This window comes from Rosa chinensis, chromosome 7, assembly GCF_002994745.2.
Source record: "Rosa chinensis cultivar Old Blush chromosome 7, RchiOBHm-V2, whole genome shotgun sequence".
Classification (NCBI taxonomy): Eukaryota; Viridiplantae; Streptophyta; class Magnoliopsida; order Rosales; family Rosaceae; genus Rosa; species Rosa chinensis.
In genome coordinates, this window is record NC_037094.1 from 27,794,785 (window position 1) to 27,938,963 (window position 144,179).

Sequence of the window (144,179 nt, forward strand, 5' to 3'; positions counted from 1 at the left end):
TTAAATTGGAGAATATAGGAGTACATGTGATGAAACTAGAAGTTCATAGGCGCAACTTAAGGTCAGCGAGGTAAAATGAAACTAGTCATAAACAAATCATTTAGTAAAAACTAAAAGTCTAATACAGTGCGTTAGTTTCATAGATATCATGGTCTGGATAATCCTAGTAATCCTTAGCTTGACGAGATGCAACATTTCTCTGCAATGTTTACCTCATCAATTATATTATGATTCATGATCCAATTGCATTAGAAATTTTCCGAGAATTTATTGCACCTAGTTTTCAAGTCATTCCAGTTATCGAGAATTTATTTGATCATGACTTTATGTGAGTCTCCGAGCCGCTCTATCTTTTTTGAGCTAGCTCGATTTATTGTATTTTGCAATATTTGGTGACATGTCCCAATGGATTCATTATCTTTGAAACCAATTGTTGTGCAACAGAGTCCGTGCACTCACTATGAAGTACTAACTAATTATATCACATAAATAAATAATGTCTCAACTTAACGATTAGAGCAACTCCAACAGTTACCCTATATTTTGATTTTACTCTATTTTAGAAAGAAAAAAAAAATAAGCCTTTTTTGCTTCAACAGATTCCCTATAACTATCCCCATTTTAAGGATAGTGAGTAAAGAGAAAACCAAATTTCCTAAATTTACAGCAATCTCTAAAATTTTAAGGAAGGATTATGGAGATTTTAGAAATTGTTGTAAAATAAATAATCTGTTGGAGTTGGAGAAGAAAAAGAGGTTAAAGTTTTGACTTTTGCTTCCTTAGAGCAACTCCAACAGATTCCCTATATTTTGATTTTTCTCTACTTTAGGGAAAATAAGCCTCTTTTGCTCCAACAGATTCCCTATAACTATCTCTATTTTAGGAAAAGTGAGGAGAGAGAAAACCAAATTCCCTATATTTACAGCAAACTCCAAAATTTTAAAGAAGAATATAGAGATTTTATAGATTACTGTAAACTAGGGAATCTGTTGGAGTTGAAGAATAAAAATAGGCTAAAGGTTTGACTTTTGCTTCTCTATAATACAAAAATTATAGAGAAGCTGTTGGAGTTGCTCTTATAATACAAAAATTATAGGGAAGCTGTTGGAGTTGCTCTTATAATACAAAAATTATAGGGAAGCTGTTGGAGTTGCTCTTATAAAGCAAATGTGCAGTTATTGTCACCCTACCATTTTCTTTGTTTTTTTTTTTTTTTTGAATAAAGGGCTGGTACGGCTGCCCTCAAGCCTTGATTAATGAAACTGTCGAATACAAGGAGGGGACATTAAGCCTAAACTCCTTATTACAATATGCATCTAGAGTATGTCCTGAAATAATATCAGGAATCTCTACAAAACTCATGTATTCTAACAAGCACCAACTAGCAAAGAGTGCACTACTGGCTACTCTATTTACTTTGACATAGCAGTGACATAACGGAAAGATAACTCGATATATAATACAATTACAACATAGCATAATTACCAGATGCATAGCTTTCCCATTATTTTGCCGCCGAATGATAGATCCGACGACACTTAGCTTCACCCTACCACTAGGCGGTAGCGACCATTTGACGAAGTAAGGAACTCACCGCCTACCTAGAGCAGACAAGGCACTTTGAGTGCACACACAAGCACATAGCCCGACTTGCCCTACACAACTAATGTAGGGAATTATTGCTCGCACAAAGTGCAACATAACTAGAAAATGTAAAGAAACAAAAATATTAAATAACATATAACCTAAGGCTGGGCCCAAAAAGGCTCCAACCTAATCTTCAGCCCACCACGGGCCTACTAGTAGTACCCAAGCCCAAACGGTCAAATAAGGAATTGGGCCGTAACCATCCTTCCCGAGCTAAGGCAAAGGCTGCAACGCATCGCCTCCAAGTCCACCTCCCCAGCACTGGCGTCTTGTTTCGACGCCGTCCAACCATCAACGGTCAACGCCGACCATCGCCGTTCCTACCCTACACCAACCAGTACCTAAAAACTCTGCCTTAAGACCCGAAACAATCGTCCGATCACCATCACCAGTCAACCCACCAACCTCCGATCTCATCCATTGAAGCTGGCCCGTTGACCGCTTACACCTACCAGACTTTGCTCCGACTCGGCAAGGTCCCAATCTCCCTCCAATCCCAACCTGCAGCCGCGACACAGCCAATCCTATCCACCGAGAAAGAAGATGCAGGACACCTCCCGATCCCATCCTCTGAGCTTTAGGCACGCCCACCAAACAAGCAACCCGTCCGGTTGCACTTTGCATGCGCCATCTAGGCCAGAGTCAGTCACCAACGCTGGGGCACAGAAAGTAATGAATTAATGATAAGGAGGGAACAAAATGACAAAAAAAAATAGTAATAAATTTAGATTTGGGTGGAGAAGATGAAGATTAATGTTATCTAATGAGAATTGAAGTAGCCTTTGTATTTATTTTTTGGTTAAATATTTATTTTTCCTTACAAATTTGTATTTTAGAAAATTACTGTACTTATTAGTCATGCAACTTGGATAAGATAGTCTTTCAATAATTCAAATGTTTGTAGGGTGAACTAAGAAAATAGTATGGTGACAATAATACACCATGCTACGAACCACAAGTCTGTTCAACTATTCATATGATTATCCTTTCTTAACTAACTTGGTAAATGTGCCACTAAATTACTTCAACATTTCGAATGTTTTTCAAGTTGAAACCCTAGCCTAGGGTTTCCTGCAAATCGGTGGGGATTGACCGTGGTCCTTCACTGATCTAGGCCAGACAAGGTTGTTCCTAGGTGCCGTCATCTGTGCGTGGAGCGGTTATGGGTTGCTTTGGCTGCTGTTCGCCGGCAAAGGTAGCGATTGGCTATTGTTCGTTGGCGAAGGTAGCCTTTGTTCGCCGGCGAGGGTAGAGCGTGGCGGTGTGGTCATTTCGGTGACTGGGCCGTCTGTGGGCAACAGGTGTTTGGAGGTAGGGGCTTGAAACTCGAAGACTTGGTACATGCCGAGGGGTTGCGATATTCATCATGACTATTTCGAGTTGAAAGGAAGAATCTGGCTAGCTTCGAGTGCAGGTAGTTTGTGTAGGTGATGGGCTTCGATCTCCCTAGTCCAATGTGCAGGCGATTTGGAGTTCGATTTGGGATTTTGATCGACCAGTTTTAGCAGGAACTAGTTCTTGGTTCTAACTTCTGATTGGGTTTTGTTACCGAATGGAGATTGAGGAATCAGAGTTTGACGGAGATGCGATGCTGGAGTGGTCGGCTGCCAAAAAATTTTGCTGCAGCGGCGGCGGTGATGGATGGGCAGAAGCATATTAGGGTTTCTACTCACTTTGCTCAGGTTTGAGCTTGGGTCTTTGGGCCTAGGCTCAAGCTTGAGTTGTTGGGCTCTATGTTGTGGGCTAGTCGAGAGCGTGTGTTGCCACCCTCATTTATCACTTAGTGGTGAGGGTGGGCCTAGCCTCAGAGGTGAAACCTTTTTGGGCAGTTGGGCTGATATATGGTTTATGACCAATCATTTGCGGATCATGACTTCTACGGGAGTTGGTAATTATTTGGAATAAATTGGCGTTTCCTCCAAGCAGCTTATGAATAAGGAGGTGCTCCTATTCGTTTGCTAGGAAGTGACTTTCTATTAGTACCGCAATTGTGCGCCTGACCAATGGGGATGCTAGTCAATGATTTTGCCCTAGAAGACATGGAGTTTCTTTGTTTATAAGTTCGCTGTTTCTAACGAGCTTATCATTGACCTGTAATGAGTCTGTTTTGCTTATAATAAGGTTTCCAGATTTTCTTGCCAGCTATCTTGTTGGAAGTACAGTTAGACTCTAGCCATTGGCAGTTTGCCGGCTGTTGATCCTAATGATATCAATTTCTATTAAAAAAAAGTAGGGTGATAATAGCCACACCCGTAAAGCAATTGTTAAGTTTTGTCGTAAATGACCACAACATTACGTGAATCATTTCACATATTACCGGAAATTTTCATACTTAAGTAAAGAGAAATGCACTTTGTCAATCAAAGTGGGTGTGAAAAGACAAATACGCCTTTTGACACTAATAAACAAAATAACAAAATAACAAAAAAAAATTGAATGGAAGGTCAAAAAAAATAAAATTCAAGTTTATTTCTCCCTCTAATCTCCCACTCCACGTATTCTACGCTATATATTTCATATTATTTTTAAAATTAAATGCACACGCATTTTGTGTATTTTTCTTCTTATAATGTAATGAAATAGAAAAGTGAGTTTGTCTTCCAACTTCAGTCAAAATTGTCGGTAACACTTTTTTTTTTATCTTAGATAAAACTAAGAATTATATTCAGTTTACTACCTTGAACGGAAGAACGTTATATCATAAATCATGTCGATATCTGATGTTTTAATGTCATCATCAATACTCTTATGCTGATCAGTTTTATCAATCTAGTCCAATCCAACAATTTTGATTGTTAAGTGCTAATGTGGCTCAAGTGTGACCCACATTTTTTAAGGATGTGGTGATGACTTGGGACTAAATAATGCTAACTAAGGCTCAAAATAAACCTTAAACACCTATATTGCCAACTAAATCCAAATTGGGTATTCATGTCATTTTCGTCAAGTTATCAAAAAAGAGAAAAAAGAGTCATATTTGAGCCATGTCAGTACCAAGTATGACCAACATTTGAGCCACATCATATTTAATTTCATCATCAATACTCTTATGCTTATCAGTTTGATCAATCCAGTCCAATCCGTCAATTGAGATTGTTAAGTGCTAACGTGGCTCAGTGGTAAGACTACCCACTACCTAGGACCCAGGTCCTGGGATCGAGTTACCGTCGGGGTATGAGTGAAATATTTTGATCCTCTTTTGAAGAAAGAATAAAAAAACGTGGCTCAAGTATTGATTACACGCATTTCGATGCATGTAATTATATCTAAAACACAATAATTAGGCTAGTCTTCAAGTCAATTAACATGTAATTAATCTATTTTTATTTATTTTGTAGAAAATAAACGGAGTTACGGATATCAGAAGAAAATGGAGCGAAATCGGAGCAAATAATTAACAAATGAAGAAAAGATTGATTTTATTAATTAATCATTAGATAATGATCAATTAATCACTTAAGCTTGGCATCCGTGCCATCATCACAGGAAGATGTGCAGCAATTAAACATAATGTTTAATTAAGTTAGCCAATTAAATGATGACACATGGCAATCCATCACCTTTGCTACTCTTGCACGCTATAACCATTTTCTTTCTCTTCTTTGGCACCAATCAAGTTCTGACACCTCATCCATCAGCCAATCTCATTCTCTCTCACGCCAGCCACACATAATTAAAACTCATCACTGTTCTCTCTCTTAAGAATACCGAGAACTAACAGACCCAAATATAAAAGGGTCTTTCTAAATGTACCCAGCAAATATCTAAGTATACCCAGCAAATTTTTTACACCAAGCAATTTTCCAATAATACCCATATGTTTAAGTAAACCCAGCAAAGATGAAGAATTACAAACCCAGCAGTCAAATCACCAATACCGTAAGCACAAAAACTCAACAACACATTAGAGTTGATATAATTACTCGGCTATCTCCAATTGGGTCTTTCAAAAACCTCAACAACCCCCAATTTTAACACCAAAAAACAAGTAAAAAGTTGCAAATATTAGACAACAGAGACAACAAAGGGAGGAATATTTTAGTGTTCTTGGGAAGGAAAACATGGAGCAAGAAACTTAGGATAAAAGGGTTCACAGAGGAGGAGGAATGTAGTGAATGAGTTGTTGATGGTGAATGATTAGGGAGGCACGTTTGGGTTGCCAGATTTGATGAAGGCCGCAACGGAGATTTTGGGAAATGGAGGATTGGGGTCAGCTTACAAGGATGTGATGGGTACTGGGTTGTCTGTGGTGGTGAAGAGGATGAGGGAGATGAACAGAAGAGTTTGTTGGGTTTGTTAATCTTCATCCCGATGAAGTTTTGCTGGGTTTGAAATAAGGGTATTATCGGGAAATTTGCTAGTATGAGGATGAGGGAGATGAACAGAAGAGTTTGTTGGGTTTGTTAATCTTCATCCTGATGAAGTTTTGCTGGGTTTGAAATAAGGGTATTATCGAAAAATTTGCTAGTATAAAAAGTTTGCTGGGTATACTTAGATATTTGTTAGGTACATTTAGAAAGACCCATATAAAAAAGACCCATTTTTCTCCTTCTTCTGGCTGAACAGCCGCATCCACCTCCATTTAACACCCCATTCTCTATCCTCTCTCTTCCTTCTTCTCAACAGTGCCGCAACACACACCACCACCACCCCATTTATTATCCCTTCTCATTTCTCTCACCCATCACCACCACTCACTCTCTTCTTTTCTCTCATTTTCATCTTTTTGGGACTCACTCAAGGCCTCAAGGGAATCATCATCAAGAATACCACACCTTAATTTGGGCAGTTAGGTGAAGAAATTGCTTGATTCATACTAGCTCATAGCTAGAAGTGACCAAGCTAACTCTCCCCTCTCTTCCTAATTATTATCTATTTCATAATTTTTATATACTTTTGTTGATGGATTCTTGTATGGGTTGTGAGTAGTTCAATTTTGGGAGTTAGGGTTGTGAAGCCCTAACTCATCTTGTATAAATATTGATGCTTTAAATGAAATAAATGCAATTTCCATTGTGTATGCTTTAAATCCGAATTTATTGGTCCTTAGAAGCATGTTTCTAGGCTTTGTCACCATTTGAAATTATGTTGTGGGCAGTTGTGATGAATAAATTGATAAATTGACAACTTATTAATCTTGTGGCATCTAGGATTTAAGTGCGGTAACCATTAGCTAGGTTAATTGTAGCTAAGTTTGCTTGGGTCTCTATTATCTTGCTCTCTAGGCCTCTAATTTTGGATATTGCGGCCTTAAACGGCGTAATGCCCAAATTAGAGAGTTAATTGTGGCTTTGACCGGCATAGTGAAAACACCGAAAGGATAATTGGTTTAGTAGCCTTAACCGGTACTAGATACAGGACTCGACACAAATAGGAGATGCATGCATTTGTGAAATTTGCATCAATATTTACAAGATAGTTAGTGTGAATCACCTGACACTCCCATGTTTCCATTAATTTGAAAATCCAAATTTAATTTCTTGCTTGATAATTAGTTGTTTGTTTTTATTTTAGTTTGCATTTAATTTAGTTAATTCTCAATTTAAAAATCCCAAACAAAATTCTGCCTTCCATTGTGCATAACTCATTTGGGCTACAAGTTAGTGGCTTTGGTTAAGCTTAGTGTGAGTTAAGCCGAGCATTATCGAGGTTTGGTGCCTTGTGAATATAATTTTACTTTATTATATTTTTATTTTTCATTGTATGCTTTTAGGTTATTCTAGTGCCAATTACCTCGGTTAGGTCCAACGCCTAATCCCTGAGGTAATTGGCACTAGAATAACTTAAAAGCATACCCGGGGAGCTTTATTATCTCTTGCACTATTGGTGAGAAAGTCTTTGATAGAGCTTTGATGGACCTTGGTTCAAGTGTTAACATTATTTCTTTTGAGTCTTTTCGGAAACTTGATCTAGGGCCTATTAAAGCTACTCCTATATACTTGCAACTTGCGGACCGGAGCATTATTAGATCTATGGGCGTCATTGAAGATGTGTTAATCAAGGTTGATAAGTTCTACTTACCGGTGGATTTGGTGGTATTGGATATGGATGATGTACCTCCTAGTGACAAGGACATACCTATCATTCTTGGTAGACCTTTTATGGCGACCGCGGGGATAAAAATTAATGTTCAAAAGGGCACTATCAAAATGAAGGGGAAACTTTATTATCTCTTGCACTATTGGTGAGAAAGTCTTTGATGGACCTTGGTTCAAGTGTTAACATTATTTCTTTTGAGACTTTTCGGAAACTTGATCTAGGGCCTATTAAAGCTACTCATATATACTTGCAACTTGCGGACCAGAGCATTATTAGATCTTTGGGCGTCATTGAAGATGTGTTAATCAAGGTTGACAAGTTCTACTTACAGGTGGATTTGGTGGTATATGATATGGATGATGTACCTCCTAGTGACAAGGACATACCTATCATTCTTGGTAGACCTTTTATGGCGACCGCATGGATAAAAATTAATGTTTAAAATGGCACTATCAAAATGAAGGTATTGGGCGAAAAAGTATTACTCAAGAGGCTTGAACCCATTTACCCTCTGGATGTGGTAAAAAGTGTGATTTCTATTAACTTGGTCAAGGGGAATGAAGCAAAGAGAGATAGAATATTTGGCCCATTGAACCAAGTCCCGCACCACAACCAAGGGTCGTTGGTTTCTAATTCTACCTCTCCTTGCCAAGTGTTTGCAATTTCTACTCTTGATGAGCTAAATGTGAATGCGGATCTCGCATTGAGTGAGGAGCAAAAGAATCAAATCAAGACAATAGGGGAGATTTGTGGATTGAAAAAGAAGAAGAAGAAAGGGTATCTTGAGTGGAACACTCCGGTGAGCATCAAATTTCTTGCACCATCATGTGGAGGTTCTAGTTCGACTAAGGCTTGTGTGGGTGGAGGTGGAAAGAAGAAGCCACCTTGCAGAGACCAAGTTCTATAGACCGGCTTGGGCTCTCTAAAAACAAGCTCTTCTAGGGAGGTAACCCTATGTGATGTGATTTTGAAGTTTTCTTGTTTATTTTGCATCAACAAGGCTATTTAGCCATCTTTTTGGGAGGATGGGAGATGTCCGGAGTTTGAAATGTGAAGGAGAATTAATTTTTAAGTTGGTGGTGAGCAGTTTCTGTCCAGAATATTTGGTTGACTTTGGGTGACTATAGCTTCCATTATACATGCTATTTTGAGTTGAAATATTCTGAAGCTATTCTCCTATATGTCTACTATCTTGTGCCAAAATTTGAGCCACTTTCAGTCACTGGAACTCTAGTTATTTAACGGTCAATGCATGAAGGTCAGAACAGAGACAACTACTGTAAAGTGACATTGGGAAGTTACACCCTCTACATGTAAAATAATTTGGAGCTACAATTTTTCAGAGATGTATCTTCACATGTCTTCTATATGCTGGTACAAATTTTTTTAATTTGAACCTTCCTAGCTTCAGATTTTGTGTTCCAAGTGACAGAGGTTAGAAACAGAGCACAGCAGAAACTGTATATCACAACAGTGAGTTTTGAGGCCTACGATTTTTGACTCAGAATTGTTGTTCCAGTGAAATTTTACTATCAAGTATATTTATGAGTCTAGTTTCATATCCCGTTGGTCTCACCCTCTTTGCACCTATGGATCTTCAGATATTGTAGTTTTGGTGACTGAGGGTCAGCAGCAGACTTCATTACAATCTGGCAACTTTGACCAGCTATAGATTTCTTTTCAGTTGAAGATAGGTGGCTAACTTTATATGGATAGAAATCTCTCTAAGTCTACTTTCCAATTCAAGGGTCACTTATCTCTTTCTGTATTCGAATTATGGGTATTTGAAGACATAAAGGTCATTGCTGGAAGTTTTCTGCACTCATTAGTTTTGTTCACTTGGGTTGATTGGACTTCTTTGCACTTTCATTTCATCTTTGGAGGCCATTATAGGGTTGTTGTGAGATGTGTTGGATGTGTTCAACACCATGTGCTTAATGGAGGACTCTTTTCCTTATTCTTTGAAGTGGTTGTTGTTGTGTGACGCATTTCTCAAGGACATTTATGTTCTAAATGGAGTCGATCTTTTCATGAGCACTTAGAGCTAGCTTGGAGCATACGTTAAGGAAGTCAAGGCCTTGTGCCTTGAGGTTGGTGTCTCATATTTGTCTTCTCCGAAGGTCGTGAGCAATGGAGGTCTACAAAGGAGGTTTTCCGTAACTTTTCTCCGTATTTAAATTTTCATTTTCATAGTTAATTTGTGTGCCTTCGCCCGAACTTCACTCTCATGCCTAAATCAGACACGGATTTTAGCTTTCGAGCTCACTTTACAACATTGAGGACAATGTTGGTTTTAAGTGTGGGGGTGAGGACTCGGGCACCTATGAAAAAAAATTATTATTTTTAGATTAGTTTTTTGTAATTATATTTTAGTGGTTAATGCATTTTTCCAACCCCAATGACGAGAAATGGACTTAACTTGTTATGATTGTGGATAGATTAAGCCTGATCTAGGACTTTGAATTTGTTTTGTGAATGAGTGTATATGTGATCTATGCTTGATTATATGTGTGCACATAGCCTATGTTAGGTTCGTTCATCATAGTTAGAGAAGCATATAGATTAGTCGATTAACTTGCATGCCTTATTTGTGAGCTTTATTTGTGCATCTATCTATAGTATATGCATCATTAATTCACTTATTCTTTCATGTGTGTACAATTTCATGACAATGCGTATCTAGACCTTGCTTAAGACCTCTCGAGGCTATATGTTAGCTTACGATGGGATAGAAAGGATTGAGGCATTAGGCTAATACCACCATGGCCAAAGAAGCATGTGCCAAAAAATATTTACCACTAGATTGCCACTTTGAGTCTATTTATATATTTAGCCTTTTTGTTCATTACCACCACAAATCCCTACCTTGCCTAAACACTTTTATCCTACCCTTTCATGATAGTTGGTGAAGCGATTTGAGAGAATGACTTTATGTTTGAGTGATTCCAAAAAAAAAAAAGTCAAAAGTGTGAGGTTACAAAAGAATAAGTGTGGGGGTGAGTGATTTGTATAGAAAAGAAAGTTCTCAAAAAAAAAAAAAAAATTTGTGAAAATATAAAGAAAGTTCAAGGAAAAGAAAAGTAGGAAAAAAAAAAGTTGTGTGAAAAAAGAAAAACAAATATTATGTAGTATAGTGTGAGTTGTACATTGGGATTAGAGTGAGTGACTTAGCATTCGAAAACAAAAGTCTTAAATCTCTATAAGAGAGAGTTGCTTCACCGATTTTCATGGACTTTGTATTTCTCTATCCTTAATTTCTTATAGCCACTTATCCTTAGCCCCATTACAACCAAATAAAAGACCTATTGATCTTGAAGGTTGTGAGCTACTTAGCGGAGATGAGATCGAAGCGCAAGCATATGGCGGCACATGTTGTGAAATTGCTTTTGAGTAAAACACATATAGCCCCTAAACACTTGAGCGGTAATATTTAGTGAATCTATGTGAGTTTAGTGGGTGTCGGGTTTTCTATATGCCTATTTGATTGTGGTGGATTGATTTGACACATGGTCAACACATACATATATTTGAGCATTTCTCACATGTGCATCTTAAATACCTTACAAACTAAAAAATCTTATGTTGTGCTTTGTCAACCTCATGGTCATATACATAATTAGTTCTCCGAGGGTTATGGTGGAAAGACTAATACTACACTATCTTTATGTTTGTGAGTTAGTAGGTTTTCGAATTAGATTTTATTTAGTTTGCTTGAGCACAAGCAAAGTTCAAGTGTGGGGGTGTGATTACACGCATTTCGATGCATGTAATTATATCTAAAACACGAGAATTAGGCTAATCTTCAAGTCAATTAACATGTAATTAATCTATTTTTATTTATTTTGTAGAAAATAAGCGGTGTCACGGATATCGGAAGAAAATGGAGCGAACTCGAAGCAAATAATTAACAAATGAAGAAAAGAAAAAATTAACAAATGAAGAAAAGATTGATTTCATTAATTAATCATTAGACAATGATTAATTAATCACTTAAGTTTGGCATCAGTGCCATCATCACCGGAAGATGTGCAGCAATTAAACATAATGTTTAATTAAGTTAGCCAATTAAATGATGCCACATGACAATCCATCACCTTTGCTACTCTTGCACGCCATAACCATTTTCTTTCTCTTCTTTGGCACCAATCAAGTTCTGACACCTCATCCATCAGCCAATCTCATTCTCTCTCATGCCAGCCACACATAATTAAAACTCATCACTGTTCTCTCCCTTAAGAATACCGAGACCTAACAGACCCAAATATAAAAAAGACCCATCTTTCTCCTTCTTCTGGCTGAATAGCCGCACCCACCTCCATTTAACACCCCATTCCCTATCCTTTCTCTTCCTTCTTCTCAACAGTGCCGCAACACACACCACTACCACCCCATTTATTATCCCTTCTCATTTCTCTCACCCATCACCACCACTCACTCTCTTCTTTTCTCTCATTTTCATCTTTTTGGGACTCACTCAAGACCTCAAGGGAATCATCATCAAGAATACCACACCTTAATTTGGGTAGTTGGGTAAAGAAATTGCTTGATTCATACTAGCTCATAGCTAGAAGTGACCAAGCTAACTCTCTCCTATTTTCCTAATTATCTATTTCATAATTTTTATAAACTTTTGATGATGGATTCTTGTATGGGTTGTGAGTAGTTCAATTTTGGGAGTTAGGGTTGTGAAACCCTAACTCATCTTGTATAAATATTGATGCTTTAAATGAACTAAATGCAATTTCCATTGTGTATGCTTTAGATCCGAATTTATTGGTCCTTAGAAGCATGTTTCTAGGCTTTGTCACCCTTTGAAACTATGTTGTGGGCAGTTGTGATGAATAGATTGATAAATTGACAACTTATTAATCTTGTGGCATCTAAGATTTAAGTGCGGTAACCATTAGCTAGCTTAATTGTAGCTAAGCTTGCTTGGGTCTGTATTGTCTTTCTCTCTAGGCCTCTAACTTTGGACATTGCGGCCTTAACCGGCGTAATGCCCAAATTAGTGAGTTGATTGTGGCCTTGACCGGCATAGTGAAAACACCGAAAGGATAATTGGTTTAGTAGCCTTAACCGGTACTAGATACGGGACTCGACACAGATAGGAGATGCATGCATTTGGGAAATTTGCATCGATGTTTACAAGATAGTTAGTGTGAATCACCCGACACTCCCATGTTTCCATTAATTTGAAAATCCAAATTTAATTTCTTGCTTGATAATTAGTTGTTTGTCTTTATTTTAGTTTTTTTTTTTTTTTTGATCGGAATGAGAACCTTTCATTAATAAAACTATGGTCAATTACAACCATTGGGGTTAAGGTGGCCTCGTCAAAAACCCTGCATGATCAGTGCAAGTAAAAAAGAGTACCACCCCCAAATAAAATTCTACCTTCCATTGTGCATAACTCATTTGGGCTACAAGTTAGTGGCTTTGGTTAGGCTTAGTGTGAGCTAAGCCAAGCATTGTCGAGGTTTGGTGTCTTGTGAATATTATTTTATTTTATTATATTTTTATTTTTCATTGTATGCGTTTAAGTTATTCTAGTGTCAATTACCTCGGTTAGGTCCAACGCCTAATCCCCGAGGTACGATAATCAAGGCTCAAATACTTCTCTTACTTAACAATGATTCGTACGCTTGAGAGAGTTTATGAATCAAGTCAAATATGACCACAATTTTTGAGGATATTGCGATGACTTGGGATTGAATAATGCTAACTAAGTCTCAAAAGAAAGCTAAAACACCTAAATTTCCAACTGGATCCAAATTGGGTATTCTAAGTCATCGTCACATCATAGAAAAAGTGGTCATATTTGAGCCACTTCAGTACTTAACAGTCTAAATTAATAGATTAGACTAGACTGATCAAATCAGTAAGTATAGGGGTGTTATTGATGAAATTAAACCATCAGGACCTAACATGATTTTCGATATAATTAAAGTTCAGGGTAGTAAACTGAATTTAATCCTAAAATTAAATAAACCAAGGGTAAAATAGTAGTAAAATGAATGCAAAAATAAAAACCAATCCAAATACTTCATTTCTCTCCAACTTTGTCTCTCCATCTCAAAGTAACTATTCTCTCTCTCATATAAGTAATTTCTTCACTTTATCTGCAATACCTATCAAATACTTGTACCTGTCTCTCCATCTAGGTTTTTCATACTTGCATGTATTTGGCATGTGGTGGTGGATTCTCCTCTGTTTATCTTGATTCTAGAGAGTTATTGTCATTTATTTTCATTAGCTCAATTCATGTAATTATACATTTATTTTAGGATTAAATATTTGTTGCTCCTCATACTTTTCACTGAAAAACAGTTTAGTCTCTTGGCTTTTTAATTTAACAGGTAAGTCCTTAAGCTCTCATTTCTCACACTTAATGTCCACGCTGTCCAATATCTCCGTTATCCGCCTAACGTGGCAAACGTTCTGACACCACCCCAATTCCACATAAGCCAGATAGACCGTAAAATGTCGGAAATGCCCCGAATCTAATGTAACCCTAACCCCGTTTTGAATCAGCTCGTTCCCCATTCCCCCCAAAAAACCCTAAAAATTCAAAATCACTCCTAAACCACTATTACCTCTTAACCCCGAAAATCTGCATCCATAATCTCATAACTCAAAGCTCGAATCACTCATTGTCAAACACTATAGTGAAAACCTGATTGGAATCCAGGGTTGTTGGCGGCGGATAGAGAGAGGTGGATGTGGCTAGGATGGCGAACGACGATATCTGGGTTCCTCGAGATGTAGAAGGCGTCAATGATGATATCTCACAATATTGTGAGTTCTATTTTCGAATCAAAATGGTTTAAATCCTACTTTGTATGGCTTGATTGTTTCCATAGCAGGGTTTCAAAATTTTTTGGGGGTTTTAAATTTTTCGTGCTTTCTGGGTTTTTCTCTGAGCTGTTGATAAAGGATTTGATTTTGTCGTCTTAAAAATTTTAGGGTTTTAAATTTTTGGTTAGGGTTTTAGTTCTAGGGTTTGTTAATTTTAAAATTGGTGTCTATTTCTTTATTGGTTTCTGGGTTTTGGGTCTAGGGATTTTGAAATGGGTTGGTTGGGTTTTAATATCGTTAGTTTTGTCAAGGTTGAAAGTAGAAAGTGCAATTGCTTTTAATATTGCAGTGCTAGTGGAATTGTTGGTTGTGGTCCAATTTGTGGGCTAGTGGTCCTATATGGCTGTAAAGGGATATGTTTGGCGTTTACCTCTTTATGGCCAAGTATAATAAGTAGTTGGATTATCTTTTTTTGCTTGCATGCTAATTGATTATCATTCACTGTTTTGCAGCTCACCCAGACTATTTCACCATGAAAATTTTTCATGGAGGCTGCATACTAAACAATGACTATGTATGAGGGAAGGTTGACTTCTACAATAACGTAGACAAGGACAGGATGTCCTTAGTAGAAGTTGATAACATGGTTAGGCATCTTAATCAAGGCTATTCTGATCAGAGAATTGACTACTGGTATAGGGTGGGTGATGAGCATAATCCATTGACCAAACTGGAATCCAACGGTGATGTTGTGACAATGTGTAAGGCAGTGCCCCTGGTTAGGATAATTACATTGTACTTGGATCACATGGAGGTTAAGGGTGTTTTTTAGGAAGATGATGAGGACATCTACATGTACGAGGACTTCTTATTTAATCAAGGCAGCAGTGTGGTGATAGAAGAGCTACCTGATGAGCCTAGAAAGGCTCCAAGTTGTGTCATCAAGGAGCTGCCAGCTGAGCCTAGACCAAGCAGAAGCAAGGGGGTGCTTATTAAAGAAATTGATGATGTGTGTCCTACTCAAGGAAGTTGTGTTGTTGGAGGAGATGCAAAAGACAAGGGTAAAGGTAAACTAGTGGATGAAAGGTCAGTTAAAAAACCATTGTTGTTGGAGTATCCTGGATTTGGTGTACGGTGTAGTTCAGGTGGGGTAAGTGGCAGTGGTGTAAGGACTAGCAGTTCAGGTGGTGTGCAGTGCAGTGACAAACTGATAGATGATATGGATAATCTTCAATCTTTTGGGATTGAGCCGTAAGAGTTGAGTAAGGATGGGGATAGTAGTACAAATGGTGACTATGATCCACAATTTGATGACGAACACTACGAGCATTATGGTACTAATGAGGAGGACTGGTTGGAGGAAGCCCAGTTAGATGAGGCTACTAAAGGTAAGGGTTCAGGGGTAGGAAGTGGTGGTACTAGTGGTTTAGGGTCTACTACACATGATATAGGGGATGATGATGATGAGGATATGTATAGGGTTGATGATTCTGATGAAGAAAGGATGCAGCATGCAATTGATTCAGATGGGGAGCTGGAGGAAGTTGGTATAGAATTCAACCCAAGCATAGATATGAAGAAGCCTAATTTCTGTTTAAAGATGCAGTTTGCAATTGTACAGGTTTTGAGGGATGCATTGAGGGAGAAGGCAATCCAAGGGGAGTGAGAGTATGTCTACATAAAGAATGATAAGACAAGGTTGAGGGTGGTATGCAAGGAAAACAATTGTTCTTTTGAGTTGTTTGCTTCCAAGATGCAGCATGAAAGCACCTTGATGATAAAGAGGTACAATCCCATGCATAACTGCTATAGGAAGTTTAACAATAGCATGGTGAGGCAGAAATACTTAACAGCCAACTTTAAGGATCAAATTGCTCTTAATGAAGCCATAAAACCAGGTATATATTCCAAACAATTTTAGACACTAATTGTTGGTTTTGTTTCAGTTTTTAAACTAATTCACTGTTGTTTGATAATGTAGAGAATTTGGCTAAGACTATGTCAGCAAGCATTAGGGCAGGTGTTTCCAAAAGTATGGCCTATAGAGCAAAGAGAGCTGCATTGTTAGAGGTAGAAGGGGGCATCAAGGAGTAGTATGCAAGGCTGGCTGATTATGGGAAGGAACTTCAAAAGGCTGATCCAGGAACCACAATTGACTTGGTTTGTGACTTTAGCAACTCCGAGAAGGCACCTGTTTTCAAGAGGTTGCACATTTGGTTGGGAGCTTTGAAGAATGGATTCAAGGCAGGTTGCAAATCATTGATTGGTTTGGATGGAGCTCATTTGAAGACATGTTTTGATGGCCAACTGCTAACTACTATCAGAATTGATGCTAACAACACTTCATGGGTTGTTGCTTATGCAATGGTTGAGCTAGAGACAATTGACTCTTGGATTTGGTTTTTAGAGTTGTTGTGCAAGGATCTGAGCTGTGAGAATATTGGTAGAGGCTGGATATTCATAAGTGATAAGCAAAAAGGTTTGAAACCTGCATTGCAAGAGGTGGTTCCATCTACATAGATCAGGTTTTGTGCAAGACATTTGCGAACTAACTTCACCAAGAAGTTTCCTGGGAAAGTTATGAAAGATCAGATGTGGAAGTGTGCAAAGGCAACAACTTTGCCTTATTTTCAGAAGGAGATGGAGGAGATGAAGACCCTTGATTCCAATGCTTATAAATGGTTGTCAGGTGATGTGTTCTCGATAAATGTCTTCACTTAGTATTTTAGTGTATTTTAGTATTCTGTTGACTAATTGGTTCTGACTTTGTATGCATGAATATCCTTTTGTTTTGCAGAGCTTGAGAGGCCCCCAAAATATTGGTCAAGGGAATACTTCCTTGCTGGTTATGATTGTGACATGCTCATCAACAATGGTTGTGAAAGTTTCAATGCATTGATGGTGGACGCAAGGAGCAAGCCCCCTGTCACTGTGTTGGAAGAGATAAGGTTGAAGCTAATGAGGAGGATTCGTACTCGAAGGGACAAAATGGAGGCTTACCATGGAAATGTATGCCCCAAAGCAAGGAATATAATTGAGAAGAATAAGGTGAAAGTTGCGGAGGATTGCATCCCAACATTCAATGGTGGTGGCAAAGCTGAGATTGAGAATATTGAAGGCACCAAAAATGTTGTGGATACTAACTTGAGGACTTGAACTTGCCGAAGATGGGACTTAACCGACATCCCTTGCAAACATGCCTTTTGTGCAATTAATGGGATGAGGGCTGAACCCAATGACTACATTGCTCCTTGCTATCTCAAGAAGACATACATGAGTATCTACAGTCACCTCATTCAGCTAGTTAATAGCATGGACATGTGGTCCAAGGGTGATGGTCCAAGTGTCCTACCTCCACAATATACAAGGCAGCCTGGTAGACTAAAGACAAAAAGGATTAATGATGTTTCAGAGGTTGTCATCAATGGCACTGAAAAAATTGGAAGAATACAAAGATCCCTTAAGTGTAGGAACTGTGGCCAAGAAGGTCATAATATGAAAACCTATCAAAGACATTTGCCAAGTAAGGGAAAGAAGACTTCAGCTGCTGGTATTAAGAGGAAGCTTAACACTTATGAGGGAGAAAAGTTCCCAAAATATGGTGTGTTGAGTGTTTCTTGTATATGACTTGTTTTGTCATTTGAAATGCTTTAATTTTGTGATTTAATATGGTTGTTACTTGCTGCAGTCAAAGAAAGGGAAAAAAGCACATATGAATGCAAATGAGTTAAGGCAAAAAACAAGGAGAGGGTTGAGTATCAAAGGGTAATAATCCACTTTATTATATAGATCTTTTGTATATGTTTGCTCTAATGGGCTGTCTTGATTCATATGCCTCTAAATTAATGTGTGTCCAGAAAAAGATGGCTAACTTGAGGGCAGCAAGGCTTGATGCAAACAGACCTGCAAGAGGGAGGCCTCCAAAATCTAGTAGTGCAAATACAGGACCAAGGCCTCCAACTACCCCAAATGCCTCTACAACATCAAGACCCGTACAAGCTACATCTGCCAGCATTAGTTCAAGGCCTGTACAGCCTTCTAGGGCATCAAGAGATAAGGTTGCAACACCATCAAGGTCTTCACAAAGGATCAAGAACAATTCAGGTAAAGGAGATGGAAATTAGTTATTGAAATGGAAGATTAGTTGAGCTGCCCAACAAATGAATTAGACATCTCTTTTTTTGGGCAACCTTGTGCTGTGTCACTTGGTTGCTAGCTCTAATCTTTTGATAAGATGATTAGAGCTATGTTAGTTTTCTAAACCATTGAGGATGTATGCACTGATTTTTGTTTTTCGTATATTAGAGCTTTGTTTTAGGGCTGGATTATACTGCAAAAACTTTGTATTTTTAGGACCATTATGAATGAAGGAAAGTTGGGTTTCATTGTACTTTTTGACTATTTTTGGTATCGTTTTGAATCTGATCAATATTTCTGCTACAATGTGTCCAGATTTTTCTTTGGGATCAAACTTTGGTTTCTTTTTGGCTGCTTCATATATGTTTTGCTGGGAATTTGGGATCAAGAAGGGTGAAATTAGGCCATGGGTAATCTGGACATTTTATACTGACATGGCAGGCATCCAGCTGAGCTAGCAACGCAGGGTTTGCCATGTTGGCAACTTAACATAATTTTTTGATGGGCATTGGACGGCATGGACCTTAAGTGTGAGAAATGAGAGCTTAAGGACTTACCTGTTAAATTTAAAAGCCGAGGGACTAAACTGTTTTTCAATGAAAAGTATGAGGAGTAACAAGTATTTAATCCTTTATTTTAGAGCAGGAAGTGTAATATAAATATATGGGGTCGTGACCACTTACCCAATTTCAGCTTAAAAATTGCCCACTTACTCCACTGATAGTTTTTTAACCTCATTTACCCAATCTAATATTTATTGACAGTTTTATCCCTATTAATTAAATTGAAATCTCTCTCCTCTCAGACCCTCTCTCTGTCTCTAAACCGAAACTTAATGATCTCTTTCCTCACAGACTCTCTCATATTCAAAGCTCCCTTCTCACGGCCTTCATCCTCGACGATTCTCTCTCCTCACAGCCTTTATCGGCGACGAGCATGGAGGCGAAGACGGCTCTGATGTCAATTCCGGCGAGGAGGTCGAAGAAATCCTCTCTCTCTCTCTCTCTGCCTTCATTTGCGACCAGTTCTCCGTCGTTGGCAGGGTTTGTGCTGAAGATCCGGTGCGCCGATCAGAGCTTCCTCTAACTCAGTTTGGTACTCCGTCAAAGAGGGGTGGATTTGGGTCTGATATGCAGGTAAAAAAGAGATTTTGAAGAAGAGAGGTTGAAGAAATAGAGGGTGTGTGGTTCGGTGGGATAATTATGGTGTCTGCAACTTGCTGGCATATGGTGGGATAATTATGGTGGTGTGGTTCGGTGGGTGAGTAAAATAGAAATGGATTGAGTGGAGTTATGGCGGTGATTGCAAGAAAAATAAAATAAAAGAGATGGATGGGGTGGCTGGGGGTGAGGAAGAGAGAGCTAAGCTCGGAAAAAGACCACTTGTCTGTTGGCAAGCTAGTAACTGTGGGGTTTGATTGATGGTCTACTGGGGGCAGTAGACACATTATTGGCCCCCAGTAGACTTTGATATGAGGGACAGGGATCTCTATAGTGTGGTGTTTTGATAAGTTACCTGTTGTTTTCTGTTTATTAAAGTCAAATTATCTGTGAATCCTACAAAATGGTGCATTTTTGGTGGTCTATTGGGAGGCAGTAGAGACATTGGACTTTGTATTGGGGGGCAATAATATGATTACTGGGGGGCAGTAATATGGTTATAAATTGATCAATTGTGCCTGTAGTGTATTCATTTTGGTTTTGGGAGTTCATACAATTCACTGGACGACAATAATATGATTTTTGGAAGGCAATAATATGATTACTGGGGGGCAGTAATATGATTATTGGGGGGCAATAATAGACGGATTCCGGATTCCGGTCATCGGTCGCCGGATTTCAGTTACCGGTTTCCGGAATCCGGTCATCGGTCGCCGAAATCCGGTCACCGTTCGCCGGAGTCCGGTCACCGTTTGCCGGAGACCGCGCCGGCCACTGGTCACCGGAGCACAGCAAGGTGGAAGGTGACTTCTCTCTCTAAGTGAGAAAGGAGAGGGCAAAAAAGTCTCAAAAAAAAAGAAAAAAGAAATAATTGGGTAAAGGGGAAATAATCCCTTAGAGTGTTTTGGGTAAATGGGGTTAAAAAACAGTTGGTGGAGCAAGTGGGCAATTTTTAGCCTAAAATCGGGTAAATGATCATTTTCCCTAAATATATAACACAGGCAACATAGGTTCAAATAAACTCTCTTTCAAACACTAATATTTAAAAGAAGGGAAAAAAAATCCGGATGGTATGTTCCACATCTCATGAACTTATTTAGCTTGAGACACACTTCTTCCTTGGCAATAACAACTGCATCGCGCATGAGTTTGAGTGAATCCTCTAAATCATCCAACAACTTTTTAGGATCAGGGTATACATCCTGGTCGACACCTAGGCAGATAGTCATTTTGTCAGCATAGCTTTGAAAATGCAAATGCGCCGCCTACCACCAACAAAGAGCAAAAGTTAAGAGCATAAAACAATGAGAATCTTGCTTATCATGTGGTCTAAATCAGTGAAACTAATGCACAGATAGAACCTACATGTGGGTGTCCGTAAACATTAGAAGCAGTATATTTAACTTGATGGTCGTAATAAGTAATTTCTTCAAGTGGACCATCAGGCTTGAGAATGATAGTGTGGAATTAGAAAGAACTATGTGTGCTACTGCTCCAGCTGCCTATAAAACCATTCAAAAGTATATGTAATTGTGAAGACAGATGTAACATACAATGATTTATGAAGTGTACCTTAGCTCCAATTAGATTGGGTATAAGATTGGCACATAAGTGTGTCCAAAAAGCTTCATATGAGTGTTTTTTTTTTTTTTCGATCAATGAGCGACTTAGCTCCACGAACATAGTCCAAAGGGTCATCTTATAGAGTAATGGTGAAGGGGAGAAGGACATATCCAATTTTATTACCCCACTTGGTCTTGGACTTCTTAGCCATCATATCTGCCAGACCCTGTTACATATGTAATCAGATAACAGTTGAGAAGAACCATTTGTTAATTTTTGTAGCCACACTGGTTAAATTCTAAACATATCATATATAAGGATTGAGGAGGGCTAGCTATATTTTGATCTATTACATTCCCCAACCTAAAATACCCATCGAAGAAGTAGAAGTCATGGAAAAGGCACCAAAGACGGGGCTAAAAGAGTTGTAGAGGAAGCATAGCTCAAAATCTACTATTATATAAGAAGGGAGGGTGGTCCATAGATCACCGGGATCCCAACAGCTGGTCGTAAATTCATGAGAACATTTGCTCTAAGGCGGATGCTTTTAGGAAGATTATTGTGTCCCTTCTGCTTTGCTCCGTCATCCTTCTCATTTTTGTTAGAGGTTAGAAAAAATGACTGCAATGAAATATCTCAGAATAAGCACATAAAAACTTATATTCTATAATTGGCATATTAGGAGTGCTGTAGTAGTCGCATCCTAGTTTAGGACTGCAACAGTGTATCTATCTTAATGTCTGCGAATTTACCTGATTATGACATATATAGGATTGATATAGTATTCTGATCCTAAGTTAGGATGCGTAAATCATTGCAATCCTGTAACACAATAATCTCATATGTAAGATAATGACTATGTCAAATATAAGATTGTTATTAAACAGCAACACGAATCATAAATGATAAGGATAATCTGCAGTAAAATAAGTGTAAACTTAAAGCAAGATTTATAAGAGCATGTGATACTAACATGATGGAGTGCCACTGTCCATTGATGCTTCTCCAAGATCCACTCTTTGTCTCAATTGTTAGATAGGACAATTATTTGAGTGTGTGTAGTGTTCTTGCAGAGATCAATGTAGGCTATTCAATCTCCTTATATAGACAAGGCAAATGAGGCAGTTCCTTCCATAAAGGAACTGTCATGTAACTGCCATATTTTTTTCTAATTGGTTTGATCCAAATAACCATACAATTTGAATTTCAAATTCAAAACAGATCGTTATCAAAACATCTCACATATATCAGCTTAAGAAATATTGCTGATATCTAGTTCTAATGAGTTTTACAATCTCCCACTGAACTAGATATCAACAAGATTGTTTATATATATGAGTTGCTTCCAAAATGTGCACCTGAGTCCAACAACACAATCTGTTTTTCAAAGTTCTGTCAATTATACTAACTGCATTGAACTAGAGAAAATTACAATGTTTTGATAAAACAGTGGTCTTCTAAAATCAAAATACAATGAGCAGAATCACATGAACTACCTCAAGTTTGATTTTGTACATGTTTCAAAATATACAATAATCGATTTGTAATACATGTATGATCCAAAATCATTTCCAACTTGATAGAGAGCTGTATCTATATTTGCTGATTTCATATCAGCATTAGAATTTCTGCATATGTACATCCATAATCTATATAGCAAATGAATGTTGAAAATTAGCTTCATTCTAATAATGAATATCAGATAATGAATTTCATGAAGTTGACTTATTAAAATAAATACATAGTCATACAATTTATTTATATAACTAATTCGCATGAAATGCATCACACATGTATAGAATCTAAGACTCTCATATTCTTCACATGATTGATGAACACAGAAACTGGTAATGCCTTGGTTAAAGGATATGCCAGTTACTCCTTTGTTCCTATCTTAATGACCTCCACCTCATTGTCTCTAACACTTTCTCTAACTGAAAAATATTTAACATTTATGTTTCTAGAACCAGATGTTCTTCTGTTATTCTTTGAGAAGAATACTGCTGCAGCATTATCACAATAAATAAGTAGAGGTCTGTCTATGGAATCTACCATCCCCAATCTCAAAATGAAATTTCTTAGCCATAAAGCATGTGCAAGCTTCATAAATGGCTATGTATTCTGCTTGAAACGTGGAAGTGGCTGTTAAGGATTGCTTTTGTTTGTTTTCCTAGAGATTGCATCTCCAGCTAGCATGAAAATATAACCTAATATGGCATGGATTTCAAATCATCGAAGTCTTGCTTGTAGGATGCATCAATGTAAGCTACTACTCCCAATTCCTGATCCTCCAATTTCTTATACACAAGCATATGATCTCTTATGTTCTTCAAGTACCTCAAAACTTTCTTCCTAGCCACCCAATGTTCATGTCCTGCATTTGATTGGTATCTTGACAACATATTCACAACAAAAGCTATGTCGGGTCTAGTGCAAACCTGAGCATACATTAAACTCCCAACTAAGCTACCATACGGTATCTTCTCCATTCCTTTCCTTTGCAATGCATTTTGAGGACACTGACCTTTGCAATTTATCACCTTTTGACATATGTGATTCACCAAACCTGCATATCTCTAAACTAAACCTCTGCAACATCTTATCAATATAGTTTTTCTTAGACAAACCAAGTGTGCACAAGCTTCTGTTTCTGGTAATCTCAATTCCAAGAACATAATGCGCTTCACCCATATCCTTCATATCAGAGTTTTGCAGCAAAAACTCCTTGGTAGATTTTAGTAGATTGATATTGCTACTGGCTAGCAAAATATTATCTACATATAAGATCAAAAACACCACTTCACTCCCACTGACCTTGCAGTATATACATTCATCTAACTTATTCTCTTCAAATCCAAACTTGGTAATGACTTCATCAAACTTTAGATACCATTGTCTGGATGCTTGTTTGAGTCCATAAATGGACTTTTGGAGTTTGCAGACTTTCTTCTCATCATCAACAAATCCCGCTGGTTGTAACATATAAATCTCTTCAAGCAAACTTCCATTCAGAAAAGTGTCTTGACATCCATCTAGTGCAACTCCAAATTGTAGTGTGCCACCAAAGTCATGATCACTCTGAATGCATCCTTTGTTGAAACTGGAGAAAATGTCTCATTGAAGTCAATACCTTCCTTTTGATTATATCCCTTTGCAACCAATCTGGCCTTGTGCCTCTCCACCTTTCCATTTGCATCCTTTTTTGTTTTAAAACCCCACTTGCAACCTATGGGTTTCATATCTTCTGTTCTATCGACCAAAATCCAAACTTCATTTTTGGACATACTCAAAATCTCATCCTACATTGCCATCTTTCATTGCTCATTGTGCTTTGATTGCATAGCCTCTGTTAGTGATACTGGATCTTCTTCCCCCAAATCAAGTTCAGCTTCTGTTAAGTACAACTTGTAGTCATTAGAAATTGCTGGTTTTACTGGTTCTGGTAGATTTTCTCATTGTTTCTGATGCACCAGCAATATCAACTTCTGAGTTTTCAACACTTTCAGATTGCTGAACTTGATTTTCATTTATTGCCTCTGCTACTGCGTTTTCATTTTTAGATGCCACTACTTCTGCAAGTTGTGTCCCATTGTCTAGGACTAGTGTTACACTGCAATCCTGACCTGGGCTTGATGCATTGTTGCAGTCCTGATTTAGGACTGATACATCACTGCAATCCTAATAGACGAACAATTCTTCCATATTCTGATGTGCTTGTTCTATGCTTGAACCTTCATCTATCTTTTCAATATCATCAAATATTTCATCATAAAATGTGGCTCTATGAGTTTCAAAAATTCTAGTGCCTCTTGTTGTAGAACTTGAATCCCTTCGATTCTTCTGAATATCCAATGAAATGAGCACTGACAGAGAGTGAGTCCAACTTATCATTCTTCTCCATGCTATAGACTCTTGCTTATGCTTTACAGCCCCATACATGCATATGATTCAAGCTAGGCTTGTATCCACACCAAAGCTCAATATGAGTTCCTTTAACAGCTTTACTTGGTGTTCTATTGCATATGTAGTTGGCCGTCTTTAAGGCTTCCCCCCATAAATACTTTGGAAGCCCTGATTTTGCAAACATGCTCCTTACCATATCCATTAAGGTTCTGTTTCTTCTTTCAGAAACACCATTCTGTTGAGTTGTGTATGGTGTTGTATATTGAGCTTTAATGCCACATTCTTCCAAATACATGGCCAAAGGACCTTTGTGTTGTCCTTTCTCAGTATACCTTCCATAGTATTCACCACCTCTATCTGATCTTACCATTTTGATAAGTTTTTCAATTTGTCTCTCAACTTCAGTTTTGAACACTTTAAAAACATCTAAGACTTGAGACTTTTCAGAAATTAAATAAACAAAGCAATACCTAGAATAGTCATCTATGAAGGTGACGAAATAACAATTTCCACAAATGGTTTGGACTGGAAAATGACCATAAACATCTGTATGAATCAGTTCAAGCAAGTATTCAGCTCTTTTAGAACCATAATTTCTAGCATTAGTCATCTTGCCTTTCAAACAACTCACACAGGTTTCAAAATCACCGAAATCTAATTGAGGTAAAATACTTTGCTTAACAAGTTATTGTAGCCTAGACTTAGAAATGTGTCCCAACCACTTATGCCATAGAAAAGATGAAGAACTAGGATTGCTCTTCCTTTTGGATCCTGATGATTTGTTTATTGATAGAACATCTTGAGGTTGGGATACTGCATTATTGACACAATCTACTAACCAATAATGACCATCTATCAACTTAGCATCACCAAAACAAACATTTTTAAAATAGAAATACATATCTATATTATTACTAGAAAAGCCATAGTCACCACCTAATACAAATTGAGAACCTGAGATCAGGTTTCTCTTTATTGCTGGAATACAGTAAACATTGTTCTATACTAATACAAACTTATTCCTAAAACATAATTCAACAAGTCCTACTGCTTGAACTGCCACCCTTTGGCCATTTGCCGCACAAACTCTTGTCTCATTCCTTCTTGGGATTGTTATCCTTGATAATCCTTGTAATGAATTGACAATATGTATAGGTGAGCCAGTATCAAACCACCATGAGTTGTCAAAATTAAAAACTTTAGACTCTACAAGAAAAATAGTTTTTGACAGAAATGTACCTTTCTTGTTCAACCAATTATTGAATCCCTCTCACAATCCTTCTTGAAATGGCCTAACTTCTTACAAAAGAAACATTTCTTAGGACCTGAGAGCTTGAGAGACTTACCCTTATTCAGATTAGTTTTCATAGGGTCTTTAGAAGTGCTTCCCTTGAACCTTTTATTTCCAAAGCTTTTCTTAAAGTTTGGCTTTGACATGAGATTGATACTCACTGCTTTGCCTCTCTTATTCACTTCATCCTCCTCCTGCACACAAATAGAGATAAGTTAATTTAAACTCCATTTTTCCTTCTGTGTGTTGTAGAGGCTTTTGAGGTGGCTGTATTGTTCTGATAGTGACTTCAATAGCAAGTGCACCAGAAAAGAGTCTTCAATGGTCACATTCAGACCCTTAAGTTTTCCAGCAATGTCAATGCCCTGCATTATATACTCTCTTATGTTTCCTTGACCATTGAATTTCATTCTGATCAATTTGTTCGTCAGATTTCCAGTTTCAGCCTTGTCTGATACTTTGTATTTCTCTGCAATTGAGTTGAAGTACACTCTTGCATATTATGAGTCTGGTATTCCCCTTTTCACAGCATCTGTCATGCTTTTCTTCATACAAATCATGGCCATCCTGTTGTGCCTGTACCATTGTTGGAACTTGTCTCTTGTTTCTTTGTTTGCATTCGCAGGTAAGTCTGCAGGTGGTTCCTCCCTCAGAACATGATCAAAGTCCAGGATTCCCAGGTTAAGCTCTATGTCACTCTTCCACTTCTTAAAGTTCAAGCCATTGAGGAGTTCAATTTGATTGACACTCATGGGAAAAATGCATGGCTGTGATACAATGAATTTAAATCAATCTTATTGTTCTAGTGAAATAATTAATACACCAGAAATATAGGTCCCAGATGTTAATCCAAATAGCATCTTGATGGAAAAATACATACTGATCAATAAGCTATAACATTTTCAAGAATTGGTATCATTTGTGATACACCGATCTCTAATGTCACATGAATGTTATTGAAGTATATATGTAAACTCAAATAACCAAATGTTTGGAAACTAATTTCTTTGGAAACTAGTATCAAATTAATTTTAAGTATAAGTGAGTCTATGTTTTCTGTTGATAAATGAGTCAGTTTATCCATTTATACAACAACCACTTTGATGGTATGATATATATGTATGAATAAGATGATCCAAAAAACACTTCAATTTGCATATAATTTTGAATACATGGCTACTTTGGCAGCATAATGTGTTGTTATCATATATGCAGTAATTTCTGAAAATATTCTATTATGCAGATCTTCAAGATTATTGTCATGTATTATCTTGTAGATAAGTATCGCAGATAAATCATGCATCATAAAGCATGATGACCTTATTAACTTTGCAGTGCAATTTGAAAATCGTAACATGAATATCCAAGGGCACTACTTATGCAGAAGTTAAACAAATTTAAATTGCAGCAAGGATTCTAGTTCAAGAAACTGTTGTGCAGTAATATGTAAAGATGATCATGAGAATTAGACTAAAACAAATACTTTAACAATCTTTATTTGAGCATAATAGGCTCTGATACCAATTGTTAGAGGTTAGACAAAATGACTGCAATGAAATATCTCAGAATAAGCACATAAAAACTTATATACTATAATTGGCATATTAGGAGTGCTGTAGTAGTCGCATCCTAGTTTAGGACTGCAACAGTGTATCTATCCTAATGTCCGCAGATTTACATGACTATGACATATATAGGATTGATATAGTATTCTGATCCTAAGTTATGATGCGTAAATCATTCAATCCTGTAACACAATAATCTCATATGTAAGAAATGACTATGTCAAATATAAGATTGTTATTAAACAGCAACACGAATCATAAATGATAAGGATAATCTGCAGTAAAATAAGTGTAAATTTAAAGCAAGATTTATAAGAGCATGTGATACTAACACGATGGAGTGCTACTGTCCATTGATGCTTCTCCAAGATCCACTCTTTATCTCAATTGTTAGATGGGACAATTATTTGAGTGTGTGTAGTGTTCTTGCAGGGATCAATGTAGGCTATTCAATCTCCTTATATAGACAAGGCAAATGAGGCAGTTCCTTCCATCAAGGAACTGTCATGTAACTGCCATATTTTTTTCTGATTGGTTTGATCCAAATAACCATACAATTTGAATTTCAAATTCAAAACAGATCATTATCATAAAACCAATTCTCGATTACAGGTTTTATGTATTTATATGTGTTACTATTTGGACTCAAAACATCTCACATATATCAGCTTAAAAAATATTGCTGATATCTAGTTCTAATGAGTTTTACAATTTTCACCTGCTGCTAAACACAAAAAAGAGTTATGCAGTATATATGTTTATGAACACATTGAGCCATCGTTACCACAGATGTTTAGGAACACGTTTACCCACAGATACCAATGAGTCTGTCTTATATGTACTGATGAGTTTGTCCTCAGGTCCTAAGGAGCATGTCCTTAGCTACTGAAGTTTGTCATTTAGGTACTAATAAGTTGTATGCTAATGAGTTTATCCTCAAGTATCAATGAGTTTGTATAAGCAAGTGACAAAGGAACCGGGGAAAGCTACATTCTGCTACAGTTAAACTGAAGTGATTCAGTGCACACTTAGAGAACTTACCATATCTGCTGTTCAAATACCGCGAGAAACCTGCTTGTGTCACTCCCAATATAACATCGTTGATGGTCTGGTAAAATGTAAACAGAAACTAGATATGAGCCACATCAGATTACATATTTCATTTATCGCTTACATTTTGTAGATCTATGTTTGATTTATGAATTTAGACCACAGTCTGATAGCTCAATTAGATACTGAAACTAGCTAGAACAAAATATGTATGCATGGGCTAACATACCATGTTCAAAAAGCATTCTTCATTTGCTTGATGTGATCTAAAATAACCGTTCAGTGCATGAAGTGCTTGGTTGTAAACTCCACCCCAGGTGGACCTTTCATAGGAGTCTTTGTGTCTTTAAGAACCAGAGCAGTGGCTATGAACAGCACAAGATCAACAAGAGTGTTTCTTATCAATGTGATTGCTGACCAAATAGTCAATAAGAACCACCAGAACACGCCCGAATCACTTGAAGAACTATCCTCCTGTTTCCTCTTGGTTGGAACAGTAGGCAATGCATCAGGGACCCTGATGTTTTTCGAGCACAAGCTAGTAGAAGTGACATGAGGGATGCCCCATCCCCCATCGAGTGGTGAATCCGAATCACTGCAACAGCTTCTGCATCAGAGGTTTTGACATTGAGGATATGGACTTCCCATAGTGGCTTGGAAAGGTCAAGAGGGCTTGTGGTAAGGTTGGAAATGTACTGGTCAACAAACTGTTCAGCATGCTTCATCTCCGAATCCAAGTCTGGGACAATGACATGGTCTTCAATTTTTACTGAAACTCGTTCCCATCTCTTTTTTTCACCTAATATTTTATCCTCGTTCACCTATTAGCAAAGTTTGATAAGAGCGAAAACAAGTATAGTTTAATGCATGTTATTGCACTTCAGATTGCAATTAAAAGCAAAGAATAAAAACAAGAAAAAGTTATGCATGTACTGCACCCTAATCCTTGTAATAGCATGAACTAAGAACACGTACAGAAAACAAATCCAGCAAAATAAAAAAATGAAAAACGAATGTGTAATACCAGTTTGCTAGAGAAGCGAGGATGGTTAGGAAAGTTTTCCTTCAAGCCAGCTCTAATAACCTCCGGATTGATTCTAGTTTTACTGCCTATTCTTACAACAACATAACAATTGAGTTTTGGTGAATGAAACAAACGTGCTGCCGGGCTTAGAATTAACTGATGATGTTCATTGGTTAATAAATCATCATCACATGCTCCATTTTCGTGTTTTCGATTGCAAGTAGCTGCTCGTTCTGGCCATTTTTTCTTCTCCTTACATCCATGGCTTCAACCATGTTATGTTTAATATGTGGGGATTCTTGGGAACTGATTTGGTAAGTGATAGGTTTGAATCTATATAATTCAACAATATATGGTAGTAGTGGGATTATCTTGCATTCCTGGTTGGGAAAACATTAGGTATTTACCTAAAATTCTACCAAGAACAGCGAAAAAAATGGAAATGCAAAGCTTCATTGCAAGTTCGACAAGATCATTCAGGAAAAAAAAAATTGTACATTGTCACTAGAGAGTGAGTTGCTATTGACAAATTGATGCACATCGGCTCTTTCACGCAACAAATGTCAATGGGATTGCCTAACAGATTTTTTTTTTTTTTTTTTAGCCAACATGCTATCCTTGTTCACCTATTAATAAGGTTAAATATCAAGTTAAAAGCTATAGTTCTCAAATTATATACTCTACTTGAAATGTCTAAGTCACATGCATAAACTAAGGCCCCGCCATGTACAGAAACTTATAAAGCAAACCTAGCTAGCAATGAACAAATGTGTATGATCTCGTTTTTTATTCATCTTGATAGGTACTTGTATTTGAAAATACTAGGATGAAACAAATTGCCTGGGGGGGGGGCGGGGGCGGTGAATAGGCTATTCTCGGATAAATCACACTTTCTTTCAAATCAAAACGTAACAGACAATACAAGGATTGAAGCACAGATATGGATCCCAAAACAGCAGAAAGACAATATAAGGATTGAAGTACAGGTACGAATCCCAAAACAGTAGAAAGAGAATAGGCAAACCAAGATAATCACAAACACACAGCAACCAAGAGATCAGAATTGTTTGCGCAGTAAAAACCTCAAAAATGAGGAAAACAACTACGGGGCCTTTAAGGTTAAAAACCCTAATGGAAACAAATCACTCGATGAAAGAATACAAACAAGTTCTTTACAAACAACCCAAAGCTCTGACCTCGGCTTAATTACTAGACACACTAGTAGATTGTTTGATCATGTCCTCGTAGATCTTCACCTCCTTTGAACTGTCTTCACTTGTTGATAGGTGCTGACCTCGACCTTCAACCTTTTATGCAAATCAACGACTCCAACTGACCTTGAGTGCACTTGATGTGAAGAATATAATGAATGATGAATGTGTTTGACTCAATGATCTACTTAAACATGGAACAAGTAGTTCATAGACTCAAATTTGAAGCACAGGGTTTCTCATAGGGCTGGGATTTGGAACCGTAAAACCGATGGAACCGCACCGAAAGTCTCGGTTCGGTTCGGTTCTACAACATATGTATACACATTTTTTTCGGTTCGGTTCCTAGAGACATATTATCGGTTCGGTTCCGGTCCTTGTTTTTAAAACATCCTTGGAACCGAATTACACATGTCACTGTATAAGTGGACATTAGTGGTGAGCTTATTTCTGTAAAATAGACCCTTTCTCATGTGATCGGGCCTGCCAAATGCAATCAGAGCCTTCCATCTCTTCCCATAATATCCTAACCGTTCGATCAAAACCATATCCGACTTATCTCTTCGACTCTCCCGAGTTCCCTCAAACTCTCACTCTCTCTGTCTCTCGAAACACAAACGGCGCTCGGGCCGCTCCCTCATCATACATCGATCAATCCAGTCACCTCGTCCAGTCGTCCAGTCGTCCAGTCGTCCTCGTCGTCGTCCAGTCGTCCAGTCGTCCTGTCGTCCTGTCGTCCAGTCGTCCAGTCGTCCTCGTCGCTCCTGTTGCTCATCCAGTCGTCCTCGGCTCGATTGTAATAGAAGATCGAAACCCAGACGACCTCCGTCGAAACCCAGACGACCTCCGTCGAAACCCAGACGTCCTCCGGTCTCCGCCTAGGTATCTCACTATCTCTCTCTCCCTCTCCGAGCCCCGCTCCTCCTCTTCTTCTCTTCTGAGTTTCTGAATTCTAATACCAACTAATCTGTACAATTGGGTTCAATACTTGGATTTCCATTTAATCTTGTGGGAAATACTTCGATTTTGAATGGGTATAGTTGACTAGGTTGATTCGGCCGAGTTGGGAAGATAGTCTTCTATGGTTGAATTTTTTTTGCAGACTTCATCTGTTTGTGATTTTGTGCTAGTAATTAAGCCGAGGTCGCATAACAAGGGACTACCTAGAATGATTTAAGATTTTGTTTTAGCTAGCACATGTTGTTTTTATCGAAACAAGTTTTAATGGGTTAATAATAGTTTTGACCTTATTTCTATTTCAAGATCAACATAACATTAATGAGCGTATAAACGATCCTCACTGTTGTATCGAACTGGCCATTCTTAAAAAACGAAAAAACAAAATTGAAACCTACATGTTTCGTTATATGACCAGGTCACCGTTAAACTCACTCCAACCTTTGATCGATTTCTCTCTCGAACCATTTTTCCCGGAGGCCCCCAAAAAGGCGCGAAAATGAGCAGAGACTCTCCGGCACCGGCAACTGGACCCGGACCCGGACCCGGACTGGTGATATCGACGACGCCACCCATCCTCTCCTTCCTCGTCTCCGCCTCCACCGACCCACACCTCTCCAAGGACCTCCAGCAAACCGCCTCCAAGCTCTCCTCCAAATCCAATGTCCCCTACCGGGCCATCCGCGCCCTCTGGGTCGCTTCCCGGGCCTCCACCCGGCCCCAATTGGTCAAGCTCTTCTCCGGTTCCGGGTTCGTCTTCACCAGCCCCAAGCCCAGAGAGAAGGTCACAAAACAGATCATCTAATATTCTGTTACTTTTTGACATTGAATTTGAAATTTGAAATTTGAAATTTGAAATTTGAGATTTGGAATTTGAGACAGAGTGAGGAGCTGAAGGCGAGGCTGAAGGAGCTGGCGGAGATGTCAGAGAGGAATGCATATGCAGAGCTTGTGAAGGATATAACGCCCCGGAAAGATAGCGCCCCGGAGCCGTTCTCGTCTTACAAGGATCAATTGGGCTTTGGTATGCCTAACTCATGCATCATATCTTGATTGTTTATGTTTTCGGGAATCATTGCATTGGTGCTGGAATGTTTCAATTCTATGATGAAGGCGAAAAAGCTTCTTAAATTTATTTGACAGTATTAGTTTGATCTTTTAGGTCCAGAGGTTGAGGGAGGTTGTAGCATAGAATAGATTGGAAGCAGAATGGTTCGTGTTAGTTCAGGTTACAGGACGTAATGGTTGTTCTCAGAGTCTAGAAACATAACATTTAGAGCGAGAATAGTATGGCTAGATTTGTATCTACACAATGTACGGTTTATTTGAATATCACTTGGTAATTGAAATTAGATGATGAGAAATGTGAATTTTATTCCAAAAGTTAAATGCATATACTCTAAGATGTCTGCTATCACCTTCTTCGACCTCTTTTGCATATAAATGTGGTGAATCTTGATGGTTCTATCCGTTTTTATAGAAAGAGACTTGTTACATAGACGGTTCTGTTTCAATGAACTAATTAATAGAATATATTTTAGTTCTATGTTCTTTTTTTGTTGCCATGAGTACATTTTCAATAACAAGGGATAGGTATAAGTTTCATTCATTCAATAAATATTTTGGACTAAGTTTTAATGGGAATAGAGAATACCTATGAACAGATCTGAAGCAAGCTGATACTAGTTCAGTTTACTGGTATATGACTTAATATAAGGAAAAAAAAATTTGTATTTGACGCAATTTTCTCCGAGTAAAACCATGACATTTAGAGTGAGGATAACATGGTTAGATCGGTATCCACAAAACTTAAGATTTATCTGAGCATCACATGGTAATTGAGATTGGATGATCAGAAACTTTAACAGACGGAGGAACTCTACTCTAAATGTTAAATAGGAGGGGTCAACTATCAAGTGTCTAACTTTACCCTTGTGCATAGTAATGTTGCATATTCAATATGAGAATGAATGTTGATAAATCACCGAACAGTAAGATGCCTGCTATAAAGTGCCTTATTGTTGCTAATAAGTATTGATCGCACAGCTAAGATGTCTGTTTCCATTTCTACGGGCAGGTAAAAGCATATTCTAGTATTCTAACTCACTTATGCTGCCATACTTGGGGAATGTATGAGTACATACTCAAAATGGATGATTTTCTTGGTGTTTTTTGTTGTTGCATTTAGCTCTATTCGAGTCTTCTGTCTTAAGAAGTCTTAGTGACGATCAATGAAATATAGCACTTGCTTTGCTGAAAGTACTTTCTCTTTTCGTCTCCTTTATATTAAAGCCAGACATTTATGAGTCTTTACGACAGCTTGTATTGTCATTGATGTCTATAACTTTTTGTAGTGGTTATGTTCCAACAGAAGATGTTTAAAAGAACCCGTAAAATCTGGTTGAAGATTTTTGGATCTAGAATAGATAGGGAGAGTTAGCGGTGGCAGGTAACTAGTAGAGTACTGGAGAGACTCATCATTAGGGGAATGCTGGTGATGATTTTGGGACTGAATAGTGTTGGATTATACATGTGCACTTGGTACAGGATAGTATGGCATGGATTTTTGGAATAGTATATAGGATTGCATAACATTTTAGGTATGAAAGTTGAATCTGATTCTTTCGAATGATTTTACTCGCATCTGCTTCACTGCTTGTCTCATTTTTTTTACTGGATCCCATTTCAACGTCTGTGTTGAGATTGATTTATATCCTTTTGATATTTATTTCTCTTGTTTTCAAATAGACTTAAGTTGTTTCATATAATATAAGCATCTTTTCTTTTCTGTTATTTATTTATTTATTATTTTTATGCATGGCCTTAATTGATTTATGTTCACTTATATCTCTTCTTTTGTTCTCTTTATTTTACATGTTTTCTGTGGAAATATGTGTGGATATTTCATAGCTATAATCAGTCAAAAACTTCTACAGGTTTACATGTTGTGGTGACCATGTTTACCGGCTATTTGGTTGGATATGCTGCATTCAGAGCATTGTTTAGCCACAGTCCTGTGATGGTATGATTAGTAAAAGACCATTGTTTTATATAGAATTCTGATTTGGTTTCTTGTTACTGTAATATTCAGTAATTTTATTATTGGATTATTAGCTTTTGTTTCCTCACTTTTTCTAGTATGAACGAAATTGATGACAATTTTATATTCTCATTTCAGAATGCTGTCATATATGATTTGCTTTTATTTTCTTTTTTTTGTTTATCATTTTTTCCAGTATTGTCAAAATTGATGGCACTTTTATATTTTCATTTCAGAATGCTGCTGGAGGCATTCTTGGATTGGTCATTGGCATGCTCGTCGAAACGCTTATTTTCATAATTCAAGCTTCCCGCTACGATCTTAAATCATCCTCTTCCACATCCAAGCTAAAGAAGGATCAGTAGATTTGGTATTTGAAGGTATTTATTTATTTATTATATAAATATGAAATATGTAAAGAGATTCTTATGGTAACACCTGATGCTAAGGATCTGAACAATTTAATGATAGCTGCCATGCATTTTAGACTTTTAGTACATTTGCAAACTCATTATCTGTTGAAGCAATGGTTGTTAAGGTAGTTAATAGCATGTATTGGTTCTTAGAAGTTAACTTATCAGCCAGCTTCTAGGGTGGTTAACAGATTAGAATAAGCTTCTGTCTGGCTATGAATCTACCGAGCATAGCACAAAACACAAGTCGAGTATTTAGCAAATAATTAAATCATTTTCTCCTTTCATGAAAAGGGAATTACATCTTTTCAAGATCATTTATAATGACTGCAGGAAGCTTATCCTAATCTCTTAGTTAACCTCCCAGCTGTCAGACAAGTTGTCAACATCTTCTAATGATATATACTACAAACTAGCTTGATCACCATGCTAATATGTATACTGATGTTGGCAATGATACTGACATCTAACGGTTGCAATCAATATTGTTGAAACATGTTTATGATAACATATCTCTTTCCACTTGCAATCATGGAGTCTTTCTGTGATGTAAATCTGTGATCGGCTATCTTGAAACTTCAAATTGAAGATGATACTATAGTGAACAGGACTTGTGAAACCTCTTTCTCATATTGTTGAAGAAACTTCAAATTGAAGATGATACTATAGTGAACAGGACTTGTGAAACCTCTTTCTCATATTGTTGAATCCAGGTACTCTGTTGTGCATAAAGAACTCAACCTTCCCAGTTTTGGATATATTCTTGTACTTCTGAATGTAGATCTTGGAGTTGATTGCCAGTTGCTAGACTTCATGGGCGTCCATTAGGATTAATTGAGTTTCATTACATTGAGGTTAAAAGCAGAAGGGAATCGCCTGGAATGTGGGAGTGAATGTATATTTGGTGCGTGTTTTTGTTCAAGCAGAAAATAACTTTGTAGCTTTCTTTCTTTATTGGCCTGAAATCCTTATAGTCTGAATAAAAATAAAGATTCATATTTAGTTTCATAATACTCAATTGAGGTTTGTATCCGATTGTAAGACATGAATGCAATTACTAAAATAGAAATATCAAGTGAATATGGCCTATTTGGCTATGTATGTATAGTGTTGGATTCTATTTAGATGTGGATCAAGAAAATGCATATTTTATTTGGCTGTGTGGATCTAGTGTTGGATACTATTTAGATGTGGATCAAGAAAATGCATATTTTAATATGGTTGGTAAGCAATCCTAAATAACAAAATCATGTGATGACAAGGGAAGAAAAGATCGATCAGAAGGAAGCCAAGTGCAAAACTGTGGGAGATTTTTTTCAAGCAGATGAGATAAATAAAGAAGAAGATTAGATCAACTTATTTTAAACATCAAAAGTGGGATCAAATTTTCTTGTCTTCTTTTCTGAATGGGAAGAAAACTTTTCTTCTCTCAAAAGTCTTAATCACATGAACCTAATACAGATAAGGTGTTTTCTACATGTTCTATTACTTTATTAGAACATTGTTATGTGAACAAATCTCTTTTAGATTCGAACTTTCGTCAAGTTTTATGTAAAGGCGATCAAGCTTTAAGTAAAAGCTGACCATTTTAGCGAAAATGATCTTGTTAATGCATGTGTATCGAAAAGATGACGAAGGCTGCGAACAATTCGTAAGATGATATCTCAATTCTAGTTATGGTACAATTAGATAGGATCCCTCTTTTTTCCGATCTAATTCCTCCACCACCGCCCACTAAGAATGCGAAATGATGTATATACTCGAAATGACTGTCTCGAGGGCTCATGGAAAACTTTAATGATGAAGAAGAGACTCGATCATGATCCTCGTGTTTTATGTTCACTCTAGGCATAAATATGGAGGATATGTCTGGATTTCTGTTACTACTGCTACTGGGATCGTGCATCACGTTTGCTTTGCTTAGGAAGCACTTGATTGTGATGCACGCAAGATAACGCAAATTCTTCTTCAACATGTCCTTCAAACTGAGAAATCCGTCACGTGACAACACATGGGGCCATAACTTCATGTGGAATCAAAAGATATGAGATTTCCTAACATCGTGGGGAAAGTTGGCCACCGCCCCAAGTAACATGCATGGAATTCTCTTTTCTTTTTCCATTTTCCTTTTCTTTGGTCTGCAAGTAGGGACAGAACTAGAAATTAAAATTGAAGTGGACTAAATTTACCTTATGCTGCTAAGAAATTTTTTTCTTAAAAATTTGGCAAAGTCTTCCTTGTACTGATGGAACATCTCAACTGCATAACATTTGTTAGAACACGTCTAAACAATTGCTCAACTCTCAACAGTCAACTTTTTAAACAAATTCGCCACTATTCTGGGCAATTGGCCGGGCGTCAATAAAATAAATTCAATATCTTTCCCTATGCATCAATAAAACAAGGGTCCTTGACCCAAAGCACCAAAATAAGCAAAAATTATCTCATTTACCCCAACAACAGATTTTTGTTCCTACTTACCCTGTTTAAAGAGAAATGACAATTTTACCCTTGACTTAATTAATAAACTACATGTATGCCACTTTTCTCTTCCTAGCACGACACACACACACACTCTCTCTCTCTCTCTGCGCGATCTTCGATCTCCGACTCTACCTCCGGCACAGCGACGACGTATCTTCGATCTCCGACTCTACCTCTGGCGTAGCGACGGCGTCCACGCCTGAAAAAGACGACGACGCTCTCCCTCGACCTCGCCGTCCGTTTCCCTCCGGCCACCTTCGAAGTCATCAACGCCGACGAAATTGCAGGTCTCCGGCAGATCGATCTCTCCTCTCTCTCTCTCTCTCTCTCTCTCTCTTCTCTCTCCCCTTCGCGCAGGATTGGGTTATGTGGGAAGTTGATATATTTGAGATTCAGATGCGATCTCCAGCGGGTAGACCCTCTAGGCCTCCGCCGCTTCCACATTCAGACTCTTTGGATTTCGAGTCCAGCTCTCCGTCCTCTGTCTCGATTTGAAGAATCCGAGATTTCATCAATGTCATCGCCGGTCTCGGGTTCCTTTTTGTCAAGTCCTGGACCAGGTTCTTAGCCCAATTTCGGTTCCAAACGACAAAGCTCTTCTGTTGGAGCTCCATGACACGATCCCGGGTCTGCAACCGGAAGGAGAAGGGGAGGTGGGTGCCCATATCATTTTTCTGGGTCCGAAATCATTTTTTTTTTAAGTAATGGGACAAAAGGAAAAGGAACAAAAACAGTTTTGAACGTCTATTAGGGGGCAATAGACGTTTTAAAATTGATATAATATCTTTATTTTTTTCTTTAATCAAAGTCTTATTTGTCTAATTTTAGGAAGATTAGTTCTCATTCCTGCTACCGAAAGTTCTATTGGGAGGCAATAGACGTCTATTGGAGGGCAATACATGGCTGATAGACGTCTATTGGAGGGCAATAGATGTCTATTGGGGCAATAAACCTTTCCGGTGAGGTATTCTTAAAAGTCCCGTAGGCGACGTTCGGTGATGGGAATCCGGCGGCCGATGACCGGGTTCCCGCGAAGTCTCCTATGGTTTCTCTCTCTTCCATTTTCTCTTTTTCTCTCTCTCTCTCTAAATAACAAAGGGTGAGGGTAAAATGGTATTAAAAAAAATAAAAATAAAAAATCTTAATGGGGTATTAGGGAAGACCTCCTTAGAGTGTTTTGGGTAAGAGGGAATTAAAAAAACTTAATGGGGTAGGTGGGAAAAGAATCTCTAAAAATGGGGTAAATGGACAAAAACCCATAAAAGAAACCCAATATTTTTGACTACTTGCTAACACTTACAATAGTAAAAATGAAGTACTGAAAAAAAAAAAATTTGAAATAGCGAATTTATAACCTAAATTTCAATCCTAATATCGCAAGAAATTTTGTATTAGAACAAAAATTAAACTCTACTACCTGGGGATTGGGGTGCTTTGGTGCTTCTCGTGGTTTGTTTAGGTTTAATAAGTCCCTACTCTTTTGAGATAGGGTTCGTTTCCTACTCTCTTGAGCTAGGAATTGGTCTAGGTGTTAAGCCATATAAATGGTGTCATTCCCGAGGACGAGGACGATTTTGTTCAACTCTGGTTTACTTTTGTTGTCAATTTGCTGATAACCGATCATTTACACGTGGTCTAGCACCTTCGGACACGGTGTTGGAGAGGACGCTGTCTTCTTCGCAGTTGATTACAAGGTTTTACTGGAATTTTCGGGTTTATATGCTCAACGTAGCCTTGGAAATAGGCGTTTGGTGGTTAGAGTTTTAGCCTTTTGGCCTAATGGTCTCTGTAACCGCGGTTTCTTGGGGTTTTGGTTCATGTCCCCCCCCAATGTAAGCTTTGTTTATTAATGGTTATTTTCTCTTCTAAAAAAAAAAAAAAATAGAGAGTTTGCTAAGCATGCTCTTGTATGTCTTATAAGTACGAGAAAAAAACAAAGTTTGTTCAGAAGAATCACTTAAGCCTTCCCGACCTTACCTTGCAATGCATATACCTGATCCCAACTTACCTTGCCTTGAAACTTGCTTTTATCGGACATAAACACAATAACTAAAGTATTGATCTCATCATTATCTATATATATATTCATCCTTAAGAGGGAGGCTGAAAAAAATATGGTGAGAATTGAGCAAATTTTATTTTATTTATTTTGATCTTTTATTGTTTTACCAAATATACAATATCTTATATTCTAGATTTTTTTTTATTGTTACATTACTTAAATAAAAGCATGTCTAATGTTACGAAAGCCGATGCGTAGTATATATGGTACAAAGATCTTAAAATTAACATTGTGTAAACTCTAAAGTTCTTACAATGTTACCTTTTTACCAACCTATAAGTCAAATGACGTATCACCTTCTAATAAATAAATAACTAGTCTTTCTTTACACATGTTTTGCATGTGCAAGTTATTATTATTTTTTTTTCAGAAAATAAAAAGAAAAAAAACGGAGTTAGTTATTGCAGAGAAAAGATAATGGGAGAGAAAACGGAGTTAATAAAAATATATTTTGTAAATGTCTTAATTGTCCTTCTGATTTAATTAATTCTCAAAGTTTATTAATTTTTAGTGTCATTTCTGTCAAAATTCTAGATTTTGGCTAACAAACCCTCTTCTTTTTATAATAGTATAGATGATGTGGAATGCAACATTCCTAAATTCCCATACTATTTATCACACGAACTATTTTCAAAAAATTAGCTTAAGAAATTGATGATTTAGTTGTTATGCTATGATATATTGAACGCTCGCAAACCTGAGCATACATTAAACTCCCAACTAAGCTAGCATACGGTATCTTCTCCATTCCTTTCCTTTGCAATGCATTTTGAGGACACTGACCTTTGCAATTTATCACCTTTTGACATATGTGATTCACCAAACCTGCATATCTCTAAACTAAACCTCTGCAACATCTTATCAATATAGTTTTTCTTAGACAAACCAAGTGTGCACAAGCTTCTGTTTCTGGTAATCTCAATTCCAAGAACATAATGCGCTTCACCCATATCCTTCATATCAAAGTTTTGCAGCAAAAACTCCTTGGTAGATTTCAGTAGATTGATATTGCTACTGGCTAGCAAAATATCATCTACATATAAGATCAAAAACACCACTTCACTCCCACTGACCTTGAAGTATATACATTCATCTAACTTATTCTCTTCAAATCCAAACTTGGTAATGACTTCATCAAACTTTAGATACCATTGTCTGGATGCTTGTTTGAGTCCATAAATGGACTTTTGGAGTTTGCAGACTTTCTTCTCATCATCAACAAATCCCGCTGGTTGTAACATATAAATCTCTTCAAGCAAACTTCCATTCAGAAAAGTGTCTTGACATCCATCTAGTGCAACTCCAAATTGTAGTGTGCCACCAAAGCCATGATCACTCTGAATGCATCCTTTGTTGAAACTGGAGAAAATGTCTCATTGAAGTCAATACCTTCCTTTTGATTATATCCCTTTGCAACCAATCTGGCCTTGTGCCTCTCCACCTTTCCATTTGCATCCTTTTTTGTTTTAAAACCCCACTTGCAACCTATGGGTTTCATATCTTCTGTTCTATCGACCAAAATCCAAACTTCATTTTTGGACATACTCAAAATCTCATCCTACATTGCCATCTTTCATTGCTCATTGTGCTTTGATTGCATAGCCTCTGTTAGTGATACTGGATCTTCTTCCCCCAAATCAAGTTCAGCTTCTGTTAAGTACAACTTGTAGTCATTAGAAATTGCTGGTTTTACTGGTTCTGGTAGATTTTCTCATTGTTTCTGATGCACCAGCAATATCAACTTCTGAGTTTTCAACACTTTCAGATTGCTGAACTTGATTTTCATTTATTGCCTCTGCTACTGCGTTTTCATTTTTAGATGCCACTACTTCTGCAAGTTGTGTCCCATTGTCTAGGACTAGTGTTACACTGCAATCCTGACCTGGGCTTGATGCATTGTTGCAGTCCTGATTTAGGACTGATACATCACTGCAATCCTAATAGACGAACAATTCTTCCATATTCTGATGTGCTTGTTCTATGCTTGAACCTTCATCTATCTTTTCAATATCATCAAATATTTCATCATAAAATGTGGCTCTATGAGTTTCAAAAATTCTAGTGCCTCTTGTTGTAGAACTTGAATCCCTTCGATTCTTCTGAATATCCAATGAAATGAGCACTGACAGAGAGTGAGTCTAACTTATCATTCTTCTCCATGCTATAGACTCTTGCTTATGCTTTACAGCCCCATACATGCATATGATTCAAGCTAGGCTTGTATCCACACCAAAGCTCAATATGAGTTCCTTTAACAGCTTTACTTGGTGTTCTATTGCATATGTAGTTGGCCGTCTTTAAGGCTTCCCCCATAAATACTTTGGAAGCCCTGATTTTGCAAACATGCTCCTTACCATATCCATTAAGGTTCTGTTTCTTCTTTCAGAAACACCATTCTATTGAGTTGTGTATGGTGTTGTATATTGAGCTTTAATGCCACATTCTTCCAAATACATGGCCAAAGGACCTTTGTGTTGTCCTTTCTCAGTATACTTTCCATAGTATTCACCACCTCTATCTGATCTTACCATTTTGATAAGTTTTTCAGTTTGTCTCTCAACTTCAGTTTTGAACACTTTAAAAACATCTAAGACTTGAGACTTTTCAGAAATTAAATAAACAAAGCAATACCTAGAATAGTCATCTATGAAGGTGACGAAATAACAATTTCCACAAATGGTTTGGACTGGAAAATGACCATAAACATCTGTATGAATCAGTTCAAGCAAGTATTCAGCTCTTTTAGAACCATAATTTCTAGCATTAGTCATCTTGCCTTTCAAACAACTCACACAGGTTTCAAAATCACCGAAATCTAATTGAGGTAAAATACTTTGCTTAACAAGTTATTGTAGCCTAGACTTAGAAATGTGTCCCAACCACTTATGCCATAGAAAAGATGAAGAACTAGGATTGCTCTTCCTTTTGGATCCTGATGATTTGTTTATTGATAGAACATCTTGAGGTTGGGATACTGCATTATTGACACAATCTACTAACCAATAATGACCATCTATCAACTTAGCATCACCAAAACAAACATTTTTAAAATAGAAATACATATCTATATTATTACTAGAAAAGCCATAGTCACCACCTAATACAAATTGAGAACCTGAGATCAGGTTTCTCTTTATTGCTGGAATACAGTAAACATTGTTCTATACTAATACAAACTTATTCCTAAAACATAATTCAACAAGTCCTACTGCTTGAACTGCCACCCTTTGGCCATTTGCCGCACAAACTCTTGTCTCATTCCTTCTTGGGATTGTTATCCTTGATAATCCTTGTAATGAATTGACAATATGTATAGGTGAGCCAGTATCAAACCACCATGAGTTGTCAAAATTAAAAACTTTAGACTCTACAAGAAAAATAGTTTTTGACAGAAATGTACCTTTCTTGTTCAACCAATTATTGAATCCCTCTCACAATCCTTCTTGAAATGGCCTAACTTCTTACAAAAGAAACATTTCTTAGGACCTGAGAGCTTGAGAGACTTACCCTTATTCAGATTAGTTTTCATAGGGTCTTTAGAAGTGCTTCCCTTGAACCTTTTATTTCCAAAGCTTTTCTTAAAGTTTGGCTTTGACATGAGATTGATACTCACTGCTTTGCCTCTCTTATTCACTTCATCCTCCTCCTGCACACAAATAGAGATAAGTTAATTTAAACTCCATTTTTCCTTCTGTGTGTTGTAGAGGCTTTTGAGGTGGCTGTATTGTTCTGATAGTGACTTCAATAGCAAGTGCACCAGAAAAGAGTCTTCAATGGTCACATTCAGACCCTTAAGTTTTCCAGCAATGTCAATGCCCTGCATTATATACTCTCTTATGTTTCCTTGACCATTGAATTTCATTCTGATCAATTTGTTCGTCAGATTTCCAGTTTCAGCCTTGTCTGATACTTTGTATTTCTCTGCAATTGAGTTGAAGTACACTCTTGCATATTATGAGTCTGGTATTCCCCTTTTCACAGCATCTGTCATGCTTTTCTTCATACAAATCATGGCCATCCTGTTGTGCCTGTACCATTGTTGGAACTTGTCTCTTGTTTCTTTGTTTGCATTCGCAGGTAAGTCTGCAGGTGGTTCCTCCCTCAGAACATGATCAAAGTCCAGGATTCCCAGGTTAAGCTCTATGTCACTCTTCCACTTCTTAAAGTTCAAGCCATTGAGGAGTTCAATTTGATTGACACTCATGGGAAAAATGCATGGCTGTGATACAATGAATTTAAATCAATCTTATTGTTCTAGTGAAATAATTAATACACCAGAAATATAGGTCCCAGATGTTAATCCAAATAGCATCTTGATGGAAAAATACATACTGATCAATAAGCTATAACATTTTCAAGAATTGGTATCATTTGTGATACACCGATCTCTAATGTCACATGAATGTTATTGAAGTATATATGTAAACTCAAATAACCAAATGTTTGGAAACTAATTTCTTTGGAAACTAGTATCAAATTAATTTTAAGTATAAGTGAGTCTATGTTTTCTGTTGATAAATGAGTCAGTTTATCCATTTATACAACAACCACTTTGATGGTATGATATATATGTATGAATAAGATGATCCAGAAAACACTTCAATTTGCATATAATTTTGAATACATGGCTACTTTGGCAGCATAATGTGTTGTTATCATATATGCAGTAATTTCTGAAAATATTCTATTATGCAGATCTTCAAGATTATTGTCATGTATTATCTTGTAGATAAGTATCGCAGATAAATCATGCATCATAAAGCATGATGACCTTATTAACTTTGCAGTGCAATTTGAAAATCGTAACATGAATATCCAAGGGCACTACTTATGCAGAAGTTAAACAAATTTAAATTGCAGCAAGGATTCTAGTTCAAGAAACTGTTGTGCAGTAATATGTAAAGATGATCATGAGAATTAGACTAAAACAAATACTTTAACAATCTTTATTTGAGCATAGTAGGCTCTGATACCAATTGTTAGAGGTTAGACAAAATGACTGCAATGAAATATCTCAGAATAAGCACATAAAAACTTATATACTATAATTGGCATATTAGGAGTGCTGTAGTAGTCGCATCCTAGTTTAGGACTGCAACAGTGTATCTATCCTAATGTCCGCAGATTTACATGACTATGACATATATAGGATTGATATAGTATTCTGATCCTAAGTTATGATGCGTAAATCATTCAATCCTGTAACACAATAATCTCATATGTAAGAAATGACTATGTCAAATATAAGATTGTTATTAAACAGCAACACGAATCATAAATGATAAGGATAATCTGCAGTAAAATAAGTGTAAATTTAAAGCAAGATTTATAAGAGCATGTGATACTAACACGATGGAGTGCTACTGTCCATTGATGCTTCTCCAAGATCCACTCTTAATCTCAATTGTTAGATGGGACAATTATTTGAGTGTGTGTAGTGTTCTTGCAGGGATCAATGTAGGCTGTTCAATCTCCTTATATAGACAAGGCAAATGAGGCAGTTCCTTCCATCAAGGAACTGTCATGTAACTGCCATTTTTTTTTCTGATTGGTTTGATCCAAATAACCATACAATTTGAATTTCAAATTCAAAACAGATCATTATCATAAAACCAATTCTCGATTACAGGTTTTATGTATTTATATGTGTTACTATTTGGACTCAAAACATCTCACATATATCAGCTTAAAAAATATTGCTGATATCTAGTTCTAATGAGTTTTACAATTTTCACCTGCTGCTAAACACAAAAAAGAGTTATGCAGTATATATGTTTATGAACACATTGAGCCATCGTTACCACAGATGTTTAAGAACACGTTTACCCACAGATACCAATGAGTCTGTCTTATATGTACTGATGAGTTTGTCCTCAGGTCCTAAGGAGCATGTCCTTAGCTACTGAAGTTTGTCATTTAGGTACTAATAAGTTGTATGCTAATGAGTTTATCCTCAAGTATCAATGAGTTTGTATAAGCAAGTGACAAAGGAACCGGGGAAAGCTACATTCTGCTACAGTTAAACTGAAGTGATTCATTGCACACTTAGAGAACTTACCATATCTGTTGTTCAAATACCGCGAGAAACCTGCTTGTGTCACTCCCAATATAACATCGTTGATGGTCTGGTAAAATGTAAACAGAAACTAGATATGAGCCACATCAGATTACATATTTCATTTATCGCTTACATTTTGTAGATCTATGTTTGATTTATGAATTTAGACCACAGTCTGATAGCTCAATTAGATACTGAAACTAGCTAGAACAAAATATGTATGCATGGGCTAACATACCATGTTCAAAAAGCATTCTTCATTTGCTTGATGTGATCTAAACTAACCGTTCAGTGCATGAAGCGCTTGGTTGTAAACTCCATCCCAGGTGGACCTTTCATAGGAGTCTTTGTGTCTTTAAGAACTAGAGCAGTGGCTATGAACAGCACAAGATCAACAAGAGTGTTTCTTATCAATGTGATTGCTGACCAAATAGTCAATAAGAACCACCAGAACACGCCCGAATCACTTGAAGAACTATCCTCCTGTTTCCTCTTGGTTGGAACAGTAGGCAATGCATCAGGGACCCTGATGTTTTTCGAGCACAAGCTAGTAGAAGTGACATGAGGGATGCCCCATCCCCCATCGAGTGGTGAATCCGAATCACTGCAACAGCTTCTGCATCAGAGGTTTTGACATTGAGGATATGGACTTCCCATAGTGGCTTGGAAAGGTCAAGAGGGCTTGTGGTAAGGTTGGAAATGTACTGGTCAACAAACTGTTCAGCATGCTTCATCTCCGAATCCAAGTTTGGGACAATGACATGGTCTTCAATTTTTACTGAAACTCGTTCCCATCTCTTTTTTTCACCTAATATTTTATCCTCGTTCACCTATTAGCAAAGTTTGATAAGAGCGAAAACAAGTATAGTTTAATGCATGTTATTGCACTTCAGATTGCAATTAAAAACAAAGAATAAAAACAAGAAAAAGTTATGCATGTACTGCACCCTAATCCTTGTAATAGCATGAACTAAGAACACGTACAGAAAACAAATCCAGCAAAATAAAAAAATGAAAAAACGAATGTGTAATACTAGTTTGCTAGAGAAGCGAGGATGGTTAGGAAAGTTTTCCTTCAAGCCAGCTCTAATAACCTCCGGATTGATTCTAGTTTTACTGCCTATTCTTACAACAACATAACAATTGAGTTTTGGTGAATGAAACAAACGTGCTGCCGGGCTTAGAATTAACTGATGATGTTCATTGGTTAATAAATCATCATCACATGCTCCATTTTCGTGTTTTCGATTGCAAGTAGCTGCTCGTTCTGGCCATTTTTTCTTCTCCTTACATCCATGGCTTCAACCATGTTATGTTTAATATGTGGGGATTCTTGGGAACTGATTTGGTAAGTGATAGGTTTGAATCTATATAATTCAACAATATATGGTAGTAGTGGGATTATCTTGCATTCCTGGTTGGGAAAACATTAGGTATTTACCTAAAATTCTACCAAGAACAGCGAAAAAAATGGAAATGCAAAGCTTCATTGCAAGTTCGACAAGATCATTCAGGAAAAAAAAAATTGTACGTTGTCACTAGAGAGTGAGTTGCTATTGACAAATTGATGCACATCGGCTCTTTCACGCAACAAATGTCAATGGGATTGCCTAACAGATTTTTTTTTTTTTTTTTTAGCCAACATGCTATCCTTGTTCACCTATTAATAAGGTTAAATATCAAGTTAAGAGCTATAGTTCTCAAATTATATACTCTACTTGAAATGTCTAAGTCACATGCATAAACTAAGGCCCCGCCATTTACAGAAACTTATAAAGCAAACCTAGCTAGCAATGAACAAATGTGTATGATCTCGTTTTTTATTCATCTTGATAGGTACTTGTATTTGAAAATACTAGGATGAAACAAATTGCCTGGGGGGGGCCGGGGGGCGGTGAATAGGCTATTCTCGGATAAATCACACTTTCTTTCAAATCAAAACGTAACAGACAATACAAGGATTGAAGCACAGATATGGATCGCAAAACAGCAGAAAGACAATATAAGGATTGAAGTACAGGTACGAATCCCAAAACAGTAGAAAGAGAATAGGCAAACCAAGATAATCACAAACACACAGCAACCAAGAGATCAGAATTGTTTGCGCAGTAAAAACCTCAAAAATGAGGAAAACAACTGCGGGGCCTTTAAGGTTAAAAACCCTAATGGAAACAAATCACTCGATGAAAGAATACAAACAAGTTCTTTACAAACAACCCAAAGCTCTGACCTCGGCTTAATTACTAGACACACTAGTAGATTGTTTGATCATGTCCTCGTAGATCTTCACCTCCTTTGAACTGTCTTCACTTGTTGATAGGTGCTGACCTCGACCTTCAACCTTTTATGCAAATCAACGACTCCAACTGACCTTGAGTGCACTTGATGTGAAGAATATAATGAATGATGAATGTGTTTGACTCAATGATCTACTTAAACATGGAACAAGTAGTTCATAGACTCAAATTTGAAGCACAGGGTTTCTCATAGGGCTGGGATTTGGAACCGTAAAACCGATGGAACCGCACCGAAAGTCTCGGTTCGGTTCGGTTCTACAACATATGTATACACATTTTTTTCGGTTCGGTTCCTAGAGACATATTATCGGTTCGGTTCCGGTCCTTGTTTTTAAAACATCCTTGGAACCGAATTACACATGTCACTGTATAAGTGGACATTAGTGGTGAGCTTATTTCTGTAAAATAGACCCTTTCTCATGTGATCGGGCCTGCCAAATGCAATCAGAGCCTTCCATCTCTTCCCATAATATCCTAACCGTTCGATCAAAACCATATCCGACTTATCTCTTCGACTCTCCCGAGTTCCCTCAAACTCTCACTCTCTCTGTCTCTCGAAACACAAACGGCGCTCGGGCCGCTCCCTCATCATACATCGATCAATCCAGTCATCCGGTCCTCGTCCAGTCGTCCAGTCGTCCTCGTCGTCGTCCAGTCGTCCAGTCGTCCAGTCGTCCTGTCGTCCAGTCGTCCTCGTCCAGTCGTCCTCGTCGCTCCTGTTGCTCATCCAGTCGTCCTCGGCTCGATTGTAATAGAAGATCGAAACCCAGACGACCTCCGTCGAAACCCAGACGTCCTCCGGTCTCCGCCTAGGTATCTCACTATCTCTCTCTCCCTCTCCGAGCCCCGCTCCTCCTCTTCTTCTCTTCTGAGTTTCTGAATTCTAATACCAACTAATCTGTACAATTGGGTTCAATACTTGGATTTCCATTTAATCTTGTGGGAAATACTTCGATTTTGAATGGGTATAGTTGACTAGGTTGATTCGGCCGAGTTGGGAAGATAGTCTTCTATGGTTGAATTTTTTTTGCAGACTTCATGTGTTTGTGATTTTGTGCTAGTAATTAAGCCGAGGTCGCATAACAAGGGACTACCTAGAATGATTTAAGATTTTGTTTTAGCTAGCACATGTTGTTTTTATCGAAACAAGTTTTAATGGGTTAATAATAGTTTTGACCTTATTTCTATTTCAAGATCAACATAACATTAATGAGCGTATAAACGATCCTCACTGTTGTATCGAACTGGCCATTCTTAAAAAACGAAAAAACAAAATTGAAACCTACATGTTTCGTTATATGACCAGGTCACCGTTAAACTCACTCCAACCTTTGATCGATTTCTCTCTCGAACCATTTTTCCCAGAGGCCCCCAAAAAGGCGCGAAAATGAGCAGAGACTCTCCGGCACCGGCAACTGGACCCGGACCCGGACTGGTGATATCGACGACGCCACCCATCCTCTCCTTCCTCGTCTCCGCCTCCACCGACCCACACCTCTCCAAGGACCTCCAGCAAACCGCCTCCAAGCTCTCCTCCAAATCCAATGTCCCCTACCGGGCCATCCGCGCCCTCTGGGTCGCTTCCCGGGCCTCCACCCGGCCCCAATTGGTCAAGCTCTTCTCCGGTTCCGGGTTCGTCTTCACCAGCCCCAAGCCCAGAGAGAAGGTCACAAAACAGATCATCTAATATTCTGTTACTTTTTGACATTGAATTTGAAATTTGAAATTTGAAATTTGAAATTTGAGATTTGGAATTTGAGACAGAGTGAGGAGCTGAAGGCGAGGCTGAAGGAGCTGGCGGAGATGTCAGAGAGGAATGCATATGCAGAGCTTGTGAAGGATATAACGCCCCGGAAAGATAGCGCCCCGGAGCCGTTCTCGTCTTACAAGGATCAATTGGGCTTTGGTATGCCTAACTCATGCATCATATCTTGATTGTTTATGTTTTCGGGAATCATTGCATTGGTGCTGGAATGTTTCAATTCTATGATGAAGGCGAAAAAGCTTCTTAAATTTATTTGACAGTATTAGTTTGATCTTTTAGGTCCAGAGGTTGAGGGAGGTTGTAGCATAGAATAGATTGGAAGCAGAATGGTTCGTGTTAGTTCAGGTTACAGGACGTAATGGTTGTTCTCAGAGTCTAGAAACATAACATTTAGAGCGAGAATAGTATGGCTAGATTTGTATCTACACAATGTACGGTTTATTTGAATATCACTTGGTAATTGAAATTAGATGATGAGAAATGTGAATTTTATTCCAAAAGTTAAATGCATATACTCTAAGATGTCTGCTATCACCTTCTTCGACCTCTTTTGCATATAAATGTGGTGAATCTTGATGGTTCTATCCGTTTTTATAGAAAGAGACTTGTTACATAGACGGTTCTGTTTCAATGAACTAATTAATAGAATATATTTTAGTTCTATGTTCTTTTTTTGTTGCCATGAGTACATTTTCAATAACAAGGGATAGGTATAAGTTTCATTCATTCAATAAATATTTTGGACTAAGTTTTAATGGGAATAGAGAATACCTATGAACAGATCTGAAGCAAGCTGATACTAGTTCAGTTTACTGGTATATGACTTAATATAAGGAAAAAAAAATTTGTATTTGACGCAATTTTCTCCGAGTAAAACCATGACATTTAGAGTGAGGATAACATGGTTAGATCGGTATCCACAAAACTTAAGATTTATCTGAGCATCACATGGTAATTGAGATTGGATGATCAGAAACTTTAACAGACGGAGGAACTCTACTCTAAATGTTAAATAGGAGGGGTCAACTATCAAGTGTCTAACTTTACCCTTGTGCATAGGAATGTTGCATATTCAATATGAGAATGAATGTTGATAAATCACCGAACAGTAAGATGCCTGCTATAAAGTGCCTTATTGTTGCTAATAAGTATTGATCGCACAGCTAAGATGTCTGTTTCCATTTCAACGGGCAGGTAAAAGCATATTCTAGTATTCTAACTCACTTATGCTGCCATACTTAGGGAATGTATGAGTACATACTCAAAATGGATGATTTTCTTGGTGTTTTTTGTTGTTGCATTTAGCTCTATTCGAGTCTTCTGTCTTAAGAAGTCTTAGTGACGATCAATGAAATATAGCACTTGCTTTGCTGAAAGTACTTTCTCTTTTCGTCTCCTTTATATTAAAGCCAGACATTTATGAGTCTTTACGACAGCTTGTATTGTCATTGATGTCTATAACTTTTTGTAGTGGTTATGTTCCAACAGAAGATGTTTAAAAGAACCCGTAAAATCTGGTTGAAGATTTTTGGATCTAGAATAGATAGGGAGAGTTAGTGGTGGCAGGTAACTAGTAGAGTACTGGAGAGACTCATCATTAGGGGAATGCTGGTGATGATTTTGGGACTGAATAGTGTTGGATTATACATGTGCACTTGGTACAGGATAGTATGGCATGGATTTTTGGAATAGTATATAGGATTGCATAACATTTTAGGTATGAAAGTTGAATCTGATTCTTTCGAATGATTTTACTCGCATCTGCTTCACTGCTTGTCTCATTTTTTTTACTGGATCCCATTTCAACGTCTGTGTTGAGATTGATTTATATCCTTTTGATATTTATTTCTCTTGTTTTCAAATAGACTTAAGTTGTTTCATATAATATAAGCATCTTTTCTTTTCTGTTATTTATTTATTTATTATTTTTATTTTTATTTTTATGCATGGCCTTAATTGATTTATGTTCACTTATATCTCTTCTTTTGTTCTCTTTATTTTACATGTTTTCTGTGGAAATATGTGTGGATATTTCATAGCTATAATCAGTCAAAAACTTCTACAGGTTTACATGTTGTGGTGACCATGTTTACCGGCTATTTGGTTGGATATGCTGCATTCAGAGCATTGTTTAGCCACAGTCCTGTGATGGTATGATTAGTAAAAGACCATTGTTTTATATAGAATTCTGATTTGGTTTCTTGTTACTGTAATATTCAGTAATTTTATTATTGGATTATTAGCTTTTGTTTCCTCACTTTTTCTAGTATGAACGAAATTGATGACAATTTTATATTCTCATTTCAGAATGCTGTCATATATGATTTGCTTTTATTTTCTTTTTTTGTTTATCATTTTTTCCAGTATTGTCAAAATTGATGGCACTTTTATATTTTCATTTCAGAATGCTGCTGGAGGCATTCTTGGATTGGTCATTGGCATGCTCGTCGAAACGCTTATTTTCATAATTCAAGCTTCCCGCTACGATCTTAAATCATCCTCTTCCACATCCAAGCTAAAGAAGGATCAGTAGATTTGGTATTTGAAGGTATTTATTTATTTATTATATAAATATGAAATATGTAAAGAGATTCTTATGGTAACACCTGATGCTAAGGATCTGAACAATTTAATGATAGCTGCCATGCATTTTAGACTTTTAGTACATTTGCAAACTCATTATCTGTTGAAGCATGGTTGTTAAGGTAGTTAATAGCATGTATTGGTTCTTAGAAGTTAACTTATCAGCCAGCTTCTAGGGTGGTTAACAGATTAGAATAAGCTTCTGTCTGGCTATGAATCTACCGAGCATAGCACAAAACACAAGTCGAGTATTTAGCAAATAATTAAATCATTTTCTCCTTTCATGAAAAGGGAATTACATCTTTTCAAGATCATTTATAATGACTGCAGGAAGCTTATCCTAATCTCTTAGTTAACCTCCCAGCTGTCAGACAAGTTGTCAACATCTTCTAATGATATATACTACAAACTAGCTTGATCACCATGCTAATATGTATACTGATGTTGGCAATGATACTGACATCTAACGGTTGCAATCAATATTGTTGAAACATGTTTATGATAACATATCTCTTTCCACTTGCAATCATGGAGTCTTTCTGTGATGTAAATCTGTGATCGGCTATCTTGAAACTTCAAATTGAAGATGATACTATAGTGAACAGGACTTGTGAAACCTCTTTCTCATATTGTTGAAGAAACTTCAAATTGAAGATGATACTACAGTGAACAGGACTTGTGAAACCTCTTTCTCATATTGTTGAATCCAGGTACTCTGTTGTGCATAAAGAACTCAACCTTCCCAGTTTTGGATATATTCTTGTACTTCTGAATGTAGATCTTGGAGTTGATTGCCAGTTGCTAGACTTCATGGGCGTCCATTAGGATTAATTGAGTTTCATTACATTGAGGTTAAAAGCAGAAGGGAATCGCCTGGAATGTGGGAGTGAATGTATATTTGGTGCGTGTTTTTGTTCAAGCAGAAAATAACTTTGTAGCTTTCTTTCTTTATTGGCCTGAAATCCTTATAGTCTGAATAAAAATAAAGATTCATATTTAGTTTCATAATACTCAATTGAGGTTTGTATCCGATTGTAAGACATGAATGCAATTACTAAAATAGAAATATCAAGTGAATATGGCCTATTTGGCTATGTATGTATAGTGTTGGATTCTATTTAGATGTGGATCAAGAAAATGCATATTTTATTTGGCTGTGTGGATCTAGTGTTGGATACTATTTAGATGTGGATCAAGAAAATGCATATTTTAATATGGTTGGTAAGCAATCCTAAATAACAAAATCATGTGATGACAAGGGAAGAAAAGATCGATCAGAAGGAAGCCAAGTGCAAAACTGTGGGAGATTTTTTTCAAGCAGATGAGATAAATAAAGAAGAAGATTAGATCAACTTATTTTAAACATCAAAAGTGGGATCAAATTTTCTTGTCTTCTTTTCTGAATGGGAAGAAAACTTTTCTTCTCTCAAAAGTCTTAATCACATGAACCTAATACAGATAAGGTGTTTTCTACATGTTCTATTACTTTATTAGAACATTGTTATGTGAACAAATCTCTTTTAGATTCGAACTTTCGTCAAGTTTTATGTAAAGGCGATCAAGCTTTAAGTAAAAGCTGACCATTTTAGCGAAAATGATCTTGTTAATGCATGTGTATTGAAAAGATGACGAAGGCTGCGAACAATTCGTAAGATGATATCTCAATTCTAGTTATGGTACAATTAGATAGGATCCCTCTTTTTTCCGATCTAATTCCTCCACCACCGCCCACTAAGAATGCGAAATGATGTATATACTCGAAATGACTGTCTCGAGGGCTCATGGAAAACTTTAATGATGAAGAAGAGACTCGATCATGATCCTCGTGTTTTATGTTCACTCTAGGCATAAATATGGAGGATATGTCTGGATTTCTGTTACTACTGCTACTGGGATCGTGCATCACGTTTGCTTTGCTTAGGAAGCACTTGATTGTGATGCACGCAAGATAACGCAAATTCTTCTTCAACATGTCCTTCAAACTGAGAAATCCGTCACGTGACAACACATGGGGCCATAACTTCATGTGGAATCAAAAGATATGAGATTTCCTAACATCGTGGGGAAAGTTGGCCACCGCCCCAAGTAACATGCATGGAATTCTCTTTTCTTTTTCCATTTTCCTTTTCTTTGGTCTGCAAGTAGGGACAGAACTAGAAATTAAAATTGAAGTGGACTAAATTTACCTTATGCTGCTAAGAAATTTTTTCTTAAAAATTTGGCAAAGTCTTCCTTGTACTGATGGAACATCTCAACTGCATAACATTTGTTAGAACACGTCTAAACAATTGCTCAACTCTCAACAGTCAACTTTTTAAACAAATTCGCCACTATTCTGGGCAATTGGCCGGGCGTCAATAAAATAAATTCAATATCTTTCCCTATGCATCAATAAAACAAGGGTCCTTGACCCAAAGCACCAAAATAAGCAAAAATTATCTCATTTACCCCAACAATAGATTTTTGTTCCTACTTACCCTGTTTAAAGAGAAATGACAATTTTACCCTTGACTTAATTAATAAACTACATGTATGCCACTTTTCTCTTCCTAGCACGACACACACACACACACTCTCTCTCTCTCTCTGCGCGATCTTCGATCTCCGACTCTACCTCCGGCACAGCGACGGCGTATCTTCGATCTCCGACTCTACCTCTGGCGTAGCGACGGCGTCCACGCCTGAAAAAGACGACGACGCTCTCCCTCGACCTCGCCGTCCGTTTCCCTCCGGCCACCTTCGAAGTCATCAACGCCGACGAAATTGCAGGTCTCCAGCAGATCGATCTCTCCTCTCTCTCTCTCTCTCTCTCTCTCTCTCTCTCTCTCTCTCTCTCTCTCTCTCTCTCTCTCTCTCTCTCTCTCTCTCTCTCTCTCTTCTCTCTCCCCTTCGCGCAGGATTGGGTTATGTGGGAAGTTGATATATTTGAGATTCAGATGCGATCTCCAGCGGGTAGACCCTCTAGGCCTCCGCCGCTTCCACATTCAGACTCTTTGGATTTCGAGTCCAGCTCTCCGTCCTCTGTCTCGATTTGAAGAATCCGAGATTTCATCAATGTCATCGCCGGTCTCGGGTTCCTTTTTGTCAAGTCCTGGACCAGGTTCTTAGCCCAATTTCGGTTCCAAACGACAAAGCTCTTCTGTTGGAGCTCCATGACACGATCCCGGGTCTGCAACCGGAAGGAGAAGGGGAGGTGGGTGCCCATATCATTTTTCTGGGTCCGAAATCATTTTTTTTTTAAGTAATGGGACAAAAGGAAAAGGAACAAAAACAGTTTTGAACGTCTATTAGGGGGCAATAGACGTTTTAAAATTGATATAATATCTTTATTTTTTTCTTTAATCAAAGTCTTATTTGTCTAATTTTAGGAAGATTAGTTCTCATTCCTGCTACCGAAAGTTCTATTGGGAGGCAATAGACGTCTATTGGAGGGCAATACATGGCTGATAGACGTCTATTGGAGGGCAATAGATGTCTATTGGGGCAATAAACCTTTCCGGTGAGGTATTCTTAAAAGTCCCGTGGGCGACGTTCGGTGATGGGAATCCGGCGGCCGGTGACCGGGTTCCCGCGAAGTCTCCTATGGTTTTTCTCTCTTCCATTTTCTCTTTCTCTCTCTCTCTCTCTCTAAATAACAAAGGGTGAGGGTAAAATGGTATTAAAAAAAATAAAAATAAAAAAATTTTAATGGGGTATTAGGGAAGACCTCCTTAGAGTGTTTTGGGTAAGAGGGAATTAAAAAAACTTAATGGGGTAGGTGGGAAAAGAATCTCTAAAAATGGGGTAAATAGACAAAAACCCATAAAAGAAACCCAATATTTTTGACTACTTGCTAACACTTACAATAGTAAAAATGAAGTACTGAAAAAAAAAAATTTGAAATCGCGAATTTATAACCTAAATTTCAATCGTAATATCGCAAGAAATTTTGTATTAGAACAAAAATTAAACTCTACTACCTGGGGATTGGGGTGCTTTGGTGCTTCTCGTGGAGTTGCATAGTTCATGACAATAAAGAGAAGAGAGCAAGTAAAGTTTAGAGCAGAAAGTGACTAAGTAAAGAAAAGCTCACTACTGAGAGATGAAAAAATAGACGATGTTTTTCGACTTTTCATGATATATATACAACTTTTTTTATGAAGGGTGCTACTGATATATTTTAATCAAAAAGTTGGGGTGGCTAAGTGTGTAGCCCACCCCTGGTTCCGTGCATGCCTGCAAGTAACATGAAAGCATGGTTGCAGTGCATGAACAAAAGGAGACAGAAGCGGGGTCATGGACCCTGTTTTTTGCAGATCGATCTGAGTCATTACCAGGAAAGAGAAGCAAACCGGCCAAACTATTTTCTACTCATGCATTCTCTCTCTTTCTCTCTGTAACAAAACAGCACAGGATCGGCACACAGAAACTGTGGCAAACCATATGCGCCAAACCCTATCCTATTCTGAACTGAACGTGGTAATTAACCAAGACTCCAAGAGACTTTTCACTATAATCAAAATGCACGCGCGGGGTCCTGTCATATATTGCTCCCATCTTTGTTTGTTTCCTTTGTCGACATAGAGTTAAATGCAAGTTCGCTTGATTCTCACTGATCTCGCACTAGATTAGTGGGAAGAGATTTGTTCATGGATTTCTTAATTAACCTACATGTAGAGCGTTCTACAGAACAAAAAAGGGGTCTCATGCTGCCACACATGTATCAAACATGCCGATACTTGGTGCACTTAAAAAGTCTCGGAAGCAGTGACTCAGTGAGTGTGGTTCTGTTATTTCTCATAAAGCAATTAAGAACGACGCTTCACTTGTTTGACATCTAATTAAAATATAGGCCACTAATTTCAACCGTTTAGAGAAGATTTTAAACGACGTATTCTTTATAAACTTAATAAAACTATATTTGTGAAGTGAAGAGTTTAGAGTGATAAAGTAGACATATCTCATATCTGTAAAGTGATAAAATAAGCGAAAAGTACGACATGTGTTCATATAGAAATCATTCAAACACTATTCCAAAAAAAAAAAAATCATTTAAATAAAGATAAAATGAAAATTATGGATATATCTATATGTAGATATTTTAAAGGCCAAGAGAAAAGCTACCAACAGGATAAGTCTAATTCTAGTTGCAAAAGAAAAAAATGAAAAAAAAGAAGAAGAAAACATCGAGATAATGCAACCCCTTTTGCAGCCCCAAACTGAGAGTAGCCCTATATATGGCTATGCTAGCTACATTTTCACTTTTTAGCCATCAAGCTCTTGTATTCTTCTATTGATCCAAAAATCTGGTGATCATCTCTTCAATTTTTCTCTGAATGGACAATAGAGACAATGCTAGCTAGTTGTATATATGCATCTATCATATCAAATGGTCAATTTCTTGGCTTCAAAACCATACATAAAGCCCACAATTTTGTCTAAAACCCTTTCTAAACTCCTAGATTTGCAACATATCACCCGACCCCAGTGGCGTAGATAGAAATGTCGATAAGGAGGGTCTAATTATATATATATATATATATATATATATATATGCTAAAAGAAGCCCACCTTGACTTTAAAACTTCTAGGAATTACTTGACCAATAATTTGATTTGCTGATTGATTCATGTACCAAGAAAAAAAAAATTATTCCTGATTATTATTCTAAAGTAATTGTGTTGTGTTGGAATTATTCTAAAGGTGCTTAGATCTAATCATTAGTTGGAATTATTGTAAAGGTGCTTAGATCTAATTATTAAAGTAAAGATAGTTTAATATTGAGTGTTGTAAGCCATTGAGCACCAAAGTTCATTGTTTAGAATGGTCAAATGAATCAAATTATTTGCTTGGAGCATCTTTAGCAATGCTAGCCATTTTTAAATCAAATTTTAACTAAAGTAGCTAAAAAGTTATTTTAGCTTGCCATTTTAGAATTACGTCTGCATCAATGCTCTCTACTAGTTTTGAATTTATATTATTTTTTAAATAAAGATTAAATAGTTTAAATGTATTTATAAATTACATAAAATAACTTAAAAGGAATGTTTTAAAGTATAGAGAGTCTCATCCCGCTCTCTATATTTAGGAGTGAGATAGCTAAAAGTTATAATAGAGAGCCACTAAGGAGTCTGATGCAGCTGCTAAAATAGATAAAAAGCTAAACATACTCTCCAAAATAGTTAAGGAGCCAAAATAGAGAGTCTGCTATTAGGAATTTCATTCATAAATCTATTAGTTGGTTGGGAGGAACGCGCCCCACGCGCGAGGAAAAAAGGAGGAATCCCGACGGTGTTCGTTTCTCTCCCAGCCGAGCGCTATCGGCGATCCAGCCGCTGCGTTCTGGCTCGGGAGAGGATGCCGGTGATGATTGGTGGAAGGCCCTTAGTGCAGAGATGCGGTCCAGAGGAGGAGGAGGAGGAGGGTGGGCTCTTGAGTTCGGGTTGGGCAGATCGTTCTCGATCTGTCCTTCTGGGTTCAGGGGCGACGACGGCCGAGGTATTGCGGCGGTTTGTTTCTTTCCAGCGGTGGGACTCGGCGTCATCGCATAGGCGGGCTGAATCGTGGTGGAGGCGGTCAAATCGCGGCAGAAAGGGTTCCCTGTAGGGAGCTGTTTCTATCGTGCGTTTGGATCTGGGTGAGGTTGTCAACAGGATGTAGATTCTGTTTGCAACTTGGCATGGTGGAGTAGCGATGTCAGGCAACGGCGAGGCAGTGGGGTGATGACGATGGTGGTTGCCGGCGGTGGGAATGGTTTTCTGCAGTGATTGGGTGTTGTTGGGGGAAGTGGGGTCTGGGTTGGGCCCCTGTCTTTCGGCTTTGGTGTTGTTTGGTTTTAGTTAGGAGTTGTAGTTTGGTTTTGGTTAAGGTTTTTAGTTTGGTTTGTTTAGGTTTAATAAGTCCCTACTCTTTTGAGATAGGGTTCGTTTCCTACTCTCTTGAGCTAGGAATTGGTCTAGGTGTTAAGCCATGTAAATGGTGTCATTCCCGAGGACGAGGACGATTTTGTTCAACTCTGGTTTACTTTTGTTGTCAATTTGCTAATAACCGATCATTTACACGTGGTCTAGCACCTTCGGACATGGTGTTGGAGAGGACGCTGTCTTCTTCGCAGTTGATTACAAGGTTTTACTGGAATTTTCGGGTTTATATGCTCAACGTAGCCTTGGAAATAGGCGTTTGGTGGTTAGAGTTTTGGCCTTTTGGCCTAATGGTCTCTGTAACCGCGGTTTCTTGGGGTTTTGGTTCATGTCCCCCCCCAATGTAAGCTTTGTTGATTAATGGTTATTTTCTCTTCTAAAAAAAAAAAAAAATAGAGAGTTTGCTAAACATGCTCTTATATGTCTTATAAGTACGAGAAAAAAACAAAGTTTGTTCAGAAGAATCACTTAAGCCTTCCCGACCTTACCTTGCTATGCATATACCTGATCCCAACTTACCTTGCCTTGAAACTTGCTTTTATCGGACATAAACACAATAACTAAAGTATTGATCTCATCATTATCTATATATATATTCATCCTTAAGAGGGAGGCTGAAAAAAATATGGTGAGAATTGAGCAAATTTTATTTTATTTATTTTGATCTTTTATTGTTTTACCAAATATACAATATCTTATATTCTAGATTTTTTTTATTGTTACATTACTTAAATAAAAGCATGTCTAATGTTACGAAAGCCGATGCGTAGTATATATGGTACAAAGATCTTAAAATTAACATTGTGTAAACTCTAAAGTTCTTACAATGTTACCTTTTTACCAACCTATACGTCAAATGACGTATCACCTTCTAATAAATAAATAACTAGTCTTTCTTTACACATGTTTTGCATGTGCAAGTTATTATTATTTTTTTTTCAGAAAATAAAAAGAAAAAAAACGGAGTTAGTTATTGCAGAGAAAAGATAATGGGGAGAGAAAACGGAGTTAATAAAAATATATTTTGTAAATGTCTTAATTGTCCTTCTGATTTAATTAATTCTCAAAGTTTATTAATTTTTAGTGTCATTTCTGTCAAAATTCTAGATTTTGGCTAATAAACCCTCTTCTTTTAATAATAGTATAGATGATATGGAATGCAACATTCCTAAATTCCCATACTATTTATCACACGAACTATTTTCAAAAAATTAGCTTAAGAAATTGATGATTTAGTTGTTATGCTATGATATATTGAACGCTCGCAAAAAAAAAAAAAAAATTACAAGAAAACTTTCCAAAAATATCAACAACAGTTCCAAGTTACCGAATCGCTAACATCGCATCTCGCCGGAAAGCTACTGCCCAAACCTTACCAAAATGAGAAAGTTTTGTAGTTTGTACTATAGCCTTCACTACTTTTGGGTCTGAAAATGAAAGGTCTACAGTCCGAACCACTCGAACTTTGTCGCGACTCGTTCACTTGGCGCCCCTTGGTTCACGTCCTTCCCGCCGGCTCTACCGGAGTGGCCTCCTCACGTGCACCACCACACGTGTCCCCATCTCACACCACCCCCAGTCAACGTCACCCTAATCCAACAGCCCCTAATCACCTATATATACATCACACCCTGATCTACTTGAACAAGTAGAGCTCAAGCTCAACGGTAGAGAAGTGGTAGTTTCAAGTTTCAACCCCAAAACTTTGAAGCCCTCCAGTGATGAAATCATCTGCTCTGATCCGAACCGGTTCCATTGGTCTCTCCGGCTCTCCCGCCGTCTCCGGCTCTCCGAGAGTCTCCCTCTCTCGAACCGACTCGCTCTCCGGCGCCGAGAAGAGCACCGTCGCAGCCTCTCTGAGGGTTTGTCTCCACTTCGACGTCAACCGCAGCCGCGACAAGAACACTATTCGGCGAGCTGTATCCGAGAGCAACATTCTACGACCGGACTCCGGTAAAGAGAGGTATATCCCGTCCGGAAGCAGGTCCAGGTCTCCGGGAAGTGGAATTCCGGAAGAGGAGATGGGAAGCAAAAAGGTGACGATCGAAAGAGAAGAGCGGAGAAAGATGGGAGAGTATTATCAGGCGATGCTCAAGTCTAATCCAAGTGATCCTCTGCTGCTCAGAAACTACGGTCAATTCCTGCACGAGGTAATTAATTTAACCTAATTATGCTGGTGAGCTGTGACATGTTGGTTATTCGAATTATTTTGCTTAATTTTTCGGATAACAAGTTGAACAGAGATCTGAGATTGGAATTGAATTTTATTGAAGGTGGAGAAGGATATGGTGCGAGCCGAGGAGTACTATTGCAGAGCCATATTGGCGAGTCCCGGAGACGGCGAGTTGTTGTCGCTGTACGGGAAGCTGATATGGGAGAGTCAGAGGGATAAGGATCGGGCCAATTCCTACTTTGACCAGGCTGTTTCGGCTTCACCCAACAATTGGTATGTTATGCTATCTTTGGTTTTCTTTTGGTTTTACAAACAAGGCATTAGGTTACTGGGTTCAAAGTCTAATGTCCTGACCACTATACCATATATAGAAACACTTGTTTCTGTTATCCTTCACCTTTGCTTTGTCTTCTTCAGTAAATTTTTTGGAATCATAGTTTCTTTTATTGGAAAATTGAAAGGAGCAGTTTGACACTTGGTAAGGAAGTAAGGATATTTCGAGATTTTTGGGTGATATATCCAAGGGTTTTTTGGGTATGAGATTGGACTTGAGACTTTCTCCATGTTAACATAGCACACTAGTTTTTTTTTTTTTTTTGTCTTTTAGTTGGAAATGCTCTAAATCTCATCAAAACTCCAAGAGTAGCTTGTTTAGAAGAGATTTTTCTAAAAGAAATGAGATAATTCTAAACTTTAGGATCCACTTAGAGTTCTGGCAAAACTTTAGTCTTTAGGATTTGATCTCGTACTAGGTACTACTCTGCGTTTTTTGTAAAGAAGAGTGAAGGAAGTTCATTTTGTTCTCCAAGTTGTGAAACAGCCAGGGGGTTTGGGATCTTGTTGCTTTTATTGTAGGTGACCTGTAAAGAAAAAGTGCCCGGAATGGTGCTCAACTTATAAGCTATATTCTTTTTCTCAACTCTACTTTCCTTGTCAATTGAGTCACATAATAAGAGTACAGACGACGGCAAATCCAAAATTTGAATCATAATTGAAGTATTAATTAATAACTTAATTTAGCTCTATGACTATAGTTAACTGCTCAATGTATTAAATATGTGTGCTTTCCTATGCAGCATGGTTTTGGGATCCTTTGCTAGCTTCATGTGGGAAGTAGAGGAAGATGAAGAAGACGATGAAGAAATCAACAGTAACAGTACAACTGCTCAAGTCTCATCAGCAGCTCAGCTTGTTCCAGCATTTTAGCAGGAACTTGATGTCTATCACAGTTTGTTGCGCCAAGTTACATCGGGATAATGGTTTATGAGAAAAGGCTTTTTAGCCTTCTACTGTAACACTAACTAACGCGAAGAACACGAAATAAATAGCTATGCTAATAGAGCTTCTAGGTACGAATCTACGTACCTCTATCAGCTCAAATCTCTAAGCAATAGCTAAGTACGTGAAAGACTAGTCTTCAAGAGGATAAGAGTAGGAGAGTTCATCGATCTCTTCTCTATGTGTTTATTGCATTTGATATTCTGCTTTCTTTGTAAATTTTTCCTGTCAATATAAACTAATTTTATGTAAATGTATCCCTTTTCTGCATATTTTGCGTCTCATGAGTGTTAGTGTAGACTCACATGGAAAATGATAATAACGTCACTTGTATTGTGTTTATTGTCTCTTTGACTCTGTAAAGAAAAACTGCCCGGAATGTTGCTCGACTTGTAATCTATATTCTTTTCCCCCAGTTTCCTTGTCAAATGAGTCACATAATAAGAGTACAGACAATGGCAAATCCAAAATGTGAATCATAATTGAAGTAGGAATAACTTAATTTAGCTCTTTGAGCTGCTCAGTGTATTATTATTTGTGCATTTCTATGCAGCATGGTTTTGGGTTCCTCTGCAAGCTTCATGTGGGAAGCAGAGGAAGACGAAGAAGAAGAAGATCAAGAATTCAACAGTAACACCACAACTGTTCAAGTCTCATGGGCAGCTCAGCTGGTTCCAGCATTTTAGCAGGAACTTGATGTCTATCATATCGGGATATTGGTTTATGAGAAAAGGCTTTTCAGCCTTCTACTGTAACACTAACTAACGTGAAAAACGAGAAATAAATAGCTATGCTAATAGGGCATGTATGCATGTATCTACGTACCTCTATCAGCACAAATCTATAGCTAGCCAAAGCCAAGTACGTGAAAGGTTCTAGCTAGTCTTGAAGAGGATAAGAGTTAAGAGAGTTCTTCTCTGTCTGTATGCATGTGTTTATTTCAATTGATTTTCTCCTTGCTTTGTAAATTGTTTTCATATGTCAATATAATTAACTAATCTAATGCATTCCTTCCCATTCCTTTACTGCATCTTCTGCCTCTCAAAAGTGTATGGATCACCCAAAAAATGATAATAAAGTTACTTGTATTGTGATTAATGATCAAATCTCCGTGGGTTATTTATTTCATTGAAAGATCTCATTGATGAGAAGACAATAATTCAATTAGTAAAAATAATAGATTTTCTTCCCTCGAATTTTGAATCTCATTCAAATTTTGAAACATAGTGTGCATGAGTTTTCACTTTCTTTGAACTTCAAACAACTTACTGTATTACATATTCTTCATCATGTGTTAACTTCTTCTTCATATTCTTCCAAATCGAGTTATTATGCTTCCTGGTGCGTAAATGGTTCCATAATTACATTATCTAAAATCAGTTGTTGGGGGATACAAAGACATTTTGGTAATCTGAGATTAAATAATTCGATCACCCTCTTTTTTGCTAGTCTACAATACCAACATGTTAATTACATTACAAAAATTTATGGCTCTAAAATTCATAAAATCACCCTAATATTTTGCCAGATTTTCTCAAAAAACATTGGTCCAATAATGACAAACACACCCAACGTTTTCATCGTTTTGAGCTCAGGCGAATTAAGAAGAAAGCGTGCTTCAGTTTTCCATCTTTGGGCCTGGAACTAAATCCGACCCGGCCCACTGTCAAGGCTTTTCTTCTTTGAAACTCTCTCTCCCTCCTCCTTCAGAAAATAGCTCTAGGGTTTCAACCCGCCACTTCCTCTCTCTCTGCCGGAACAAGCTCACAACTGCGCTCTCTGAGTCTCCGTTTCTCAAATTGAACCAAACTACAATGGGAAGGAAGAAGCCCAAGGACCCAGAAAGCGACGCCGTTTCGGGTCAACCCGACATATTCAAGACCCTATTCGGCGACGCCGCCACCCAGGACGCCGCCCCCGCCATCTTCTCCGACGACAACCCCTTCAGGAGGAAGAACCAGGAACCAGGGTTAGGGTTTGCCGCTGCTCCGTCGCTCGAAACCTTCGGAAACGTCGACCACGGCGGCTCCGAGGACAAGGACGCTGGCAGTGGTGAGGTGAGGAAGAAGAGGAAGAAGAAGGCGATGGATTCGGCTGCTGAAGAAGAAGAAGCTTCAGAGGAGGCTGCATTAGAGACCAAGAAATCGAAGAAGGAAAAACCCAATTTGGAAAACCCTAATTTGGGTTCTGAAAGCAAAGAAAATGATGTGGTGTCCAATTTGGTTTTGGGATTGGGATCGAATACCGAGAATGATCCGAATTTCGGTCTGAGTGTGGTGAAGAAGAAGAGGAAAAGGGATGAGCTTGAGAGGGAATATGAAGCAAAGAAGTACGGTGTGACAGAGAACCAGGAGGATGGAGATTTGGGGAAGAAAGTTGTGGGGGAAAAGAGGAAGACGGTGGATAATCCAGCTGATATGCTGGTTTCAGAGGAAGGTTTCGACGACGAAAGTAAGCTTCTGAGGACTATTTTCGTTGGGAATTTACCGGTGAAGGTGAAGAAGAAGGTGTTGATCAGGGAGTTCGGTAAGTTTGGAGAGGTGGAGTCTGTGAGGATTCGGTCCGTGCCGATAGAGGACGTGAGTGTTTTACCAGAATGCTTTTCAAGTTTTAAGCCTTTTGTGTTGTTACTTGTGGTTTTGATGATTGATTTATTCATGTTATCATCTTTGTGCAGACGAAAGCGCCCAGAAAAGTAGCAGTGCTTACAAAGAAACTCCATAAGAAAGCTGACAGGTAAAATGTCAAATCACTTTTTTCTTTTCTTTTCTTTTCAAAGTTGTATTTTTTTTCATAGGTGCTTGTTCAGTTACTGTTTGATTTTGGATTGATTGTGTGTGTTTTAGCTTTCCTATTTTAATCCATTGTGGCTCAGATAGAATTTTCAATGTTAGATGGGGGCGCTGTCTCACCAAGGCAACTTGGTTGTCAGGGATTAGGTTTTACTACTTAGTTTAAAAGGTTCTTATATAGTTGAGAAGTGAACTCCATATTGAATTTGAAAGCTCATTCTCTGTTGCAGTGTGAATGCATACATCGTTTTCAAGTCAGAGGAATCTGCGCAGGCTTCTCTGTCCCATAACATGGCTGTGGTATGTTATTCTCATCAATTTCGATCAGAAGTTAGTTGAGCACCTGAGCAGCATTAAGGCTGAAGTTGTTGAAGGTCTTGTTCCTTGACATATTGTGTCTGTTGATGTAGGTTGAAGAACATCACATCCGTGTTGACAGGGCATGCCCACCTCGTAAGAAGCTGAAAGGGGAGAACACTTCTGTTTATGATCACACAAGAACTGTATTTGTGGGCAACCTTCCCTTTGAAGTAAAGGTGATTTGCACTTTCTGATGTTTTTCTTTGGGAATATCTGCCCCTCCATTTGGCATTATTGTTGCCGACCTTGGTTGTAATATGTGCTTCTCCTATTTTCTTTCTCAGGATGAAGAAGTTTATCAGTTGTTTTGTGGCACTAACAATCAGGATTCCGGAGTTGAAGCCATTCGCATAATCAGGGATTCTAACGTTGGTCTCGGAAAGGGCATTGCTTATGTTCTGTTTAAAACAAAGGTATAGGCGTTTTGTTTTCAATACTTCTTGAACCATTTACTGTCAATATTTTCTGGAAAGCATGTCATTCCATGAACTCATATATGTGCTCTCTTTCGGGATGTGTGCTGTACTCTCTTGGGATAGAGTCCTCATATGGATGCTGATAAGAGTCCTCATATGGATGCTGATAAGACCTAGATTGTACCGTGGAGCATTTATGAATTATTCCCATCTCAACTTTACAGTTATGCATTTAAAAAAGAATAGAGTCCAATGGAACGAAGATGACATACTTGCCTCTACTTATCTGCCTGTCTTTACTTGGCTTTCTCTTTATTTAAAGTGAGGGCATAAAATGAAACACAAACACATACTTGACTACACGAGATGAATATGTTTTGCCTCCAGTTAAGAATTAAAAATTGAGACAGAGTTGTTTCCATCCCTTTTACTCAATGTGACAGTTGGAAGAATTGTTATGAGAAGTATTTCTGTGGTCATTATTGAACTTATTAGAAAAGCCGGCTTAAAGAATATAATTGTCATAAATTCTGTCAGCAAGTCTATATGTCCCATTTTCTCAATATTTTTTTTTTCAATTTTATTTCAACTGATGTATATCTTATTATTGTGTATGTTTTGGTATCCCAGGAAGCTGCAAATGCAGTCGTTAGGAAACGAAAGCTGAAGCTTCGAAATCGGGAACTCAGGCTTTCTCATGCAAAACCAGAGTCTGCCCAATCTAAGAGCAAAAACCAAGATTCCACCCCATCCAAGAGAAGCAATCCATCACCTGCATCAAATACCAAGTCCCCAGCTAAAAGGCCAGCAGTCGGTTCAAGGACTCCAGAGTTTAAGGGAAATTCCAAGGCTACTATGTCCTACCAGGGCGTACGTGCGGGTAAAAATGGTGTCCAAAAGTATCCAAAAGCTAAGTTTGAATCAAGGCCTCAGAGTGGAGTGAAGCCGAAAGAACGTACAGAGAAAAGACCATCTGTTGCTGCCAGAAAAGCTAAGGCGGCATTCCAAGGTGGTGCTGCTTCAAAAGAAGCAGGTGTGAAGCGTAAGATGGATAGTCGAACTCCAGAGAGCTCTCACCAGAAAAAGAAATTCAAGAAATTTAGGTAGGAAAGGACTACAGAAACAGTTGCTCCATATCTTAGGGGCCTTATACAGTTGAAAGGCTCTCTGCCCTCCAGTCTGCGGCAAGAGAAGTTGAATTTTGTACCTTGTCCCAAGTTTTTAAATATTTTCTTGTACAACTCACTGATGTTAAATTGAATGTATTTTTTCAGTTGGTTCATTTATTTGATTTACAAAATTTCCTTCTCGTAGTCCAATATATTATGGAGGCGATGTGGATTATTAGAATGATTTATCAGTAGGTACAGATTCAGGATGCCAAGGCAAGTGGCTTTTCTTTCTGTAGGGGTCAAAATTGAAAATTGAGCACTTTCCAAAAGAATATTTTTGAGCGTCTCTCTTAAAACTTTGTGGTTTGTCTTTCAGAGTAGGGAAGATGCTTGAAATTCCAAATTTTCTTCCCAACTAAAGTGGCAAAGTCGGGTAAGCTTCTATCAATCTTGAGTGTGACATGGATGATCCAGTTGTTGATAAGAAAATAACAAAGCAACATCTCAATGAAAGAAAAAATAAAAAGAAGCAAAAAAAAATATAATACAAAGAGTTGCTAACGCATTACTATTTATTTGTGAACCAGATTTGCAATTTGTAGATCAGTAGATCCTTTTGCAGCACGTCACATAATCTTCTAGCATGTCCTATCTAGTGAGTATATCAGCGATCCTACCTATTTTCCTTGGAACAATTTCATTACTAGCAATAAATTACTTTGTACAGCTCAAGCAAGTAGGCAATTCCTCTCAATAGGAGCGCCAAGTTTCTAGACCAGGTATCGTTGCAGAGGACCAATACCTCGCGACCCTGCAAGTTTTAAACATAGGCTTTCGTACAAGGCAATTTTAGAAGTCATCATTACTTGCAAACTTCAAACTTCTCTTGATTAGTTTAGGCAAACAAGCAATCATGAAATAACAAAATGTCATGCTTATCTGCTGAGCGTTGAACGAGAAAATCTAAGCTTTATAAATTAGTTGTAGTCATTTTAATGAGATAAAACACCAATAATCTAACACTAGAAACGTAAAAAGCTTAGAACTTTACTAGAAACTGCCTTTACATTCTGTCACCAACGATACTGATACACATACTCTATGAAACTGAAATTGAAGTTTACATACATACACATTAACCCCCGAAACCCAACACCCAAGGAGACACCTTCCCACATTCTTCAGTGAAGCTTTCATCAAGAAAGTAATTTCCAGAATGAACAGAGCTTTCTGGTGCGCAATTATTTGATGCTAAAATGTATAGAGGTGATACGCGAATGGCTGCAAGCACAACAGGGGCCCAACGTACCCCAAGCAAAGTTGAGCTAGTGAAATGCTATGATTTGTTCTTGCTCACTAATGTGGGCGTAACTGAGACAACTCCGATGAAGAACAAGGTGGCTATTGAGTTGAAGTCATAGAGATCCCCAAGAGATCGCAATTCTCCAAGAGCTAGTCCAGCCTGAGCACAAAAACATAAGTCAGCGATACATAGCCACAATTAGTGATAGTTGCGTAGCAACACAAATACCAGAGCATACAGATAATCACCAACATAATTGCTCCTGTCGTTTTTAGATTAGACCTAGTTCTATCCCACCATCCATCTACTCATAGCAGTTGGCTTGAGGTCCAACCAACTTGCATTCATTTGTCAACTCTGTTGTACCTCATGCACTAGGAGTGTATACAAGATGAGATTGGTTCTATGGTGAGTGACCCTGGATAAAAATTGTTATGTAAAAACGACTTTTTATTTCCTTCAAAAATTAGAAAGCTGATATCATTTGGATTTAGAAAGACAAGCAAAACATTTTCCCATGAATCACGATGAGTCAAGATGGGGATAAGATGAAGGTGTAATAGTGTTTCTCTCTGCAGAAATAGTTGGCTTTCTGGATTTTCATTCTGTTCTACCATAAAGTTTCTATGTTATTGAAACTAAAAAAATTTCAACATTAACCGAAAAAGTTTCAAAAGAATTGAAAGATATATACCCTGACAGTGACATAAGCAGCAGGTATCAGACCAATTGAGGTTGCCAGGAAGAAAATATGATAAGGCACATCGACTATTGGTGAAGCAACATTAATAAATGTGTTTGGCAAGGTTGGAGTTAATCGGAGAAACAACATGTAGTTCAGCAACCCCTGTCTTCTTTTAGCCACCTGGATGTGAGAAAGATAACACAGTAAATACTTTAATTGCATTCATGAAGTGTACATATGCAGACGGACATCTGGATTTACCTGGTTTTGGAAAAACAGGAGCTTGTCGGGCCAAAGAGAAGTGGCAAGGGGCCTCCCTATCACCTTTGACAAGAAATAGCAAGAAGAAGCACCAGCAGTGGCATTGAACACCACCAAAGCTACACCTTTGAAGACTCCGAAAAGGGAACCAGCAAGCAACGACATGAACACAGTTCCAGGAATCATGAATGTCTGCATGAATATATAAACCATACAGTACCCTAACAAAACCTGAGCTGTGTAGTCACTTGTGTAGTCCTCAAGGTGATCTCTACAAAAAAGAAGACCAACAACAAAATCTGTCAAAACCATATTCCAGAATCTCTCTGTGAATGAGGCAATACAGGAAGGGTTCCAACGGAATACATTGGCCATCAAACTGTAGGACTATATTAGCAACAAGGAATCAGGTTCAAAGTTTTACTACTTTTTCTGACGTTTCATGTATGCCTTACAAAATGTTTGAGCAACAAAATCATAAATCCGAAGGAATTTGTCTTTAAACAGTCATAACAAACTAACCCTCTTTAGCTCACAACAAGGCATTACTTGAAAGTTTGAATCTTTACCATTATTGCATCACTTCACATCAGGCATTTGCGTCATAAAGATAAAAACAACAACGAATCATCTATAGTCCTAGTCCTGAATGACTGAATCCACTTAAATGAGGCCTGGTGCACTACAGAAACCCTTTAACGTTTAAGAAAATAGCTCTCAAAGTAAAGATTGATTATTTACCACAATATTAACAGAACTCTGATACAGCAACACCATGAAAAAGCAAAAAAACCCAGATTGGGATTGCATGCAATTCAAAGAAAACACACTTTTCCCATTAAATGTTCTTCCTTTTCTTTCAAGACACCCACAAAAAAAAAAAAAAAAAAAAAAAAAAAACCTTTTCTTACAAACCCAATTCACCAATCTAAGCAATATCAACACCAAAGAAATAAACATATTGAAAAGTATGAATCAAGGTCCAATTGGTAAATAAATAATCACCTGAGGATTTGAAGGTCATGGAGGGTCCGGGGGAGCTTGAGAAAGCTGTAATCGGATGCGGGCATGGTTAGGTAAACACCCAGAAGGCCGAACAGAAAACCCAGCACCACCGTGGAAGCCACCGTGACCTCCCAAAAGTTCAATGGGAATTTACTGATAGATCCCTTTACACCCTCTTCCCCATTGTTGTCTATCTTCCCCATATCTCTCTAAATTTCCCTTCTTTGCGTAGTTTTGTAATTTTGCTTTCTGGGAAAATTTAGAGAGAAAAGGGGAGAAAAGCTTTAGCTTCTTGTCTCCTGCTGCTTCGGTTTTCTCTCTCCTCGGTTTTACGGAGAGAAGGGGAGAGAGAGAGACACAGAAGCATATTCGCTGGTGGAGTTATAACTAATTCTTCGGAAAACTAAATTAAAATTTTGGAAAAAAAAAAAAAAAAAAAAGAGAGGAAAAAAACAAAAGGGTTTGATTTAATTTTGGTTTGAGTACCTTGGATTCAGAGCGAGCCGTATTATGTGTCGTGGAGTGCGCTCCTGAGCCCTGACTTAACATGCAAATAACGACAAACTCCACGCAGCTTCACAGAACCTCAACCATATAGGGTTAAGGGAAAATGTCACGAATAATATCTTAATCTATACTCATTCGACACTTTAATACTCTAAGTTTACGAAATATCTCTTTAATACCTCAATTTATTTATATTGATCAAGTTTCATACATGCCGTTTGTAACGGTGTTAGTTTTGCAATGTCCTTCCTAAAAAATTCTTCTTTTTCTTCTTCTTCCTCCTCGTCTTCTTTGTTCATCAATTCTATCCCTCTCCAAGTCTCAATTCTTAACCTCATGAGCACAGTGCTTCTCTTCCCCCATTTTCAGTTGTTTATGATGGAGCTTCAGATCTAGTATTTGATTTTATTTTTAGACCTGGATCTGGACTTAAATGTTGCTTTATAAATATAATTGAATTTAAATCACAAAAATCTGGTCGTCGACAGAACCCAAACTAGGCCACAGAGGCATCATGAACCTTGTGCTTCGCTATCTAGATTGAGGAGTCAAGCACTTGTCTCTTTGATTTTTGGAGGGGAAAAGATGCGGTTTGGGTTTGGTGAAGATATATGCGAAGCAATGTTGATGAACAACGATACCAATCACTGCCCATATTATGAAATGAGTTTGATCAATAATAAAAGCAAACGAATCAACGACAAAGTAATTGCAAGGCCATGAATTTAGGGAGGGAGAGACTGCTCTAACAGGGTCTACATCTGAAATGGGATGCTCATGCAATTAATTTACAACTGCCATAGTCAGCTCAAGCAAACAGAATGGACCTGGGAAACTTCTTTTTGTTTTTGGTTAAATTAGAGTGCATAGACTCTTATTCTTGAATGAAATTCATAAAAAAACTATTCCTCAATAAGAACAAAAAAATATATATAAAGAGATGAAAATACCCATGCAAAATAGCCACCTGACACTTAAATTAACGTCGTTATTAACGTCAAGTATGAAAGTTGATCAATATAAACAAGTTGAGGTACAGAAATGATAGTTTGTAAACTTAAGGTACTAAAGTGTCGAATGACTATAAATTAGGGTACTATTTGTAACTTTTTCCTCAGAGTTAAAACTCCTACATGGCACAACATACACTACACAAGCACGTTAGTGCATTAGGGATGTTAATTGGCTAAATTCTAACACAATTCACTAATCTTAGCAAAATTAAGTGGGTTGAATTTACTGCATTTGCATGTCAACCTGCTAACACAAAATAAACTTGTTTAATAGATACTTATAAAGGTCGTTAGATATGAGTTTTCAAATATTAAAAAGGTTATTTATTACTAGGACATGGTTAATACTCTAACATGACAAGAATCCACACAATATGAATCATATCAATCCTAACGCGCGTCTATGTAATCTCAAGTCGTAAAATCATCATGGACAATATGCAACACTACACAAACACGTTAGTGAATTAGGGTTGTTAGTAGACACTACACAAGCACGTTTATGCATTAGGGTTAATTATCAATTCTTATATAGCCTGATAACAAAATTCGACATCGGTGCAAAATAAAGTGAGTTGAACTTGAGTGGATTTTGCTTAGATCCAAGTGGGTTGTTGGCTGGAGGTTGATCGTTTGATGCTTGTGCTTGTTGGTGGTGACAGATCTGGTCTATACAGGGTGGTGACTGGATGAGCACTGGTGGGGGACGACAACAGTTTAGCAATGGAGGTTGTGTAGTCTCTTCTCAATGGTGGTGATTGTGCAGCGGCGATGGTGCCCCAACTGCGGTGGCTGTTGTGGATCATCTAGCTCGCTTGTCGAGAGTTCCTTGTTGTCTTGGGTGGAAGTGGGCTTGTGGAATTTTTTTTTCTCTTTTTTTAGTTTTAGTGTTTTTATTTACTTATGTTTTATTCTTTCAATAAGCTCCTATCAATTATTGATAGGAGAAAGTGGGCATTTTTTTCGGTTGTCGCACACGGCGTGTCTTGTCTTTCCTAATAAAGTGGTGAGTAGATTGCTTTGTCAAATGGTTGTAACCTCTTAGTGGTATGATGAAACTAAGTGGTGGCAGATATTTCTCTAGTCGTCGATCAACATATATATACAGGGCTCTTTTAATGAGGGATCCATTTTTTTTGTCTTTTCTAGGGATAGGGCATTAGACCAACTTTTCGATTATATTTTTGCATCTCAATCGTTCAGTTTTTAGGTCCTAATGTGTACATCACTTATGCAAATTTTCAGCCAAATTGATTATCGTTAAGGCATTCAAAATAGCGATTTAAGATGATAAGTATGAACAGTTCAAGTTTGACAGATTTGGTTCGTCCGTTGATTTAATCTAGTTTGATCCCTTAACGATCACCGATTTTGTTGAAAATTTGCTGAAATGATCTATACATTAGGACCTAAAAACTGAATGGCTGAGATGCCGAAATGTGATCGAAAAATTGGTCTAATACCCTATCCCTAGAAAAACAAAAAAAATGGATCCCTTAGTGGAAGGGCCCTATATATATATAGGATTTTTCTTAGGAACAGATTTTCAGTTTTCGGCCACTTTTCGATCACATATTCACATATTAACCATTCAGTTTTTAGGTCCTAATGTATAGATCACTTTTGCAAATTTTCAGCCAAATTGATGATCGTTAAGGCATCCAAAACTGCAATTTACACGAACGAACCGAATCTGTCGAACCGGAACCGTTCGTATACATTGTTGTAAATTGCAGTTTGAATGCCTTAACGATCATCAATTTGGCTGAAATCTTGCAGAGATGATTTATACATTAGGACCTGAAAACTGAACGGTTAAGATGTGAATATGTGATCGAAAAGTGGCCAAAAATTGGAAATATGTATCTAAACTTGGGAACGGACGTCCATTCCTGAGACGGACTATATATATATATATATATATATATATATATATATATATATATATATATATATATATATATATATATGAGGGCCCTTCCATTAAGTGATCCCTCTTTTTTGGCCATTTTAAGGGATCTCTTGTATCTTGACCGTTCAGTTTTTAGGTTCTAATATATAGATCATTTCTGTGAAATTTCAGCTAAATTGATGATCATTAAGGTATCGAACTAGATTAAATCAATGGACAAACCGAATCTGTCCAACCTAAAGCGTTCATGTTCATAATTGTAAATCGCAATTATGAATGCCTTAATGACTATCAATTTGGATGAAAATATGCAAAAAAAAAAGTGATATACTCATATATCCCTAAAAACTGAATGGTTAAGATGTGAATGATCACGAAAAGTGGGTCTAATGATTCCTTAAAATGACAAAAAAAAGATATCCCTCACTAGAAGGGCCCTTTATATATATATATATACAAATTAAATTTCTCAGGTAAGGATATCCTTACCTAAGCTTATTGAACGGATTTTCAGTTTTTGGCCACTTTTCGATCACATATTCACATCTTAACTGTTCAGTTTTTAGGTCTTAATGTATAGATCATCTCTGCAAAATTTCAGCCAAATTGATGATCGTTAAGGCATTCAAAACTGCAAATTATAACAATGTACACGAACGGTTCCGGTTCGTTCGTGTAAATTGCAGATTTAGATACCTTAACGATTATTAATTTGGTTGAAATTAAGCAGAGATGATCTATACATGATGACCTAAAAACTGAACAGTTAAGATATGAATATGTAATCGAAAAGTAACCAAAAATTGGAAATCCATACCTAAGCTTAGGTAAGGATGTCCTAAGTTCAGTAGATACTCCTGCTATCATTTATGATATACTCATTATATTCTATAATTTCATTAATTAAAATTTGAGGACAATCATTTATGATATACTCATTATATTCTATAATTTCATTAATTAAAATTTGAGGATTAGTGTAGTAATTATAATAATAATAATAAGTGAAAAACGGAGGAGGATAGCATGGATAGTGTAGTAATTTTGACTAAATCGTAGTCATTATCTTGCATTATTAAAAGAAGAAGAAAAAGGTATCATTCATCACATGTACACAACGTTTTATTTATCCAAATTGATGTTTCTTATGTTCAATAAATAATTCGTCCGACCACAATTGATGGAAGACCAACACCTATAGGGCTATAGAGTAGATAATTAGCATATATGGCATTATGTGCACAATAAACACATTGTCGTGTGGGAACGCCGGAACCAAAACAAAACTTTAATCATTACAAGATAGTTGTGCAAGAAAAGATGGACAGGGACATGAACATTTTTATAAAGGGATTTTGACTATTTATCTCATTTTTAGGGATTTTTTTCTTACTTACTCTATTAAGTTTTTGTAATTCCTCCTTACTCAAAACACTCTAAGGAAGTCTTCCCTAATATCCGATTAAGTTTTTTTTTTTTTTTTTTTAAAGACTATTTTACCCTTACTCCTTTGTTACTTAGAGAGAGAGAGATAATGGAAGAGAGAGAAACCATATGAGATTTTGCCAGAGCCTTATCACATGCTGCCGGATTACCGCCGCCCACTAGACTTTTTTGAAAACCTCACGGAAACGGTTATTGCCCCCAATAGATATCTATAGCCCCCCAATAGACGTTTATTGCCTCCCAACAGAACTTTCGGTCGCCGGAATGAGAACTAATCTTTCTAAAATTAGATAAATAAAACTTTGATTAAAGAAAAAAATAAATAGATTATATCAATTCACAACGTCTATTGCCCCCCAATAGACATTCAAATTTTTTCCTTTCCTTTCCTTCTGCCCCATTACTTAACTTAAAAAAAAAAAAATCTGATTTGGACACCCAAGTCTTCTTCTCCTTTCTTTCCGGTCGCAAACGACTATTTCCGGAGAGGTTGGGGTCGTGGATGATGTCTGTGCCGTTGATTCTACAGCATAGTGCTCGGTGAACACCTTGTCGTCAGAAAACCAAACTTGAATGTCGCCGACGACGTCGGTGATAGAGAGAGAGGAGAGAGATCTAGGTGTGTTGAAAAAAGATACGAGGCCTGAGCTAAGGTACTTTGCTGGATCGGGTCCTCGCCAGATCGAGTTTTGCGTCGTCGACGAGGCCGATTGGAGCAGCAACGACAACTGGTGGTTTTGCAAAACAATTGGAGCAGAGGCCTAGAGCATTATTGACGAGGCCGAGAGTGAATCGAGGATCGCCTCCAGGTTATCCAGTAGTTTTCCGGCCATTCTGGTACCCTCTGGCATCAGAGCCTCAGTCATGGAGCAACCCGGGCTCGGAGGTGTCGGGTTTGAGTTGTCGCCGGCGTCTGGAGAGAGAGAGAGAGAGAGAGAGAGAGAGAGAGAGAGAGAGAGAGAGAGAGAGAGAGAGAGAGAGTGAGTGTGGCAGTTGAAGTAATTGTTTAATTGAGTTGAGGGCAAAATGGTCATTTGGTGTTAATTTTGGTAGGTGGTAATAAAAATATGTTGCTGGGGTAAGTGAGATAATTTTTGCTCAATTCTGTGCTTTTGGTCAATGACCCTTTTCTAAATTCTCTCCTAAAAAAGAGAAGAAAAAAAAAACATTTTTCTAAATTCTGAAAAATTGAGTTTTGCTCCTCACTAAACTAACCCAGAACCCCTTTACCAAATAAAAAAACCTAACCCAGAACCCATCCCCACCCATTCTTCTTCACCCTGAACTACTGGATTTGTTTTGGGATTGCTCCAAAAGGGCCAAAAGGTATTGCTGTTTTTGTTCTTTTTTGTTTTCTGATTAGAATTCTTCAAGCCTTTTGCGCGCGCACACACACACACACATATATATGATTAAATATTGTTTACTCCCTGAACTTTTACCTAAAAAACACTCCAGTCCATGTCCTTCTAATTTCACACGTTTACTCTTTGTACTCTCAATTTTTGACCAATAGGTCAATTCCGTTACTCTCCGTCTAAAATTTCCGTTAAGTCGCGGCAAAATGTGTATTCTACCCTCACTTCCTTTTTTTGTTGGTTTTCTGTTTTTTATTTTTTTATTTTATATATCTTCTTCTTCTTCCAGCTCTCTCTTATTCTTCACCTCCTCAATCTTCTTCACTTCTTCTTCCGATGAACCCCTTTCCTCACACCAATTTGGCAATGTTAATTGAAAATACAACAAACTACACCACAAGAACAACAATTTCTGAAACCAATCAGCAACTGAAGTCAGCAATCTATATATGAGTTGCAATTCAGTTAATCAAACACTAATTCATTTCCAGAATCAAATTGATCCAAATCACTACACAAATTTTGTCAAGCAATCATGGTGATGACTGGGTAGATACTTGAGCAAGGATTGAGAAGATGAAGCAGCTTTTCCACTTGAACTAGACAACTGTAAAAACCCAAGTAATTTGAGTATTCAACTTTCTCAACAAAATAAAAAGCGATGAACTTTTGCAGGTACTTAATGCACAGGGATGAAAGAGAGATGGGTAAAGAATTGAACTTGGACCTGAACGATGACATTTGTGCCAAACGAAGAAGCGGAATCAGAAAGTCCATGGATGAAGACGAGTTTGCAGGATAACTCCGACTCAATCCGGCGCTGGAGGCAGTCGAAGCACATTTGATGCGCCATTCTGAGCTTCTTCTTCAGTTCTTCAGTTTCAAGATTTCAATTTTTTGGGTTTCTTGATTTTTCTTCTTTTCATTGCTAGCATACCCACTATACTCCTTGATCAATTCATCAAAAGCCAATACAAATCAAAAACCTTAAGTCTGAATCACCACAAACTCGGGTTCAGAGTCCTCCTAAATTGAATTGCACAGCCGAGCCAATGCAAACCCAGAATTGCACCGATGTACCTCCCTCATGCTTTGGGACTCGGGACCTCCACCAGAACTAGACTTGCTTTGCCTCATTCCCAGATCTCGATCTTTCTCTCCGCCTCGGAACCCAGATCATCCCATCGTCAACGATTGAGTCAACTCGGTATCGACCTGCTTCGCCTCTGTCCCAGACCTGGATCTTTCCCTTCCCCTTGAAACCCAGATCGTCCCATTTAAGAGAAGAAGAAGTGAGAGTAACCTGAAGAAGAAGCTATGAGAGATGAGGAAGATCCCAAGCCGTACAATGGGTCTGGTTTAGCCTTGGTGGTGTTGGTATTGGTCTCATGAATATTGCAGCAGAGAGCGAGAGGAGTTCGTTCTCGTTGAGCAGAGGAAAAAAAGAGATGAACAGAAAGAAAGAAAGAAAAAAAAAGAGGGTAAAATAGGCATTTTGACGCAGAAGGATTGCCACGTTATCGACTTGACGGAAATTTTGGATGGAGAGTAACGGAATGGACCTATTGGTCCAAAATTTAGAGTACAAGGAGTAAATGTGTAAAATTAGAAAGACATAGACTGAAGTGTTTTTTGGGTAAAAGTTCAGAGAGTAAACAATATTTAACCTATATATATATATATATATATATATATACACACACAGATCGAGCGAAGCTCCGCTTTAAAAATCAAATTGTGAAGTTCGAGTTTTGGGTCACTTTTCGGTCGCATATCTACATCTCGACCATTCAGTTTTTAGGTACTAGTGTATAGATCGTCTCTGCAAATTTTCAGCCAAAATGATGATCGTTAAGACATTAATAACTGCCTTAAAGCTAGTACGGTTCAGATTGACAGATTCAGTCCGTCAATTGGTTTAAGCGAGTTAGATTCCTTAACGATCATCAATTTGGCATAAAATTTTCAGAGTGGATCTATACAGTAGTACCTAGAAGCTGAACGGTCGAGATGTGGAAATGCGACCGAAAAATGACCCAAAACTCGAACTTCACACGTTAATTTCAAAGCGGAGCTCCGCTCTAGATAGGATATATATATATATATATATATATATCCTATTGTCTAGCTAGTTGTTTTTCTGATGTTGAGGTAAAGTTTATTATTGATGCATGAAACACAGTGGTCAATGTTGGCGTGCGTCATACATACCTTATTTATGTAGATATTCTATAATATTCTGTAATATCTGTAGTATTATTTGATTTACTACTTACCTTAGGAATAGTACTTGTCTTATTAGGAACAATTGTAATTTGTATATAATTCCTTCTTATAAGGTTGATGAGATATAGAATTATTCAGCCAAAATTGTCTCTTGTTTTTGTTATATTTTGACTTGGTATCAGAGCAGAGATCTGATCCTGGACTCTGACTCATTGGTCTTTGATCATTGACCCTTGTTCTTTATGCTTGGATTTGTTCCTTGTCCTTTGATCCTTTCATTACCGTTGCCTCCTTATACTTCCAAGAACTTTGTTGTTTTTCCTTCCTCTCCGTATTCACCATGGCTAAAGATCAAGACGTTTCGATTGTGATCAAGCAAGATGGAGATGGTGAGACGTCTCATGGTTCCAACCAAATTTTTGTCTCCATTAAAGATGATTCAACTGGAAGTTATGGAGGTGTCAAGCTCAACGGCTCTAATTACTGAACCTGGAAGAAGATGATGGAGGCTCACCTCTGTGGAATCGATAAAGTAGGCTATGTTGATGGTTCAATTACTGAACCACCAATTGACCAACAATTATTCAAATGGGAGACTGCAAATGGCTTGGTAACCTCTATTATTTACAAATCCACGACTAAAGATGTTTCACAGATGATTATGGGATGTAATACAGCTGAAGAAATCTGGGAAAGCCTTAAGGAGATCTACTTTAACGGAACGGATTTTGCCGAGGTTTATGAGTTGAGCACTTAAGCCTCTCGTATGACACAAGATGGAAAACTAGTTGCCATGTATTTTGCAAAACTAAAAGGGATTAGGCAAGAAATTGATCAGATGCGTCCATGTCACATGAAGTGCCCAGATGATGTCAAGATTTATAAGGAGGAGCAGGATCTCATGATAGTTCATTTTTTTTGGCTGGCCTAGATCCAATATTTGAGAATGCAAGGAGCGAAATACTTCGTTGGACTACCACACCAACCTTGCAGCAAGCCTTTGCTTATATTCACAAAGATGAGACATAGAGGGCCGGAACTAGAGCAGTTACTTCAGAAGTTGCAGGCCTTGCAATACAATTAAAGCCATCCAATCCTTCAAGTAATCGATCACTCTCAGGCAATCGACCTCCTTCTTCTCTGCGTCCTTCTCCCGGGTTCTCCTCAAATCTGACTTGTAACTACTTCAAGAATCCAGGCCACATCAAAGCAAACTGTTACAGGTTGGTTGGTTTTCCAGCAGGCTACTTTGATAGGCCCCGACCTCAGGACAACAAACCCAAGGGAAAGGCTGCTGTTCATCTTGTTCAAGACCAAGATTACTATGCGATGACAGAACCAGATCAGACCAACTTGGCTGGTAAGGATACCGCATCAGTAAGTCGCAGTGGTAATGGTAAGATTGGAGTTACTTTAAAAATTTCTAGCTTTACTGGTGGCAATACTTGGATAATTGATTCTGAAGCATCTGACCATATGACCTATGATAATAGTTTCTTCCTTTTTCTCAATCCACCCTCTATTTCCTCTATTGTCAATGTCAATGATGATTCTTTTCCTGTTTTAGGCATAGGGTATGTTCGTCTCATCCCTTCTTTGACACTACATAATGTTCTTTATGTCCCTGATCTCTCTCATCATCTCATATATGTGTCTCAGCTTAATACTCTATCTCGGTGTTCTGTAACATTTTTTCCTTTATATGTGATTTTTCAAGAGCTCCTCATCAGGGAAATAATCAGCAGGGGTTATCTGAGGGGTCGACTATTTCATCTGGATTGCATGTTCGCCGAAATGAAGCTAGAGAAGGCGGTCCAAGTAGCTTTGATTTCGACTGGGGTTACTAATCAAGTTGAAGAATTATAGCTATGGCATCAGAGATTGGGACATCCTTCCTTTAGTGTCATGAAGAAATCTATGCCATCCTTGTTTCTAGGCATTGATGAGTCTAAGTTGCATTATGAGTCATGTGTCTTAGCTAAAAGTCATTGTACTAGTTATCCTTTGAGTACTTCTAGGAGTTCTTTTCCTTTTGAGCTTATTCATTCTGACGTATGGGGACCTTCCCGTGAGTCAACCTTGTCTAGAAAACATTGGTTTGTTTTGTTTATTGATGATTATACCTGTCTAATTACTTGGGTCTCTTTATTGAAACACAAATATGAAGTTTTCTCTGCTTTTCAAGAATTTTTTGCTCTTGTTCAAAATCAATTTGGAGCCAATATTAAAGTCTTTCATTCTGATAATGAGGGGAAGTTTGTCAATTCTTAGTTTCACCAATTCTTTCATTCTTAAGGGATTATTCATCAAACTACTTGCCCTCAAACCCCTGAACAAAATGGGGTGTCAGAAAGAAAGAATTGTCATGTTCTTGACATAGCTCGGTCTCTTCTATTTAGTGCTCATATGCCTAAGTATCTTTGGGGCGATGCAATTCTCACTGCTTGTCATCTCATCAACAAGCTACCTTCTTCTGTTCTCAATGGTCAAACCCCCTATGCTGCCCTTTCAAATCATGTGTTTGTCCTTTTGTTTTCTAATCTCCCTGCTTGTGTCTTTGGGTGTGTAGTATTTGTCCATGTCCCTAATAATCAATGGTCCCAAACTCGATGCTAGGGCATTAAAGTGTGTATTTGTGGGCTATGGTGTTAATAAGAAGGGCTACAAGTGTTTTCATCCTCCTACACAGAAAGTTTATGTTACCATGGATGTCACCTTTTATGAGGATGCATGTTATTTTTTTTCCACCAATCCTTCACTTCAGGGAGAGAAACACACTTTTTTGGAAGAGAAGTCTTGTGGGATTAAAATTTAGCCAATTGAAGATGATATTCAGCCAATTAAAGATGACAGTCGTGTAATTTCGGGTCCAATGATCAATCACCAGAATGCCAGAGATCGATCGCCAAACAGGTTTGAAGAAGACAGTAGCCAAATGATCTATCATTCCATTCCTGGCGATCGATCGTTCAGCGAGGCAGAAGCTCCCAGTAGCAAAACGATCGATCGCCGGCACAACCAGAACACGGCGTCTGAAATTTAGCAGTCCAAGAAGGCCAAGCTCCTCCACCGCTCTCAGATATAGATAACCCTTGTCAACCAATCCCTGATGAGCGTCCCAATCTTGAGGTTAGTGGTGTTTCTCCTAACTCTGATAATAGTGATAGTGTGTATGTTTTGCCTCCTAGGTCCACCCGTACGTGGCAAACCAGCTAGTCAATATGAACCAAGTTTAGATGTTCAATCTAAGTATGCCATAGCTAACTTTGTATCCACCCATCGGTTATCCAAATCCCATGCTTCATTTGTGAATCAAATATCCTCTGTATGTGTTCCCAGTAAAGTGTAGGATACTCTCAAGGATCCCAAACGGTCTCAAGCGATGAATGAATAGATGGAGGTATTGGAGAAGAATAATACTTGGGAGTTGGTGCCACCTCCACAAGAAAAGAGAGTTGTTGGATGTCGATGGGTGTTCACTATCAAACACAATGCAGATGGTTTAGTGAACTGGTATAAGGCAAGACTTGTTGCAAAAGGATATACTCAAACATATGGCGTGGATTATAAGGAGACCTTTGCTCCAGTAGCAAAGATTAATACTATTTGAGTGTTGATGTCTCTAGCAGCTAATCTAGATTGACCTATGCAACAGTTTGATGTGAAGAATGCCTTTTTACATGGAGAGCTATCTGAAGAAGTCTACATGGATCTACCACCAGGATATGAGGCAAGCACAAGAGGAAGATTGTGTGTAAGTTGAATAAGTCCATGAATAGTACTTGTCTTATTAGGCACAATTGTAATTTGTATATAATTCATTCTTGTAAGGTGAATGAGATATAATTCTCAGCCAAAATTGTCTCTTGTTTTTGTTATATTTTGACTGTCAATTCATATGCATATAGAAATAATATGAATGGACAATGCAGTGGACGATGTTGAATTACTATTTCTGTTTTATGATGAGTAAAACAAAATGGGAGAAACAAGTTGAAAAAATCTTGAGGGAACCATTACTATTGTGTTGCCCTTTGGTCTGTGGATTGCAGTTAAGATTTTCTATTAGTATAGATTGTAAAGGAGATGAACATGATTTTTATGCAATGCATGTGATGAGGTGTTGCTTTCTGTTTGTTGGACTTGTTAGTAAAGATGTATTATGGTATTAGGAGTCACATTCACCGTCGTGACATTTTCAGCTGTGTCACTTTTAAATCTCTTCAAAGAGGAGAAGCGGCGAGATGGTAAGCTTCCGCCTTGCTGTACGTAGAGCTTTTCACTTGCTCTGCTATGCTAAAACATTCCTATTTGAATTGTGTTTAATAAGACGAATATCCATCAATTCACTCCGATTTGATTTCAATGTGATTGGACCCTAAGGTAAGATTAGACAGGTTACAAATTTACAATGCCTATATCTATTAGATTGCTTTCATGGTGTCCAAAAATTAAGAGCAAATGAAGATCGTATTTTGCATTTTATTGAAACTGTTTGTGAACACTGATACATTTGTCTGTGGACATTATTCTCAAGTCGGAGTGCCATCTGGGGAGGGTTTGATTAATTCATGCCATGAGTTTCAAGGAGTGAGAGTTGCCACTTTGTCAATGATTCAGATTCTATCGCCATGATAATGTAACATGCATGCATATTCCTGACCTGATATTATCTGTAGATGTTAACATCAGCATATAGAACAATTGTTCTACCTAAGATTGTTGCTTGATGCCCCATAATTTTAGTTTTATGTACCACTTCCCATCACTTTCATACACTGACTGCTTAACTTGTGTGTTTCTGCCCTGGTTTCTAATTGTAGTGTATAGAATTTTCATTTACATGTGGATCTTGATGTTGGACTACACTAAGAGAAATTGTTCCCAGATTGAAATACCATCCTATTTCTCTGTTTGCTGACTTATTATGTTAGGAGCTTAAAGGGTTTTAATGACAAACGTCTCCCAGGATACAACGACATTCTTCTTGTGGTAGTAGCACTTCAAACCTCAAGAACATCGAACTTAGATTGTGTATGAACTCTCTCTTAAAAAGATTCAATTGGTTTTCAAGACACCAAGAAAGACTCAAATGTAAAAGAAGAGGAGGAAAGATGAATTCAAGAAGTGATATATATTCAGAATATGGTGTAGCAAGTGTTTTATAGATATAAGGTGACTTTTGGAGGAGAGATGACTTTTCACCAAAAGTTATCTTTTGTGAACAATCATGACTTCTCATTGCATAGTCATTCACATTTATTCAACTTTACACATTTTCACTATATTATTTATCCACAAATTATGGAAGAGAGCTTCTATTCATACCTCTAAAATTGGTATTTGGACCTCTCACTTTTCCCAAGTAATAGTTGACTTTGTCAACTCATGTCAAATTACCAATAAAGACACAAATAAGGAAAAAAATAATAATCTCTTCTTATCTCTACGAACAGTAATAATCTTCAACTTGGGAAAAATTTTCTCCTCCAATGTAAACCTTAAAATATATATTGCCAAATGTTATTTAACGTTGTAGTCAAAATTTTCTGAATTTGACTTTGTCTTCGTAAAGTGATAGACTTCCTTGCTCACATAGCTGACAATTTACAAGATCTATCATTGCGCTGTAAAAAAATAAAATAAAAAAAGGAGAGAAAATGCGAAATACAAAGACACCTCAGTTGATGAAGCCCTACTCATTCTGAATGCAATCAAACATGTGAATGAGCGGCAACAAAAAGCAGTACTCCAACACGTTTATATGACAAACGCAACAATGGATAGTTGTCCACAAGATCTTCCCACACATCATCAGTGCAGAGCAATTTTATGTGGAACTATTCTATAGATATGATGAAAAATTCTATCATCTGATATAAATCTATGGAGAATGCACTAGACTCATGGTTAATTACCATACATATCTAAAACAAAAAGACCATGCATGTTCATTTCAAGTTGCTATGGAAACAAGTAGGAGAGAATCAGTTTAGGGATAATGACACCTAAATGCAATGAAAATAATACTTGAAAAACATATTTGTATGAGATGATGAGCAAACATGGTATTGTTGCCTACACTAACCAAGAGTACACAATTCATTGAAAAAGTGCTAGCACCTCTGTTACTCGTATATGAAGGATGAACTTTCAAAAACAAAAAAAAAATTTGCTGCAATTCCAAATCTTCAAAAACTGAAGGATATCCAACTACTGGATTTTGAAAGTATGAATAGAATCTAAGAAAAAAGAAGGTATTTTATTGATTTTATTGGACGATGGGCATTATAGGAAAATTACAGAGGTGTAGATAGCAAATTGGTTATTTGTAAAAGTAAGTTGAAAGTCTATTAAGTAGGGAGGTCCAAATGCCAAATTTGGAGGTATAAATGGAAGCTCCTATTATGGAAATGTAATAATTTAATGTTAAATTTTCCAACAATACGCCACATGGATGAAATAATTAGTTAGAAAGAAAAATTTCAAAAGACGACGAGCGCGGACATGCAAGAAAGTTCTTTTGAAATGATATCGCATCAGGATAGGTAGCTTTTGGCTTTAAACCTTCCTTAGTGAAATACCATCGGATTTACCAGCTAATCAGTGAAGCTAATCAGTGAACGTAATGTCTTGAACTGTTCAGCCATTTATATAAACCAAGACAACAATATTCACACAATACCTTTTCATACACATCTAGTTCTATGGTTGTGTCCTCCCGGCCATGGACAACACCCGGTATTCATGAGTGCTTTAGAGAATTCAGTCTTCAAAATTCTCATAGAGACGGCCTCATTTCACACTCATATAGGTGGCTTTCTATAAAGAATGTCCTTCTATACCCCACTTGAAAATCAAGCTATAAGAACCATTAAAAGCAAAACTTACCCTAACTCATTATGCATTGTTTCATCATCATAGGACATGGGAAGGAGATTTATCTCCATAACGCTATTTCAAAGTCATCCACCATTTAGCTGTTCCTTTGAACCTAGATCTTGGCAACTCCAATCAATTAGGTTGGGTATCCATAGTGGCGAACTTATATTTTAGGCTTATATCTCATTTTCCTCGATGATCAACTTACTCTCTAGTCAAACTTCGATTCAAATAATTGGGCCCACTTGTTTGACTACAACTCTATTGCAAATCAAATTCAATATATGAACTAATTTCATTGGAGAGTAGTTGTTACCAAATCAAGTCTTCGATACACTAATTGAGACCTACTAATTACATCAACTAAGACATATATTTTTAATTAAACACCCCCACATTTTTAAGGTATTTGAAGGAAAGCCTCTAATCTTTCCATATTTTCCATATCTTACGAGATATCCTTTCTTTTCTCTTCTAGAGAAATAGTGTTTTCTTTATCTCTTTAGATTAAAAGGTAGAAACCTTACGGTGATTACCATAAAACCATCGATCCATTTATACTCTCTTTGCTAGTGAAGATACTGGCAAGCAGTATTTGATTCATGGATTCTTACATATAAAAAACAACGTACAAATGCTTTTCCAATCATTGACAGAAGCATTATGCTTCAATTATTTAGTGTATGATGATTAGTAATCTACTAATCTGATACTACTTTTCCAAATTCTAGAAAGGATCAGTGCATACTAATGTCATGGAACAAATATTAATGCAAGCAAATGCAGTTTGACAGGATATGTAATCATTCTTTAGTAGCCTTTATAATGTATAATGTGCAGGTTGAACATACATGTGTAAAACGCGATTTTAAGATCTGAGATGTTGTTATATATCATCTTAATCCATGTTTGCATAAGTTAACCGTCAAACTGACATAAACAATAATACCAATGCATAGATAATAGGGTAACCAACTCACAATTCTTTGATTAGTATTGATGTTAAATTTTATATAAGAAGTAGGAATCTGAAGCCATGATCGATCAACATGGTGTGGAAATAGAACCCATTGAGGCATTGATAATTCCTGGTTCACTACGTTGGTAAGTATTGCCGTTGATCAAATTTAGAAATTTAAAGAATGCATACAACTGAAAAGGTATTTTCTATCCACAAAACCAAATGACAGTTATTCACATAATTCAACAGGCAAACTTGGATTGAACACCAATTGCCCAGAGGGTATCATCACGTCACTAGCGAAAAACCTGTCACCAACTTTGATTGGCTTCTCGTTCGCTATGCCACTTGACGTTGCTTCATGAAACTCACATTGTCATCTATTAATTACTTCCTTTCTTGGAAGTACTATTAATCAATTCCATATCATTTCACTCCACTACTAGAAAAACAGGTCCTTTCACACAGATAGTGTTGTCACAGAGGTTCACACGGACAATTATCTGTGTATAAAGTGCTATAGTACACACGGAAATCCGTGTGTATATATTTTCAACACAGACTCCTGTGGCTACATAAGGTTCAAACTGGGACCCAATATTTTTCAATCCAATTTAGACACGGAGTCTGTGTGAAACAAAGTACAATTAAGAGAATCCTGTAAATTTTTCAGAGGGTAAATTAAAAATTCACACTGTTTTCCGTGTGAAATATCGTTTCACACAGATATCTGTGTAAAAATATGAATAATAAGATTCCAACACCAGCTTTTAATCATGTCCAATAAATGTAAATTTAATTTACCCACTGTTTTCCATGTGAATATGTAAAAACATAAAATTCTAATATCAGCATTTAGTCTTATCAAAATTTTCTTTTCAGTTTACACACAGACTACCGTGTATAGGTTACAATAATTTTTCTTCAGCATCCTCTATAAATCCAGCATCACCTTTCCTTCTTCTCCAAAAAATATCATCATCTTTTGTTAACTTTGCCTTCGAACTGAGTTATGAAGTTCAGTCTTTGCATTTTTAGTCTTTCAGTTAATTTTGTCAATGTCTTCTAAGCGTCCAAATAGGAGTCATAATCATGGACGAAGTCGTATTCGCTCTACATCTCCTCCAAATGATAATTATCTTTGTAACTCCAGTATAGATGTTGGTGCACAAATGCCTCCAATTATAACATCTGTGTGTAGGATGCTGTCTGTGTGAAACATTGATGCTACAGTGTAATTAAATGTTTGTAAATTTGGAAGTTAATATAATTGAGATTCATACGGGACCCACCTAATATAGCTCACACGGAAAAGCTTTCCGTGTGAAAATGATTTAGCAACACTCGCAACACGTACAATTTGTGAATTCATGGCTGTACTGTGTGAAACTGCCCATACACACAGATTTCCGTGTGTATTTCAATGTATTCACACAGAATCCATCCGTATGAAAGGACCTGTTTTTTCTAGTAGTGCTCTTTTGAATGAAACTTGTGTCCAAAACAGTTATATATAACTATTTAACGGATTCTTTTCAATTTCATATTTGAAAAGGCAAATGACAAACTATCATATGCATAGTATGATTGTGTATATAAATATAGCATTCATACTTGCATTATTTGCACCACAACGCCACAAGCACAAACTCACAAGATGCAAGAAGTCTGCATTTGTAATATAAAGTGAGTTATCAAACTTAAACCAAAAGTAAACTATATAGTGTCAGTATGCATTCTCACATATAAGTATGATCGATCAAGACATCTTAAATATAGCAATCAAACCAGTCATATAAAACTTGCATATAGATTAAAATCTTTTGAAATGTACTGCAACAGACACATACAGATATCTGTATAGGTGGTATTACCTTTTGAAATGCATCTGCTATATTACTGCAACAGACACATACATATATAGGACATACATATATAGCAAATGACCAAAAATTTCGTCTTAAGATTGTTGGTAAAATATATGGTCTAATTGCTATATTTATAAAAAAATCAAGAACTCATTTATGCAGATCAAGTAAATGGCAGAAAGCATAATTCAAATCAAAGTAAACCAATAAAAGTTTTTTTTTTTTTTTGTCTAGGGGAACCCAAAGGCTTCCTAGGCCCAAGATAAACCCCTTCAGCGCATGTGAAATGCTTCAACTTTATGGTCGAGTCTAGAACTTGGTTCTATGTCCTTAAGACTAAATTGCCTCCTCATCGATGCTTAAAGGGTTTTAATGGCAATGTCTCTCAGGATACAACGACCTTCTTCTTGTGGTAGTAGCACTTCAATCATCAAGAACATCGAACTTAGATTATGTATGAACTCTCTCTTAAAAAGACTCAATTAGTTTTCAAGACACTAGGAAAGATGAATTCAAGAAGTGATATTCTGAATATGGTGTAGCAAGTGTTTTATAGATGTAAGGTGACTTTTGGAGGAGAGATGACTTTTCACCAAAAGTTATCTTTTGTGAACAGTCATGACTTTTTATTGCATAGTCATTTACATTTATTCAACTTCACATATTTTCACTATATTATTCATCCACAAATTATGGAAATTTAATAATTTAATATTAAGTTTTCCAACAGCTAGTTCTTTCCAATGAAAGCTACTTGTTGCCCTTTTCTTTTCTTGTTTCCTCTCTTTTTTTTGGATCAGAGGGAATCTATTTTGGGGGTGAACTAGAATACAAATGGGCAAACAAATGTCTTGAAAATGGACTTTAGGACAACAAAATAGAACAAAACAAAAAGGAAAAGAGGAAAGAAAGATAAGGTTCATGAATCATGAGGTTTGAAAGAACAAAATGGGCTGTTAAGGGGCAAAACTTTGGCGAGAGTATTGGAGGTAGACACTTGGTAGCCGTGGAATTTGGGAAAACAACTTTTTAGAGAATTACAGTTCTAGCAAGAAAAGGAAGAAGGTTGCTTAGAGAAACAAATTAGTGATGGTTAGTAAGAATTGCGACAAAGGTAGGACAAGTGAGGCCAAATATTGCATGTAAGTGCTTCCTATCAGTCTGAAAGCTCTTACAACTATGTACATAAGCATCAAAATAGTAAAAGTTTTGCTGTTGAGGTGTTCTCTGAACATAGAAGATGCATGTGATTTAAAAAGGGGTTGTTTTGAGATGCATAAGGGAACATGGCTTGGTAGACAAAGGCCTGAATATGGTTCTCCACTGTGAATGCTTTCGGGTCTCATCATTTAGCCAGCGGATCAAGTGGGTCGATGGAGACCCGCAAACTCGATGGATAAAAGCCCTCAAAAGCTCGCCTCAGTGGGTAGAGGGCCGAGCTTGGTTTAGGGGTTTAAAACCTAGTCTGGCCCTAAAGGCTAGTAAAAGCCCTCCCGGCCTGGCCCGTAAGCCCTCAAACACACACACACACACACACACACACACATATATATATATATATGCATTTATAATGTATAGATCGTCTCTGCAAATTTTTAGCTAAATTGATGATCGTTAAGGCATTGATAACTATCTTAAAGCTAGTACGGTTCAGATTGGATAGATTCAGTTCGTCAATTGGTTTTAGCGAGTTAGATACCTTAATGATGATCAATTTGGCTGAAGATTTGCAAACATAATCTATACATTAGTACCTAAAAACTGAAAGGTCGAGATGTGGATATGCGACCGAACAGTGACCCTAAACTCTAAATGCGCACTTTAATTTCAAAGAGAAACTTCGCTCTGGATAAAATATATATATATATATATATATATATATATATATATATATATATATAATGTAGGCCCGGCCCTGCCCGGCCCTGATAAATGAGGGCTACCCGGCCCTGATAAATGAGGGCTACCCGGCCCCAAAAAGCCCGCAAGGCCCTGTTTATATGGACGGGCTTGGATATTGAAATTTGTAATAAAGCCTGGCCCAGCCCGGCCCGTTGATGACCCCTAAATGCTTCCCTGAAGTTAAAAATTGTTGGAACAAAATCAGGATAGTCCTACAGCCTTCTGAGAGTATCTGTTATATCGAATCCATGCACATTTTCTTTGAGGGAGACTCGATCTACCTGGACTACTAAAGCCAGAGTAGGAAGCTGTATGAAGTAGGGTTGGCATTTTGTGCCGAGAAAAACCGTACCAACCGCATCCGTGCCGAACCAAAGAAATTGGTAGCCAACGTTGCGGTAACCGAACTCTTGGTATGGTACAACCGTACCGACTCCACATACACGGTACGGTAATGGTTTGAATTTTCATATATACACGGTATACCGTACCATACTGAACTCATGTATAATACAACAATACTCATTTTATTAGTTTTTTTATTCTCCTCTCCTCTTCTTTCTGACTCTCTTCACTTTCTTCTTTCTTTTCCCTTTTCTTCTCTTTCTTCTTTCTTCTTTCTTGAGTTATTCTTTCTGGACTCTATTTTTTTAGGTTTTTTTTTTCTGCTTTCTTCTTATCTTCTTCTTCTTCTCTCTGACTCTCTTCTCTTTCTTCTTTCTGGACTCTCTTTTTCTAGTTTTTTTTTTCCTGCTATCTTCTTGTCTTCTTCTTCTTTCTGACTCTCTTCTCTTTCTTCTTTCTTTTCCCGGCCCGTCTCTTCTTTCCTCTTTCTTCTTTCTTCTTTCTTCTTTCTGGACTCTTTTTTTCAAATTTTTTTTTGTTACTCTCTTCTTCTTCTTCTTCTCCTTCTCTTTCTTCTCATCCCCCATTCATCTACTTCAGGATGGTGCCAAACCGTACCGAACTTACCGATTAAATCGGTATACCGGATTTTGTGGCCGGTAGTGGTATAGTTTTTTGCATACCAATATAAGTTGGTATGGTACATGGTATTGACCCATAAGCTCCGGTACCGAACCGAAGCCAGCCCTAGTATGAAGATTACATAGAATATATACATGGGCCAGATTGGAAATTATAAGCTGATCGATGTCTTGGAAAACATAGAATTCATGTCAAGATTATATGGCAGAGAATAAAACTTGCAAATATTAAGGGAGGACATTAGTCCCAGATCCCAATAGGACTACCAGACTTACTTTAATCAAGTTTTCCTCAATACTATGCTAAGAACTGGCATGTTTTCCTCCTTCACAACCCCATGATTACTAGCATACAAAGCTTGATGTCATATAGGATGACCCACAGGCCTCAGCACCCACTGACTCTGGATGAGAATATCTGGAGTCAAGTGGGGATAGAAATTGTGTGACAGTGAGTATTATATTTCAATTATATGGATTAAGCTTTGGTTGGCAACAAGCAACAACAGCTCAAATTGGCCTTTGTTGAAAAAAAAAACCTCAAATTGGCCAATGGTATTAGGTGATTAATCTTCTTTTCCTTATCTTATTCTACAGTTCATTAATTTGATTATTGTGCTACATGCACTGCTAGCGTATATAATATGGAAGGTTATATTTTTTGTCAACATATATAATGTGGGAGTTGGGTAGAATGGGTACTAAAGCTAAAGTTTTGATTCTTAAAGCTAAAGTTTTGATTCCCCTTTGAACATATCTGGGAAACAATTGAAAATTCTACCTTTTCACTGATATCGAATCACGTCACCAATGAGATGCAGGACCTATTGGCTCAAACAACACATCAGAGACTATGATGGATGGAGTTGTCTTTGTATATATGTGATGTTTTGGACAAGAACATCATATACGGCAGGACTTGTTGAGTTGTTGATTTAAACTTCAGTGGAGCAAATTTGCAATTTTTGTACATGTACTAGAACCAATGAATGTGTTTAGATAAAAAAAAGGATTTTTCTACCATGTTCAAGTACTGATTTTGAATCTACTCATAGCCGCTTTCTACTAAGGGATTACTATTTTTGGCTATTTTAAGGGATCGCTTATTAGATCCATTTTTCGATCATATATCCACATATCAACTGTTCAAATTTTATGTTTATATGAGTAGATCACCTCCGCAAATTTTCAACCAAATTGATGATCGATAAGGTATCGAAATAGATTGTCTAACCTGAACGGTTCAGCACGGGCTGAACCGTTCATATTTATATTTGTAAATCGTAGTTATGAATGCCCTAATGATTATCAATTTGGTTGAAAATTTGTAGAGGTGATTTACTCATATAGACCTAAAATCTGAACGATTGAGATGTAGATATGTGATCGAAAAATGGATCTAATAAGCGATCTGTTGAAATGGCCAAAAAGGGAAACACTCACTAGAAGGGCCATATATGTTTTTGACTGTAAACTTACGGCCTCAATCCTAGTTTTCTGATTTCATTCTTTAACATGGAGGAATCTTTATAAAACAAAATTAATGAACAACGCATATAAAAGGCAACAGTTTCACCAAAGGAAATCCAAATCCAATCACACTATGACTAGGAAATCAAATGAGGAAAAATAGAAGGTTGACTCCTCATCAAATTACAAAACATGCATATAGAAGGCAACAAATTTAGAAAAGAAAACCTAATCAAATCATGACTAGGAAATCAAATGAGAAAGAATACAAAGTTGACTCCTCATCAATCTGGGTCAACAAAATCAGTGCAACCTTCATATCGTAGTGTCAAAAGTGGTTCTGATCCTTTTGTTTGAGGGTATTTTTACCGCGGGAGTGTCTAATGGGAACTTATAAAATGAGGATTTTATGAAGACTTTAAATTAATGATTTGATGAGTGTTTTAAATTTTAATTGTAATATTATTGATTTAATCACATGTCATCCAACTGTTGATTTAAAAATTCTCACTGAAGAGAGCCCTGCTAGATATTGATTTAGTACCTCTCGTTTGATGAGCTATATAAGGGTTATGCGAAGCTTATATAGGGATTCCTCCCTAATAGAGTTTTTGTGAGTAAGACCACTACGCTACTATTGTAAACACTTTTAAGTGAAGCGTATCTCATCTAAACCTATTCAATTTTACATTACATTAAGTGTGGGATATTGTTGTCTCAATAATATTACAATTTCGAGCAAAACTTTTTTTGCACATTTATGTGAGTGTAGAAGAAAAATAAAATATTGACTAGAGTGAAAATTAATGTTACGAGAGAGCCTAAATAACAACTTTCTAAATTACATTTTCTTTAAAAAATTTATTTAATATAACTTGTCCAAGATATTTTTTGCATGGCGGCTTAGTTTGGTCCATTTCCTTTAAGCAGATTCTACCTGAACTTAATTTTGTAGTAGATGCGGTTGCATCCATTGGTCATTCTTTAGTCATTTCTTGCTGGCATCACTTCCTTTTTCTGCTTTAGTTGCATTTCATTTTGATGAAATTCGAGGAGGTTTCGTTAGCTTGTAGTTTGTTTGTTTTTGTAAAAATAATAAAAACTCTTCAAATAAAAGTTTTGATTTTGCTTTTAGCTTAGGGATACCCTTACTTAGTTTCTGAGTTTTTATAAGGGGTATTTCTAAGCATCTCAACATCTGACTTTATAATTCAAAAAGATTCCAACACATGTTACAAATAAAGCATCAGAACAATAAATGTCGAAAGGAAGTTCAATTATTCTTTTTTGTACACATAACTTGTCACTCGTGTATTAGAGCAACTCCAACAGATTCCCTATATTTTGATTTTTCTCTACTTTAGGGAAAAATGAGTTTCTTTTGCTCCAACAGATTCCCTATAACTATCTCTATTTTAGGGAAAGTGAAGAGACAGAAAATCAAATTCCCTATATTTACAGCAAACTCCAAAATTTTAAAGAAGAATATGGAGATTTTATAGATTACTGTAAACTAGGGAACCTGTTGGAGTTGGAGAAGAAAAATAGGCTAAAGGTTTGACTTTTGCTTCTCTATAATACAAAAATTATAGGGAAACTGTTGGAGTTGCTCTTAAACACGTTTCACAAATGAACAGTTTCTCGATCAATCAACTAGAAACAGCTATCATGACAACGTACACTAAGATTCTGGATATCCCGTTATTAAATTTTTCCAAATTAGCCCGTCACTAAGTTCGAAACCCTAATCCCTTCTCAGTGAAAAAAAAAAAGATTGACACCCTACTCAATAGCTAAACATACAAATTTTAGTTCAATTTGAACCTAAGAAATTTGAACTTGGTAGAACAACCCACAAAAAAAAAAAAAAAAAAAAAAAAAAAACTAGAGTCGTCATAAAACAAACATGTGCCATCGGAACGTATTGGAATTGTCGCAAAGTTTGCAACGACCACCACCACCACCACCACCACCACCAGCATCATAAAACGCGTGCCGACGGTAGGGGCTTTTAGTCCACGTGGCAACAGAATAGCTGGAGGAGACTAGTAACGTCACATCACCAAATTGCCCACAGATTTATTATGTTCTCTCGCATAATTTGAGTGCTGATGTGACCAAAAGGCCCCTCCCCCACATTCCCCCCTCCCTCCCCCAAGTCCACATCGTTGACTCTCACCCACCCGTCAATCTCCCTCATTCTCCACCGTCCGTATACCTCACTCGCCGGATCGGCATCTCCTCCCCAGAACATGCCACGTGTATACCCCAATCCCCTCCCCGCGTACCCACCCCGGTGGTTTTACCACTCCCCTTTCTCTCACTAACCCTAGCTGAAGCTATATATATCCACATCTCTCTCCTCCCCCCACCTCTCCTCTCTGCAATTCTCGATTTCCTCTAGGCTTCCGAACAATAAAGATCAAAACTTGTAAGAGAAAATTAGAAATTAGGGTTAGGGATTTTGAAGAATTCGAATTCGAATGTGAATGTGTTTGATTATATGAGCATTATTATCTTGATTTGTTGCTATTGTTATTGTTGTTGTGGTGGTGGTGGTGGTGCGATTGTTCAATGGCGGAGAAGGTTCGGAGGTTCGGCGTAGGCTATGCTTTGGCCCCGAAGAAGCAGCAGAGCTTCATTCAGGACTCGCTGGTGGAGCTGGCGAGGTCGCGTGGCATCGATCTCGTACGGATCGACACCGAGAGGGAGCTGGCGGATCAGGGGCCGTTCGATTGCGTGCTGCACAAGCTGTACGGCCAGGATTGGAGGCGCCAGCTGGAGGCGTTTCGGGTTAAGAACCCTAATGCGGTGATCGTCGACTCGCCGGAGGCGATTGAGCAGCTGCACAACCGGATTTCGATGCTGCAGGTGGTGTCGGAGCTCAAAATCGAGCACGAGAGCGACACGTTTGGGATTCCCAAGCAGATTGTGATATATGATAAGGAGACGCTGTTTGATCGGCCGGCCTGGGAGGGCTTGAAGTTTCCGGTCATCGCCAAGCCGCTGGTGGCCGACGGCAGCGCCAAGTCGCACAAAATGGCTCTGGTTTTCAACCACGAGGGCCTCAACAACCTCAAGCCGCCGATTGTGCTTCAGGAATTCGTGAACCACGGCGGCGTCATTTTCAAGGTGTATGTGGTGGGAGGCTATGTGAAATGTGTCAAGAGGAAGTCCCTCCCGGACGTCTCAGAAGAAGAGAAGTTGGGGAGCTTGGACGGCTTGTTATCGTTTTCGCAGGTTTCGAATCTCGCCACCAACGAGAGGACTGATGATAAGTACTACAAGATGATGCATTTGGATGATACGGAGATGCCCCCGCAGAGTTTTATCACGGATATTGCAAGAGGGTTGCAGCGAGGCTTGAAATTGAACCTCTTCAACTTTGATGTTATAAGGGACGCTAGGTTTGGGAACCGCTATTTGATCATTGACATCAATTATTTCCCTGGCTATGCCAAAATGCCTGGTTACGAGACTATACTGACCGATTTCTTTTGCGATATGGTGCAAAAGAAAGAGGAAGGTGGGGTGGAGAAGACTGCTTTGGAGAGCTATGCGGCCCTTAGCTGTGACAAGGAAGTGAGGAAAACTCTAAGCAATGATGGGGATGATGGTGCTGTTCTTAATATAGAAGAGGAGAACCCAATTCAAGTCTAGGCTATGGCTACTTTTGGTCCATGGTTGGCGGTATTGGGTGATTGGAATGTGCTTAATCAGCTTGGCCATTTCGTTCATCTGTGGACGGAAATAAGTTCGGCATTAGGTTTAGATAGCAGTTGGGGGTACAGTACTGAAATGGGTAGGTTGGTTCTTGGTTTTAGTTTAACTTCTTGACAACAAGATTACATGCTGTTCAGTGTTGATCATGTATATTCCATCCACCAATGCCTCCAGAAGGTACTTATCGAAATACTCTGCTGAAGTTTTAGCCTTTTAGGAAAGTCAAGTTGTAATCTGAGGCTTTGAAATCTTTCCTTTCGTAGAAACTGTTCTAGTTTTGTGCCATAGGCACCTTTAGTGAATGAATTTTGGTCATTTTCTTTTTGCTTATTAACTTTTGTTGAATTTATTGAATTTTATGATACTTTGTTTCCCTGATCTTGAACTAATTTATTTGTTTATAGTTGTTTGATGTGAGTCAACTTGCTTGGATTGATAAGGTTTCTAGTTATTCCTTTGGCGATAAAATTCTACTCAAAAGAAACGTAGAAACAGTAAATGCAGTTGCTTTCTTTTTATTCTCTTTATTGATTTATATGCTGGAATCTCTCTTTTTTGGTAGTTTGCTGTCTTGGAAACTTGATTCTTAAAATCAGAAAAAGGAAGCATAAAATGGAAAGTTCCATGGAATTCCTAATCTAGTTCCATGAGACAGACCATCAATTCTGTAACACTATGTTCCTTAGGTTGTTGGCAAGTGATTCGCGTGTCAATGTGGATGTCCAGCCCTGGTCTTTCATATGTTAGTTGAGAATCTGATATTCTCTGAACTTAGTAATTTACTAAAGTTCCTTTGTTTGAAATTCTGGTCATATAAGACAAGTGGATAAAGAGAAATGGGTCTTGCAATTTGTTTGTTTGTTTGTTTTTTTCCTCTGGTCTAGCAAGTTGTAAATTTCTTTGATTTATTGTGTTACCTTCTGGTAATCCATTTGTCGATCATTAACTGTTTTTGTGTTTGGTGTTCAGGGAAGTGGGCTTGTTGCATGGTTTGGAGGTTTTCTGAAATTTAGCAAAATATATAGGAGCAGCTAGTGCTTTTATTTGCCCAATAGTATCTGAGATTTCCCTTTGACGGTTTTGTCGGGACTTGGAGAAATGAATGCGAAATAATTTTGCATGCATGTTTGGGTGATATGGATTTCCAGGCAACGAAGGTTTTATTATATTTTTGATTAATCAGTTATGAGGTAAAACAATAGATCAGCAGGATCCTGAAACCAAAGTGGATTTGGGATAGATTTGTGTTTTGGATCTATATGGCTATATGTTTAACACGTTTCATTGACTTTGCATGAATAGCCATATTGTTTTGATATGTTGTTAGTAACGGTTTTTAGCTGAATTATTGTTATGACCTGTAGCTGTCATATTTAAATCCATAATGTGTCTGATTATTTTGCTATCTTAAATGTTGTAGTTAATTTCTATCTGATGGTTTTAGTATGCATGCTTTCTGGGTTTAGAATTGCAACATGTGTTAGCTAGCTGTTGAAAGGTTAGAAAATTTGAACATGTTTCCAAAATTTGAAGTGTAGTTGCACTGTGCTTGTATTGCAAATGTTTCTGTTGTAGCAGTGTCAAAGCCACTTACCTTAGAAGAGACTGGATCTAGAAATCTGACTAGGTGACTTTCCCCAAGGTCATGTTCGAGTGGTAAATGACCAAAGAGGGTTTGAAGTGTTTTCGTGTTGCATGCTTTTATAAGTTTTATTAGGCTTGTTGCAAATGTTTTTTCCTATCTAGTAATATTTGGAGACAATTTATGTTTTGAGCCAAACTTCTTGACTGTATCTCTATATTGAGCGTTATGGTTTGTGTTAGGTTTAGACTTGGTCAAGATTAGTATCATGAATCAATATCATAACCAGCAGGATGAAGAAGAAGGGGAAACTAAGAAAGTCTGATTCTGAAATAGAAATAGAGAAAGTTACTAAATGTTAGTTCAAAGGAAAGTTAGCTCTCCGTTTGTATTCCAAAAGTGCCAACAAGATTTATGATTTGTCTTGGCTCAGTATAGAAAACCACAAAGCAGAAGCTTGTTTGTTGCTGTACCATGAAAAGTTAGGATAAGCTATTGTATTTGGGTTAATACTGCTAAAGGGTGAATTGAAGGCTTGTATGTTTCCATTTGCAATTGATCCTTGATCTTCATTAGGGAACTCATTCTGAATCTTCCATCTCCATTATAGAACTCGATCTGAGTTTTCAAGTAGGTGTGAGTTTTCTTGATTGTGAATATTTTAAATGTTCTGTCCTTAAACATGTTTCAAGAACATTGGTGCTGGAATGAATTTCGTGATTGGAAACTGGATTGTCTAACTATTGTGGAATTGAATATATACATTCTGTTCACGCTATTCTGCATTTGGTATGTTTTGGCCATAGGAAATCTGTTGAGGAGTTTGTTGTTTAAAGAAAATAAATTATGGAAACATCTGCTTGGGATACTTTAGTGAAATCTATTTATAATCTTCAATATGTCAAGGAGATTATCCTTATAAAATTTGATGAGTTTAGATATTACTAAAACTGATATGGATGGAAGTTGGTGATTTGGGATAGAAATGGTATCTGTAGGAGTAATTTCTGCCGTTGCAATAGATAGTGTGGGAAGATCATGTATTAGTCTTTCAAACATTTTGTCTTTAGAGTTCTTTGAAGCTGCAACTTGCTTTGTCCAAGACTCTAAATTGAGATGTACTGAAATGGGGGTACTATTTTTCGGGCTACTCCTGCAGTAGAAAAACCTGAGTCCATTGGTTTAAAATTGCTTGTTATGTCCTTTTTAGGTTTGTTACATGCTGCTAGTCCTTTCTGGCTCTTATCTTTGAGATGTCACAAAATTGATTTTCGCTTGACCTTTGTGCAGTTTTGTTATCTCCTTTTAAAAGACCACCTACTGTACAGAAGGTAAACTTTACTAATGCTCCATCAATTATGGTTTGTTAGTGTTCCTAAGCAAACCATTGAACCAAATCACTAATGTTGTTGGTTTGGTTGGAGGTTCTCCTTTGGGTATTATAGAGTTATTTATACATGTATTTATTTATTGGTCCAAAGGATGTATATGTTAGAGAAGAAAATATTTCATACAAAATGAGCCTCTGTAATTGTACAAATGAAGCTTTGAACCATGTCAAAAGGAATTAGTAGAGCATAATACAGATATTCTGTTCTTGAACTCTGCAAACCACCGCCGGCGCCACTTGACACAATCTTCCTGCTGCCCCCTCAGCTGTTCTCATCCTGAAACAATTGAGCACATCTTGTTTGCCTGCTCTTCACCACGGCCTGGTTCTTTCATCGCTTTTCTTACATGGTCCTGGATCAAAACATAAACATCACCACATTAGCGATGGATTTAGAAACTCAAAGTTGATCAGGTCATTGGAATCCTTCACTTTCTCCACTTTTACGTCGGTGGCTTCATGTTATGGCAACAGTGAACAGATGTCTGACCGTAGTTTTTAACAGAAAACTGCCCCACATAGGTAGTATGGGCCAACTTAATTGGCAGCAACAGAATTTGAAAGTTTTGGGAATCACCACCCACAGGTTTCATCAAATTTAATGTTGATGCTTGGTGGATCCCTGGATGTTTCCACAGTGGTATAGCTGCTCTATTTCGGGTTACCACTGGCATCTTTTCAATCAAGAGGCTCTTCTACATGCGGTCCTCCGATTGTAGAGTATCCATGTGGGTCTCTGATGCACTTAACCTCATCTCCTTACTGGCCTACTTCGTCATCCTTGCATGATTGCTCACTGGTCTGTCGTTTCTGTTCTATCAAACATTCTTGGCTAACGTTGCGGTGGACTTCGTTGCTTCCTTGGCTATGACGAGGGTGTGCCAGCCGACCTCGGTTTGGATGCTACTGCACCTCCCTGAGCCTCATCTCACTCTGCAGTAGCTTCGCTATTTGAATTATTTACAAAAGACCCCCCCGAATTATGGAGTAATTTTCAATTTGATAACCAACTATCAAATTTTATTGTTTTTATACGTCAAGTTTGCTGCCGTTTACAACTTTATACCTCACCGTTAAAAACCTCTGTTAACTGCTGAATGCATAGTATAAAGGCAATTTCGTCAGTTCGGTATGTAATATTACAATCAAACAAAAATAACCTTGAATACTTGACATTCCACTCATCCACTAGGCTAAGTGTAGCAACACTGATTGATTTGGATTGTGCGTAGTTATATTTCAAATTCTCTCTCTCTCTCTCTCTCTCTCTCTCTCTCTCTCTCCTCTAATTTAATTAGACCTGGGCATTTAAGGCTAAAAACCCGAAGAATTGAACTGAAAATTGATAGACCGACGGGTCCAGTTCGGACCATTGTATTGTTTTTCACTGTCTGAGTCGAAACCGAACCGAATACCAAAAACATCCACTGTCTCAGTTTAAGCTATTACTGAGTACGGGTAGACTGACCTACCTGATAATTTAACTTGTATACGTGGCAACATTTTATTGGTCTCTAATTTAGACATGTGTGAGACTAAAAACACAACCTCAGCTCATTTTTTCTCATTTCTTTGATCATTCAACCAGAGTTCTCAACAGTCCTTCCCCAATTTTCATCCCCAATTCTAATCTTCATCCTATTTAGCCCTAATTTTTTGCATCAATTGTTCCGAGTCCCTCATTTCTTCAATTATATCCTTCCAATAAGCATAGATTTTTAGTAGATTGTTTCAATCTGTCCCAAAATTGAAAACTCTAAAACTCCAGTAGTTTTGAAATGACCTTAAATCAGTCGACGATGCCTATGCTAATAAGCACACAATTGACTATGAATTTGCGGCCGATATAGAGAGGGTTTTGACTGTTAGTGTTGATGATAACTTTGCTAATAAGCATGCAATTGACTATGGTAAATTGGGTGAAACAGCCTACTATGGGAGGGAAATTCTTGCATGTGAGGTGTTTGGCTCACATCCTCAATCTCATTGTGAGATCATGATTCACAATCTTAGATAAATTTGTGAGTTCAATTAGGAATACAATGAAGTATGTTAGGAGCAGTTCAGCAAGGATGGATGTAGAGGTGGCAAACAGACCGCTTGGCCAGAGCCCGGCATGTTTAAAAGCTGTCCGATTGGACTTGAGCACTTTATTTTAACGGATCGAGCTGAGCCGAGGAATATGAGCCCATTGGCCCAGCCTGAATTGAGCCCGTTATAGACCCGGCACTGCCCGAGCATGACATATTGCGGCCCGTCATCGGGCCGGTTTCTATAATATAAATTTTTTCCTTTATAATAATAAATATTTGAGTATGAATTTAGATTCCGCTTCAGACATTTTTACTGAAAGTATATTACTTTGTAAACAATGATAAAGTTGACTAGTTTGTAAACAATGAGCATTTGTCACTTATTTATCTTTTTTTTTTCTTTTTTCTTTTTTAAAGATCAAGAAAGTGTAGGAATTAGTTTTGGTTTGTGATGGGATTGTGTATAGTGAGACTTCGAGAGTGGAACCAGTGGTATATGAGTCACAACTTATATTTAATTATTTATAATATTGGCGTCAACTAATTTTAATTTTCGGCACAAAACAAGCATGGCACGACCCACCTATGGGCCCAACATGTTGTGGGATTGGGCCGTGGGCCAGGTTGGGCTTGATGTTTGATTATATGGGCTGACCCGAATCCTACTCCGTTAAGAAACGGGTCGACTTGGGCCAGCTCTAACACAGGCCGAAGCCCGATTAAATGGGCTGGGTCGGCCGGCTTGCCTGTTCTCTAGATGAGTGCTTTCAAGAAGTGTGTTGAGAAAGGGAAGCTGGAATATATGAAAATATGTGTCTGAGATGTTTCAACGAGGTAGAATTCAACATTTATTATGTTGGTGTTTGTACCTATTTTTGGTAAACCGGCCCGTAAATCAATTCGCCGATAGATGAGGAAAATATAGTGCTTTTCTTGTTGATGCTCGATAAATTTCATATTTATGAGATTTTATTAGATATTAACTTTTGGAGAAGAAATGAGAAGAGAAGGAAATAACGGCGATAATTATTCTTTGATATAATTAATGCCGAGATTTTATTGAGTTTAAAGGCATTGAAGACAATATTGCAGAAATTAAAACAAATCAAATATAATGGCGCCATAAGAAGGAAGTAGTAGTAATAGTGCGGTTAAGGAATGAAGTAATATGGAGCATATCTTAATTTCAGTCATTAAGATTGAAATTCATTTAATTTAATTGTAATTTATTTCCTAAACCTTATGTATGTGATTGTATAAATACGACCCTCCTAGGTCATTGTAAAAGTTCCCCGACCAACACAACTCAAAATCAATACATCAAATTCTCTACAATATCAATCTTTTCATTCTTTCTCTAGCCTACTTTAATTTTTGTCGCTTTCTTTACCTTCCGCACTTTATCTAAACTGCAATTTACTCTTCAGTCTCTTTAAATTTCATGCAATTTAATTAATTCGCATTTAGATTCTTGCTCTTTCACTTTTCACACTTTACTTTCTGCAACCTATATCAAAAAATAAAAAAGAGAAGCAGCATCGGTGAAGAAGCCGAAAGTCCTTGCAACAAAGACTAGAGAACCTAGCGGCCGAGACGGTTCCTTCTTCGGCCCACAGTCACTTGAAAGAAGTCAGATCAAGCACAAATCTTATCAAAACCTCGCTCGGCCAATTGGCCGTGAGTTGGCACGTCTGCGTATCAAGAAGGACAATTGGACCGCAAGTCTCTCGGCCTCTAATTTTGGCCGAGACGATTTTGAGGCAAACAGTTGGAGACTGCTCTAGAGCTTAAGAAGTCCCTTGATAGGATCATTGAAGAGAAGGAAGCTAAATATTCAAGCTATATAGATGATACTTGAAGACATTGAGGAGGATGAGGATGGTTTGTATTGGTTGGTCCCAAGTCAAAAAAGAGGATTGGACCACTAGTTGAGAATGATTGGGACAAAGCTACTGTTTTTGTCTAGTTCTTGAAGTTTTTTTTTTATTTTTTTTATAAGGTAACCTTGAGGGTCAGTGGTACAACTAGGCCTACCGCACATAGAGGTTTCGATGTCTATGCTAAGAAGCACACAATTGACTATGAATATGCGGCCAGTATGGAGAGGGTTTTGACTATTAGTGTTGATGATACCTTTGCTAATAAGCATGCAATTGATTATGTGAGGAAGAAAATGGTAAATTGGGTGAAACAGCCTATTATAGGAGGGAAATTCTTGCATGTGAGGTGTTTGGCTCACATCCTCAATCTCATTGTGAGATCAGGATTCACAATGTTAACTAAATCTGTTAGTTCAGTTAGGAAAGCAATGAAGTATGTTAAGAAAGCAATGAAGTATGTTAGGAGTAGTTCAGCAAGGATGGATGTAGAGGTGGCAAACGAGCTGCTGGGCCAGAGCCCGGCACGAGCTCAACATTTTTAAAAGCTGTCCGGTTGGACTCGAGCACTTTATTCTAACGGATCGGGCTGGGCCAAGAATATGAGCCCATTGGCCCGGCTTGAATTGAGCCCGTTATAGACCCGGCACTACCCGAGCATGACATGTTGCTGCCCGTGATCAGGCCTGTTTCTATAATATAAATTTTTTCCTTTATAATAATATATGTTTGAGTATGAATTTAGATTCCCCTTCAGACATTTTTGCTGAAAGTATATTACTTTGTAAACAATGATAAAGTCGACTAGTTTGTAAACAATGAGCATTTGTCACTTATTTATCTATTTTGTTTACAAAAAAAGAAAAAAGAAAAAAAAAAGATCAATAGAGTGTAAGAGTGTAGGAATTAGTTTTGGCTTGTGATTGTGATTGTGTATAGTTGAGACTTCGAGAGTGGAACCGGTAATATATGAGTCACAACTTATATGTATAATACTGGCCTCAACTAATTTTAATTTTCGACAAGAAACGAGTACGACACGACCCACCTCTAGGCCCGGCATGTTATGGGATTGGGCCGTGGGCTAGGTTGGATCTGATGTTTGAGTATATGGGCCAGCCCGAGCCCTAGCCAATTTAGAAACTGGCCAACTTGGGCCAGCCCGAACACAGACCGAACCCTGATTAAATGGGCCAGGTTTGCCCGTTTGCCACCTCTAGATGGATGCTTTCAAGAAGTGTGTTGAGAAAGGGAAGCTGGAATATATGAAAATATGTGTCTTTGATGTTTCAACTAGGTAGAATTCAACATTTATTATGTTGGAGAATGCTCTAGAGCTTATTAAGACCCTTAATAGGATCGTTGAAGAGAAGCTAAGTATTCAAGCTATTTAGATGAACTTGAAGTCATTGAGGAGGAGGAGGATGAGGATGATTTGTATTTGTTGGTCCCAAGTCAAAAAAGAGGATTGGACCATGAGTTGAGAATGATTGGGACAAAGCTACTGTTTTTGTCCAGTTCTTAAAGGTTTTTTTTATTTTTTTTATGAGGTAACCTTGAGGGTCAGTACTACAATTAGGCCTACCTCACATAGAGCTTTTGATGATTATTGCCATTCAAGCTGAGATAGTGGATCAGTTTAATAGAAAGGAAGATCAATTTGAGAATGAAGCAGAAAGAATTCTTTAAATGATGGGCTGTAAAAATAAGAACAAAGTTCGTATTTGTCAAGCTGAATGTCATGAATCAACTTCTTGTGGTATCTCTAGTACTGGATCCTAGGTATAAAGTGCTGATCATGCTTCTTATAAAAAAATAAAACAAATTAAGTACGCAAAATTTAATAAGTGTATTTATATTTAGCTCATTATTTCCGGCAAACATTTGGTTTCACACTGATATACATGTGACTTTTTTTCAATTGTAGTGTTATGGTTTTGTGGTCCCACTATGTCTTTTATGTCTTTTCTTTGGTGAACTAATGTTTTGCAATACAACAAAGATCATATATATATTCTTCTAGATTATTGGTTGAATTTCACACCATTGCGTGGAACAAAAAATTACTAGTCCCTTAGTTGAAATTCACTAGAGTTAAATTTCTGTATAAAACTTAATTCTAATGTCATCTAATTTCAATAATCTTCAACGGGATGAAGTGGAAGTACGTAGAACTCATGGTGCTTATTCTATGGAATGATGTCCAAGAACTGTAACATTTGTTTATACTTTATCGGCTGAGGGCATAGAGGGGAAATAATGGAGGTGTAATTAGCATATTGAGTATTTGTAAAAGTAAGTTGGATGTCTAAATACATATTTTGGAGGTATAAATAGAAATCTCGTGCCAATATTCTCTTCATTATCTCATAAACACGTCTCTCTCTCTCTCTCTCATCCACACACACACATCACATAATTAAGTAGATTCGATAATTGAATTATCAATTGAAAGCCTTTGAAATTGAAACAGTCTCATCTAGTAAACCATGAAGGACATGTATTCACTGTTAGGCCAACCAAAACAGTCCTAAAAAAAATGATGCTGCGTATATAGCTAAAATCAGTAATTCCTTACTGATCAGATTACGGAGATCGGCGACTAAATCTTGGTACAATGCCTCACTTTTAGACTTAATTTAATTTACTCATTGCTTGGTATAAAACTAACCCTTTTACTCAGCTAATAAAAATAACTAAAAGTTAGAAGCACATTGTACCAAGTATGCACCTGCAGGCATACCGATCAAATTACCAGGCATTGTAGCAAGCCGTTGCAGTTAAGTGAGGCATTAGGAAGCCGCCCCATAGAGAATGCGGCAGACAAAGGAAAACGTCCGGCAAAGGTTCTTGTGAAAGATTGTCAATTGGATCACCCGTTTCTTAAAACTTGGTAGGATTAGGGAAATTTGTCAAGTGAGAGAATATGATTACAGGGGATAGTAAATACTGTCATTTTAGCTTAAAACAAACTAAACAAGACCGATGTTGCTTCTACACTAGCTGCCTATATATTCGGTAGGATTGCTTATGTGTTGATCTTCACTGATTTACAACTCTTTGATGTTTAACCAAGTCATTATCCCAATGTTGCACTTCTGAAGCTGATCTCGACTTAATTAGGTGGTTTGGTTGGAACTTGGTAATTGTTCTCTCCATCAGTCAATAGCTTGTATTGCACGTAAATAATCTTACCTAATGGGTTACAATGTAACTACTATTCTGACTTTTAGTGCTTCAGACTCATTTATAGGGTATCAATTAACTTTTTCTTTATTTTACACTCATTTATTGATGTTACACTAGGAGACTCAGCAGGATTGGAGAAACACCTATGTTGTCTAATAACTTTGAAATTCCAGTGACATAATTGAATTGACATGCTATAATATGGTCAAAGCCTTATTTAATTAATTATTATTTTATTAACTAGCTAACTGATATTATCATATTAAATATACGAAAGAAATCGTATTAATTATAAGATTAGAGGGCTTGGAGCTAGAAACAAGTCTCTGGAAGTACAATATAAGTAAAGCCTTCTGTAAATACAAAGTTTAATTACAAGAATGTGGAGGTATCTTTTCACACAGCTGCATCAAACAAAGAACTTTTTTATAAGAAAAAAAAAAAACAAATATTTATTAATGAATAACGAATGCAGTATTTTTCTGTATGAAGTTGGGAAGAAGTTCTTCAAATTAATACGGCCTATCTTCTAGGAGCTAGATTTGATGTGGTTATGACATTGATCTGCAAAACAGAAAGAAAGATATTAACATTTGTAAAAAGTGGACAACATTTGATGGAAATCACTTAAAGAGAAATAATTAACCAGATGAAAAGTAATTATAGAGAACAAGAACGATATAAAGAAATGGAATCTCTAGCAAGCTAGAGGGATATTTTCAATGTAAGAAAAGTATAGTTGTTCAGATATTAGTGAAAATAAGAAAATCAGAGAAAGATATGAGTTGAATTGATGAACTTACTGGAGAATATCTTTCCAGTAGGATTCACTTGTATCATCATCCATGAGTTTCTCCCAAGCCTCAAAGATGGAGGTGGGTGATGACTGACCTGCAGCTGGAATATCACCTGTACTCGTGCTTTCGATTTGGTTATTGGTAGTGGAACTCCCAGGAGATGATGCTGAAACTAATTCAGCAAATTGGTTCTTAAAGCTCTGGATATCATAGCAGCTGCTCATCAAGTTGGTGTTAATATTGCTATTCAGTCCTTCAAACCCTTCCAGTGAGTTGGAAATAGTGTTTAACTCATTAGGTGCTCCAGGGATGCTATCAGGATTCCATTCTTGACCTCCGACCATAGTGCTTGCTCCGCTGAAGTTCCCTCCAAAGAGGTTAATATTCTGAGAACCAAAAAGACCAGTACTAGTCTTGTTGTCTATATCAGGTGCAACTGACGAATTTATAACCTGCATGTATAAATTTTGCAGTAATTGCATTTTTGCTAGCTGTGCAGCACTTGCTTGTAGCCTCAGTGCATTGTCCCAAGGAGTACTAGTCATCATGTTGCCAACGTTCGCCGTGCTAAGCAACTGTGAAAGATTCAGAAGGTGATTGAGGTCTGTCCTTGGCTTGTGGGTGTTTGGATCAAGTCCCATTTGTAGCAGCTTCTTTCTCAGGTGAGTGTTCCAAAAGTTCTTGATTTCATTATCAGTTCGCCCCGGAAGATGAGTAGCAATCTTAGACCACCTGAGAGAAAAACACCTCTAAGAGTTAGGCCTCATTGGTATAAAATAATACAAGTTATTTGCAAGAAAGAATGAGAGAAATAAAACGTACTTGTTCCCAACAACTGCATGAAGGTTGATGATAACTCTTTCCTCTTCTTCGGAGAATTTACCTCTCTTGATATCAGGCCTCAGGTAATTAGTCCACCTTAACCTGCAACTCTTGCCACACCTGTTGAGGCCTGCAAGCTTGGGGAGAGCTCTCCAGCTTCCATGGCCATTTGTGTTAATGTAATCAACCAACTTCTGATCTTCTTCGGTTGTCCATGGACCTTTCTTCAAACCACTCTGATCATCACAACAAGGAGATCTACCCATTATCGTAAGAAACAAAGAATGTCTAAATTGGAGACGAAAAAGTGGTGTGTTTGTGGAGAGAGAAGTACGTTGAGTACGGTTCTAGAATTAGTTTGGACATATTGTTGAGACTTGCGGGTTTTATAGGTGCAAGTAAGAAGTTATTCAAATGGTGATGTCATTTCATTCCTTTTCTCACTATCATTATAAATATTACTTGGTTCCCAAAAACAAGCAATGACGATTGACAGGAAGCAATCTAGAAAGTTAGAAACCATTTTAAATTAAATTGCTATCAATACAGGGATTAGGTAGTAATATTCATCTAATGTTGACAGTTATATTAATGTGGTTGATGAGGTTTGTAAATTGCTTTTAAGCCACCGGTCAGATTTCCATTGGGTTTAAGACTCCCTGAACCATAAGGCGGTGCCTGTAGGGTTTAAGGTTTGGACTGGATTTGTCTGCTATCAGAGGGAAATTAAAAGGTAAGCGACACGAAGAAAAAGCAGATCAAACATGTAACACAGGATGCACTGTGTGCTAATGCAGAAGATGTGCTGTCATTTGCTGTTGTTGGCCAAATGGAGAACAAGTATTTGGATTTAGATGCTACTGAATGGTAGTGTTTATCTTCTTGTTGTGTTGGAGCCTTAATGTCACCTTGAGATTTCCAAGGAATTTCCCAATAGTATCATACTTTTCTATGTTTTTCTTGGATTTTAACTTGCACTATTGCTCTGATTCTAGTTAAAGGAGAAAAAAACTGCCTGGTATTTGAGAAACAGCTGATGAAGTTGAAAGACGTAGAGGCATAGAGCACGGTGCAAAACAAATCTTCAAAGTTCAAATGAACATACAAGTTTTGGAGATAACTACTAGCACTTAGGTCAAATCGACTTAGGTACTTTGATCTGTACTTTATCTCTTTCTAGTAATCTGCTGTTGCCTTTCTTTCTTTCTTTTTACTTGTACCAAACTAGTTGATCATTGTTGATGTGCCATTAAACTTATCCAAATGATCGACTATCAACTCTCACACCAGTAAGGTATGGTCGAGTCGAGTTATGCAGAATCGGTTTTTATGGCAGATAATTTGTTTTCAGTTTACAAACCTGATGAATTATTTGCACTAACAATGTAGCTATGTTACATTTTGTTTAGTTATAACTATTTTCACTTTTATTCATGGCAGATGAATTATTATTCAATGGTTGAGAATTCAAATGCCTGATTGTCTAAAAGGATGATGCATGGTTCTATTTGTCATCTTCTAATTTTCTTCTTGTGATAGTGTTATATTCTTACATATATCCTCATCTTTAGGGGATTCTAGGGATATTGAGTCATGCTAGATCTCATTACTAGGTAATAAAACTAAGCTGCTTTCAATTATTTATTTCATTATATACTAACTTAATCTCACTGGTCATCATATTTGTCATGTTCTTACTAGTTTAACATACATTGATTTCAAATCCTGTTCTAAAATATGCAGCAGACTCCAACTACTGCTCTTTCAAATCTTGCCATTGCATGGTTGATCACCCATTTACCAAACATTCTCCTCAAATCTTCCACACATCCAAAAGTGCATGCATTGATCCATCCAATCTACCACTCTATGCTACGAATTTCAATTCATTCAAAATCAACATGCGCACCAAAATTAAAGAAAGAATTCGTGATGAAACTTTCTGTCATAAAATAGATTAATTACATCCATATTGCTATGAAATCAGAAAATTATTGACAGTGATAACTGCAGTACAGTATATTTCTATTGCATCAAAAACCATCAATGACAAGTACTTGGAACTTGGAAAATCATGTTTGTGTAGAATTCCCCTCTTCTCCATATTTGGATTCAAGAAAACTCTTTTCTCATCCACGTACACCGGTCCAATTTCCCGGAAAGGAGAAGTCAAATATGAAACTATACTGCAATTGCTGGGCAATCCTTATGTTCTGAGTATTTCAAACGAGGTAGTTACCATGTTTGCTTGTAATTGGTCATGCTTAAGAGGTTGCAGATTAGGGTATATCTTCCAAGACCAGACAGGCAGGTTAACTGATCAGACACTAATGCAGATTCTACCACGCACATACTAAAGCAGTAGTTTAAAATTTTAGTAATGATGTGATTGTCAACCTATCATGGTACAGAAATATCAGAGTGTGTATGAAAGCAATCAATAAAATAAAAGTTGGTTATCTTCTGGTAGTATTGGTACAAAAAGCCAGAATATCATCCATTAAATTAGAGCTTTGAGCGGCTTTTTGATCTTGAAGGAGTACACGCATCCACTGCATTTGGACTTCGCCCAAATCCCAAATAAAATAGCATATGTAGGACTCACTTCAAAGGGTATATATGACATTCACAAAGTGTTTGACATATGGGAGAATCTAAGTTGGGTTTGACTCCTGCATGGTAGCTCAAGGTGTTATGCATTATTTCAAAGAGAGTGACATATTTGCTTCTCACTAGTCAAATGAAGCAAACAATGACAGTAAGATATTCCAGAACTCTTTTCAACCTTCTTACCTCATTGCCTTTCTTCACAAGCCTATCCATATGAAACTCTTTTAACTAAAAGAAAAATGGGAAGACTGTAGAAAATATTGACAGGGTTGAACAGAACAGTTAAACTTCTTATTGACTTTTGCATGTCAGAATCACCAATTTTCCATGTGGGATTTACTTGATAAACTTGGTTTCCTCAGAGAAAAACCTAGGACTGCTAGGTGATTAAGATTACTCCACGTAAATGGTCCTTTCGATAACAACAAGGGGGCCGACAATAGAAACAAATCAATGGGACTCCCTATTTCAAAGAAACTACAGGAAAATTTCCTTGTTTTGAAAGGGGCACTATTAATTTATACATTTAAAATTTGAGAGGCTATTTGTATTTGTGTGGCTAATTTTGATTGACTAAACAGCATAAGACAGCACACTCTAAAACAAGTTTGGTTGGTGAATATGAGGTCTTGGGAAAGGAAATTCAATCTCTATGTTTCATTAAACACAAAGATAAGACCAAGTTTCACACCGGAGGAAAAAACTTAGGCAAGGTGATTCCTTACCTCAAGTAAGAACTACTATGGGATGTTATTATCCTCAGTTTTTTGAAATACAAAGAAGAGGTCACAATGACTCATCTGGAACACTAATTTGAAATCCAATAATCAGTAGCATTTGGTTCCTCAATTTCAAAGTAATACTCATTTCTACCATCTCTTCTATAAATTTTTAAAGAATGTGTGTATTTTATACACTCAATATTTTAAAATACAAAGGAGAGGTCATAATGACTCATCTGGAACAATAAGAGATGCCAATACGTTCATATTTGTACAGAAATTCCCAACATGTATTATCATTATTCTCGGCAGTAGCAATCTCCATTATATGTGGTAATTTTAAAGAAAATGAAAAAGATTACAAAGGGTACAGTGATGAGCAGAACTCCCCTACATAAAAATCATTTGAGTAAACCTGTTCTCGATTTTTGTATTGTCAATGCTGCTGCTGCTGCTGAATGTTTATTAACTTGTAATATGCTCCATTTCTGTTCTCTATAAGAGTTGAATGACTTCCTTGCTCTACAATCTTCCCATCTTGTATGACTGAAATTTCATCTGCATTTTTTATTGTGGACAGCCTATGTGCCACCATTATAGTTGTACGGGTCTTCATCAATCTATCAAGAGCTTGTTGCACCACACGCTCAGACTCCACATCTAGAGCGCTGGTTGCCTCATCTAGTAACAAAATTTCAGGGTTCTTTAGAACTGCTCGGGCAATGGCCACCCTTTGCCTTTGGCCACCAGATAGTTGCACCCCTCGCTCCCCAACTTTAGTGGAGTAGCCCTCAGGAAGGGCACTAATGTAACTGTGTGCATTGGCAAGCTTGGCCGCTTCAATTACCTCTGCTTCAGAAGCTCCTTCTTTTCCATAAAGGATGTTTTCATAAATTGATGTGGCAAAGAGAGCTGGTTCTTGTTGAACCAGGCCAATGTGTCTTCGAAGAGATTTGAGATTGAGTTTCTTGATGTCTTTCCCTGCAATGATATTATACAATTTCAAATCAATTTAGCAAATAATATTGAAAATAATTCCTTGAAAAAAAAAAAGAAAAAGTTGGATGAACCATAATGTCCTTTTAAAATTAGGTGAATAAATTGCCATCCCTTTCTTTATATTCCTGCCCCTTCCCCTGCTTCTTTTAAACCAATTTCATGTCCTGTCTTCAAATTTAAAAGGGGTGTCAATTCCACTCTCCCTTTTTTCTTCACAAAATGCAGTCATTTTCGTCTATATTAAAATTTACTTGTTCCTAGTACAGGTAAAACAAAGTATTGTGCATATGACTTACCATCTACCATAACTTTCCCAGCTGTCGGATCATAAAATCTGAGAATTAGAGAAATCACAGAGCTTTTACCAGAACCACTTTGCCCCACCAATGCCATAGTTTTGCCTGAATGAACTTTCAAATTGAAGTCCCTGAAAAGCACTACGTCTGGTCTTGATGGGTAGCTAAATTGAACACCCCTTAACTCAATTGCCCCTTCCACTTTCGTAACCTCTTCTCCTACGTCCCCTAGGACTTCTGTTCTACGATCTGTTACATCAAAGACTGATGCCACCATTTGGTTCCCTTTTAAAAGATCTGGGGCAAGTGCTAAAGTCTCACCCATTGCTAATGCCGTTACAATCAAAACAAAGAATGATTTCATGACAGATTTAAAGGTAGCAAGCTCCTTTTCCATCAAAACAGAACCATACCTGATTGTGACAAAAAAAAAAACAAAAACAAAGATTATGCTTTGAATTCATATCAAGCTCTTCATTCATGACAGATAGAGTAAGGCCAAAAAGATTTTTTTTATACAGATGACAAATTAAAGATTAAGCTTTATGTTCATATCATTTTCTTCTTTCATAGAAAAACAAAGTATTTGGAAATGACTACCCAATATGAGCTTTTGTTATCATTCCCAGCTTAGCATCAATGACAACAGAATTTTTCCAATCTTATAGAAAACTGGAGGGCAGAAGGAGGTAAAAGCAACATACCACAAGGCCAGGCCATAGGATGAGAATATGAAGAACTGAGATACACCATAGAATATGCCAGCAATCTGACCACGAGTAAATGAACGTCTAGAAGGCTCAACAAGCTCATGAGCATATAGGTCGATGACCTTCTCCTCAGAACAAAATGCAGCAACAGTGCGGATGTTACTTACAGCTTCCCCAGCTAGCATGTTAGCTTTCAGATATGCTGTGCTCAAGTTGCCACCATAGCCTTTCATGAAAAGTTTCTGAAACAAAAGGTAGAAATTGTTGGCACGCTGTTCAAAAATAATATCCTTATTCAGTTATTCTTTCAAAACTACAGCAGAAAGAAGTAATGGTATAGGACCTCGCTGATGTGACCACTTATGATCAAAGGATACGTGGCTAAGACCACTAATGTGATTCTCCAGTTCAAGATGAAGGCAATGATAAATGAGGCAACTACCAAACCCACATTCTGTATAAGAATTGTTGAGCGATCAACAACAATAGTTCGTAATAAAGTTGCATCACTTTCTAGACGCGATGAAAGCATAGAACTGGTGTTGTTTGTATCATCAAACCATCCGATCTCATTCCTCAAAATTGCTGCAATTAAATAAAAACAAAATTAAAGAAGAGAAGACAATATCATAAGTTCATAACTGGAGAAAATTATTTCTAGAATACTTCAAAATCCCCAATCCCCATAAAGGGGAGCTATCCAGATTATACTAAACACCATTGGGTCTGGAATACGTAAAGCTTAGTGGATGGTGTGGTCTTTAGTCTTAAAATTTGGCAGTTTTGTATTGTCCCTAATGGTTAAACTGTTTCTTAAAAGCTTTTTAATCACTGAGGGTCATTTAGTTTAATTTATCATCATGATGACAAAAGCCATTCTCTTATGTAATGCTACAGATAAAGAAATAAACATTATCAGCATCAGATACAAGTCAAATGCTTCTGCTATCTATTTCTGCAAGAATTGCTTCTGCTATCTGTTTCTAATGCATTCTCAAGAGAAAGAAGGATCTATCAATTAAAATGAAATAAACGGAAAGACATCCTATAAAAGCTACAGATTACTTCCAAAGGAAGAACAAAACTTGGCATGTACGTACATACACTTCTGTACAGAAATCAGCATTAGCATTAAAGAAACGACTATTTCATTTCTATTGTATATGAAAAATATTTAACCGTACATACCAGAAAACATCTTCTCTCTAACTCGAAGAGTGAGTCGCTCTCCCATAGTTCCAAAACAAAAATGAGCTACAGCATGAACAATGACAGTTAGCACTGCAGCCCCACAGAAGAGTAAAGAGATCTTTTTAACCTCACGGCATGTTGTTTCCCAGTCCATGTAATAGGAAACTAGAGCCTGAGAGACCCCGAGAGCAAAAAGAGGCATCTGGGCTCCAGCAATAAGGGCAGCAATGGTACCAATCACCCCATAGTGCCAGTCTGGACGGATCATGGAATACAGTCTACTAGCCGAAACATATCTTGACTTAATCTCTGTTCCATCACCACCAGGACGGCCAAGAGATTCTTTATCAGAGCGAAAGCTGGCACCAAAACTTGCTGTAGTACGAGATAACTCCCGTGAATACCTTATGCTACAAAAATTTATACAAAATAAATGTCACTCCCAGTTTAATCAAAATCAGTATCATATTATACGGCATAGAGGATTTTGATAATTTTGTTTCCTACATCAGGAATTGTATTTGTAGGAGACATCTATAGTAACTAACTGCATCCACATTATGTATGTTTATCAATACTGTAAAAAGAAAATCTACAAAGTGAACACCTATTTCAACAGCTGAAATTATTCCGGAGTTTACAAGAAGAGTTAGTATAAGCACCAGAATGTTAATTTCCGATATGTAAGAGTCTGAATTGTACCTTAGTGGCTGTCCTAAGTTAGGACCAAATGAGGGGTGGCGTTGCAAAGAAGCTGTCTCTTGTAGATGAATAAGTGCTGCATAGACACTGTTGGGGTTTGAAATTAGCTCCTCATGGCTCCCAGTTTCAACTATCTTCCCCTCTTGAACAACAGCAATAAGATCTGCATTCCTGACAGTGGACAGACGATGTGCCACCACTACTGTCGTTCGCCCTACCATGGCACGATCAAGTGCCTCCTGCACACTCTTCTCAGACTCTGCATCCAGAGCACTCGTTGCTTCATCCAATAGAAGAATTGATGGATTCTTCACTATTGCACGTGCTATTGCAATCCTTTGCTTTTGTCCTCCTGAGAGTTGTATGCCTCTCTCACCAACCTGGAAAAGAAAATCCAAGAATGACCATCAGAAAAAGAAAAGAAGATAAACAACAATTCTCCAAAAGATCTCACCTTATACACTGTCCCTTTGCAATGTAATAAAGATCGTGGTTAATTAAACTAAGAGATTTCTACAGCAAACAAGCACCATACAAAAAAAAAAAAAAAAGTCAAAGCTTGCAGTTGTTTTATGTCTGCATAATTATATATAAATACGTATAGATATACCTAATTAAGTTTGTAACAGAGATTGTGTATCAATACCTGAGTTTCAAATCTCTCTGGGAGGTTATTTATGAAAGAAAGAGCCTCTGAAAGTTTAGCTGCACGTTTGATATCATCCATTGAAGCATCACCTTTTCCATAGAGAATATTTTCCCTAATGCTTGTTGCAAAAAGAGCAGGCTCCTGATTGACCAGCCCAATTTGTTGCCTCATCCATTTGAGGTCAAGTTCGCTTATATTATTTCCGTCTAACAACACCCGGCCAGCAAGTGGCTCATAGAATCGTTCAATCAAAGATATAACTGTACTCTTGCCAGAACCACTTCCTCCCACAAGGGCTACAATCTTCCCAGCAGGGATATCAAGATTGAGCTTATTGAAGATACTAACATCTATACGAGATGGGTAGCTAAAAGATACATCCTTGAATTGGATATGCCCCTCAAGTTTGTCCAGTTTCCGGCCAGTTTTGCTACTGGATTGGTTCACTGTGTTCCTCTCTATCATCTCAAATATGGGATACGCAGCTGCCTTGGCTCGTATGAATGCAGAGATGTCAGGCGCTGCTTGCCCTAGTGACCTTCCAAAAAAAGAGCATACAATAGTATCATTTTGTTTGATCTTATTTACAAAATCTGAACTCTAAATACAATTCCAGACTATATTCATCATAATAATTAACAACAAGCAACTCACTCAAGTACATAGATTATAAACACATTGAGATTTTCTCCAACTTCCACATGTTCTACATATACACAGTAAAATCAACCAGCTCATATATCATATGATGATGGAAGCACTGCTATACATAAATGTGGTAGTAAACTACAAATGAGAATGGAATTCAATGACTAATGAGTGAAGATATTTGGACAAAATGAACTTACAGGCCAGCAATAACAACATTAAGCATAGTGGTGAAAGACTCGCCGCCATTAGCGATATTCTTGTGCACAACAACGCTGGTGAACCAAACGAGTAATGCCCATGAAAGAAAAAGGGTGCAGTGCAGGGAGCCCAGCCCCAAACCCTTGGCCAGTCCTGCTTTCTTCCCATACTTGTATGTACCCAACAGAGCTGTCTTGTATTGCCTTACAGCCCTTTCTTCTGCTGCAAATGCTTGCACTGTCCTTACATTTCCTATCACCTAATTCAACCAAATTCACACAAATATCAAACCACTAGCAAATTATAGAGACAGTTCTAGAGAGAGAAAGCGAGGGCTCATTCACTGACCTCTTCAGCAATTTCACCAGCCTTGATATAGGACTTTCTGACTCTAGCAATGAGGCCAATAGTGACAAAGGCATAGATACCGCCAGCAAGGGCAATCAGGGGTACAATGGAGAGAGTGACCAGACTAATTTGCCAAACCCTAACAAACCCAATTGTGAATCCTGCAAGAAATCTGCTTATGTAGTGCATGAAGTTCCCCACCTGCACACCATCACATATATCATATTCAACTTCACACACGTACATCAAACATGTCATCTATATAACATCATCATTTTAAACTACAAAGGGATTTTTTTTTTGTCTGCCAAGACCAAAAATTAGCATATGCAGAACCCCAGTTTTCCAACGAGCATGTAACTAAACTAGTTCACTCTGGAATTACAATTGAAGATTGTTTTGAGGTTCTAGGGTTTTTGAACTTCACTCTGTCCACTCTACGCTGGGTTTTACGCGGGGAGTTTCTATGGAACCAAAACCCGACCCGACGAGAACTACCCGACCATTTGCATAGATGATCCGACCCGATCTTTCGGGTGGATGATTTCAAGAGAACCCAAATTTTTTTTTTCTAAAATTGCAGGACCGCACCGATAGAATTTAAATCGGGTCGGGTCATTAATTACCTAATTAATGGGTTTTATAGAAACTCTAAAATTCTATTTTCTCTTTCAATAATTAATTTCCAGAAACAGATATGCATCCACAGCTGGAGCTCCAAATCTCGGAGCACCAAATCTCAGAGCACCAACCAACCAACCAACTTCCCCAACCGACTTATAAATGCTCTTAGGCTCTTAGCATTTACTTCTTTGCATCGTCTTCATCTCGTCCTCGTCCAGAAACTAATGCATGCCTCACACTAATTTCACGGATTAATTTAGTCTCTAATATCAAAAACCTTACCACATGCACCAACTAGTTTTGACTCATTAATTTCCTTCACTAACCAAAACATATTTCTCTTTTCTGGGTATTATTTTCTTAATCACGATGATGATATGTATTAATTAGGGTCCATATTAATATTTCTCTTAACCCACCAGTCTCGTCCGTATTAATTAGGGTTGGACCTACCTTAAGTAAGAGGACCTACCTCTAATTAGATATGTATGAATTATTTAGTATATGATCCTTGATTAATTACCTTCTCAGAAAGAGCATCTTGAACAACAATAATGTCACTTGTAATTGCAGAAATGACTTGCCCAGTAGAAGCTTCAGTGTCGAAAAGACTTATATCTTGATTCAGCATGGCTCTCAAATATGCCATCCTCATTTTCGCTGCTTGTCTTTCCCCAGTGTGCATCCAACAAGCCACCTCTACAAGATTAAGATGAATTAAATTTACTAATTGTTTAATTTCACATGCATCATTGGAAAATTAATATTCAAAAATAATAATAATAATGACGAGCTTAATTCATACCGGTCCATGATGAAAACAATATAGCTACACTGAGATATAAAAAATCCAAGGAGTACTGCAGCAAGAAACAAGAAAAATTAATTAAAACCCAGATATAGACCTATTTGAATTGAAAGGTTTGTCTCTCTTTTTTACCAAATAATGCATGGTAAAAACTTAGAAGTGAGATGTCATTATACCTTGGCTACTTTAGAGGAAGCTTCTTTGGGAAAGAGATAAGCAAGGCCAATAATGTTTATCATTTTTCCGAAGAAAATAAAGAAGACAGGGACTGAAGCGCCATGAACACAGGCCCCGATAGATCCGATTGCCATCAAAAGGCAGTCGTAGGAATCAGCGAAAGAGAAGAGCTTCAGTAATGGAACGTTCCGCTTCTTGTTCTCTTTCTCTTCTTCTTGTTTCTCCTTCTTCTTCTTCAACTTCAACATGTCGTCGTCGTCTGCATGATCGCCGTTTACGTTGCCGGAAGAGGGAAATGTATCCGGCTTTGAAGTCATTTTGAAAAATTAAAAGTGTTTAGGAGAGAAGAGATGAGGGTGTTTAATGGTACATATATGTAAAGCGTGAGTGAAAAAAATGGTTAGGAAGTGCATGTATGAGAGCGGTGGAATTGAATTAGTATGTGAAAAGAAAACGATGTATAGGTTTATGTTTGTAAGGATAGGAGTAACCAATTGGAGGTGTTAAATGGCTGCTTTATGCTTTTGTTTTTCTGTTTGGAAAGAAAAGAAAGAGGAAGAAAAGTTAGATGGGTCATTAAGAGGAGGATAGAGGAGTCATAAGCAGGTGGTAGTTTGGTAAGTTGTTGACTGTTACAACGGGACTATCTTGTGAATTGGTCAGTGAGACAGTTGGGGCTTATTATGCTCATCTCTACCATAATAACTCCAATAGACTTAAATACAAAAATAAATAGATAGTTAGCTGTCAATTATTTAGTATATCAGGTACATTTATGTTTAATGTAATTGTCATCTTATGTTGAATTTTCAATTTTTTATCCCATAAAATGCATATCGCATGGTGATGAGTAGTGTATTTGAATGTATAAAACTGCTAGAATCTATGTAGGCTATAATTAAAATCTATAAACCCTAAGTCATAATTAAAGGAAATAATAAGAATACGGATTGATTGAGTTCAAATATAAAAAAGCCAAATTTTAAACCTTTAGGCAATGAATATGATAATGGAAGATACTGAGTTAGAAATGTGGAAATAGCTATATTATGTACTTTTTTTTACATAGAATGTATGTGCTTAATTAACAGGAGACATAACTAAATATTACTAATCAGTCACATTTTTTTGTAATCCTTTGATGTGTTCAATAAAAAAATTATTATAAATATATATATATATATATATATATATATATTTAAAGTATATCATTTGAGTAGAACAATACATTGAGATTAACAATAATCGTCATTTATTCAAAAAAAAAAAAAAACAATAATCGTCATTTGAAAGACAATAGTCTATCTACTCCTCCTCCTTTTGAGATATCATTTTCTTTTTCCTCTTTGACAAAATTTGCGATGGCTTTATGAGATTTTGGCTCTAGCTGCAGTCTCTCTCTGAAAATTTAATTCGGGTGAGGTGGATGGATGTACATGTTTCCTGTTCGAAGCAACCTCTGGTACGTGCCTTTTAGCTGGGTTGGCATAGCCTTTGAGAAATTCTCGTCTCAATTAATAAATCCCGAGTAAATAACGAAGAACACATGACATGAGGCTTTATTGATTTCAAAACTATCTGCAGCAACTAGCGTAGTGGAGTATATTTGCAGATCGAGTTCATCCCATAATTTGTTTCATCTTTTGTCACATATTATATAACATCATGCATTTTCTGAGGTTCAAAGGCCCACAATCAAATTGTGAGGTGGAGAGCTAGCTTGGTTTGTATAGTTGTGCTCATCTTAACCGTTAAAGTTGTAGTATTCATTGGTAATTTCTTATGTTAAAGTCCATGCACATGGTAGGGTTTTTCATATTGGTCAGTTGCAGCTAGCTAATTAATTGCCCGCGTTAAATGCAGATTAAAACACTGAATTTCCAATTATCATATTCCAATAGATCTAGATAATATTTAGACAAACACTTGCCACTTATGATAGATTAATGAACAAGTCACATCGTTATGATCGATAAAACCATATATAAGAGTACCTTTAGTAATGTTAGCCATTTTTTAGTCAAATTTTAGCCAAAGTAGATAAAAAGTCATTTTGGCTTGCCACTTTAGAAATACGTCTGCATCAGTACTCTATATTTTAGCTAGTTTTGAATTTATATTATTTTTTAAATGAAGATTAAGAAGTTTAAATGTATTGATAAATTATATAAAATAACTCAAAATGAATATTTTAAATTAAAGAGAGCCTCTTCTCGCTTTCTATAGTTAGGAACGAGATAGCTAAAAGTTATAATGGAGAGTCACTTAGGAGTCTGATGTAGCTGCTAAAATAAATAAAAGGCTAAACATGCATGTTCTCTAAAATAGCTAAGGAACCAAAATAGAAAGTCTGCTAAAGATGCTCTAAGTTTAGTAAAACTATATATAAATTCTTCATTTTAGAACAAAATTGATGAATAAACTTGCACACTAATTTTCTTTGCTTGCTCAAATTTTTTTTTCTTATTCATTCTTTGTCTATACACCTTGGCCTCTTTGCACACCACTTCACTTTCTGTGTAGTTCTTGTTTATGCTCAAGGAACTGATTAACAAACAATTTTCTTTCCACATTGTTTTGAGAACTCCGCTGATTGCCTTCACTTGCCCCCTCTAGATCAATGGCAGATCATGATCTAGTCTATCCATTTTTAGCAATCTGGTAAGTGGCAACTTATAGAACATGCTCCAGTACCCAGTCAGGGACAGGATAAGCTGCTGATTTGAGCTAATAATTGGAAAGTACTAGCTTAGCTAGTTCAAAATTTTTGAACAAAATGTTTTTTCTGTTGCAAAACATGAAGATTTTGTTAAATGTCAACGAAAGAAACAATTGTATAGATATATGTATCTCCCATATAACACGTTGCCTTTTGAATTAATTCTTTCGGATTTATGGGGACCTTCCAAACATTCAGCTCTTTCAGGAATGCATAATTTTGTTTTATTCATCGATGATTTCACAAGATTAACTTGGATTGTTTTGCTTAAATCAAAGGATGCAGTTTTCTCTGCCTTTACAGCATTCCATAATCTTGTTTGTACCCAATATGATGCTCACATTAGGTCTTTCGTTATGATAATTTGGGGGAGTTTATTAATCATTCATTTCGTGATTACTTCCAATCTCATCGATTTGTTCACCAAACCACTTGCCCACAAACACCAGAACAAAATGGGATCTCTTAACGAAAGAATCGTCATTTGTTGAACAAGGGTCACGCCCTTCTTCTTAGTGCCAATATGCCTAAATACCTTTGGGGAGAGGTAGTGTTGTGTGCCTCCCATCTTGTTAATCATCTCCCATCTTCCTCTATTCAAGGTCGTATTCCATTTAAGGTATTGTCTAGTTATTCTCTATCCCATCTCATAATACCCTTCCTACTTGTGTCTTTGGTTATGTAGCCTATGTCCATCTTTATAAGAACCAACGTTCCAAGTTAGATGCAAGGGCTCTCAAGTGTGTATTTGTCGGCTATAGGACTCATAAAAAAGGATACAAGTGTTATCATCCTCTCTCTCAACGTTTTTATGTCGACATGGATGTGATATTCAATGAGAACACATGCTATTTTCCACCTTCTATGACTCATAGTCAGGGGGAGCAGGGTGTTTTTTTATGAAGGACAATACCAAACAGGGCCAACGATCGATTGCTTTATCCCAAACGATCGATCGTTTAGTGAAGAGAAAATGTCCAATGGCCCAATGATCAGCCTTCCCACCACAGCCATTCTTCCCTCCCCAGCCTTAGATCTCAGCAAAAATGCAACTGCCAAACAGAGCACTGTGAGTTCCGAAACATAAAAGACAATTGCCAAATTGTCTACCCTTCACCATGAAATTGCCGAACAGAGCATTGTGAATTCCGAAACAGAAAAGAAAATTGCCTAATCATCTACCCTTCAAGAAGAACCTCCTAATCGTTCAGTCTCTCTCTCTCCATCAGTGGTTTCCCCTGTTCAATCTTCATCTGAGATATGTAGTAGTTTGCCTTTGTCCCATAACCCACCTTTTTCTTATAGCGTTACTCCTTTAACTGATTCTACACATGCTCAAACACGAGTCTCACCAGAACGGTCCAATCGCGGTCAGCCTCCCAAGAAATATTAACCAAGTTTGTGTGCTAAGACCAAATATCCTATAGCTAATTATGTGTCTACTCATAGATTTTCTAAACCATATGTAGCCTTTGTAAATCAATTATCTTCTGTGTCACTTCCTAGTAAAGTGCAGGATGCAATAAAGGATGAGAAGTGGGCAAAAGCAGTGGCTCGTAGAGTTTTGAGATGTTGTGGTTAAGGCACTTGTTGAGGGATTTGCGGTTCAAGCCGAAAAAAGCGATGCCTTTGTTCTGTGATAACAAAGCTGCAGTTGAAATTGCTCATAATCATATCCAACAAGATCGCACAAAACATGTGGAGGTTGATAGACACTTCATCAAAGAGAAGCTGGATCAACAAATCATCTCTTTTCCCTTCGTGCCTACTGAGGAGCAGCTAGCAGACATTCTTACAAAGGCAGTCTCTACCAAGGCGTTTTATGACTCACTTGACAAGTTGGACATCCGTGATCTGTATGCTCCAACTTGAGGGGGAGTGTTGGCGTGAGTTACTCTCCATAATTATAGGAATTATAATTAGGATTGTCTAGTTAAGGAGAATATTATGTAGTTAAGGGGGAGAATATCACGATGTATTTAGTTTCCTATTAGGATTGTGTATCCTGTGTATATGTACTCCATTTTTGGAGAATATCAATACATCCGAAATTCTCAAACTTTCTCTTTGCCTTTATTCTGTTTGACTTACAATTCAACGTTCTTGCATGATTACGATAGAGAACAGTACTATAATTAATTGATGTTGTTGAGAATTAATCCAATTTATTATTTCTCAATGTATAGCTACTTTTCTTTAGATACAAGATTGAAGTAATCATTGAAACTAACCGCAAGTATAATTGAGGCTAGGTAGGCTGTCCCAAAGCCTCAACACAAAGAATTTAAAGCAAAGTAATGTCTAATTAAGTTTGTGGTATCCTACACACAATTGAACACCTACGATCCGTCTCAATCTTAGCTTGTTATGACTTTGTTTAATCTTAAACTATACAACTATTGCCACCATACTATTTTCTTAGTTCACTGTACAAAAATTTAAATTATTGAAAGACTATTTTACCCAAGTGCAAAACGACTAGTAAATACACTATTTTTTTAAAATCTAAATCTATAAGGAACAGTAAATACATAACCGATTAATTAATCTTCATCTTCTCCACCCAAATCTTAATTTATTACTATTTTTTTTTTGTCTTTTTGTTTCTTCCTCATCGTTAATTCGTTATTTAGTTCACAAAACCATTAGTGTTAACTTCATCAATATTCCCAAAAAAAAAAATTCATCAAAATCTTTGCAATACCCTTTGTGAACATATTTAAAACACACACAAAAAAAAAAATCATTATGTTATTCGTTGCTCACAGTCTTACTAATCTTTTGACATGATTGAAACTGAAACTGAAAAATCTTGAAACTGAAAGACAAAATAAAAAAAAATAGAAGTAAATTAGATTATAATTTTTTTAAAAGAAAATATAATATATTTTATTTTTATTAGTATAAATTAAATGAGAGATTTTTGTTAAAAAAAAAAAAATTTAATTGGATATGTCATATAAAAAATTTCTTTTTTAATTGGATATGTCATATAAGGATATTTCAGAAGAAAAAAAGAGAGGGTTGGATAAGTAAATTCAATATTGAAATTAAAATGTAGGGTGTAACACTACACCAAAAATTCAATCAGACGACAGTTTTTCACTATCGTCTGATTATAGGGGCTGCTGTTGTCTATCTCAATGCCGTCTGATACGTGAATCAGACAATACCACAAAACTGTCGTCTGATAAAATTTAGTGCAATAGCAGTTACTATCCTGTCTATTGTCTGAGCACTAGAAAGAACAACAGCACCATATATGCTTACTGTTGTCTCTACGAAGCTTCCACATCAAAAGACTAGCTTTTTTCTATTAACCGAATTTAAACAAGACAACAGACTGCTAAAAATGGCGTTGGCTATCCACTTTTGATACTATAGGTTTCTCTAAATAGCTGTTGTTTGAGTTTTTATTAGACAATGGTTTTTGACGTAGTCTTGTTGTGCTAAAATGACTCCAACAACAGTTTTTGTTATCCTTTTAGTTGTGTTTAGCTCTCTCTAACAAATGTTTTTACTTAGTTAAGAGTGGTATGAAAGTGATTCTTATGACATTTTTTTTCTTGTATGGAAGAACGTCAATCTTTATTAGATGAAAGTAAAGAGTACATGGGGCGATGCAATAGCATCGAAAAAAAAAAAAGACAATGAAACTACGATGAACAACATTTGGATTTGTATAAATATAACAATTGTTCCATATATGGAAAGCAGTCAGCTTGTAGGGCTTGCTTTTCCTCTATGACAAGCAGCTTTCTTCCTTGGAAGAAATCATCTGCCAGCAACAATAACCAGAATTAGAAACTTCATGGAAACAAGAAAGTTCTACGTACTCTGTTAACTTTTGCAATGAGAAATTAAACTAAAAGAAAGAGTGTAACAGGGAGTGAAACATGAGCTGGATTTGACAAATGAAAGGTGTATCCAATTATGTTTTTTCTAGTTTATTTGCAACTGACAATTCAGATAAGGATTTCCAAATTTCGTTTTCATAATTAGACATTCAGAAGAGCATTTGATGCATATGTGGACTTGAATGTGTCAGTCAAGTTAAAATAACAAGCTTAGAACATTTCCTTACCATATGCTGAATATGAAGCTAAGATTAATGTATGACAAAGCTCTCTTGATTAAGTACCAAAAAGGGGCAGTACTCCATGATGCCTTATATGGGACATGATACCAGCGAGTGTAAGGCTTAAATGTTTTGGTTTCACCCTGCAAAAAGATTAACAATAATCTCTTGAAAAAATAATTCATAGAAAGAATTTTCAGCAATTAGAAAATAAATTCACATAATGAGCACATTTTGAGTTAAGCATTAGAACATTGAAAACTAGAGCTGTGAATAAAGTTAAAAGCCTGGAACATAATTGAGGAAGAGGCGTATTCTTAACTCATTAGCTATATTAGCTTATCAGAAACCTAATGTCTTATTAGATGCCTATTAGGTGATACTTTGCGATTGAGGCAATGAACCAAGTTAAGAAAATTATTCTTGAGCCAAATAAGCTAACAAATGAATGTTGAATCTATTTGGCCCCTATCAAACTTTCGTTCATTCAAAATGCAAAAGATGATCATAATTTGAGAGACCAAAAGAAACCATAAAATGCAAAAAATTCACTACTAATTATATATACACCTATCTGACGAAACAAATTTGAGCACAAAGAGAGAGTTATAATAGAACCTACCATCCTTGGATACCTCATCCATATCCTTGCCCGTATTTCTGCAATGCAATGTGAATAAGTAAGTCCAAACAAGCGTTAAGCTCAGGATAAATCATGATGAACATTGAACAGCTGTTCAAGGTCTTCAGATAATCTCACCAAGTTCAAGGTCTTCAGACAAACCAAAAGCTGTTCATGGATGACTGAACACATGAGAAATGGAAAGAGGGTATCATATGAGAGATGTAAAGAGCAATGGTTTTACTGACTTTTACATAAAGAAAAACAAGTCCAAACAGCTTTTAGTTGGACCATGCCTCTGTTTTCCAGCAAAACTAGAACACTGTGTATAAGCAAAAACCCAATTCAGGTTGAAGCAAACATCATTTTAATAAAACAAAACCAAATAAATACAAGTTAACCCCAGAAAGAATATCTATTTCGCAACTGTCCCAACATTTTTGTTTCAAATTCAGGTACAAATGAGTAAGTGTGATCTCTGTGGAACACATAATGCCACAAAACAGATTAACTAACACTATGACCAGAAACCAAAATGAGAATAAAAACCTAACTTAAACTACTCCGATTTCAATGAAATTTTATAGACACTAAACTGGATACGGGTAAATTTTAGGGATTGTGGAGATTATTTTCTATTCTAGTTAATTAAAAGAAAATAGAGCACAGAAACATGCGAAAACAAAAACAAAAGAAATAAACAAGACAATTATTTTAGCTGGTTGATAGCTCCAACAAAGGCCTCATGAAGTTATTGTGTCCAACGCATTCTAGCTTTGGTTGAAGCTGCAGTGGACACTGGGTCAGGGCTAGTAAAAATTTCTCCAGAATCAGGAACTGAAGCACAAGTCACTCCATACATTCATCTGCACCAAAATTTGAACTAGTTTACGAAACTATTATCACTCAAAATTAGTATTTAACAGACACCAACCTCAAAATTTAAAATTACAGAACCCAAAATCTATAATCAACAATCCAAGGATTCCAAGCCAAACCCACTATCAGTAGCAATAATTAAGAGAGCGAAGGAAAAAACAACTTGAAAAATAGTACCGTGAAGAGAGTTGAACCTGTTCCTCCCAACTGAAATTTGTCCCAGAATCTCTCAACCCCTAATCTATCTCAGCCCTTACTACGAGTTGTCGAGTTGAACCCTTACCGGTCGCCGGCGATGGCAGAAAGAAGTAGAAGAGAGAGATGGGTTTCTAGGGTTATAAGTTCCTTTAAATAGTATTCGACATCAAAATTTTGTTGAATGGGGGGGGGGGGGGGTGAAGAGTGAAAAATTAAAAATTTGGCTAAGTATAACAAGGGCGGGCAAGCAAAGTAGCAAACCCTAAAACTCCGACAACATCAATTTAAGTACATTGTCTGAAAGAGAGTGGCACAACAGACAACTAAAAACTGTTGTGTGATTAAAAACAATCAGACAACATCTTTTTCAACCATTGTATTAATAATAATTGCACAACAGAGAAGTAATAACTGTTGTGTGATTAAAAACAATCAGACAACATCTTTTATCCACCATTGTGTTAATCAACCTTGGACAACATCACATAATAACTGTTGTCTGAATTAACTCATTTAGACAACCTCAAAAAAATCAACCATTGTCTGAAATGCTATTGCACAAGAGCCAAGAAAAAACTGTTGTTGGATTCGAAAACTTAGACGACAGAATATTTCTTGCTGTCGTCTGATTAATTCAGACGACAGTTAAAATGTTTGTTGTCGTCTGATATGTGTTGTCTGATTCCGAAATTGGTGTAGTGTAATGAGCAATATGGTAAACAAATCAAAAGGTAGGATGGCAATAGCCATACAGTCGCAACCTAAACCATATTCAAGGTTTGGTCATTTTTTGACTTTTTTATTTTTAAAAGGATTTTGATCTCATGTCCTTCCCTTAGATGTACTATTTTACATTTAATTAAGTTTTCGTTATTCTGCCAAAAGAAAAAAACACAAGTATGATTAAGTAGGGAAAAGAAAACTATGATTTGCTCTTTCTAAGGCACAAAATCAGGAATCAAAATTGAGGAGCACTAAATTTACCTTCAGTTACCAAGTTCTTCCTAATTTCATTTTGTTTGTTATTTCCTCTGCATGCATATATAATACACATATATTAGATACTAAAAGAAAAAACATGAATATGGTTTAAGATTATAATAGGGGCTGGCTGTTAATACAGTAATTATCGACCTTAGTTCAAGCATGTTAGCCTTACTTTTAAGCTAGTTAAGATCGATGTCGATTAAATCTCTATGAGATCTATCACATAGTTTGAAGTAGTATAAATATTACCACAGATCTAATCAAAATCTGTAGTTAATTTATCAGAAAACTATCATTGATATCTAATTTAACTATCACCGTATTTCCTAGTTGGAAATAATTAGTTCTAATATGTAGTTAATTTATGAAAATTATCCTTGATATATAATTTGGTAGAATTAGTGTTGCTTGAGAAGCCTAGCTAGCTAGTTTTCTGCAAATAGCTCCCCGAAGGTCTATTATTAGCTACAAGGTCAATTTTCCGGCCATGGTGCATTTAATGGGCGATCTGTCATTATCTCACAACGGCATGCATGCATGTGGTGTGATTGATTAACCCAATAATACCAAGGCAATAGTTAAGGGATCTGATCGAAGTAACATCCTGTGCTACAATTAATATGCCAACATCCGTTGAATTATTCCTTGATATGTATGTACTTGCCCTATGTACTAAAAAATAAGGGTTTGATTATTTTAGGCTATAGAATTATTGAAGTTTAGGGTTTACGGTTTAGTTAGTTCAATTTTTGTTTGGATGCACGAAGATTAAAATTGAGGAGTTAAACCCTACGTAATGTATCAAATAAAAAGAAGGTAAAAAGAATAGTAATATATCAGGTCGTACATCACAAGACAGTGCAACATCGTGTATCGACTATGAATAATATATATAGTAAGTCTGCTCTAATTATTATGAAGGCGATATCTAAAGTGACAGTAGCAGCAAGACTATAACATCAAAAGATTAAATTCGGCAGTTGAAGAGTGGAATGTTTGAGCTGTGATAACATATATCTATAGTTAGCTGTTGGACACCTTTATAGAAGCTTAGAAACACACAAATTGTGTTCTGACTTCTAAGTTCTAACTAGCTTTGGTAGACACCAGGTCTCTTTCTGTAATCTCATTACTCACTCGATCTAGCTTTACCACAATTAGTCACACGTACCTAGGCTAGGATTCAACTTCGGCTATCTCAATCAATGTGCTCACACCTTCTTACGTACTGTTAAGTACGTGTTTAGGATTCTTTCTCTGACATATGCTTCAATAAGATCCAACTATATATGCAGGATCTACCAGATTGATCAATCACTTCAAATTGCCATTACCGCATTGAGTTCATGCACATGTATTCGTTTTTTGAGCTATTTCAAGTATCTACGATCGATCACAAGAATAACTTCCTTAGTGTTCTCAAAGAAACAGCAGTGTTTACCATTATGGGAAGTTACCATCATTATAACCTTAATTCGATCTTTTTTCTTCATACACTAGCATATATACACATGCATACATAATAGGTAGGAGTTTGAAACCTGAATGAGTTACTAATTTAAGCAAATGATGAATGGTTGTGTCAACTTTGGAGATCTTATTTTCAATAGTTGGACTAGACACATTACTCATTCGGTTTACTATGCAGCGGCCCACCGGACCCGATTACCGTAGGAACACTAGACGTTTAGCTTTGCTTTTCTGTCGAAATTAACTATAGTAAAAAACTGCTTACCCATGCTTCATTGAAGCTCATGGCTTCAAATTAAAAGAGCGATCAACATCAATCCCTGACACGACAACAATTTGAAAGAAGATTTCGACCTTCTGAGATACACTGAATGATTGATACACACACACACACACACACACACATATACGGAGCCGTTCGAGAGTGAACGTCGGTAACCCAGAAAAAGTGCGGACGACGCTGCTCCGGCCTCGATCGAGCGGCGACGGCACAGCGTGGCTTGCCGGAGGGAGGCCAGGGGTCGTGCGGAGGGGTCTGCGGTCGGGTGGAGTCGCCGGCGACGGGTTTTGCGGTGCTACACAGAACCTACAGTTGCAGGTGAGGTGACTGCCCAGAAACCGGCAAGCCCGACCTCCTCCGACCTCGAACGGTACCCAGAACGGTTCGTGACTCCTCCGGCCTCCCTCCTGCAAGCCCCGCGCAGCCGCCGCCGCCTGCTGCATGGACGTCCGCACTTTAGCGACAGTGCGGACGTCCGCCCTTGATCGGGCCTGTAGAGCGGAGGTCCGCTTTGAAATTAAAGTGTGAACTTCGAGCTTTTGGTCCCTTTTCTGTCGCATATCCACATCTCGACCGTTCAGTTTTTAGGTACTAGTGTACAGATCATCTCTGCAAATTTTCAGAAAAATTGATGATCGTTAAGGCATTGATTACTGCCTTAAAGCTAGTACGGTTCAGGTTGACGGATTCAGTCCGTCGATTGGTTTAAGCGAGTTAGATACCTTAACGATCATCAATTTGGCTGAAAATTTGCAGAGATGATCTATACACTAGTACCTAAAAACTGAACGGTCGAGATGTGGATATGCAACCGCAAAAGCGACCCAAAACTCGAAGTTCACACTTTAATTTCAAAGCGGAGTTCCGCTCTAGATAAAATCTGTATATATATAGGGCTAAATACTAGTTACTACCCTGTGGTTTAGGTCCAAAATCAATTCAGTCCCTGGACTTCTAATTTCATCAAAAACACCCCTGTACTTTCAATTTTCATCTAATAGTTCCAATTCGTTAATATTCTGCTATGGGTTCAACTTATAGTTGGATTATTTGATGAAGAACTTTTTATTTGATAGATTTCTAATAGTGAGACCCACTCCTAAATTGATTATGCATGCCACCTCAACACCACATCATAAAACATAGGCCATATATGAGCCATGTCAACAAGTTAAATGACTCAATTATTAGAAGACTAACATATTGGACCTATTAGATCAAAATTAAAACTGCAAGGGTGTTTTTGATAAAATTAGAAGTCCAGGGACTGAATCACGTCAACAAGTTAAATGACTCAATTATTAAAAGACTAACAGATTGGACCTATTAGATCAAAATTAAAACTGCAAGGGTGTTTTTGATAAAATTAGAAATCCAGAGACTGAATTGATTTTTGGCCTAAACCACAGGGTAGTAACCAGTATTTATATATATATATATATATATATATATATATATATATATATATATACATACATACAGATCCTATCTAGAGAGAGGCCTCGCTCTGAAATTAAAGTGTGAGGTTGGAGTTTAGGGTCACTTTTCGGTCGCATATCCACATCTCGACCGTTTAGTTTTTAAGTACTAATGTATAGATCATCTCTGCAAAATTTCAGCTAAATTGATAGTCGTTAAGGCATTGATAACTACCTTAAAGCTAGTACGGTTCAGGTTTGACAGATTCAGTTTGTCCATTGGTTTAAGCGGGTCAGATACCTTAAAGATCATCAATTTGGCTGAAATTTTGCATAGATGATCTATATATTAATACCTAAAAACTGAACGGTCGAGATGTGGATATGAGACCAAAAAGTAACCCTAAACACTAACCTCGCTCTGAAATTTCAAAGCGAGGCCTCGCTCTGGATAGAATCTGTATATATATATATATATATATATAGAGAGAGAGAGAGAGAGAGAGAGAGAGAGAGAGTCCGGTTCTGAAGAGGATCGACGCAGCTGAGGCGTTCCAGGCGGCGATGGTGGAGCGCGGATTGCAGGAGGCATCCCGGACGGTTCTGGGCAGCGTTCGAGGTTGGGGTTGCAGGTTATGGGCAGCAACCCGACCTGCAACTGCAGGTTTTCTGTAGTGAGTTGCAACCCCGTCACCGGCGACTCCACCGACTATAGACCACTCCGTCGAACCCTAAGCCGAGCTGCAGCGGCGACGTCCGCACTTTAGCAACAGTGCGGACGTCCTCTTCAGAACATTTTCGTATATATATATATATATATATATATATATATATTTTTTTTTTTTTTCTTTTCAGAATGACTTACCATAGAATGACTGAAATGAAAAATACCGATCATAGTGCTTATATAAGCAACCAATTTCCAAAAAAATAAACCATAATAAGAAACCATGAATAGTTTTTTTTTTTTTGGCATAAGAAAAAACTTAAATTAAGGAGAAAACATTAAAGGGAGAAAGTCATAATTGGGCCTTCTGCATGCAAACAGAAACAAAGATCGAAGGACAACAAATACCAAATTATACCCAAACAAAGTAAAAACACATAAAACTTTGTAGACCCAAACCAGGCAAGCCACACACATGAGCACCAAAACACCAACCCAACAACGAGGAAGAAGCATCAGAATCAACCGCGCCACCCTGAATAAAAGTGCATATATTTTCACGATATGACAAGATCGAGAGAACAAGAGAAGCACTGGTGGTGGATCCGATCGAAGAGTACCCAACCAATTGCAATCCAGAATCAAAGGCACGAACCCCAAAATTCAAACTATCGCTCCGGAACCTGAAATTCAAAGTTGCCATGCAGGGCCTATCTTAGGAGAAATTCCACCGAAAATTTAGTAGAACTTCTCTTAAAAATGGACTATCCAAATTAACAAAGCAAACTAATAACTTCTAAGAATATAAATCCAACCTAAGCCTACCTGCTTCCTATAATAAAAACCAACTTCCAACTAGAAACTTAATGGATCACAGAGTCTCAATCATGCATCCTATTATGATACAAACTCAATACTAATACTCAAGATAATATGTTTTAAATCGGAAATCAATAGTAAAAATTAAAAGACCAGCACTTTACGTAGCTCTCAACAAGTGGCTACTAGGATCATCTAACCAAGCGGCTACTCACTAGGCAGCCACTAGAATCATCTCACTAGGCGACCACTAGGGTCAACTCACCCATAGTACTCACTAGGTGGCCACTACTAGAAGATGTTGCAAAATGGTTGATTACACAAAACAACCACTTGGCCGAACTGAAATATCTATATTCTACTACTGCCAACTAGACATCTCATGTCATATGGAGGATACTGTCGTCCAGATGACGCATCAGAGGGTACTGCAGACCGGAATACACATCTCACTCCATCTAAAATATCTGAATAACACATGAAATAGGCGATAATTAGAGGGTACTGCTAACTAGTCATTTCATGCTATCTGGAGATAACTACTGACCAAATAACGCATCAGAGGGTACTACCGACTGAATTACTAGGAGGCGATGACTAAAGCGTACTGCCAACTAACCATCTCATGCCATATGGGTTCAAAAAGAATAGATTTAGAAGCTAACCCAAAAGAAAATAGCGTGAAGATAAACAATGGAAAGGGAAAAGAGAGGCATGCAGCCTGAGATCGAAACAAACTTGGAGCAAAAACACCTATGGTGGGCGGGGAAGAACGTCACCGACTCTTAATATGGACCATAGAAAACCAGCGTACGTGGGTTTGGTATAATGTGTAATAATTTACAGCTTGCTTAATCAAAACAGGAGAAAACAATAATCTTAAAATAAACTTTAAAAAAAACTATAAGTTCATTGTAATTTTGATTATCTAAACAATACTATTTTGCCAAAGTTGCACATTCATCACATGAATGGTTGACAAGGACTCGAGGAGCGTAGTTGCTGAGTTTTAATCATATTGCTGAAAGTCACTCGATATAAATGGGTCCAAATTAATATAACAATATAGTATTTGCCCTGCCCTAAGAGTGGGGTTCTAATGAAACTATTACAATGAAGACTTCATTTTCTAATCAATGAGTGAAATCCACTTTTCGATCACATTTCGGCAAATTAAATCAAATGTTGGATGTTTAGATATTCATAAGTATATCATTTTTCCAATTTTTTCAACTAAATTGGAAATATTTTAAGGCATTCATAATCGTAATTTATCATTTATGAACATGAAAGGTTTAGTTTGATAAATTTGGTTTATCCATTGATTTTATCTAGTTTCGTACCTTAATAATTTTCAATTTGGTTGAAAAATTACAAAAGTGATATACTCATAGTGGCAGGATGAAACAAAGTGTCGCCGAATTTGTTTTCGTGCGGCAACATAGTGGGAAAGCTGCGCTATTTGTAATGATGCTTCTTCGCGATAGAGTTATCTTTCCGGTATGTCACCATTTTGTCAAAGCAAATGGAGTAGCTATTCGTGCACTCTTTGCTAATTGGTGGTTGCGAGGATACATAGATTTTGAGGAGACTTCTGGTATTATTTCAGAATGTTCTTCTGATGCTTATTGTAATTTAGGGTTTAGACTTTATGTCCCCCCCTTGTATTCTGTAGTTTCATTCATCAAGGTGTGAGAGCAGTCGCACCAGCCCCTTTCAACAAAAAATATCTAAACATTTAACGGTTGATTTGCTGAAATATAATTGAAAAGTGGGTGTTGGTGACAAAAAATTCCGTAGAGGATTTTGACTCACCAATGAATGCGGACCGGAGCAGAAGCTCACTAGGAACGATTGAAAAGCTTCCTTTGAGCGTTGACTTGGAGTTTGATCGTTGGATCGAAACGAAGGGCGGTACCTGCAGAAAACGCTCTGATGCCTAAGTCAGTTACTTTCTTAGTTGAGTCAAGTCAAACAAGTCAAAATAAGATATCATACCTAATTGTCTTGCCCCTTACTTATAGGTGTGAGGTGACTTGGGTCATAAGTCATAATTTATTACCGCCTGTATACCTATACTTATATTTGAGATTTATGATCATCATCATTGTTGCGCTTAATTAGCGTCATCATTGCCACGCTTAATAGCCATCATCATTGCAGAATTTACAATCGTAATTATCACCTTATTCATGGTCATATTTACTCATATATTCATAGTGGGTTCAATCATCATGATTGTGAGTCAAATTTATTGACCACCCCCAAAATGCTCCCAAATTTTCTCTTTGGACACTCGTCCTAAGAGGAAATTTCTAAAATATGGCCCTAACCTGAGCCCAACTCTAAGATTCCCACTTTTGACGCCTTACGATCTCCTTCTCCTTGAGCGTTCAACGCGGTCGCCTCTTTAAGCATTCGCCTTTTCGAGTCTACACCTCCTCGAAAGTTCGCTTCATCGAGCCTTCGCATCTTTGAGAATTCACCTCCTCGAGAGTTTTTCTTCTTGAGTCTTTGTCTCTTCAAGAGTTCACCTGTTCGAGAGTTTTTCTCTTGACCCTTCATGTCTTCGAGAATTTATTTCCTGAAGAGCCCTTTTATTTCCCATCTTGTCCCTTGTTTTCCTCTGATGTGTACTCATAAGTACAAGAATGAAGAGTAACGATTCGTCGCCTATATATCATTTCCTTCCTTACCAAGAACCGGCGCTTACGAGAAGTTCAATAACAGTGAAAAACATAAGTATATTCAGAACAGCAAGAGTTCGAAATCAAACTGTATATGATGAATTCATGGGTTGCCTCTCAAGGTGAAGAGTTATTTTCTGCATGGGGCACAAAGTTCCCCCATTTCTGCTTCTCAAGGCGAAGAGTTAGTCTCTGCATAGGACACAGAGTTGCCCCCATTTCCCTTCGAGTCTAATAGACAACATTTTATTCATTTTGGCGACGGGCCTTAAGTATCTATTTCGACCACCGGCCACACACATGCATATCGGCCACCGACCTTATGCACTCATTTCAACCACCGGCCTCACACATGCATTAGGCCACCGGCCTCCTGCATTCATTTCAGCTACCGGCCACCGGCCTCATAAGTTTGTTTCGGCCACCAGCCTTGTGTTTACATTTCTGCTACCGGCCTTGTATTTACATTTCGGCCACCGGCATTATGTATTATTACGGCCACCGGCCTAGTCTATTATTTCTTCCACCGGCCTCATAAGTTTGTTTCGGCCACCGGCCTTGTGTTTACATTTCGGCCACCGGCCTCATGTATTATTACTGCCACCGGCCTCTTGTATTATTTCGGCCAACGGCCTTATGTATTCATTCCAAAATGAGACATTTGTTCCACGGGCAAGGGTTACCATAAAATCACACGAATTAAGCTAACAATATTTCAGTCATTTCGGCCACAAGCGAAAATTAGAAAAATCATTTCTGAAGGAAAGAACATTATTCTACATTACTGGGATTTTGCCTTTTCAATGTGGGTTCCATTCTCAATCGTACATCAGGATCGCGTAATAGATTCTAGTAAAGGGGCTTACCTAGGCAGAGTATTTCTTAGGACACAATTGCTGCATCCTGGGGGTCACAGCTGATGTGCATTATCTCTGTCTTGATTCACTCGAAGAAACACCATATTTTTCCCCACACTTTTTACTTGGAGTTGAATAGGTTCGTTACGTCCTTCTTTTGCTTATGATTGTGGAAATATTGAGAGATGAAGGTTCGGCTCAACATCGTGGGCTTTTTCCTCATTGAAAGCTTTTTCCGCGCTAGGCGGTTTTCCTTGTCGATGATGCTTTTTTTTTTTTCCTTCGTCGAAGGGTTCTTCTCGTCGAGGATATTTTTTCTTCGTCGAGGACATTTTTCTTTCGTCAAGGGCTTTCCTAATCAAGGACATTTTTCTTTCATCGAGGGTTGTCCTTGTTGAGGATATTTTTTCTTCGTCGAAGGCTTCTTCTCATCGAGGATATTTTTCTTCGTCGAGGGCTTTCCTCATCAAGGACATTTTTCTTTCGTTGAGGGCTTTCCTCATCGATGACATTCTTCTTTCGTCGAGGGCTTTCCTCATCGAAGGCTTCACCTCGTCAAGGATATTTTTTTCTTCGTCGATAGTCCTTTTACACCTCGCCGAGAGCTTTTTCTATTTGAGGTTTATATTCCGTCACTCCCAGTCCTTCGCAACGGAAATAAGATTCCTTGAGGTGCAGCTCCCACCATCACTTTTTAGGAAAAAGTGTTTCCACAGACAACACCACTTGTTGGTGACGAAAAAATCTGTAGAGGATTTTGACTCACCAATGAATGCGGACTGGAGCGGGAGCTGACCAGGAATGATTGAGAAGCTTCCTTCTAGCGTTGACTTGAAGTTTGATCGTCGGCTCAAAGAAGAAGGGGTACCTACAGAAAACCCTCCGATGCTTAAGTCAGTAACTTTCTTAGTTGAGTCAAGTCAAATGAGTCGAAATCAGATATCATACCTGGTCGTCTTGCCCCTTACTTATAGGTGTGAGGTGACTTGGGTCATAAGTCGTGATTTATTACCGCTTTTATACGTGTACTTATTTTCGAGCTTTATGATCGTCATCATTGTCGCGCTTAATTGCCATCATCATTGCCGCGCTTAATAGCTGTCATTATTGCAGCATTTACAATCGTAAGTATCACTGTATTCATGATCATATTTACTTGTATATTCATGGCAGGGTTCAATCGTCATGATTGTGAGTCAAATTTATTGACCACCCCCACAGTGGGTCTCACAACCGTTAATTAAAAAGTATTTATGAAGTCTTCATATTAAAAGTCCTCATTAGAGCTTTTTCCTATGACTCAATGTTGTAGAATCAAACTTTTAGTTGTTTAATTGTTTTATTTTTCTAGCATCGCCTAATTGGTCGAGAAACTTTTATCCGAAATGAACACTGTAACCCAAAGTCATAGAATTGTAAATTCTAATTTTTTTTTTTTTTCGAGTACTCTCTTGCACATGTGCAAATATCGAGAAACCTTCTGTCATTTGTTCTACTGTTCTACATGACAATTGAAGTTAATGGTTATTTCTTAAAATGTCCTCAATTTATTTAGTTTCCTCTTTTCGTTTAATTTAATTTTGAGTATTTCAGTTGATGTATATCTCAACTTTATTATTATTATTCCTTTTTCCGGTTCATGTTGAATTACTTGAAATGTTCGGGTTGTTGTCTTGTTGAGCATTTCTTCTTGATGTGCATCTCAATTGTCTACAGGTATATGACCGACTCAATCTTGCGATAAGTCAAAGCCGCCTTCTTATCCTTACCCACACCACAACGTACACTTTGTCGGGTTGATAGCTTCTAGCGCATTAGCTATTGCTAAACATACTATTAAAACTTTATCAAAGAAACCCCTGAAATTCTTTAAAATTCCATCTTCAGAACTGTGACGTACTATTGTTAGTCATCACTCATCAGTCATCCCATACAACTAGAAACTCTCTCTCTCCATCACTCATCAGTCATCCCATACAACGAGAAACTCTCTCTCTCTCTCTTCCTCCTCCCTTTGGCATAAATGGCAGAAGCTCAGCAAGAAGTTCAGCTTGGCATAAGTAAGTCGATCAGCTAGTTGTCATATAACTGATATAACCCTGCCCTTATCATATATGGGATTGGAGATGATCAATTTCTGTCTTCCTTTTTTAAGTCATCAGAAAATTTATTAGGTCTTATCATCCCTATATATATTAAACTGAGGTTGAATCTGATCTTGTATAGTACTTGTTTCAAGTAGCTACAGCATACATAGTAGCGTTAATTCAACAACTTTTGGAGATGATGAAGTAGATTTTAGACTTTGAATTCGAGTACAAAGAAAAAATAACTATTGGAAAAGAAAATTAAGTTTCTGAATCATTATATTATGGGATTAAGCAATAATTGTGCTATGTTAATTTTTTATGTACTTCTGATGATCACTAGTTATTAAGGGTTTACTATAATATATATATATATATATATTTATATAGAGTCCGGTTCTTGGGACACTTTATTTTACACATATTTTTACACCTTTTATTAGCCATTAGATTTAAGTGTTTTTAATGGTTTTGATGGATTTCATGTATGTTGTGGCAAAGGACATGAAAACAATTTTATTTTCTAAAAAAAAAACAAAACAAAACTTAAATGAAAATGATTTTATATAAAAAAAATAAAATCAAAATTAGAAGATGAATGTCATCTTCTTCTTCTTCACGCAAAAAAGAAAACATGGATAGCCTCTCTCTTCCTCCAACTGTATGATCTCCAAGTTGATTGCAATAACAATAACTATTGTCACTGTAAACATATTCCAGCGGAACCCAGTCAGATTGCTCAGATTGAGATAAAAAAAAAAATCACCAAATCTTCTTCATCTAGACCTAGGTCGAATGGTAGGCTGTGAAAACCATTGAAGACTTGAGAAGACGAGAGATATAAAAACTTATACAATTACTAATACTAACTTGATGGAATAAGAGAAGGGGACTAGGAGAGGATGGATTTTAATTGTTCAACTCAAGGAAAAAGGAGAATATGGTGCTCAAAGGAGAGCCAAAGCCTCTCATATTTCCCAGAAGAAGAAGACGTTCATCAGAAGATGAAGACAATGTCATTTTTAATTTTTAATTTTTCTTATAAAATTATTTTATTAAAGTTTATGTATTTTTTTGGGTGAGAAACTTCATATATAATTGTTTCCATATCATTTGCCACATCATGCTTATAATGAATCAAGACCATTAAAAATGCTTAAATCTAATGGCTAATAAAAGGTGTGTAAATATGTGTGTGTGTGTGTGTGTGTGTGAGTTCGTCTACAATACATCAATGTGTTAATTCGTCAAGTACATTTATTCGATAAAGTGAAATGTCTTAAAAAAAACAAATAACACCAGCAGAAGGGTTATTGAAAAAAAGCGGTGAGACCCTAGACGCCGCCGTCAAAACCACCGACGTGTGGTCTCTATTCCGCATCATGATGCAGATTAACGTCCTGGTGTGGAATTGTCGTGGGATTGTAAACCATGAAACACAAAGTGCGTTGGTGAATATGGTTCAGGCCAAAAACCCTAGCTTTATATTCCTTTCAGAGACTCTTGCACAACCAAGCCTCCTTGAATCCATTAGGGTTGATCTGGGCTTTACCGGATGTATTAGCTACCCTTGTGAAGATGATTCTCGTGGGGTGGCCTTATTATGGAAGGCAGAAACGCCAGTCAGGTTGAAGACGTATAGTCCCCATCATATTGATGCCGAAATTGGACAACAGGGTTCACAAGAAATTTGGAGGTTCACGGGAATATATGGTTTTGCGCACCGCAGTGAGCGTTTTAGAACGTGGAATCTCATCAAAACCCTAGCTGCTGACCCCTGCTCTCTCCCTTGGTTGATGGCAGGTGATTTCAATGAAATCATGAGCAATACTGAAAAATCTGGTAGGGTTCCCTGAGCATTGATGCCTATGAACTTCTTCAGACAAACAATGACTGATTGCGATCTCCATGACATGGGGTTTGTGGGAAGTATATATACTTGGGCGAACAAGTTCACGAAGGAGAGATTGGATAGGGCCTTTCGATCCCCACAGTGGAGAGACTGGTACCCTTGTTCTAGGGTGGTTACAATGCCTCCAGTTGAATCGGATCATTCTCCTCTCCTGATTGAGGTGAGTCTGGAGAAAAGAGTTTTTTGGAGGTCGCCCAAGAGATTTAGATTTGAAGAAATATGGCATGGACACTCTGAGTGTATGAGTATTATTCAAAAAGGATGGGCACGACCTTTATCTGGGAATGGTATGTTACAAGTGGGGATGAAGATTGGACAAACCGGTCGAGATCTTATGCATTGGCATCAGCATGTTTTCGATGCCCAAAGGGGTGAAATGGGAATCATTCAGGCGAAATTAGATGACTTGATGAAGTAGCCTTTCTCCCCCGATCAATACGAGTAGCAAAAAGTTTTGCATGCAATGTTAAGCTCTTTGCTTGCGCAGCAGGAAACCTATTGGAGACAACGTTCCAAGGTGATGTGGCTGAAAGAGGGTGACTGAAATTCAGCTTTCTTTCATAGAAGGGCCTCCAACAAAAAGCATAGAAATAGAATCAAGGGTGTAACTAATCAGAATGGCATCTGGTGCACGGAGCCTGCAGAAATCCATGATATCATTTTGCAGTATTTCATAGGCATTTACTCATCTGAGGGCATTGCTAATGAAGCGTTACAGGCTATTCGTAGTGTTGTGGAACCAAAAGTGTCAGAAGATATAAATCATGATCTGTTGCGACCATACTCGGATGAGGAGATCAAGGAAGCTTTATTTCACATGCACCCCTCCAAAAGCCCGGGGCCAGATGGTATGTCTCCATTCTTTTTTCAAAATTTTTGGCACATTGTTGGCATTGATGTTTGTGTGGCTATTAGACAATATCTGGAAACTGGAGAGAGTTTTGACTGTTCCAACCTTACGCATCTCTGCTTAATTCCAAAAATCAAGGAGCCAAAGGAAGCTGCTCACTTTAGACCCATTGCTCTTTGTAATGTCATTTATTGAATTGCTTCAAAGGTGGTTGCAAATAGATTAAAAAAAGTACTGCCCTCTATTATTTCCCCCTTACAAAGTGCTTATGTGCCCGGTCGATTAATCTCTGACAATACTCTTGTTGCAACTGAACTAGCTCATTTCATGCATAATTTACGAAGACAGGAGGAGGGTTTTTTCTCCTTAAAGTTGGACATTTCTAAGGCTTATGACAGGTTGGAGTGGGGTTTCTCGAAGGCCATGCTTCTGCAGTTGGGTTTTTCAACCAAATGGGTAGACATTATTATGCAGGGAGTAACTTCCGTTCAGTATTCTGTCTTGTTGAATGGTCAACCTACTGATGTTATTTATCCTACTAGAGGCATCAGACAAGGTGATCCTTTATCACCTTATCTGTTTATCTTATGTGCGGAGGGGTTATCATCTCTTATATCTACATCGGTTGACCGACACCTCATTCAAGGCTTAAAAATGCGCCCTGAAGCCCCTATACTGCATCACCTGTTCTTTGCAGATGATAGCTTCATTTTTGGAACTGCCACAGAGGGCGAGTGTACAAAGTATAGAGACTTGCTCAACATTTATGAATTGGCTTCTGGACAAAAGATAAATTATCAAAAGAGCAGCGTAGCTTTTAGCAAAAATGTGCATCCTTGTATACAAGTCCAACTGGCCGAAATCTTGCAAGTTAACAAGGTAGAGGAGCATGATACATATCTTGGTCTGCCTATGAGGGTAGGCAAATCCAAGACTGCAATCTTTGCTTACATCAAAGAAAAGTTGACAAAGAAGCTTCTGGGATGGAAATCAAAATTGTTAAGTTCTGCAGGCAAGGAGGTTCTCCTCAAAGCGGTGGCACAAACCATGCCTTTGTATGCTATGAACTGTTATTTATTACCAAAAGCTTTATGTGATGACATACACCAGCTCTGTGCAGGCTTATTTTGGGGTGATGATGAAAATAAGAGGAAGATCCACTGGAGACGTTGGGAGAGACTTTGCTTAACTAAACAGGAGGGAGGTTTAGGTTTCAAAAACTTGTATGCTTACAATCTCTCAATGCTTGCGAAGCAAGGCTGGCGGTTGCTTACAAATCCAAATTCGCTTGTTGCTCAGATTTTTAAAGCAAGGTACCATCCTTACTGTTCCTTTTGGGATGCTGAGGTGGGTGATCAACCATCTTTCTCATGGCGCAGTATACTAAAAAGTAGACCAATTCTAGAGGCAGGAGTACATTGGAAGATTGGGGATGGACTACAAGTTAACATTTGGAGTGATCAGTGGATTCCTGAATGTCCTAACCCAAAAGCCAGCGCAGTGTGGCTTTGTGAAGGTTGCTGAACTCATAAATAGCACCACTAGAATGTGGATTGCACCTACTGTTCATGCTTTATTCCCACCGGATATAGCTCAAAAGATATTAAGTATCCCACTAAGCTCTAGAGTACTGGGGGACAGACTTATTTGGAAGCCGGAGAAAAGGGGTTTTTATTCAGTCAAAACTGTGTA

General features: G+C 37.5%; 8 protein-coding genes and 2 pseudogenes across 10 annotated transcripts; 5 read left to right on the forward strand and 5 right to left on the reverse strand.

The window, feature by feature from the left end:
* Positions 1-28,936: 28,936 nt before the first annotated feature.
* Positions 28,937-32,160, reverse strand: LOC112177726 (annotated as a pseudogene).
* Positions 31,966-36,936, forward strand: LOC112178763. The gene is made up of 6 exons (XM_024316976.2): positions 31,966-32,267; positions 32,761-33,126; positions 33,225-33,366; positions 35,279-35,364; positions 35,619-35,762; positions 36,509-36,936. The coding sequence occupies exons 2-5, from the start codon at positions 32,842-32,844 to the stop codon at positions 35,745-35,747; spliced, it is 642 nt and encodes a 213-aa protein (XP_024172744.1). The 5' UTR covers positions 31,966-32,267; positions 32,761-32,841; the 3' UTR covers positions 35,748-35,762; positions 36,509-36,936.
* Positions 36,937-43,373: 6,437 nt separating this feature from the next.
* On the reverse strand, positions 43,374-49,423 carry LOC112177727 (annotated as a pseudogene).
* On the forward strand, positions 49,181-54,182 carry LOC112179517. 3 transcript variants are annotated; one of them, XM_024317950.2, is made up of 6 exons: positions 49,181-49,509; positions 50,062-50,362; positions 50,461-50,602; positions 52,527-52,612; positions 52,866-53,009; positions 53,755-54,182. In XM_024317950.2, the coding sequence occupies exons 2-5, from the start codon at positions 50,084-50,086 to the stop codon at positions 52,992-52,994; spliced, it is 636 nt and encodes a 211-aa protein (XP_024173718.1). In that variant the 5' UTR covers positions 49,181-49,509; positions 50,062-50,083; the 3' UTR covers positions 52,995-53,009; positions 53,755-54,182. The 3 variants fall into 3 exon arrangements, with proteins under 3 accessions (XP_024173718.1, XP_040368055.1, XP_024173719.1); XM_040512121.1 differs by having other exon boundaries at positions 49,221-49,509; positions 50,003-50,362; positions 53,643-54,182; XM_024317951.2 differs by having other exon boundaries at positions 49,221-49,509; positions 50,003-50,362.
* Positions 54,183-61,574: 7,392 nt separating this feature from the next.
* On the forward strand, positions 61,575-63,664 carry LOC112180719. Its single transcript, XM_024319279.2, has 3 exons — positions 61,575-62,093; positions 62,217-62,389; positions 63,193-63,664. The coding sequence occupies exons 1-3, from the start codon at positions 61,665-61,667 to the stop codon at positions 63,320-63,322; spliced, it is 732 nt and encodes a 243-aa protein (XP_024175047.1). The 5' UTR covers positions 61,575-61,664; the 3' UTR covers positions 63,323-63,664.
* A 1,240-nt stretch (positions 63,665-64,904) lies between these two features.
* Positions 64,905-68,248, forward strand: LOC112180716 (nucleolar protein 12). Its single transcript, XM_024319277.2, has 6 exons — positions 64,905-65,973; positions 66,072-66,130; positions 66,417-66,486; positions 66,597-66,722; positions 66,831-66,959; positions 67,593-68,248. The coding sequence occupies exons 1-6, from the start codon at positions 65,209-65,211 to the stop codon at positions 68,067-68,069; spliced, it is 1,626 nt and encodes a 541-aa protein (XP_024175045.1). The 5' UTR covers positions 64,905-65,208; the 3' UTR covers positions 68,070-68,248.
* An 843-nt stretch (positions 68,249-69,091) lies between these two features.
* Positions 69,092-71,696, reverse strand: LOC112180717 (uncharacterized membrane protein At4g09580). The gene is made up of 4 exons (XM_024319278.2): positions 71,329-71,696; positions 70,324-70,594; positions 70,072-70,242; positions 69,092-69,536 (listed from the first exon to the last, which is right to left on the reverse strand). The coding sequence occupies exons 1-4, from the start codon at positions 71,529-71,531 to the stop codon at positions 69,411-69,413; spliced, it is 771 nt and encodes a 256-aa protein (XP_024175046.1). The 5' UTR covers positions 71,532-71,696; the 3' UTR covers positions 69,092-69,410.
* Positions 71,697-96,173: 24,477 nt separating this feature from the next.
* Positions 96,174-100,749, forward strand: LOC112177047 (inositol-tetrakisphosphate 1-kinase 1). Its single transcript, XM_024315222.2, has 2 exons — positions 96,174-97,759; positions 98,552-100,749. Exon 1 carries the CDS (start codon positions 96,434-96,436, stop codon positions 97,517-97,519), a length of 1,086 nt encoding a protein of 361 aa, XP_024170990.1. The 5' UTR covers positions 96,174-96,433; the 3' UTR covers positions 97,520-97,759; positions 98,552-100,749.
* Positions 100,750-108,005: 7,256 nt separating this feature from the next.
* LOC112179568 (transcription factor MYB39) lies at positions 108,006-109,612 on the reverse strand. Its single transcript, XM_024318028.2, has 3 exons — positions 109,273-109,612; positions 108,457-109,182; positions 108,006-108,217 (listed from the first exon to the last, which is right to left on the reverse strand). The coding sequence occupies exons 1-3, from the start codon at positions 109,536-109,538 to the stop codon at positions 108,205-108,207; spliced, it is 1,005 nt and encodes a 334-aa protein (XP_024173796.1). The 5' UTR covers positions 109,539-109,612; the 3' UTR covers positions 108,006-108,204.
* Positions 109,613-112,770: 3,158 nt separating this feature from the next.
* LOC112177216 (ABC transporter B family member 2) lies at positions 112,771-120,510 on the reverse strand. Its single transcript, XM_024315482.2, has 12 exons — positions 119,957-120,510; positions 119,778-119,832; positions 119,496-119,671; positions 118,349-118,549; positions 118,000-118,259; positions 117,149-117,689; positions 116,503-116,882; positions 115,798-116,210; positions 114,953-115,194; positions 114,604-114,851; positions 113,900-114,312; positions 112,771-113,585 (listed from the first exon to the last, which is right to left on the reverse strand). The coding sequence occupies exons 1-12, from the start codon at positions 120,272-120,274 to the stop codon at positions 113,041-113,043; spliced, it is 3,792 nt and encodes a 1,263-aa protein (XP_024171250.1). The 5' UTR covers positions 120,275-120,510; the 3' UTR covers positions 112,771-113,040.
* Positions 120,511-144,179: the final 23,669 nt, after the last annotated feature.

What these genes read in the sequence shown, in the direction of transcription:
- LOC112178763 (XM_024316976.2), top strand. Translation starts at nt 32,842, where the DNA reads ATGAGCAGAGACTCTCCGGCACCGGCAACTGGACCCGGACCCGGACCC. An exon ending in GCCCCAAGCCCAGAGAGAAG is followed by an intron (nt 33,127 to 33,224) that starts GTCACAAAACAG and finishes AATTTGAGACAG; the next exon opens with AGTGAGGAGCTGAAGGCGAG. An exon ending in TTAGCCACAGTCCTGTGATG is followed by an intron (nt 35,365 to 35,618) that starts GTATGATTAGTA and finishes TTTTCATTTCAG; the next exon opens with AATGCTGCTGGAGGCATTCT.
- LOC112179517 (XM_024317950.2), top strand. Translation starts at nt 50,084, where the DNA reads ATGAGCAGAGACTCTCCGGCACCGGCAACTGGACCCGGACCCGGACTG. An exon ending in CAAGGATCAATTGGGCTTTG is followed by an intron (nt 50,603 to 52,526) that starts GTATGCCTAACT and finishes AAACTTCTACAG; the next exon opens with GTTTACATGTTGTGGTGACC. An exon ending in TTAGCCACAGTCCTGTGATG is followed by an intron (nt 52,613 to 52,865) that starts GTATGATTAGTA and finishes TTTTCATTTCAG; the next exon opens with AATGCTGCTGGAGGCATTCT.
- LOC112180719 (XM_024319279.2), top strand. Translation starts at nt 61,665, where the DNA reads ATGAAATCATCTGCTCTGATCCGAACCGGTTCCATTGGTCTCTCCGGC. An exon ending in ACGGTCAATTCCTGCACGAG is followed by an intron (nt 62,094 to 62,216) that starts GTAATTAATTTA and finishes ATTTTATTGAAG; the next exon opens with GTGGAGAAGGATATGGTGCG. An exon ending in TCGGCTTCACCCAACAATTG is followed by an intron (nt 62,390 to 63,192) that starts GTATGTTATGCT and finishes TTTCCTATGCAG; the next exon opens with CATGGTTTTGGGATCCTTTG.
- LOC112180716 (XM_024319277.2), top strand. Translation starts at nt 65,209, where the DNA reads ATGGGAAGGAAGAAGCCCAAGGACCCAGAAAGCGACGCCGTTTCGGGT. An exon ending in TGTCCCATAACATGGCTGTG is followed by an intron (nt 66,487 to 66,596) that starts GTATGTTATTCT and finishes CTGTTGATGTAG; the next exon opens with GTTGAAGAACATCACATCCG. An exon ending in ATGTTCTGTTTAAAACAAAG is followed by an intron (nt 66,960 to 67,592) that starts GTATAGGCGTTT and finishes TTGGTATCCCAG; the next exon opens with GAAGCTGCAAATGCAGTCGT.
- LOC112180717 (XM_024319278.2), bottom strand. Translation starts at nt 71,531, where the DNA reads ATGGGGAAGATAGACAACAATGGGGAAGAGGGTGTAAAGGGATCTATC. An exon ending in TCCTGTTTTTCCAAAACCAG is followed by an intron (nt 70,243 to 70,323) that starts GTAAATCCAGAT and finishes TCTCACATCCAG; the next exon opens with GTGGCTAAAAGAAGACAGGG. An exon ending in CTGCTTATGTCACTGTCAGG is followed by an intron (nt 69,537 to 70,071) that starts GTATATATCTTT and finishes TTTTGTGCTCAG; the next exon opens with GCTGGACTAGCTCTTGGAGA.
- LOC112177047 (XM_024315222.2), top strand. Translation starts at nt 96,434, where the DNA reads ATGGCGGAGAAGGTTCGGAGGTTCGGCGTAGGCTATGCTTTGGCCCCG.
- LOC112179568 (XM_024318028.2), bottom strand. Translation starts at nt 109,538, where the DNA reads ATGGGTAGATCTCCTTGTTGTGATGATCAGAGTGGTTTGAAGAAAGGT. An exon ending in CATGCAGTTGTTGGGAACAA is followed by an intron (nt 109,183 to 109,272) that starts GTACGTTTTATT and finishes TTTTTCTCTCAG; the next exon opens with GTGGTCTAAGATTGCTACTC.
- LOC112177216 (XM_024315482.2), bottom strand. Translation starts at nt 120,274, where the DNA reads ATGACTTCAAAGCCGGATACATTTCCCTCTTCCGGCAACGTAAACGGC. An exon ending in TAGAGAGAAGATGTTTTCTG is followed by an intron (nt 115,195 to 115,797) that starts GTATGTACGGTT and finishes ATTTAATTGCAG; the next exon opens with CAATTTTGAGGAATGAGATC. An exon ending in TAAGTGGTCACATCAGCGAG is followed by an intron (nt 114,852 to 114,952) that starts GTCCTATACCAT and finishes CTTTTGTTTCAG; the next exon opens with AAACTTTTCATGAAAGGCTA.